This window comes from Myotis nattereri (genome assembly GCF_964212035.1).
Source record: "Myotis nattereri genome assembly, chromosome: 21".
Classification (NCBI taxonomy): domain Eukaryota; kingdom Metazoa; phylum Chordata; class Mammalia; order Chiroptera; family Vespertilionidae; genus Myotis; species Myotis nattereri.
In genome coordinates, this window is record NC_138097.1 from 9,102,446 (window position 1) to 9,224,341 (window position 121,896).

Genomic DNA, 121,896 nt, shown 5'->3' on the forward strand with positions numbered 1-121,896 from the left:
GAGGGGAAAAGGGAAGGGAACGAAACAGGGAAGGAAAAGGGAATAAAAAGAGGAAAAAGGAGAGGCAAAAGGGAAGGGAAGAGAGATGGGAAGGAAAAAGGGAGGGGAAGGCAAAAGGGAGGGGAAGGGAAGGCAAAAGGGAATGGAAATGGGATGGGAAGGTAAAAAGGAAGGGAAGGCAAAAGGGAAGGAAAAAGGAAAGGGAAGGCAAAAGGGAATGGAAATGGGATGGGAAGGTAAAAAGGAAGGGAAGGCTAAAGGGAAAGGAAAAAGGAAAAAGGGGAGGCAAAAGGGAAGGGAAAAGGGAGGGAAGGTAAAAGGGAGGGGAAAAGGGAAGGGAATGAAAAAGGAAGGAAAAGGGAATAAAAAAAGAAGGAAAAAGGGGAGGCAAAAGGGAAGGGAAGAAAGATGGGAAGGAAAAAAGGAGGGGAAGGCAAAACGGAAGGGAAGGCAAAAGGTAATGGAAATGGGATGGGACGGCAAAAAGGAATAAGGTGAGGCAAAAGGGAAGGGAACGCAAAAGGGAAGGGAAAAGGGAGGGAAGGCAAAAGAGAAGGGAAAAGGGAAGGGAAGGGGAAAGGGAAAGAAAACGGGATGTGAAAGCAAAAAGGAAGGGAAGGAAAAAGGGCAGGAAAAAGGGAAGGGAAGGGAAAAGGGAAAGAAAAAGGTATGGGAAGGCAAAAAGGAATGGAAGGCAAAAGGGAAGGACAAAGGATAGGGAAGGCAAAAGGGAAGGGAAAAGGGAGGGAAGGCAAAAGGGAAGGGAAAAGGGAAGGGAAGGAAAAAGGGAAAGAAAAAGGTGTGGGAAGGCAAAAAGGAATGGAAGGCAAAAGGGAAGGACAAAGGATAGGGAAGGCAAAAGGGAAGGGAAAAGGGAAGGGAAATGGGATGGGAAGGCAAAGAGGAAGGGAAGGCAAAAGGGAAGGAAAGGGAAGGCAAAAGAGAGGGGAAAAGGGAAATGAACAAAAAAGGGAAGGAAAAGAAAATAAAAAAAAGGAGGAAAAAGGGGAGGCAAAAGGGAAGGGAAGAGAGATGGGAAGGAAAAAGGGACGGGAAGCAAAAGGAAAGGGAAGGCAAAAGGGAATGGAAATGGGATGGGAAGGTAAAAAGGAAGGGAAGGCAAAAGGGAAGGAAAAAGGAAAGGGAAGGCAAAAAGGAATGGAAATGGGATGGGAAGAGAAAAAGGAAGAGAAGGCTAAAGCGAAGGCAAAAAGGAAAAAAGGGGAGGCAAAAGAGAAGGGAAAAGGGAAGAGATGGGGAAAGGGAAGGAAAAAGGGAGGGAAGGCAAAAGGGAGGGGAAAAGGGAAGGGAACGAAGAAGGGAAGGAAAAGGGAATAAAAAAAGAAGGAAAAAGGGGAGGCAAAAGGGAAGGGAAGAAAGATGGGAAGGAAAAAGGGACGGGAATGCAAAACAGAAGTGAAGACAAAAGGGAAGAGCAGGCAAAAGGGAATGGAAGGCAAAAGGGAGGGAAGGCAAAAGGGAAGGGAAGGCAAAAGGGAAGGGAAGGCAAAAGGGAATGGAAATGGGATGGGAAGGTAAAAAGGAAGGGAAGGAAAAAGGGAGGGAAGGCAAAAGAGAAGGGAAAAGGGAGGGAAGGCAAAACAGAAGGGAAAAGGGAAAGAAAAAGAGATGGGAAGGCAAAAAGGAAGGGAAGGCAAAAGGGAAGGGAAAAGGAAAGGGAAGGCAAAACGGAGGGGGAAGGGGAAGGGAACGAAAAAGGGAAGGTAAAGGGAATAAAAAAGAAGGAAAAAGGGGAGGCAAAAGGGAAGGGAAGAGAGATGGGAAGGAAAAAGGCACGGGAAGGAAAAAGGGAGGGGAAGGCAAAAGGGAAGGGAAGGCAAAAGGGAATGGAAATTGGATGGGAAGGTAAAAAGGAAGGGAAGGAAAAAGGAAAGGGAAGGCAAAAGTGAATGGAAATGGGATGGGAAGGTAAAAAGGAAAAAGGGAAGGCAAAAGGGAAGGTAAAGGGGAAGAAATCGGAAAAGGGAAGGAAAATGGGAGGGAAGGCAAAAGAGAAGGGATAAGGGAATGGAAGGAAAAAGGGAAGGAAAAAGAATGGGAAGGCAAAAGGGAAAGGAAAAGGGAAGGGAACGAAGAAGGGAAGGAAAAGGGAATAAAAAAAAGAAGGAAAAAGGGGAGGCAAAAGGGAAGGGAAGAAAGATGGGAAGAAAAAAGGGACGCGAAGGCAAAACAGAAGGGAAGGCAAGAGGGAAGGGCAGGCAAAAGGGAAGGGAAGGAAAAAGGGAGGGAAGGCAAAAGGGAAGGGAAGGTAAAAGGGAATGGAAATGGGATGGGAAGGTAAAAGGAAGGGAAGGCAAAAGGGAAGGAAAAAGAAAAGGGAAGGCAAAAGTGAATGGAAATGGGATAGGAACGTAAAAAGGAAGGGAAGGCAAAAGGGAAGGCAAAAAGGAAAAAGGAGGCAAAAGGGAAGGGAAGGCAAAAGGGAAAGGAAAAGGGAGGGAAGGCAAAAGAGAAGAGAAAAGGGAGGGAAGGCAAAAGAGAAGGGTAAAGGGAAGGGAAGGGGAAAGGGAGGCAAAAGGGAGGGAAGACAAAAGGGAAGGGAAGGCAAAAGGGAATGGAAATGGGATGGGAAGGTAAAAAGGAAGGGAAGGCAAAAGGGAAGGAAAAAGGGAGGGAAGGGAAAAGGGAAGGGAAGGAAAAGGGAAAGAAAAAGGGATGGGAAGGCAAAAAGGGAAGGCAAAAGGGAAGGAAAAAGGGAAGGGAAGGCAAAAGGGTAGGGAAGGCAAAGGGAATGGAAATGGGATGGGAAGGTAAAAAGGAAGGGAAGGCAAAAGGGAAGGAAAAAGGGAGGAAATGCAAAAGAGAAGGGAAAAGGGAAGGGAAAGGTAAAGGGAAAGAAAAAGGGATGGGAAGGCAAAAAGGAAGGGAAGGAAAAAGGGAAGGGAAGGGAAAAAGGAAAGAAAAAGGGATGGGAAGGCAAAAAGGAAGGGAACGCAAACGGGAAGGAAAAAGGGAAGGGAAGACAAAAGGGAGGGGAAAAGGGAAGGGAACGAAACAGGGAAGGAAAAGGGAATAAAAAGAGGAAAAAGGAGAGGCAAAAGGGAAGGGAAGAGAGATGGGAAGGAAAAAGGGAGGGGAAGGCAAAAGGGAGGGGAAGGGAAGGCCAAAGGGAATGGAAATGGGATGGGAAGGTAAAAAGGAAGGGAAGGCAAAAGGGAAGGAAAAAGGAAAGGGAAGGCAAAAGGGAATGGAAATGGGATGGGAAGGTAAAAAGGAAGGGAAGGCTAAAGGGAAAGGAAAAAGGAAAAAGGGGAGGCAAAAGGGAAGGGAAAAGGGAGGGAAGGTAAAAGGGAGGGGAAAAGGGAAGGGAACGAAAAAGGAAGGAAAAGGGAATAAAAAAAGAAGGAAAAAGGGGAGGCAAAAGGGAAGGGAAGAAAGATGGGAAGGAAAAAAGGAGGGGAAGGCAAAACGGAAGGGAAGGCAAAAGGGAATGGAAATGGGATGGGACGGTAAAAAGGAATAAGGTGAGGCAAAAGGGAAGGGAAGGCAAAAGGGAAGGGAAAAGGGAGGGAAGGCAAAAGAGAAGGGAAAAGGGAAGAGAAGGGGAAAGAGAAAGAAAAAGGGATGGGAAGGCAAAAAGGAAGGGAACGCAAAAGGGAAGGAAAAAGGGAAGGGAAGGCAAAGGGAATGGAAATGGGATGGGAAGGTAAAAAGGAAGGGAAGGCAAAAGGGAAGGGAAAAGGGAAGGGAAGGGGAAAGAGAAAGAAAAAGGGATGGGAAGGCAAAAAGGAAGGGAACGCAAAAGTGAAGGAAAAAGGGAAGGGAAGGCAAAGGGAATGGAAATGGGATGGGAAGGTAAAAAGGGAGGAAAGGCAAAAGGGAAGGGAAAAGGGAAAGAAAAAGGGATGGGAAGACAAAATTTAGGGAAGGTAAAAGGGAAGGACAAAGGAAAGGGAAGGCAAAAGGTAAGGGAAAAGGGAGGGAAGGCAAAAGGGAGGGGAAAAGGTAGGGAAGGCAAAAGAGAAGGGAAAAGGGAAGGGAAGGCAAAAGGGAATGGAAAAAGGAAAGGGAAGGCAAAAGGGAATGGAAATGGGATGGGAAGGCTAAAGGGAAGGCAAAAAGGAAAAAGGGGAGGCAAAAGGGAAGGGAAAAGGGAGGGAAGGGGAAAGGGAAAGAAAAAGGGATGGGAAGGCAAAAAGGAAGGGAAAGCAAAAGGGAAGGAAAAAGGGAAGGGAAGGGAAAAGGGAAAGAAAAAGGGTTGGGAAGACAAAAAGGGAAGGTAAAAGGGAAGGACAAAGGAAAGGGAAGGCAAAAGGGAAGGGAAGGAAAAAGGGAAAGAAAAAGGGATGGGAAGGCAAAAAGGAAGGGAAGGCAAAAGTGAAAAAAAAGGGATGGGAAGGTAAAAAGGAAGGAAGGAAAAAGGGAAGGAAAAGGGAGGGAAGACAAAAGAGAAGGGAAAAGGGAGGGAAGGTTAAAGAGAAGGGAAAAGGGAAGGGAAGTGGAAAGGGAAAGAAAAAGGGATGTGAAAGCAAAAAGGAAGGGAAGGAAAAAGGGCAGGAAAAAGGGAAGGGAAGGGAAAAGGGAAAGAAAAAGGTATGGGAAGGCAAAAAGGAATGGAAGGCAAAAGGGAAGGACAAAGGATAGGGAAGGCAAAAGGGAGGGGAAAATGGAGGGAAGGCAAAAGGGAAGGCAAAAGGGAAGGGAAGGAAAAAGGGAAGGGAAGGCAAAAGGGAATGGAAATGGGATGGGAAGGCAAAAGGGATGGAAAAAGGGAAGGGAAGGAAAAAGGGAATGGAAGGCAAAAGGGAAGGACAAAGGAAGGGAAGGCAAAAGGGAAGGAAAAAGGAAAGGGAAGGCAAAAGGGAATGGAAATGGGATGGGAAGGCTAAAGGGAAGGCAAAAAGGAAAAAGGGGAGGCAAAAGGGAAGCCAAAAGGGAGGGCAAAAGGGAAGGGAATGAAGAAGGGAAGGAAAAGGGAATAAAAAAAAGAAGGAAAAAGGGGAGGCAAAAGGGAAGGGAATAAAGATGGGAAGGAAAAAGGGAGGGGAAGGCAAAAGGGAATGGAAATGGGATGGGAAGGTAAAAAGGAAGGGAAGGCAAAAGGGAATCCAAAAAGGAAAAAGGGAAGGCAAAAGGGAAGGTAAGGGGGAAGAAATGGGAAAAGGGAAGGAAAATGGGAGGGAAGGCAAAAGAGAAGGGAAAGGGGAAGGGAAGGAAAAAGGGAAGGAAAAAGAATGGGAAGGCAAAAGGGAAGGGAAGGAAAAGGAAGGGAAGGAAAAAGGAAAGAAAAAGGGATGGGAAGGCAAAAAGGAAGGGAAGGAAAAAGGGAAGGAAAAAGGAAAGGGAAGGCAAAAGGGAGGGGAACGAAAAAGGGAAGGAAAAGGGAATTAAAAAAGGAGGAAAAAGCGGAGGCAAAAGGGAAGGGAAGAGAGATGGGAAGGATAAAGGGAAGGGAAGGCAAAAGGGAACGGAAATGGGATGGGAAGGCTAAAGGGAAGGAAAAAGGGAAGGGAAGGAAAAAGGGAATGGAAGGCAAAAGGGAAGGACAAAGGAAGGGAAGGCAAAAGGGAAGGAAAAAGGAAAGGGAAGGCAAAAGGGAATGGAAATGGGATGGGAAGGCTAAAGGGAAGGCAAAAAGGAAAAAGGGGAGGCAAAAGGGAAGGCAAAAGGGAGGGCAAAAGGGAAGGGAATGAAGAAGGGAAGGATAAGGGAATAAAAAAAGAAGGAAAAATGGGAAGGCAAAAGGGAAGGGAATAAAGATGGGAAGGAAAAAGGGAATGGAAATGGGATGGGAAGGTAAAAAGGAAGGGAAGGCAAAAGGGAAGGAAAAAGGAAAGGGAAGGCAAAAAGGAATGGAAATGGGATGGGAAGGGAAAAAGGAAGGGAAGGCTAAAGCGAAGGCAAAAAGGAAAAAAGGGGAGGCAAAAGAGAAGGGAAAAGGGAAGAGATGGGGAAAGGGAAGGAAAAAGGGAGGGAAGGCAAAAGGGAAAAGGGAAGGAAAAAGAAAAGAAAAAAGGGAGGGAAGGCAAAAGGGAGGGGAAAAGGGAAGGGAACGAAGAAGGGAAGGAAAAGGGAATAAAAAAAGAAGGAAAAAGGGGAGGCAAAAGGGAAGGGAAGAAAGATGGGAAGGAAAAAGGGACGGGAATGCAAAACAGAAGTGAAGACAAAAGGGAAGAGCAGGCAAAAGGGAATGGAAGGCAAAAGGGAGGGAAGGCAAAAGGGAAGGGAAGGCAAAAGGGAAGGGAAGGCAAAAGGGAATGGAAATGGGATGGGAAGGTAAAAAGGAAGGGAAGGAAAAAGGGAGGGAAGGCAAAAGAGAAGGGAAAAGGGAGGGAAGGCAAAACAGAAGGGAAAAGGGAAAGAAAAAGAGATGGGAAGGCAAAAAGGAAGGGAAGGCAAAAGGGAAGGGAAAAGGAAAGGGAAGGCAAAACGGAGGGGGAAGGGGAAGGGAACGAAAAAGGGAAGGTAAAGGGAATAAAAAAGAAGGAAAAAGGGGAGGCAAAAGGGAAGGGAAGAGAGATGGGAAGGAAAAAGGCACGGGAAGGAAAAAGGGAGGGGAAGGCAAAAGGGAAGGGAAGGCAAAAGGGAATGGAAATTGGATGGGAAGGTAAAAAGGAAGGGAAGGAAAAAGGAAAGGGAAGGCAAAAGTGAATGGAAATGGGATGGGAAGGTAAAAAGGAAAAAGGGAAGGCAAAAGGGAAGGTAAAGGGGAAGAAATCGGAAAAGGAAAGGAAAATGGGAGGGAAGGCAAAAGAGAAGGGATAAGGGAATGGAAGGAAAAAGGGAAGGAAAAAGAATGGGAAGGCAAAAGGGAAAGGAAAAGGGAAGGGAACGAAGAAGGGAAGGAAAAGGGAATAAAAAAAAGAAGGAAAAAGGGGAGGCAAAAGGGAAGGGAAGAAAGATGGGAAGAAAAAAGGGACGCGAAGGCAAAACAGAAGGGAAGGCAAGAGGGAAGGGCAGGCAAAAGGGAAGGGAAGGAAAAAGGGAGGGAAGGCAAAAGGGAAGGGAAGGTAAAAGGGAATGGAAATGGGATGGGAAGGTAAAAGGAAGGGAAGGCAAAAGGGAAGGAAAAAGAAAAGGGAAGGCAAAAGTGAATGGAAATGGGATGGGAACGTAAAAAGGAAGGGAAGGCAAAAGGGAAGGCAAAAAGGAAAAAGGAGGCAAAAGGGAAGGGAAGGCAAAAGGGAAAGGAAAAGGGAGGGAAGGCAAAAGAGAAGAGAAAAGGGAGGGAAGGCAAAAGAGAAGGGTAAAGGGAAGGGAAGGGGAAAGGGAAGGCAAAAGGGAGGGAAGACAAAAGGGAAGGGAAGGCAAAAGGGAATGGAAATGGGATGGGAAGGTAAAAAGGAAGGGAAGGCAAAAGGGAAGGAAAAAGGGAGGGAAGGGAAAAGGGAAGGGAAGGAAAAGGGAAAGAAAAAGGGATGGGAAGGCAAAAAGGAAGGGAAGGCAAAAGGGAAGGAAAAAGGGAAGGGAAGGCAAAAGGGTAGGGAAGGCAAAGGGAATGGAAATGGGATGGGAAGGTAAAAAGGAAGGGAAGGCAAGAGGGAAGGAAAAAGGGAGGAAATGCAAAAGAGAAGGGAAAAGGGAAGGGAAAGGTAAAGGGAAAGAAAAAGGGATGGGAAGGCAAAAAGGAAGGGAAGGAAAAAGGGAAGGGAAGGGAAAAAGGAAAGAAAAAGGGATGGGAAGGCAAAAAGGAAGAGAACGCAAACGGGAAGGAAAAAGGGAAGGGAAGACAAAAGGGAGGGGAAAAGGGAAGGGAACGAAACAGGGAAGGAAAAGGGAATAAAAAGAGGAAAAAGGAGAGGCAAAAGGGAAGGGAAGAGAGATGGGAAGGAAAAAGGGAGGGGAAGGCAAAAGTGAATGGAAATGGGATGGGAAGGTAAAAAGGAAAAAGGGAAGGCAAAAGGGAAGGTAAAGGGGAAGAAATCGGAAAAGGGAAGGAAAATGGGAGGGAAGGCAAAAGAGAAGGGATAAGGGAATGGAAGGAAAAAGGGAAGGAAAAAGAATGGGAAGGCAAAAGGGAAAGGAAAAGGGAAGGGAACGAAGAAGGGAAGGAAAAGGGAATAAAAAAAAGAAGGAAAAAGGGGAGGCAAAAGGGAAGGGAAGGCAAAAGGGAATGGAAATGGGATCGGAAGGTAAAAAGGAAGGGAAGGAAAAAGGGAAGGAAAAAGGGTGGGAAGGCAAAAGAGAAGGGAAAAGGGAAGAGATGGGGAAAGAGAAGGAAAAAGGGAGGGAAGGCAAAAAGGAAGGGAAGGCAAAAGGGAAGGGAAAAGGAAAGGGAAGGCAAAACGGAGGGGGAAGGGGAAGGGAACGAAAAAGGGAAGGAAAAGGGAATAAAAAAAGAAGGAAAAGGGGGAGGCAAAAGGGAAGGGAAGAGAGATGGGAAGGAAAAAGGGACGGGAAGGAAAAAGGGAGGTGAAGGCAAAAGGAAGGGAAGGCAAAAGGGAATGGAAATGGGATGGGAAGGTAAAAAGGAAGGGAAGGAAAAAGGAAAGGGAAGGCAAAAGTGAATGGAAATGGGATGGGAAGGTAAAAAGGAAGGGAAGGAAAAAGGGAGGGAAGGCAAAAGGGAAGGGAAGGGAAAAGGGAAAGTAAAAGGGATGGGTAGGCAAAAAGGAAGGGAAGGCAAAATGGAAGGAAAAAGGTAAGGGTAGGTAAAAGGGAGGGGAAAAGGGAAGGGAACAAACAAGGGAAGGAAAAGGAAATAAAAAAAGAAGGAAAAAGTGGAGGCAAAAGGGAAGGGAAGAGGGAAGGGAGGGGAAAAGGGAAAGGGAAGGAAAAAGAGAAGGCAAAAGGGAAGGGAAAATGGAAGGGAAAGAAGAAGAGAAGGCCAAAGGGAAGGCAAAAGGGAAGGAAAGGGAAAAGGGAGCCGAAAAGGGAAAGGAAGACAAAACGGAAGGAAAAAGGGACGGGATGGCAAAAGGGAAGGGAAAAGAGAAGGGAAAAGGGAAGAAAAGTCAAATGGGAAGGCAAAAGTGAAGTGACAGCAAAAGGTAAGGGAAATGGGAAGGGAAGGAAAAAGGGAGGGGAAAAGAGAAGGGAAGACAAAAGTGAAGGAAAAAGGGTAGGGAACGAAAAAGGGAAGGAAAAGGGAATAAAGAAAGAAGGAAAAAGGGGAGGCAAAAAGGAAGGGAGGGCAAAAGGGAAGGGAAGGAAAAAGGGAAGGGAAGGAAAAGGAAGGGAAGGAAAAAGGGAGGGATGGCAAAAGGGAAGGGAAATGGGATGGGAAGGTAAAAAGGAGGGGAAGGCACAAAGGAAAAAGGGGAGGCAAAAGGGAAGAGAAAAGGGTTGGGAAGGCAAAAGTGAAGGAAATAGGGAAAGCAAAAGGGAAGGGAAAGTGGAAGGGAGGCCAAATGGAAGGGGAAATAGAAGGCAAAAGGGAAGGAAAGTCAAAAGGGAAAGGAAATGGGAAGGGATGTCAAAAGGGAAGGGAAAGGGGAAGGGAAAAGGGAAAGGAACGCAAAACGGAAGGGAAGGGAAAAGGGAGGGGAAATGGAAGGGAAGGAAATAATGAAGGGAAAAGGAAAGGGATGGCAAAAGGGAGGGGAAAAGGGAAGGAAAAGGGAAAGGGAAGGAAAAAGAGAAGGCAAAAGGGAAGGGAAAATGGAAGGGAAAGAAGAAGAGAAGGCCAAAGGGAAGGCAAAAGGGAAGGAAAGGGAAAAGGGAGCCGAAAAGGGAAGGGAAGACAAAACGGAAGGAAAAAGGGATGGAATGGCAAAAGGGAAGGGAAAAGAGAAGGGAAAAGGGAAGAAAAGTCAAAAGGGAAGGCAAAAGTGAAGTGAAAGCAAAAGGTAAGGGAAATGGGAAGGGAAGGAAAAAGGGACGGAAATGAAAAAGGAAAAGGAAAGCAAAAGGGAAGAAAAGGGAAAAGGGAGGGGGAAAGGCAAGGGAAGGAAAAAATGAAGGAAAAAGGGAAGGGATGGCAAAAGGGAAGGCAAAGGGAGCAGAAAAGGGAAGGGAAGGAGAAGGAAGGGAAGGAAAAAGGGAAGGCAAAAGGGATGGGAAGGTAAAAAGGAAGGGAAGGCAAAAGAGAAGGAAAAAGGAAAGGGAAGGCAAAAGGGAATAAAAAAAGAAGAAGAAAGGGAAGGGAAGAGGGATGGGAAGGCAAAAGGGAAGGGAAAGGGGAAGGGAAAAGGGAAAGCAAAGTGGAAGGAAAAAGGGAAGGGAAGGCAAAAGGGAAGGAAAGGGAAGGTAAAAGGAAATAAAAAAAGAAGGAAAACGAGAGGCAAAAGGGAAGGAAAAAGGGAGGGAAGGCAAAAGGAAAGGGAAATGGGATGGAAAGGTAAAAAGGAAGGGATGGCAAAAGCGAAGGAAAAGGGAGAGAAGGCAAAGGGAAGGTAAAAAGGAAGGGAAGGCAAAAGGGAATAAAAAAAGAAGGAAAAAGGGGAGGCAAAAGGGAAGGAAAAAGGGAATGGAATAAAAAAGCGAAGGCAAAAGGGAGGGAAGGCAAACGAGAAGGGAAAAGGGAAGGGAAGGCAAAAGGGGAGGAAAGGGAAGGCAAAGAAAATAAAAAAAGAAGGAAAAAGGGAAGGAGAAAGGGAAGGGAAAGGGATGGGAAGGCAAAAGGGAAGAAAAAGGGAAGGGAAGGAAAAAGGGAGGGAAGGCAAAAGAGAAGGGAAAAGGGAAGGGAAAAGGGAAGGGAAGGCAAAATGGAAGGGATGGCAAAAGGGAACGGAAAAGGGATGAGAAGGCAAAAAGGAAGGGAAGGCAAAAAGGAAAAAAGGGAGGCAAAAGGGAAGAAAAAGGGAAGGGAAGGAAAAGGGAGGGAAGGCAAAAGAGAAGGAAAAAGGGAAGGGAAGGCAAAAGGGAAAGGAACAGGGATGAGAAGACAAAAAGGAAGGGAAGGCAAAAATGGAAAATGGGACGCAAAACGGAAGGAAAAAGGGAATGGAAGGAAAAATCGAAGGTAAAGGGGAAGGAAAAAGGGAAGGGAAGGAGAAGGGAAGGAAAAAGGGATGGGATGGCAAAAGGGAAGGGAGGCCAAATGGAAGGGAAAAGAGAAGGCAAAAGGGAAGGAAAAAGGAAGGGAAGGCAAAAGTGAAGTGAAAGCGGAAGGGAAGGAAAAGGGGAAGGAAAAAGGGAAGGGAAGGAAAAAGGAAGGCAAAAAGGAGGGGAAGGAAAAGGAAGGAAAAAGGGATGGGAATGAAAAAGGGAAAGGAAAGCAAAGGGGAAGGAAAGGTAAAAGGGAGGGGGAAAGGGAAGGGAAGGAAGAAATGAAAAAGGGAAGGGAAGGCAAAAGGGAGGGGAAAAGGGATGGGAAGGCAAAAGGGAAGGGAAAGGGGAAGGGAAGGCAAAAGGGAAAGGAAAAGGGATGGGAAGGCAAAAGGGAAGGGAAAGGGGAAGGGAAGGCAAAAGGGAAGGACTAAGGGGGAACGGAAAAGAAAAGGGACAGGAAGGTAAAAGGGAAGGGGAAAGGGAAGAACAGGGAAAAGAGAAGGGAAGGCAAAAGGGAAGGGGAAGGGACGGGAAAGGGGATGGGAAGGGGGATGAGAAGGGGAAGGGAATGGAAGAGGGAAAGTGAGGGAAAAGGGAAGGGAAGGGAGAAGGTGAGGGCAAAGGGAAGGCCAGGGGGAAGGGAAGGGAAAAGTGAAGGGAATGGGGAAGGGAAGGGGGAAGGGGGAACGGAAAGGAAAAGGGACAGGAAGGTAAAAGAGAAGGGAAAGGGAAGGGAAGGCAAAACGGAAGGCAAAAGGAAAGGGAAGGGAAAGGGGAAGGGAAATGGGAAGGGAAGGGTGAAGGGAAGTAAGGAGGAAAGGGAAGGGAAGGGAAAGGGGATGGGAATGGGTAAGGGAAGGCAAAAGCAAGGGAAGAGGGAAGGCCAGGGAAGAGAGAAGGGAAAAGCAAAGGGAATGGGGAAAGGAAGGGAAGTGGGAACGGAAAGGAAAAGGGACAGGAAGGTAAAAGGAAGGGGAAAGGGAAAAGGAGAGGCAGAAGGGAAGGTAATGCAGAAGGGAAGGGGGAAGAGAAGAGGGAAGGGTAAGGAAGGGGAAAGAGAAAAGGGAAGGGAAGGGGGAAGGGAAACGGGAAGGGAAGGGTGAAGGGAAGGGAGGAGGGAAGGGAATGGGGAAGGGAAGGGAAAAGCAAGGTAAAGGGAAGGCCAGGGAGAAGGGAAGGGAAAAGCGAAGGGAATGGGGAAGGGAAGGGAAGGGAAAAGGGAACGGAAGGGAAAAGGGAAGTGGAGGCAAGGGAAAGGAAAAAAGGCAAAAGGGAAGGCCAGAGGGAAGGGAAGGGAAAAGCGAAGGGAATGGGGAAGGGAAGGGTTGGGGGAAGGGGAAGGAAAAGGGAAGAGAGGAGGGAAGGAAAGGGAAACGGAAGGGAAGGCAAAAGAGAAGGGAAAAGGGAAGGGGAGGCAGAAGGGAAGTCAACATGGAAGGGAAGGCAGAAGGAAAGGAAAAGGGAAGGCAGAAGGGAAGGGAAGGGAAGGGAAGGAAAGGGAAGGGAAGGGAGAAGGGAAGGGAAAAGGGCAGGGGGAAGAGAAAAGGTAAAGGAAGGGGGATGGAAAAGGGAAGGGAAGGATGGAAAAGGGAAGGGAAGGGGAAGGGAAGGGTGAAGGGAAGGGAAAAGGGAATGGGGAAGGGAAGGGAAAAGGGAATGAAAGGCAAAAGGGAAGGGAAGGGGGAAGTAAAAGGAAAAGGGAAGAGAAGGGCGAAAGTGAGGGAAAAGGGAAGGGAAGTGGGAAGGGTAACGGAAAGGGAAGGGCGAGGGGAAGGGAAGGCAAAAGGGAAGGCAAAGGAGAAGGGAAAAGGGAAGGGATGGCAAAAGGGAAGGGAAGGGGGAAGGGTAACGGAAAGGGAAGGGCGAAGGGAAGGCAAAAGGGAAGGGAAGGGGGAAGTGAACAGAGAAGGGAAGAGGGGGGAAGGTGAGGGAAAAGGGCTGGGGTAAGAGAAAAGGGAAGGGAAGGGGGATGGAAAAGGGAAGGGAAGGATGGAAAAGGGAAGGGAAGGGGGAAGGGTAACGGAAAGGGAAGGGCGAAGGGAAGGGAAGGCAAAAGGGAAGGGATGGCAAAAGGGAAGGCCAAAGGGAAGGGGCGGGGGCAAAAGGAAGGGAAAAGGGAAGGGAAGGCAAAAGGTAAGGCAAAGGGAAGGGAAGGCCAAAGGGAACAGAAAGCAGAAGGGAAGGGGAAAGGGAAGGCAAAAGGGAAGGGAAGAAAAAAGGGTGGGGGAAGGGAAGGGAAAAGGTAAGAAAAGGGAAAAGAGAAGGGAAGGCAAAAGGGAAGAAAAGGCAAAAGGGGAGACTAAAGAGGAGGGAAAGGGGATGGGAAGGGTGAAGAGAATGGGGAAGGGAAGGCAAAGGGAACTCAAAATGGATGGGAACGCAGAAGGGAAGGCAGGAGGGAAGGGAAGGGAAGGGAAGGGGGAAGAGAAAAGGGAAGGGAAGGGGAAAGGGAAAAGGGAAGGAGGAAGGGAAGGGAGGAGGGAAGGGAAGGGAAAGCAAAAGGAAGGGAAAAGGGAAGGCCAGGGGGAAGAGAAGGGAAAAGCAAAGGGAATGGGGAAGGGAAGGGAACGGAAAAGGGAACGGAAGGGGGGAGGTGAGTGAAAAGGGATGGGAAGGGGGAAGAGAAGGGAAGGGAAGGGGGAAGGGAAGGGAAAATGGAGGGGAAGAGGGAAGGCCAGAGGGAAGGGAAGGGAATGGGGAAGTGAAGGGAAGGGGGAAAGGAACGGAAAAGGGAAGGGAAGGCAAAAGAGAAGGGAAAAGGGAAGGAAAGGCAAAAGGGAAGGGGAAGGGAAATGGGAAGGGAAGGGGTTGGGAAAGGGCAAAGGGAAGGGGGAAGGGAATGGAAGGCAAAAGGGAAGGTGAGGGAAAAGGGAAGGGAAGGGGGAAGGTGAGGGAAAAGGGAAGGGAAGAGAAACAGGATGGGAAGGCAAAAGAGAAAGGAAAAGGGAAGGGAAGGCAGAAGAGAAGGCAATAGGGAAGGGTACACAGAAGGGAAGGCAGGAGGGAAGGGAAACGGGAAGGGAAGGGGGAAGGAAACGGGAAGGGAAGGGGGAACTGAAGGGAAAAGGGAAGAGAAGGGGGAAGGTGAGGGAAAAGGGAAGGGAAGGGAAGGGAAAAGGGAAGGCGAAGGGAAAAGGGAAGGGCAGGGGGAAGGGAGTGGCGAAGGGATGGGCAAAGGGAAGGGAAGGGGGAAGGAAACGGGAAGGGAAGGGGGAAGGAAACAGGAAGGGAAGGGGGACGGGAATGGAAGGCAATAGAGAAGGGAAGGGGAAGTGAACGGAAAAGGGAAGAGAAGGGGGAAGGTGAGGGAAAAGGGAAGGGAAGGGAAGGGAAAAGGGAAGGCGAAGGGAAAAGGGAAGGGAAGGGGGAAGGGAAACGGAAAGGGAATGGGGAAGGGAGTGGCGAAGGGATGGGCAAAGGGAAGGGAAGGCAAAGGCAAAGGGGAAGGGATGTCAAAATGGAAGGCAAAAGGGAAGGGAAGTGAAAAGGGAAGGAAAGGCAAAAGGAAGGGAAGAGGGAAGGGAAGGGGGAAGAGAAAAGGGAAGGGAAACGGGATGTAAAGGGGGAAGGAAAGGGCAAAGGGAAGGGGCAAGGGAAGGCAAAGGGAAGGGAAAAGGGAAGGGAAGGCAGGAGGGAAGGGAAGGGAAGGGGAGGGAAGGGAAGGGAAGGGGAGGGAAGGGAAGGAATGGGGGAAGGGAAGGGCGAAGGGAATGGAAGGCAAAAGGGAAGGGAAGGGGGAAGTGAACGGAAAAGGGAAGAGAAGGGGGAAGGTGAGGGAAAAGGGAAGGGAAGGGAAGGGAAAAGGGATGGGAAGGGCAAGGGGATGGGGAAGGGAAGGAGGAAGGGAGGGGGGAGGGAAGGGATGAGGGAAGGGAAGGCCAAAGGAAAGGCAAAGGGAAGAGAAGGCCAAAGGGAAAGGCAGGCAGAAGGGAAAAGAGAAGGGAAGGGAAGGGAAGGGGGAAGGGGTAACGGAAAGGAAAAGGGACAGGAAGGTAAAAGGGAAGGGAAAGGGAAGGGAAGGCAAAAGGAAAGGGGGAGGAAAAAGGGAAGGGAAGGGGGAAGGGAAGGTAAAGGGGATAGGAATGGGAAGGAAAGTCAAAAGGGAACTGAAGGCTGAAGGGAAGGTAACACAGAAGGGAAGGCAGGAGGAAGGGAAGGGGGAAGGGAAGGAAAGGGAAGGGGTAAGAGAAAAGGGAAGGGGAAAGGGAAAAGGGAAGGGAAGGGAAAGGGTATGGGAAGGGGGAAGGGAAGGCAAAAGCAAGGGAAAAGGGAAGGCTGGGGAGAAGGGAAGGGATAAGCGAAGGGAACGGGGAAGGGAAGGGAACGGAAGGGGGAAGGTGAGGGAAAAGGGAAGGGAAGGGAAATGGGAAGGGAATGGTGAAGGGAAGGAGGAAGGGAAGGGAAAGGGGATGGGAAGGGGGAAGGGAAAGCAAAAGCAAGGGAAAAGGGAAGGCCAGGGGGAAGGGAAGGGAAAAGCGAAGGGAATGGGGAAGGGAAGGGAAGGGAAGGGGGAACGTAAAGGAAAACAGACAGGAAGGGAAAGGGAAGGCAAAAGGAAAGGGAAGGGAAAAGGGAAAAGGAGAGGCAGAAGGGAAGGTAACGCAGAAGGGAAGGGGGAAGGGAAAGGAAGGAAAGGGAAGGGGAAAGAGAAAAGGGAAGGGAAGTGGGAAGGGAAACGGGAAGGGAAGAGTGAAGGGAAGGGAGGAGGGAAGGGAAGGGAAAGGGGATGGGAATGGGGAAGGGAAGGCAAAAGCAAGAGAAAGGGAAAGCCAGGGAGAAGGGAAGGGAAAAGCAAAGGGAACGGGGAAGGGAAAGGAAGGGAATGGAAAAGGTAACGGAAGGGAAAAGGGAAGTGAAGGGAAGGGAAAGGAAAAGAGAAGGCAAAAGGGAAGAGAAAAGGGAAGGCCAGCGGGAAGGGAAGGGAATGGGGAAGGGGAAGGAAAAGGGAAGAGAGGAGGGAAGGAAAGGGAAACGGAAGGGAAGGCAAAAGAGAAGGAAACAGGGAAGGGGAGGCAGAAGGGAAGTCAACATGGAAGGGAAGGAAGAAGGAAAGGAAGAGGGAAGGCAGAAGGGAAGGGAAGGGGGAGGGAAGGGAAGGAAAGGGAGAAGGGAAGGGAAAAGGGCAGGGGGAAGAGAAAAGGGAAGGGAAGGGGGGTGGAAAAGGGAAGGGAAGGATGGAAAAGGGAAGGGGGAAGGGAAGGGGGAAGGGAAGGGGGAAGGGAATGGAAGGCAAAAGGGAAGGGAAGGGGGAAGTGAAAGGAAAAGGGAAGAGAAGGGCGAAGGTGAGGTAAAAGGGAAGGGAAGGGGGAAGAGTAACGGAAAGGGAAGGGCGAGGGGAAGGGAAGGCAAAAGGGAAGGGAAAAGGGAAGGGATGGCAAAAGGGAAGGGAAGGGGGAAGGGTAACGGAAAGGGAAGGGCGAAGGGAAGGCAAAAGGGAAGGGAAGGGGGAAGTGAACAGAGAAGGGAAGAGGGGGGAAGGTGAGGGAAAAGGGAAGCGAAACGGAAAGGGAAGGGCGAAGGGAAAGGAAGGCATAAAGGAAAGGAAAGGCAAAAGGAAGGGAAAAGGGGAGGAAAGAGGAAAGGGAAGGGAAAAGGGAAGCGAAGGAAAGAGGGAAAGGAAGGCCAAAGGGAAAGGGCGGGGGCAAAAGGTAAGGCAAAGGGAAGGGAAGGCAAAAGGGAAGGAAAGGGAAAAGGGAAGGGAAGGCAAAAGGGAAGGGAAGAAAAAAGGGTGGGGGAAGGGAAGGGAAAAGAGAAGGGAAGGCGAAAGGGAAGGGAAGGCAAACGGGAAGGCCAAAGGGAATGGAAAGCAGAAGGGAAGGGAAGAGGGAAGGGGCAAGGGAAGGCAAAAGGGAAGGGAAGAAAAAAAGGTGGGGGAAGGGAAGGCAAAAGGGAAGAAAAGGCAAAAGGGGAGGCTAAAGGGGAGGGAAAGGGAAGGGGGAAGGGAAGAGAAAGGGGATGGGAAGGGTGAAGAGAATGGGGAAGGGAAGGCAAAGGGAAGTCAAAACGGATGGGAATGCAGAAGGGAATGCAGGAGGGAAGGGAAGGGAAGGGGGAAGAGAAAAGGGAAGGTAAGGGGAAAGGGAAGGTGGAAGGGAAGGGAACGGGAAAAAGAAGGGAAGGGAATGGAAAAGGGAACGGAAGGGGTAGGGAAGGGGGAAGGGAAGTGAAGGGAAGGGAAAGGAAAAGAGAAGGCAAAAGAGAAGAGAAAAGGCAAGGCCAGAGGGAAGAGAAGGGAAAAATGAAGGGAATGGGGAAGGGAAGGGAAAGGAAGGGAAGGGGGAAGGGGAAGGAAAAGGGAAGAGAGGAGGGAAGGAGAGGGAAATGGAAGTGAAGGCAAACGAGAAGGGAAAAGGGAAGGGAAGGCAGAAGGAAAGGAAAAGGGAAGGAAAGGGTGAAGGGAAGGGAAAAGGGCTGGGGTAAGAGAAAAGGGAAGGGAAGGGAAGGATGGAAAAGGGAAGGGAAGGGGGAAGGGTAACGGAAAGGGAAGGGCGAAGGGAAGGGAAGGCAAAAGGGAAGGGATGGCAAAAGGGAAGGCCAAAGGGAAGGGGCGGGGGCAAAAGGAAGGGAAAAGGGAAGGGAAGGCCAAAGGGAACAGAAAGCAGAAGGGAAGGGGAAAGGGAAGGCAAAAGGGAAGAAAAGGCAAAAGGGGAGACTAAAGGGGAGGGAAAGGGGATGGGAAGGGTGAAGAGAATGGGGAAGGGAAGGCAAAGGGAACTCAAAATGGATGGGAACGCAGAAGGGAAGGCAGGAGGGAAGGGAAGGGAAGGGAAGGGGGAAGAGAAAAGGGAAGGGAAGGGGAAAGGGAAAAGGGAAGGGCAAAGGGAAGGAGGAAGGGAAGGGAGGAGGGAAGGGAAGGGAAAGCAAAAGGAAGGGAAAAGGGAAGGCCAGGGGGAAGAGAAGGGAAAAGCAAAGGGAATGGGGAAGGGAAGGGAACGGAAAAGGGAACGGAAGGGGGGAGGTGAGTGAAAAGGGATGGGAAGGGGGAAGAGAAGGGAAGGGAAGGGGGAAGGGAAGGGAAAATGGAGGGGAAGAGGGAAGGCCAGAGGGAAGGGAAGGGAATGGGGAAGTGAAGGGAAGGGGGACGGGAATGGAAGGCAATATGGAAGGGAAGGGGGAAGTGAAGGGAAAAGGGAAGAGAAGGGGGGAGGTGAGGGAAAAGGGAAGGGAAGGGAAGGGAAAAGGGAAGGGAAGGTTGAAGGGAAACGGAAAGGGAATGGGGAAGGGATGGGCAAAGGGAAGGGAAGGCAAAGGCAAAGGGGAAGGGATGTCAAAATGGAAGGCAAAAGGGAAGGGAAGGGAAAAGGGAAGGAAAGGCAAAAGGAAGGGAAAAGGGAGGGGAAGGGAAGGGGGAAGAGAAAAGGGAAGGGGAAAGGGAAAAGGGAAGGGAAGGGAAAGGGCATGGGAAGGGGGAAGGGAAGGCAAAAGCAAGGGAAAAGGGAAGGCCGGGGAGAAGGGAAGGGAAAAGCGAAGGGAACGGGGAAGGGAAGGGAACAGAAGGGGGAAGGTGAGGGAAAAGGGAAGGGAAGGGCAAAGGGAAGGAGGAAGGGAAGGGAAGGGAAAGGGGATGGGAAGGGGGAAGGGAAAGCAAAAGCAAGGGAAAAGCGAAGGCCAGGGTGAAGGGAAGGGAAAAGCAAAGGGAATGGGGAAGGGAAGGGAACGGAAAAGGGATCGGAAGGGGGGAGGTGAGGGAAAAGGGATGGGAAGGGGGAAGGGAAGGGAAACAGGATGGGAAGGCAAAAGAGAAGGGAAAAGGGAAGGGAAGAAAAAAGGGTGGGGGAAGGGAAGGGAAAAGGTAAGAAAAGGGAAAAGAGAAGGGAAGGCAAAAGGGAAGGGAAGGCAAAAGGGAAGGCCAAAGGGAATGGAAAGCAGAAGGGAAGGGAAGGGAAGAGGGAAGGGGAAAGGGAAGGCAAAAGGGAAGGGAAGAAAAAAGGGTGGGGGAAGGGAAGGCAAAAGGGGAGAAAAGGCAAAAGGGGAGGCTAAAGGGTAGGGAAAGGGGATGGGAAGGGTGAAGAGAATGGGGAAGGGAAGGCAAAGGGAAGTCAAAACGGATGGGAATGCAGAAGGGAATGCAGGAGGGAAGGGAAGGGAAGGGGGAAGAGAAAAGGGAAGGTAAGGGGAAAGGGAAGGGAAGGGAAAGGGGAAGGGAAAGCAAAAGCAAGGGAATAGGGGAAGCCAGGGGGAAGTGAACGGAAAAAGGAAGCAAACGGGGAAGCGAAGGGAAGGGAATGGAAAAGGGAACGGAAGGGGAAGGGGAGGGAAAAGGGAAGTGAAGGGAAGGGGAAGGAAAAGGGAAGAGAAAAGGGAAGGCCAGAGGGAAGAGAAGGGAAAAATGAAGGGAATGGGGAAGGAAAGGGAAAGGAAGAGAAGGGGGAAGGGGAAGGAAAAGGGAAGAGAGGAGGGAAGGGAAGGCAAAAGAGAAGGGAAAAGGGAAGGCAAGGCAGAAGGAAAGGAAAAGGGAAGGGAAAAGGGCAGGGGTAAGAGAAAAGGGAAGGGAAGGGGGAAGGGTAACGGAAAGGGAAGGGCGAAGGGAAGGGAAGGCAAAAGGGAAGGGCACGCAGAAGGGAAGGCAGGAGGGAATGGAAGGGGGAGGGAACGGAAGGGGGAATGGAAGGGCGAAGAGAAGGGGGAAGGGCATGGAAGGAAAAAGGGAAGGGAAGGGAAGTGAACGGAAAAGGGAAGAGAAGTGAGAAGGGAAGGGAAGAGGGAAGGGAAGAAAAAAGGGTGGGAAAAGTGAAGGGAAAAGGCAAGGGAAGGGAAAAGGGAAGAAAAGGCAATAGGGGAAGGGAAGGGAAAGGGGTTGGGAAGGGTGAAGAGAATGGGGAAGGGAAGGCAAAGGGAAGTCAAAATGGATGGGAACGCAGAAGGGAAGGGAAGGGAAGGGAAGGGGGAAGAGGGAATGGAAGGGAGGGGGAAAGGGAAAAGGAAAGGGGGAAGGGAAACAGGAAGGGAAGGGAAGGGAAAGGGGAAGGGAAAGCAAAAGCGAGGGAAAAGGGAAGGCCAAGGGGAAGGGAAGGGAAAAGCAAAGGGAATGGGGAAAGGAAGGGAACAGAAAAGGGAACAGAAGGGGGAAGATGAGGGAAAAGGGAAAGGAAGGGAAGGGGGAAGAGAAACGGGAAGGGAATGGGGAAGGGAAGGGAAGGGGGACGGAAAGGGAAAAGGGAAGGGAATGCAAAAGAGAAGGGAAAAGGGAAGGGAAGGGAAGGCAAAAGAGAAGGAAACAGGGAAGGGGAGGCAGAAGGGAAGTCAACATGGAAGGGAAGGAAGAAGGAAAGGAAGAGGGAAGGCAGAAGGGAAGGGAAGGGGGAGGGAAGGGAAGGAAAGGGAGAAGGGAAGGGAAAAGGGCAGGGGGAAGAGAAAAGGGAAGGGAAGGGGGGTGGAAAAGGGAAGGGAAGGATGGAAAAGGGAAGGGGGAAGGGAAGGGGGAAGGGAAGGGGGAAGGGAATGGAAGGCAAAAGGGAAGGGAAGGGGGAAGTGAAAGGAAAAGGGAAGAGAAGGGGGAAGGTGAGGTAAAAGGGAAGGGAAGGGGGAAGAGTAACGGAAAGGGAAGGGCGAGGGGAAGGGAAGGCAAAAGGGAAGGGAAAAGGGAAGGGATGGCAAAAGGGAAGGGAAGGGGGAAGGGTAACGGAAAGGGAAGGGCGAAGGGAAGGCAAAAGGGAAGGGAAGGGGGAAGTGAACAGAGAAGGGAAGAGGGGGGAAGGTGAGGGAAAAGGGAAGCGAAACGGAAAGGGAAGGGCGAAGGGAAAGGAAGGCATAAAGGAAAGGAAAGGCAAAAGGAAGGGAAAAGGGGAGGAAAGAGGAAAGGGAAGGGAAAAGGGAAGCGAAGGAAAGAGGGAAAGGAAGGCCAAAGGGAAAGGGCGGGGGCAAAAGGTAAGGCAAAGGGAAGGGAAGGCAAAAGGGAAGGAAAGGGAAAAGGGAAGGGAAGGCAAAAGGGAAGGGAAGAAAAAAGGGTGGGGGAAGGGAAGGGAAAAGAGAAGGGAAGGCGAAAGGGAAGGGAAGGCAAACGGGAAGGCCAAAGGGAATGGAAAGCAGAAGGGAAGGGAAGAGGGAAGGGGCAAGGGAAGGCAAAAGGGAAGGGAAGAAAAAAGGGTGGGGGAAGGGAAGGCAAAAGGGAAGAAAAGGCAAAAGGGGAGGCTAAAGGGGAGGGAAAGGGAAGGGGGAAGGGAAGAGAAAGGGGATGGGAAGGGTGAAGAGAATGGGGAAGGGAAGGCAAAGGGAAGTCAAAACGGATGGGAATGCAGAAGGGAATGCAGGAGGGAAGGGAAGGGAAGGGGGAAGAGAAAAGGGAAGGTAAGGGGAAAGGGAAGGTGGAAGGGAAGGGAACGGGAAAAAGAAGGGAAGGGAATGGAAAAGGGAACGGAAGGGGTAGGGAAGGGGGAAGGGAAGTGAAGGGAAGGGAAAGGAAAAGAGAAGGCAAAAGAGAAGAGAAAAGGCAAGGCCAGAGGGAAGAGAAGGGAAAAATGAAGGGAATGGGGAAGGGAAGGGAAAGGAAGGGAAGGGGGAAGGGGAAGGAAAAGGGAAGAGAGGAGGGAAGGAGAGGGAAATGGAAGTGAAGGCAAACGAGAAGGGAAAAGGGAAGGGAAGGCAGAAGGGAAGGGAAAAGGGCTGGGGTAAGAGAAAAGGGGAGGGAAGGGGGATGGAAAAGGGAAGGGAAGGATGGAAAAGGGAAGGGAAGGGGGAAGGGTAACGGAAAGGGAAGGGCGAAGGGAAGGGAAGGCAAAAGGGAAGGGATGGCAAAAGGGAAGGCCAAAGGGAAGGGGCGGGGACAAAAGGAAGGGAAAAGGGAAGGGAAGGCCAAAGGGAACAGAAAGCAGAAGGGAAGGGGAAAGGGAAGGCAAAAGGGAAGAAAAGGCAAAAGGGGAGACTAAAGGGGAGGGAAAGGGGATGGGAAGGGTGAAGAGAATGGGGAAGGGAAGGCAAAGGGAACTCAAAATGGATGGGAACGCAGAAGGGAAGGCAGGAGGGAAGGGAAGGGAAGGGAAGGGGGAAGAGAAAAGGGAAGGGAAGGGGAAAGGGAAAAGGGAAGGGCAAAGGGAAGGAGGAAGGGAAGGGAGGAGGGAAGGGAAGGGAAAGCAAAAGGAAGGGAAAAGGGAAGGCCAGGGGGAAGAGAAGGGAAAAGCAAAGGGAATGGGGAAGGGAAGGGAACGGAAAAGGGAACGGAAGGGGGGAGGTGAGTGAAAAGGGATGGGAAGGGGGAAGAGAAGGGAAGGGAAGGGGGAAGGGAAGGGAAAATGGAGGGGAAGAGGGAAGGCCAGAGGGAAGGGAAGGGAATGGGGAAGTGAAGGGAAGGGGGACGGGAATGGAAGGCAATATGGAAGGGAAGGGGGAAGTGAAGGGAAAAGGGAAGAGAAGGGGGAAGGTGAGGGAAAAGGGAAGGGAAGGGAAGGGAAAAGGGAAGGGAAGGTTGAAGGGAAACGGAAAGGGAATGGGGAAGGGATGGGCAAAGGGAAGGGAAGGCAAAGGCAAAGGGGAAGGGATGTCAAAATGGAAGGCAAAAGGGAAGGGAAGGGAAAAGGGAAGGAAAGGCAAAAGGAAGGGAAAAGGGAGGGGAAGGGAAGGGGGAAGAGAAAAGGGAAGGGGAAAGGGAAAAGGGAAGGGAAAGGGCATGGGAAGGGGGAAGGGAAGGCAAAAGCAAGGGAAAAGGGAAGGCCGGGGAGAAGGGAAGGGAAAAGCGAAGGGAACGGGGAAGGGAAGGGAACAGAAGGGGGAAGGTGAGGGAAAAGGGAAGGGAAGGGCAAAGGGAAGGAGGAAGGGAAGGGAAGGGAAAGGGGATGGGAAGGGGGAAGGGAAAGCAAAAGCAAGGGAAAAGCGAAGGCCAGGGTGAAGGGAAGGGAAAAGCAAAGGGAATGGGGAAGGGAAGGGAACGGAAAAGGGATCGGAAGGGGGGAGGTGAGGGAAAAGGGATGGGAAGGGGGAAGGGAAGGGAAACAGGATGGGAAGGCAAAAGAGAAGGGAAAAGGGAAGGGAAGAAAAAAGGGTGGGGGAAGGGAAGGGAAAAGGTAAGAAAAGGGAAAAGAGAAGGGAAGGCAAAAGGGAAGGGAAGGCAAAAGGGAAGGCCAAAGGGAATGGAAAGCAGAAGGGAAGGGAAGGGAAGAGGGAAGGGGAAAGGGAAGGCAAAAGGGAAGGGAAGAAAAAAGGGTGGGGGAAGGGAAGGCAAAAGGGGAGAAAAGGCAAAAGGGGAGGCTAAAGGGGAGGGAAAGGGGATGGGAAGGGTGAAGAGAATGGGGAAGGGAAGGCAAAGGGAAGTCAAAACGGATGGGAATGCAGAAGGGAATGCAGGAGGGAAGGGAAGGGAAGGGGGAAGAGAAAAGGGAAGGTAAGGGGAAAGGGAAGGGAAGGGAAAGGGGAAGGGAAAGCAAAAGCAAGGGAATAGGGGAGGCCAGGGGGAAGTGAACGGAAAAAGGAAGCAAACGGGGAAGCGAAGGGAAGGGAATGGAAAAGGGAACGGAAGGGGAAGGGGAGGGAAAAGGGAAGTGAAGGGAAGGGGAAGGAAAAGGGAAGAGAAAAGGGAAGGCCAGAGGGAAGAGAAGGGAAAAATGAAGGGAATGGGGAAGGAAAGGGAAAGGAAGAGAAGGGGGAAGGGGAAGGAAAAGGGAAGAGAGGAGGGAAGGGAAGGCAAAAGAGAAGGGAAAAGGGAAGGCAAGGCAGAAGGAAAGGAAAAGGGAAGGGAAAAGGGCAGGGGTAAGAGAAAAGGGAAGGGAAGGGGGATGTAAAAAGGAAGGGAAGGGGGAAGGGTAACGGAAAGGGAAGGGCGAAGGGAAGGGAAGGCAAAAGGGAAGGGATGGCAAAAGGGAAGGCCAAAGGGAAGGGGCGGGGACAAAAGGAAGGGAAAAGGGAAGGGAAGGCAAAAGGTAAGGCAAAGGGAAGGGAAGGCCAAAGGGAACAGAAAGCAGAAGGGAAGGGAGAAGGGAAGGGAAGAGGAAAGGGAAGGCAAAAGGAAAGGGAAGAAAAAAGGGTGGGGGAAGGGAAGGGAAAAGAGAAGGGAAGGCTAAAGGGGAGGGAAAGGGGATGGGAAGGGTGTAGAGAATGGGGAAGGGAAGGGGAAAGGGAAAAGGGAAGGGGGAAGGGAAACGGGAAGGGAAGGGCAAAGGGAAGGAGGAAGGGAAGGGAAAGGGGAAGGGAAGGGAAAAGCAAGGGAAAAGGGAAGGCCAGGGGGAAGGGAAGGGAAAAGCGAAGGGAATGGGGAAGGGAAGGGAAGGGAAAAGCAAAGGTAATGGGGAAGGGAAGGGAAGGGAAGGGGGAACGGAAAGGAAAAGGGACAGGAAGGGAAAGGGAAGGCAAAAGGAAAGGGAAGGGAAAAGGGAAAAGGAGAGGCAGAAGGGAAGGTAACGCAGAAGGGAAGGGGGAAGGGAAAGGAAGGAAAGGGAAGGGGAAAGAGAAAAGGGTAGTGAAGTGGGAAGGGAAACAGGAAGGGAAGAGTGAAGGGAAGGGAAAGGGGATGGGAATGGGGAAGGGAAGGCAAAAGCAAGAGAAAGGGAAAGCCAGGGAGAAGGGAAGGGAAAAGCAAAGGGAACGGGGAAGGGAAAGGAAGGGAATGGAAAAGGTAACGGAAGGGAAAAGGGAAGTGAAGGGAAGGGAAAGGAAAAGAGAAGGCAAAAGGGAAGAGAAAAGGGAAGGCCAGCGGGAAGGGAAGGGAAAAGCGAAGGGAATGGGGAAGGGGAGGGAAGGGTTGGGGGAAGGGGAAGGAAAAGGGAAGAGAAGAGGGAAGGAAAGGGAAACGGAAGGGAAGGCAAAAGAGAAGGAAAAAGGGAAGGGGAGGCAGAAGGGAAGTCAACATGGAAGGGAAGGCAGAAGGAAAGGAAAAGGGAAGGCAGAAGTGAAGGGAAGGGGGAGGGAAGGGAAGGAAAGGGAGAAGGGAAGGGAAAAGGGCAGGGGGAAGAGAAAAGGGAAGGGAAGGGGGATGGAAAAGGGAAGGGGAAGGGAAGGGAAAAGGGAAGACCAGGGCGAAGGTGAGGTAAAAGGGAAGGGAAGGGGGAAGAGTAACGGAAAGGGAAGGGCGAGGGGAAGGGAAGGCAAAAGGGAAGGGAAAAGGGAAGGGATGGCAAAAGAGAAGGGAAGGGGGAAGGGAAGGGGGAAGGAAAGGGCAAAGGGAAGGGAAAAGGGAAGGGAAGGCACAAGGGAAGGGAAGGCAGAAGAAAAGGCAAAAGGGAAGGGCACGCAGAAGGGAAGGCAGGAGGGAATGGAAGGGGGAGGGAACGGAAGGGGGAATGGAAGGGCGAAGAGAAGGGGGAAGGGCATGGAAGGAAAAAGGGAAGGGAAGGGAAGTGAACGGAAAAGGGAAGAGAAGTGAGAAGGGAAGGGAAGAGGGAAGGGAAGGGGGAAGGGAAGGGAAGAAAAAAGGGTGGGAAAAGTGAAGGGAAAAGGCAAGGGAAGGGAAAAGGGAAGAAAAGGCAATAGGGGAAGGGAAGGGAAAGGGGTTGGGAAGGGTGAAGAGAATGGGGAAGGGAAGGCAAAGGGAAGTCAAAATGGATGGGAACGCAGAAGGGAAGGGAAGGGAAGGGAAGGGGGAAGAGGGAATGGAAGGGAGGGGGAAAGGGAAAAGGAAAGGGGGAAGGGAAACAGGAAGGGAAGGGAAGGGAAAGGGGAAGGGAAAGCAAAAGCGAGGGAAAAGGGAAGGCCAAGGGGAAGGGAAGGGAAAAGCAAAGGGAATGGGGAAAGGAAGGGAACAGAAAAGGGAACAGAAGGGGGAAGATGAGGGAAAAGGGAAAGGAAGGGAAGGGGGAAGAGAAACGGGAAGGGAATGGGGAAGGGAAGGGAAGGGGGACGGAAAGGGAAAAGGGAAGGGAATGCAAAAGAGAAGGGAAAAGGGAAGGGAAGGGAAGGCAAAAGGAAAGGGAAGAGAGTAGGGAAGGCAAAAGGGAAGCCAAGGCAAAAGGGAAGCCAAGGCAAAAGGGAAGGGAAAAGGGAAGGCAGAAGGGAAGGGAAGAGGGAAGAGAAGGGAATGGGGAAGGGGGAAGAGAGAAGGGAAGTGGGGAGGTGGAAGGGAAGGGAAGGGGAAAAAAAAATAAATGTCGGGGTTAGACTGGCCAGCCCTCCAGCCCAGGAGCCCTCAGTACGACAGTTACTCAAATGGATTTGAAAAGGTTGTCAAAGTACAAAAATGATGCCATTAGTGGCTCTGCCTTCCCAGCAGCCTCTGTTCATCTGTGTGTGTGTGTCTGTCTGTCTCTCCACCTCAGAATTCTTGAGAGGAAGGACAGGAGTCACCAGTGTTAGGAACAGGATCTGTGCCCTGGCGGCCTGTAGAACGCTGTGGCATGAGCTTCCTTTACCTTACCAAAATGACTTTAATTACCTGCACCCACGACATGACCCAGAGCCCATGCTCTATGAAAACTCAGGAATCAAGAGATTCCTGCTCATTACTAAGGATTGGGTCTGCAACCAAGTGAACCAGATGCCAGTTTATTATCTACAACCAAAAATACAGCTTCCTTTCCCATCAATGATCCAGGTGCCTCTTTTCTGGTGTCTGGGTGTCCAGATGCTACAGTGGCCATGGACTGTGGCTCTCTACCTCTGCATCCCCTTGAGCACAGTTGGTGCCTGAGAAATGTTGGCCAAACTGAATTGAATTTTGCCAGGGATAAGATCTTTGGTCAAACGGGAGCTGGAGATGTTTCACCCCACAGATTAGCGTAGTCAAATGTTGTTGTTTTTGTTTTGTTTTAAATATATTTTTATTGTTTCCAGAGAGGAATGGAGAGGGGGAAAGAGAGAGAAACATCAATGACGAGGGTCATCGATTAGCTTCCTCCTGCACACCCCAGACTGAGGTTCGAGCCTGCAACCCAGGCATGTACCCTGACCGGGAATCTTACCGTGACCTCCTGGTTCATAGGTCGACTCTCAATCACAGAGCCACGCCGGCTGGGCTCAGATGTTGTTTTTAACTCACTGGATCCATGCAAACACTGCGTGGCAAGATTTATGAAGTGGCCATTTGTTTGATCCCCCTCCCCAAACACACAGCTGACTTCATAATTTATAAAGAAAATTCATCTCAGAGGATTTACCTAGCAAGATATCACTCTCCTTTGTTTTGTGTTTCCTCTTTTCCTTTATATGTGAAATGAACACTGTAAAGGACCACAGGTAATAATAGCACACGCAGCTATGACTGTCCACTGCCCTTCCCTAAAATAGATTCTTCAGTACAAGGAACAACAGACAGCTCTGTCATTTACCGAATTGTATGGGAAGCGACGATCGGAACTGAAGACATAAAAAGACTTATGAGTCATTGGAGTCCAATTTAGCCTTGGTGGTAGTGTGAGGGGGCATGATTAGGTCCATTTTTGGGGAAAATTATATTGTTAGTGAAGGAAGAGTCCTGTCCATTTGTCAGATCCCTGGTGACAAGGTTCTTGATAATAGGGACTGCTTCTCAGGCCCCAAACACGCCTCCCCTTCCCATGTGTCCCTTCAAATCCCCTGTTGAGGAGGCATGGACAGACTGACATACCTCGATGTGCGGTTGGGGGGCCGAGAAGAGAGAAACCAGAGAACTTATTTACTTACTAGAGGCCTGGTGCACGAGTTCGTGCATGGGTGGGGTCCCTCGGCCTGGCTGGCCATCAGGGCCGATATGGGAGACTGGCCAGCCAGTGGGAGGGACTGCGGGAGGTTGGCCCAGCAGCAAGCTAACCAATGGCTGATTCCGTGAGGAATCGGGCTCCCTCCTTCCTCCTGTCTGGGTCCAGGGTGCGGGTGAACCAGATTCAGGGCTGTCAGAGCCCCAGCAGCAAAGTCTGGGTCAGTGTGCATCATAGCTATTGACTGGTTGTTCCGGTCATTAGGTCGTAATGGTTGCTTAGGCTTTTATATATATAGCTCTGCATAGCCCATGACACAGGCGATAGGGTAGTGAAGACCTGGGGGTGGGGGTTGGGAGTGGGAGGCGGGGAGGAAAGGGGGGTGGGAATGGGAGATATCTTTAATACTACCAACAATAAAAAATGTTTAAAAATGGGGGAAAAGTCCCCTGCTAATCTAGACACTCCTGAAGGCCCCCAGGCCCTGCTGTCAGCTCTGTTCTCCCCCTGCCTCAGGCCCGTATTTCTGGCCTGAGGTTCAAGGGCCTTGCTGCAGACTCTTGGCTGCCATGACACTTCTCACTGTGGTCAGTGTGCCCAGCGCTCTACTCTGGACCTCTCGCATTCTTTGTGCTCTTCATGCAAATTGTATCTGTGGGTATAGCTTCCACTTCCTACCACCCGTATGCCAGAGCCTCTGCCCCTCAGTTACGGCATTCGGCCCTGACTGGGTGTAGACCCCGATATGATCTGTGTGCGAATCCTCCTCTGTCCCCTCCAGACGTCCCAGGTCCCTTTTCATCCTGCTGCCTGTTCAGTTCAATGCAAAACACACCTGTTGCACGTGTTTGGGAGGCACCTTCTGTGTAGTTACCGAGGTTCTATTCTATTGAAATGAATGTTCCTCTATTTGATTGGTAGGGGTTTTATTCTTATATTTATTATCTAGCAATTGTTGGAAGGCGGTAGTCTTAGCTGTCAGCTATTATTCTTCCCTTCCTATCCCTGCACCCTCTCTATGATTATTCAGTAATACCGTTATAGTTTGATAGAGGTAATTTTCAAATATACACGTCTGGTTCCAGCTATCTCACCTGTCTCTGCACGTACATGTTTTCTTGTCTCCTGAAAATGAAGTCTGTTGTGAGTTTCGTTCCTAAAATGCAAAAGTGAATGGAGAGATGATTTAGTAAGTTGTAGTGTATCAATGCGATAGTTTTAAGCAGCTGTTGAAAATGCTTATGAACAGCTATGGGTAATTTCTGCTTCTCTGCACATTGTCCAAACTTCCCCCAGTGAGAATCCCTTTCTTTAATAACCAGGAAAGAAGTAAGAGAGGAGACAAATGACATGATCAGTTATTTTGTAGAAGGGAAGGTGGAAGAGAGCAGCAATTTGCTCTGACTTTTGCCAGTGACACCTGGCTAAGCCCCAAAGATTTTCCAAGGTTGAGAACCACTGCTCTACTCCCTACTGGGGATCGAGCCTGAAACCTGGGCGTGTGCCCTGACTGGGAATCGGACCGGCGACCTTTTTGGTGCACAGGATGACGCTCAACCAACTGAGCCACACTGGCCAGGCCTCAGCTCCTTAGGCCTCATATGTAAGCTGGGTCTGGGTAAGAGCACCCTTTATTTCAGCATTTCCCAAGTGTGTCCGCTGGAAAACTACTCCAGGTGTCATTGCCAATAAATTCATTTAATTTAGAAAATGGAGTAAATTGAATTCACTTACTGGAGTTTCTTAAGTCTGCACTGATACATTAGAGGTTCTGTGAAAAGTAGTAAAGAAACCTGTTTCATTTTGTTTAGCCCTATGGGGCGTGAGAACCTTTCCCTGCAGCATAACACCTGTTGTCATCCCATGGGAACACTGCTTTATGTAAACTCTCTGGAGCTGTTTCAGAAGCTGCATTTTAATTAAAACAAAAACTTACTGGCTTTATTAAAAGGAAGGCACTGGCCTGACCAGCATGGCTCAGCGGTTGAAAGTCTACCAGGAGATCAGGGTTTGATTCCCGGTCAGGACACATGCCTGGGTGGCAGGCTGTGGGCTCCATCCCCAGTGTGGGGCATGCAGGAGGCAGCCAATCAATGATTCTCTCTATTGATGTTTCTATCTCTCCCTCCCTCTCCCTTCTTCTCTGAAATGAATAAAAATATTTTTTTAAAAATTTTAAAAAAGGAAGGCACTGAATATCTAGCTTGTTTTGCCGTCACCCTCTCTGCCCCATTGTCCGCTGGGGTGGTTGTGAAGTGGGGGCAGTCGTGTTAGAGTTGGGCTGTGTGAAGGCGTGAGGGCCCACGGGAGCCACCTGAACATGGGAGAGCCTCCGGGCTCTGTCGGGCTGACTGGTATCAGCAGGGCCCCAAGGTGAAATTTCAGCTCCAGGGAGAGTTGGTATCCAGTGTCTCCCTCAGTAAACACTGACCTCAGCTTTGGTGGGTATTCGCTTCCCAGCTTACCTCCCAACAATGACCCCGCTGGGTCTAAAGGCAGAAAATGATGTCACCAGCTATCTAGAGTCATTCCCTAATTAATACCTGGCCCATGAACACCTGGCTCGTGTGTTCTAAATTAGGACCACATCTCATTGTCATCCCTCAGCTGTGGGCAGCCAAGCCAGGGGCCAGGGCTGCCAGAACTTGGGATCATCTGAGGCCTTCGGCGGTAAAGGTCAAAGTAAGAGGCTGTATATAGCCCTGCGTGGGGGATGTTGGAGGAGGAAGGGCCACGTGTGCAGGGGCAGCAGGCCCACCGGGGCTTGTGTTTGGGAAGTCCGCCCAGTGGCGACTAGCTCCGGGGAGCGGGAAGTAAGGCTGGCTGGAGCCTTTACCTACGCAGCCCTGGGTGGCTGGGTTGGCTCCACCTGTTGATGGAACACTCTAGTTCTCTCTTCCCCAAATTTGCTCCTCCCTCCCTCCCTCCTTCCTTCCTTCTCTCCCTCCCTTCCTCTCGAAAATATATTTTTACTGATTTCAGAGAGGAAAGGAGAGGGAGGGAGGAACACCAATAACGAGAGAGAATCATTGATGGGCTGCCTCCTGCACATCCCACACTGGGGATCGAGCTCACAACCCAGGCATGTGCTCTGACCAGGAATCGAACTGTGACCTCCTGGATCATATAGGTCAACGCTCAACCACTGAGCCACGCCGGCCGGGCCAAACCTGCCTTTCATAGGTCAGAATCACAACCAGCTCTTACTGCATACACAGCTTCCCATGCCCACCCAGGAAGAACTGAGGCAGTCTTCTGTGTAATGAATGCGCTGCATGGTCTGTAGGGTGAGGCAAGTTTGGGCAAACACTGCTCTAGTTGAGCTGGGATCTTACACGGCAGTAATGGGCTCAGTCCACTCCTACAAGGGCCTTTGTTTCCCGTCAGCTTTTTTTTTTTTTTTTTTCTTGTCCAGCTTGAGCTCTGAGAGTCTCATGTTGTCTCAGAAGGGACAGCAAGGGCCTCGTCCTCATCTTTTTTTTTTTTTTTTAATTTTTATTGTTCAGATTATTACAGTTGTTCCTCTTTTTTTCCTCCCATAGCTCTCCTCCACCCAGTTCCCACCCCACCCTCTGCCCTTACCCCTCTCACTGTCCTCATCCATAGGTGTACAATTTTTGTCCAATCTCTTCCTGTACCCCCACACCCCTTTTCCCCCAAGAATTGTCAGTACAGTCCCTTTCCATGCCCCTGGTTCTATTATATTCACCAGTTTACTCTGTTCATCAGATTTTTTATTCACTTGATTTTTAGATTCACTTGTTGATAGATATGTATTTGCTGTTCATAATTATTATCTTTAATGTTTTCTTCTTCCTCTTCTTAAAGAATACCTCTCAGCATTTCATATAATGCTGGTTTGGTGGTGATGAACCCCTTTAGCTTTTTCTTATCAGTGAAGCTCTTTATCTGACCTTCAATTCTGAATGATAGCTTTACTGGATAAAGTAATCTTGGTTGTAGGTTCTTGCTATTCATCACTTTGAATATTTCTTGCCACTCCCTTCTGGCCTTCATAGTTTCTGTTGAGAAATCAGCTGACAGTCGTATGGGTACGCCCTTATAGGTAACTGACTGTTTTTCTCTTGCTGCTTTTAAGATTCTCTCTTTGTCTTTTGCTCTCGGCATTTTAATTATGATGTGTCTTGGTGTGGTCCTCTTTGGACTCCTTTTGTTTGGGGTTCTCTGTGCTTCCTGGACTTGTAAGTCTATTTCTTTCACCAGGTAGGGGAAGTTTTGTGTCATTATTTCTTCAAATAGGTTTTCAATATCTCTCTCTCTTCTTCTGGCACCCTATAATTCTGATGTTGGTACGCTTGAAGTTGTCCCAGAGGCTCCTTACACTGTCTTCATATTTTTGGATTCTTTTTTCTTTTTGCTTTTCCGGTTGAGTATTTTTTGTTTCTTCACATTTCAAATCTTTGACTTGATTCTTGGGATCCTCTTGTCTGCTGTTGGATCTCTGTGTATTATTCTTTATTTCAGTCAGTGTATGCTTAATTTCTAGTTGGTCTTTTTTCATATCCTCTAGGGTCTCACTAAATTTATTGGCGGTTTCCAGAAAATTCTTGAAAAACCTTATAACCGTGGTTTTGAACTCTATATCCAGTCATTTGCTTTCCTCCATTTCTGTCATTTGTGACCTGTTTCTTTGTCTCCGCATTTTTTATGCTTCCCTGTGTTGGTAGAGTGGTTTTGTGTGCTAGGTGTCCTATAGGGCCCAGTGGCTCAGCCTCCCCAATTACCTGAGGTGGACACTCTTGGTGCACCCCTTGTGGGCTTTGTGCACAGTCTTGTTGTAGTCTTGTTGTAGTTAAGCCTTGATTGTAGTAGTTATCACTGGGAGGAATTGACCTCCAGGCCAATTGGCTGTGAGGATCAGCTGTGTCTACAGTGGGAGAACTTCTGTGCTGAAGACAACCTTCTGGGGCAAGACTTGTTTCAGTGGGGCTTTGATGCTCACTGAGTCTGCCCCCTGAGTGTGTCCCTTATGGATCTGAGGAGTTGTGATCTGGATGGTCCCACTCTGACCACTGGGTACACTGGCTCTTGGATCTAAGGAGGTGCTAATTTAGCCTCTTCCTGAGGCTACCCAGCAGGAGCTACGAAGAGATCTGCAGATTCCCCTTCCTTGTTTGGGGTTTGGAGGTGCCCACATTAGGCCCAGCTGTGAAGTAATGCAAGCAGCTGTGAGGCCTTGGGCCTTCTCTTGAAAGTTCTGGGTCTGTCTGGCCCAGCTGCAATTTGTTAGGTAATTTTCAGATTGCAAAGGGCCAAGGCATTCATATGCAAAAGTCTCTGCCCAACCTGGGTGGGGCGGCATCTCAGGGAATCAACAGGACGGAGCAAGCAGCTATGGCGGATCCTCAGCCCTGCCCTAAGGGGCCCCGCGTCTCAGTGTCCCAGTAATCGCTGCAAGCACCTCTGAGGGAAAGCCACCCTCAAGTTCCGCCTGCTGCCAGACAGTCCAGTTTCTCCCCGTATGAGTCCTGGGTCCCCAGAGACTTCCCGGAACTGGAGTTCAGAGCAGTCGGGAGCTTGTGACTCCCTCCCGATTCAGAAAGACAGCCGTGTCCTCAGGTGCCAGCCCCTTTCTGCGCACACACGTGCTCGAGCCTCCGTACCTCTGCACTTTACTTCCACAGCTCCTCTGGGTCTCAGTGTGCTTTTGTCTTTCCTTCTAGTTGTAGAATTTCCACTCAGCCAGCCTTCCTGTAGTTCTGGATGATGTCCGTTTTGTCTTTTCGTTGTATTTTTGAAGTTGTTGTTGGAGGCAGCAATTTCCGGTGTTTACCTATGCTTCCATCTTGGTTTCTCCCGTCCTCATCTTCTTCAGGGCTCTGGACTCCTAGCCCTTCTAGCCAAGGCCAGGTCATAGCCAGATGTTGGGCCCCAGCTAGAAGTAATTTTATTCATTTATTTTTTTGTTAATCCTCACCCGAAAATTAAGAGAGAGTAGAAAGGAGGAGGAGAGACAGAGCAAGAGAAACATTGATGTGAGACAGACACATCAATTGGTTGCCTCCCGCATGCGCCCCAACCAGGGCCGGCGATCGAGCCTACAACCGAGGTATGTGCCCTTGACCGGAATTGAACCCAGGACTCTTCAGTCCGAGGGCCAATGCTGTATCCACTGAGCCAAACCAGTTAGGGCTAGAAGTAATTTTAGAAGAGGCAGTTTGATGGGCCGTTGGTTGGTGTCTTTTATGTTAAACCCCTGCTCTAATGGTCAAGGGTATTTATGTGCAGAATAAGGAATGAAAAAAGTAAACTGAACCTGTCACTACTTCCGGGGCATTGAGTAACTTTTTCACATTTCAGATAACAAGGAAGTTCTGGAGATGGATGATGGTGGTGGTTGTACAACAGCGTGAACGTACTTCATTTCACTGAGCTGTACACGTAAAAATGATTAAAATGGTAAATTTTGTGTTATGTATAGGTTTCCACAAATAGGGGAAAAACAGCTTGTTCAGGAGACAGTACACCCAAAAACCAACTGAGGAAGACGTTTACAAAGTGACAAACCAGCACATTTTAAGAAGCACATGGATACTTGAGTAAAGCCAAATACCTGCACAGCTTTTGTGCTAGAGATAAAAAATTGGTACGTTGGCTCTGGCTGGTTTGGCTCAGTGGATAGAGCGTCGGCCTTTGGACCGAAGGGTCCCGGGTTTGATTGCGGTCAAGGGCACGTACCTCTGTTGCAGGCTCCTCCCCAGCCCTGGCCCTGGGTCAGGGTGTGTGCAGGAGGCAACCAAACGATTTGCTTCTCTCACATTGGTATTTCTGTCTTTCCCTCTTTCTTCCACTCTAAAAAGTCAATGGAAAAATATCTCGGGTGAGGATTAAAAAAAAGAATTGGTCGTTTGGAAAGTTATGCAAATGAAAGAGGTGGCGCCTGTGAAGAGAACAATAGGTCATATGCAATAGAAAGCAAATTTTCTATGGGAAAGAGTCTTCTAAAGAGGCAGGCCTCACACTACCACTGGGTAGCAAGTGTTTGCTGGGGGAATGCAGATGAGGGATCGCAAAGAAACTCGTGACGGGAAGTCCCCCTGGGTGGGTAAGGCCTCTTGCTTTGAGTGAGTAGAGAAATATTGTCTTGATTCAAAGTGATTTTCCGGTATTGTAACTCTGAAGTTACAGAAGGCAAGTCCTGGAGGCCCCCGAGGAGCGAGCTGTTGGAGATGGTTAGAAATGGCCAGGAAAGGTGGCCAGCTGCCGGGTCCTGCATCTCTGCTCTGTCTCAGCAGGAGCTGAGAGGGACCCGGAGACGGGTCTTAGAGCAGCATAGGCAAGGGCTTTGAGCAACAGGCAGCCCCAAACCCGCTGGGCAGCTGATGTGAGACAGGTGGCTTTCAGAGAAGGTGTTACCTGCCAGGAGGACCCCAGCTTTGCAAGGGGGACTTCACTCAGAACAACTGGTGTATGAGCTGAGCTTTATTGGAGGCAAAGATGCTGGGAACCAGAGCCACTGTGGCCTCCCAGATGGGGCTGGGGAAGAGAGTAGGAGTGGGGCTGTGTGTCTGATGAGCTAACCATGCCAGCCGAGCCATCTGGGGCTGGGCTGGCACATAGTAGGCGTTCAGTAAATATTGGCCGCAATGAAATGAATTGAAAACCCACTTGTTTCTCTTTTGTGTGATTTGCTTTTTGTTTGTTTTTGTTTTGCTCTTAATTTTCTGGTGAAGAGTTATTTCTTCTTTTTAACAAGATGTATGGCCCTAGCTGGTTTGGCTCAGTGGATAGAGCAGCAGTTCTCAACCTGTGGGTCGAGACCCCTTTGGCGGTCGAACGACCCTTTCACAGGGGTCGCCTAAGACCATCCTGCATATCAGATATTTACATTATGATTCATCACAGTAGCAACATTACAGTTATAAAGTAGCAACGAAAATAATTTTATGGTTGGGTCACAACATGAGCAACTGTATTTAAGGGCCAGAAGGTTGAGAACCATGGGATAGAGCGTCAGCCTGCAGACCAAAGGGTCCGGGTTCGATTCAAATCAAGGGCACGTACCTCGGTTGCAGGTTCCTCCCTGGCCTGGGCCCTGGTTGGGGTGTGTGCAAGAGGCAGCCTATCGATGTCTTTCTCTCACATCGATGTTTCTCTCTCTTCCTCTCTCTCTACCATTCTCTATAAAAGATCAATGGAAAAATATCCTCGGATGAGGATTAACAACAACAAAAAAGATGAAGAAGATTCATGACTCGGCTAAATAAGCCAAAAGGGGGTTGGTTCACATCTAGAGCCGGATGGCCCCCGGGGGCTGAGACCACTCTTTCATCCTCACAGGCTTCCTCTGCTCCCCATGAGACGCTCTGTGCCCTCCTCAGCCCCACCTCTGCTCCTTCCACATGCGCATCCAGGGCTCAGAGACTGTCTGGCTGATGGCTCCCAAGTCCCCCTTCTAAGCTCTCTACCTGCCACATGCAGCTGCCTACGGGACAGCTCCTCGTTCGTCCCTCAGACTCCTGCATCTCAACGTGTCCAACACTCGCACTCCTCACTCTCCTCTGACTTGCTGCTGTTCCTCTCCTTTGGGGCTCCACATGTCCTTAAGAAGCGTCATCATCTGGTCGGCGTCTCCAGTTGGAAGCCTCAGTGCCACACGGGACTTCACCACTTTCTAACTCAACCTCAGCTTTTTAAAAAAATATATATTTTTATTGACTTCAGAGAGGAAGGGAAAGAGAGAAATAGAAACATCAATGATGATAGAGACTCATTGATCGGCTGCCTCCTGCATGCCCCACACTGGAGATCCAGCCTGCCACCTGGGCATGTGCCCTGACTGGGAATTGAACCTGAGACCCTTCAGTCCGCAGACTGGCACGCTACCCATTGAGCACACCGGCCAGGGCCCATCCTCAGTCTTTTTTTTTTTTTTTTTTGGTACTACATTTATTGAAAGTGTGAAGATAAAAACAGATTGGTCTTTAAAAGTCAATTTAGTAAATATTCTGTTTGCTATGTTTCTGTGACAATATTTGGAAAAAGTGTTCAGTCCTAATTTCCTTTAATTTGTAGAATCACTGGCAAAGTCCATCAGGCGAGTAGAGCAGTTTCAGAGGTCCAGTTTCAGACAGGAGCCTTCTCTATTTTGGTTCAGGAGGTGGTCGGACGCCCCGCAGCGTCATTTCGTCGAGTCCTTTCCAGTATTTAAAGTTGTTGTCCAGGTGCTGCAGTGACTCCTGTAGGTCTACAAAGTCGTCCCAAGGAGGGAACATGTCTGTGACGAAGGAGTCGAAGGAGATCTGGGACGTGGGGAAGCTGCAGGTGTTTCGGTCAAAAGCTGGCATCGCCACAGGTAAGTCCAGCTTCTTTTCTTCTTCGGTCTGAGAAAAATACTCCTCCGAGATGCGAGCAGCCCACTTGATGCACTGCTCCAGGGGCTGGCAGGGGCTGGACACGTCCGCGCACTTGATCATCATCCGCTTGATCAGAGTCCGGCTCTCTGGAGACCGGAGCATCGTGTCTACGTCAGGAGGGTTTGGCTCACTCCCCTCGCTTTCCTCCAGCTCCGCCAAGGGCTTGACGACGCTGTTGACAAACTTATTGATGTGCTCCAAGTGCCTGGTCATCTCCGTGGCCAAGACCATGTCGATGATGGCCCGGCGCAGCGTCCGGTAGTCATTCCTCCCCACGTTCTTGAAGATGCTGCTCTTGTCCTCCCTGGCGGCAGGCCAGGGCCGCGTGGTGGCTCTCCAACACGGCACAGTCACACAGCACCGCCAGCGGGCTGCCCGCGTTGCACGGGAAGAGGTGGGTCCGCCCCGGGGGTCCAGGTCGTGGATGGCGGCTGCGATGAGGGCGGCGGCCTGTCCACTGAGTCCAACTCTAACCCAACGCTTGCTTGATCCTGTCCTGGCAGAGGAAGTGGGCGGTGGCCTGCAGCGCGTCGGCGGCGGGGGTGGGGTTGGGGTCGGGGTTGGAGGAGAGGTAGTTGGCTTCCATAGTCTGCAGCCACAGCCACAGCGTCGTCTCCGCGCACTTCAAGAATTCACAGACCCCAAGGCCAGCGAAGATTTTGAGACCAAGGAAAGTCAAAGGCCTTTTCTGAGTGGCAGTCTCCAGTTCAAAGACATTAAAGTCCCGTCGCCATCGTTTTCCATGGCCTCGGCTATGCGCGGTGGGATATCGTGAAGGGACTCGGAGGTGAGTTAGCTGCCCGAAATTTGATGCAGCTTTTTGTTGAGAGCTATACTCATTCCCAGATGGTCTTCGAAAACCGTCAGACATCAGGCCCCCAATGAGGTCCTTGGTGTGAGGATCCTCTCCCTTCGCCCCGAACTGTGGTGAATACAGCTCCGAGGTTCTCAGAATTTCCAGGACGCGGTCCAAGGCTTCCGTCACAGGCATGGAGCTGTTCTCCTGGGCAGCACTGATAATATTGATCACCTTGGTGATGGGCGCCTCGATGGTCATGGAGTGGATCCGGGCCATGGAGGAGTGTCGCCCCTGGCTGGCCACTGTGGGCGGGCCAGGGTGAACAGATTCCGTGATCTTCTCAGCCTTACTGTTGCCGTTGTTCACTCGGATGATGGACACATAGTGTCTAATTTTTCCTCCCTGTCCAATGACAGGTATTACTTCACATTTTGTGGTACATTATCTCCGTTTTTGGCGTGGTAAACGCCTTGTCACTCCTGTATGTAGTTGTCCTCACTCGTGATTTTAATGGCGTCTTGGCTGTTCTCCAGTGCAGTGAATACTGAATTACAAGCCCCGAGTTTCAGCTGTGACCGCCCCTCTCCAAACTCCAGCTGCAGCAGCTCTGCATAACAGGCCGGGAGGCTGGGGTTCTCCACGTACCTTCTCCTAAAGCCGGCACGAATGAGGGCCATCACAGACTCCTCTCCATCCCGCCTGCGTACTACACCAGCAATAACTGTGTTTTCTGAAACTTTTGTTGCTCCAATAGACCTGCACAGCGTCAGGGCGTCCAGCTGCTGGGGGTTTCTGTGGTCGATGATGATGTCCTGATTTGCAGCCAGGAAACAGGTCAGGACAGCCTGGATCTCCAGGGCCACCGTGCACTTGAACCCTGCTTTTTCACACGCCTTACGGAATCCTTTACACTGGCTGTCTTCTCTGACAAACGCCAACAGTACCTGTTGATCCGCATGGGTGCAGAAACCTCATGGGGCCAAACTGCACGTGAGATGTTGGACTCTACTGATAATGAGAACAAGGTGAGTTCTCACGTGATGCACGGGGAGGGGTGGGGAAAATCACCTCCACCTTCGAGTCGCGATGCTGGGGGGCGGTCCGCGGGGAGGGCGCCGCTGGTGGTGGCCAAGGCTTCGGCTCCGGACGGAGCAGGGCGCCCGGCCAGCCTGGCGGGGGCAGCAGCGCCGCGGGGTCCTTCGCCTCCTCGGCCTCCCGGGCGCCCGGGTACACGGTCTGGGTCTTGGTACTGCAGGTGCTCGGGGCGCACCCCATGCTGGCGGCGGCCGCTCTCCGGTCAGCAAACGGTCAGCAAACGGCCCGCCCGACACCTCGCGGCTCCGACCCCCGAAAGAAGCGCCCCGGCGGCCTCGCCGCGCCCGCCCTGAGGCCCGGGGCTGAGGGGAGCCCGTCGGGCGGCCGCCCGCTGAGAGGCAGGGAGCGCGGACCCAGGCGGCCCGGCCCGCGCCGTCGAGAACCGCAGACACGGCGCGCCCCCGGGACCGGCGGGCTCCGGCTCGGGCTCCGCGGGTTTGGAGGCGGCGCCACGCCCCGCGCCGAGCGGCAGCCTCCGGGCCGGCGTCTGGGCGCAGCACCCGGGGCGCCCCATCCTCAGTCTTGATGAGTCTGCCCCAGACATGGCTCCGGGGTGTCTCCTCACGTGACCGATCTGCCCGGCCCAGCGACTCCAGACATACGGACAGGCGCCGATGGTTCTGCTGCGGCTGCCAGTCGGGGGCCGCGGGTCCATGTAACTCCAGTTCCTCTCTGAGGGGCTGCAGGCCTTAGAATGCTCCTCCGTGGCCCCACAAAGTCCTGGGGTTTCTTAGTTCTCCTCTGGAGCCCAGAGTCTCAAGAATGCCCAGCCAGCGAGCTAGAGTGTGTGCCTTTTGTTCCTGCTGTTCCCACACTCGGGCTCCGGCTCCGGGCGCCCATCTGCTTGTGCCTAGGCCTGTGGGCTCCGAGCAGGGCTTGTCACCCTCAGCTGCACGTTGGAGCCGCCTGGGGAGTTCAGAGGGTTACCGAGGCCTGGGCACCACCCCGTCCGGTGAAATCACCCTCTCTGGAGGTGGGGCCCTGCCACTGGCATTTTGTCCAGACTCTGGGTGATTGTAATCTCCAGGGGGAGGTGACGGAGTGAGAGCGTGTATTTTCACTCTCCCCGCCCTGGGTTCTCGGAGCTGGGCCGGCTCTGCCGCTCTCCCAGTGGAGGTGTCATCAGGGCAGGGTCCCCCTGCTTGGGAGCTCTCACGCGCTCCCTGTGGCCCCCAGAGAATCAGGCCCACACTCCGTGCAGGCCCTCAGGGTCATTCACCGTGTGGCCCAGCTTACACTGGTTCATGCCTGGCCACTGCCCACCACACCCTGCAGAGCCACCCGGGGACGTGCCCTGTCATCCCCATGTGAGCCAAGCCCTTTAATGCCTTAGCGAGCCCTGGTCTATTTGCCAGAATTGAAATTCCCTTTTGTCCCTCATGGTCCTGCGGAGATAGCCCTTTTTGAAGCCTTCCCCAGGCAGAGTCAGCATCTCATGCACTGGCTACATTACATTTTGATTATTCGGTTGTTTGAGGTGGCAGACTGGCTCAGAATAGGTGCTCAGTTCCGGCTGAATGGACGGGTGAAGGCTCAGAATCCCCGGGGCATCTGGGACAGCTAGGCTTAGGGAAGCCCTTGATGGTAGGGACCGGAGGAGACTCTTTATAGTTGTCTCTCTAACAGTGGTTCTCAACCTTCCTAATGCCGCGACCCTTTAATACAGCTCCTCATGTTGTGGTGACCCCCAACCATAAAATTATTTTCGTTGCTACTTCATAACTGTAATGTTGCTACTATTATGAATCGTCATGTAAATATCTGATATGCAGGATGTATTTTCAGGGGTCGCGACCCACAGGTTGAGAACCGCTGCTCTAAGAGCAGGGCCTTGGCTGGATTGGAAACAGAAGGGGCTGCTGATCCCTTATTGACCTGGTGTCAACTTAAAGGGACCACCCATTGTTTCTTTGACCCTCAGGTGCCCTGAAGCTGTGGAGAGCTTTGGACACAGGTGAGCAAAGTGTCACCTGGCAGAAAGCATGTGTGCTGGTTTCATACAGTTTCAGAATATTCAAACCAACACTTATACATTTTAAAATGTTGTCGATAGCCCTAACTGGTTTGGCTCAGTGAATAGAGCATCGGCCTGCGGACTGAAAGGTCCCAGGTTCTATTCCGGTCAAGGGCATGTACCTTGGTTGCGGGCACATCCCCAGTAGGAGGTGTGCGGGAGGCAGCTGATCGATGTTTCTCTCCCATCGATGTTTCTGACTCTCTGTCCCTCTACCTTCCTCTCTGTAAAAAAATCAATAAAATATATATATTTAAAAACATAAAATAAAATAAAATGTTGACTATATAAATACCATTATACCAGTCTTAATTCAGTCACCATAAAGAGTAGAAGTTTCCCCCCAGTTCCACCATTATAGCCAGTAATTGTAATAATACTTACAGTTTGGGGAATGTACCGTATCAGGCACAGAGCTAAGCACTTTACGTGCATTATCTCATGTAATATTTCTAACAGTCCAACACGGGATCCCCATTTTACAGATTAGAGAAAGGAGGCTTACCGAGGTTAAAAGAGCTTGCCCGGTGTCACAGAGATAGTGGCATAGCTGGGAGGTAGCCCCGTTCTGACTTCAGTGTTTGTGCTTTTGTCCTATATTGTGTTTTCTATCCTATATTCCTTCTGCTTGTTCCAACAAATCAAAATTTTCATTTCCTGTACTTCCAGGCCTTGTCCATACATGCTAGTAGTTTTTACATAATTATACTCACAGCACAGCTATCACATAGAATTATTTCCTTTATATCACATACATCATACCTAATACTTTTTCTTTATATCATAATATAACTTTCTATCATAATCCACGTCCAATCTATCACCAAGACCTGCTGAGTCAGACTTCAGCATATATCTCTAATCTGTAATCCACTTCCCTCCATCCCTACCCTTATCTTTGGTCTGGGCTCCAGCTAGAGCCTCTTAACTCTGCATAATTTTACTTATGTCTTCTTCTAGGAGCCACGGTGATCTTTAAAACAACAGAAGCCAGATCATGGTATCCCCCAGGCTGCCGGAGCATTTGGATACATCACAAATCCTTAACCTGGCCGCAGGGTCCTGTGTACGCCTCCCACCTCATCCCATGCCTTGCTAGGCTCACAGCTTTCTAACCCCAGGAGACTCCTTCTGGTTCCTCAAAACTGCCCAGTTCTCCCATCCAAGTACTAACCAGGCCCGACCCTGCTTAGCTTCCGAGATCAGACGAGATCAGGCGCGTTCAGGGTGGTATGGCCGTGTACAAAACTGCCCAGTTCTGTGCCACCTCAGGCCTGTGGGCAGTTTCCTCTGCCTGGGACCTTTCCCCTCCACTCTGTGCCTGGCTAATGCTTGTTTGTTCTTCAGGCCTCTTCTTAGACGCCTGTTCAAAGAAGCCGTTACTCACCAGCCCTCTCAGCCTACATTAGGACGCCTTTATTCACACAGATCATACTTTCTACATTTGTGTGATTATTTGATTAATATATTTTACCCAAAAAAACGGTGTTTATTTTGCTGAGCACTTTATCCCTAGTGCCCAGCACAGTACCCGATGCGTAGTAGGTGATCAATATTTCTTTGAAATAATATTTTTTTCTGTTGCTATATGGTCTTCAAAACTATAATCTAAGAGCTGCATAATACCGGATAGTTATCCCTTTAATGGCTTTCATAAGACATTTGTTTCATATGCAGCTGAAAGAATTGAAGTCTAATGGTCAAGAGAAAAAAATGTTCAAAGTCTCTGGACCAGCCAGCAGTATCAGAAATCTGAACACACTAATAATAACATTATATGTGTACATGGTGAGTCTCATTTTGCTGTTGAAAGAAAAAAATACAGATTATAGGTTTTGAAATCAATTTAGTGGGTTGTGAGCAGCACAGCTTTTAAAAATAGAACAGAATGAAAAATGTCAGAATGCTTTGCAGGCGAGAAGATAAGAACTGTTTTGTAAAACTTTCACTTATATATATAACTTGTTTCCGTTTTATGTAATATAACTATAGATAAAGTGGAAGTATGTATTGGTTTGCAGTGTAAAATATACTTCTTTTTTCATATTTGTTCTTTATTTAAAAATGAAAATGTAAAGGAATATTCTTTACATTAGTAGATAAAGTACATATTGTGCTTGGATTTCATTTAAGTCTGGGTAATTGTATATTTTTAAAATTAATTAAAAATATTGGTATATCAGATTCATGCGTGTTTGTTTGTTTTTTAAATTAAATCTTTATTGTTCAGATTATTACATTGGTTCCTCTTTTTTCCCACCATAACTCCCCTCCACCCAGTTCCCACCCCTCCCTCCACCCTCACTCCCCACCCACTGTCCTCATCCATAGGTGCACGATTATTGTCCAATCTCTTCCCGCATCCCCCACACCCCTTTCCCCCCCAAGAATAGTCAGTCCATTTCCTTTCTATGCCCCTGATTCTATTATAATCACCAGTTCATACTGTTCATCAGATTATTTATTCACTTGATTTTTAGATTCACTTGTTGATAGATGTGTATTTGCTGTTCATAATTATTATCTTTACCTTTTTCTTCTTCCTCTTCTTAAAGGATACCTTTCAGCATTTCATATAATACTGGTTTGGTGGTAATGAACTCCTTTAGCTTTTTATCTGTGAAGCTCTTTGTCTGACCTTCAATTCTGAATGATAGCTTTGCTGGATAAAGTAATCTTGGTTGTAGGTTCTTGCTGTTCATCACTTTGAATATTTCTTGCCAGTCCCTTCTGGCCTGCATAGTTTCTGTTGAGAAATCAGCTGACAGTCGTATGGGTACTCCCTTGTAGGTAACTGACTTTCTTTCTCTTGCTGCTTTTAGGATACTCTCTTTGTCTTTTGCTCTTGACATTTTAATTATGATGTGTCTTGGTGTGGTCCTCTTTGGATTCCTTTTGTTTGGGGTTCTCTGCGCTTCCTGGACTTGTAAGTCTATTTCTTTCACCAGGTAGGGGAAGTTTTGTGTCATTATTTCTTCAAATAGGTTTTCAATATCTTTCTCTCTTCTTCTGGCACCCTATAATTCGGATGTTGGTACGCTTGAAGCTGTCCCACAGGCTCCTTACACTATCTTTGTATTTTTGGATTCTTTTTTCATTTTGCTTTTCCGGTTGGGTGTTTTTTGCTTCTTCGTATTTCAAATCTTTGACTTGACTTGATTCTTGTGCTCCTCTGGTCTGCTGTTGGGAGTCTGTATAATATTCTTTATTTCAGTCAGTGTATGCTTACTTTCTAGTTGGTTCTTTATCATAACATCGAGGGTCTCACTAGATTTCTTGAGGATCTCACTATATTTATCGGCGGCTTCTAGACAGTTCTTTAAAGACCTTAAAAGTGTGGTTTTGAATTCTATATCCAGCAGTTTGCTTTCCTCCATTTCTTTCATTTGTGTCCTGTTTCTTTGTCTCGGCATTTTTTATGCTTCCCTGTATTGAAAAAGTGGTTTTCTGTGCTGAGTGTCCTCTAGAGCCCAGTGGTTCAGCCTCCCCAATTACTTGAGGAGGACACTCTTGGTGTACCCCCTTGTGGTCTTTGTGCACAGTCTTGTTGTAGTTAAGCCTTAATTGTTGTAGTTATCACTGGGAGGAATTGACCTCCAGGCCAGTTGGCTGTGAGGATCAGCTGTGTCTGCAGTGGGAGAACTTCTGTGCTGGAGACACTCCTCTGGGGCAAGACTTGCTTCAGTGGGGCTTTGGTGCTCACTGAGTCTGCCCCCTGAGTGTGTCCTTTATGTTTCCAGGGAGCTGCAAACTGGATGGTCCCACTCTGACCTCTGGGCTTCCTGGCTCCTGGATCTCTAGGGAGGTGCTAATCTAGCCTTTGCCTGTGGCTATTCAGCAAAAGCCTCCCTGCAGGACTTGGGTGGGGCGGGTCCCACGGGATCAACAGGGAGGGGCTAGCAGTTATGGCTGCTCTCAGACTTGCCCTCAGAGGCTCTGCTTCTCAGTGTCCGGGTAATCGCTGCAAGCCCCTCGGAGAGAAAGCTGCCCTCGGGTTCCGACCTATGCCAGACAGTCCCCCTTCTCCCATATGATGCTGGGTCCCTAGAGACTCACCTGGAACTGGAGCTCAGAGCCTGAGACTCCCTCCCAATTGAAAACAACAACCGCACCCTCAGCCGCCAGCCCGCTCCACATGCACCTCTGAACCTCAGTATTTTACTTCTGCACTGCGCCTCCTCTGAGTCTCGGTATGCTTTTCTCTTTCCTTCTAGTTGTAGAATTTCCACTCAGCCAGCCCTCCTGTGGTTCTGGATGATGTCCGTTCCATCTTTTAGTTGTATTTTTGAAGTGGTTGTTCGAGGCAGCAAAACTCCGGTGTTTACCTATGCCACCATCTTGGTTTTCTCCCAAAATATACTTCTTAATGTGGGTTGCAGTTATAAAATGGAGAAGCACAGCCCTGGTCGGTGTGGCTCAGTTGGTGGGAGCATTGTCCCATATGCCAAAAGGTTGCGGGTTCAATTCCCAGTCGGGGCACATGCCTAGGTTGAGGATTCTATCCCTTGTCGGGGTGTGTACGGGAAACAACCGATCAGTGTTATTCTCTCTCTCTTCTCCTCTCTCTTTTTTTTTAAAAATATATATTTTTATTGATTTCAGAGAGGAAGGGAGAGGGAGAAAGATAAAAAAACATCAATGGTGAGAGAGAATCATTGATTGGCTGCCTCCTGCACACCCCCTACTGGGGATTGAGCCTGCAACCCGGGCATGTGCCCTTGACCAGAATCGAACCCGGGCCTCAGTCCACAGTCCTATCCACTGAGCCACACCAGCTAGGGCTCTCTCTCACTCTTTCTCTCTCTCTCTCTCTCATCCCTTTCCCTTCTCTCTAAAATCAGTAAGCATGTCCCCGGGTGAGGCTTTAAAAAAATGTATGGGGAAGCACGATTTCAGTGGCTTGCTTTGAGTGAGGAACACTTTCAGGTCCCAGGTGTCACCTGAGGAGTTACTTGTTCAGGGTTTCGCGTGCTTACCAATGACTCGGTTGCTTGGAGGATTTGGTAGACAGGAGACTCCAAGGGCTACTTTCTTTTCTAATAAACTTTTTATTTTGGTCCAATTCTCGATTTTCAGAAAAGTTCTAAGACAATAAAGAGTTCTCATAGACCCCTCACGCGGTTCCCCCTCTTGTTAACATCTTCCACAGCCATGCTGCCCATGGAAGGCACAACACTGGCACATCACCGGGCACGACACTCCAGACGTCAGTGGGAGTTTACCAGTTTCCCCTTCTCTCCCAGGATCTAATCTGTGATCTAATGTGTATTTTTTTTTTTACATTTTATTATTTTTAAAATATATTTTTATTGATTTCAGAGAGGAAGGGAGAGGGAGAAAGAGAAACATCTATGATGAGAGAGAATCATTGACCGGCTGCCTCCTACATGCCCCTTACTGGGGATCAAGCCCACAGCCCGGGCATGTGCCCTTGACTGGAATCGAACCTGGAACCCTTCAGTCCGCAGGCCAACGCTCTATCCGCTGAGCCATACCAGCTAGGGCTCCAATGTGTATTTCATCATCACGTCTCCTTACTCTCCTCTGCCTGTGGCAGTTTCCTAGGCTTCCCTTGTTTTTCATGACCTTGACAGTTGGTGGAGGACGGGTCAGGTGTTTTGTCGAATGCTCCTCAGGGTGGACTTGCCTGGTGTGTTTCTCTTGATTAGACTGGGGTTATGGGTTTAGGGGGAAAGATCACGCAGATGAGGTACACATCCCATCACATGCTATCGGGAGGAGTGTGATATCAGCATGGTTTATCCCTGGTGATGCTGACCTCGATCACTGGGTCAAGGGGGGCGGGCGGGGGGGGCGGTCTGCCGGCTTTCTTGACTGTAAAGTTATTATGTCTCTTGTCCCACACTCTGTTCTTTAGAAGCAAATCACTAAGACACTAAGATCAGCCTACTCTCAAGGGGATGGGGTGTGGGGGTCTTACATTCCACCCGAGGCAGGAGAATCTACACATATCATTTGGAATTATTCTCTAGGGAAGATTTGTCTCCAGTTGTTTAGTAATTTATATCAGTGTGGACTTATGTACATTTATTTTATATTTTGCATTATCATGCTTACAGTTCTTTATGGTGTTGCTCACATGTTCCAGCTTTGGCCATTGAGAGCGCTTTCAATTGCCTCCTGTGCCCCTTTGACATGCCCTTATCCTCGTGTGTGTGTGTGTGTGTGTGTGTGTGTGTGTGTGTGTTGGTTTTGGTTAATCCTCACCTGAGGATATTTTACTGTTGATTTTCAGAGAGAGGGAAAGAGAGAGATACATCGATGTAAGAGAAACACATCGATTGGTTGCCTCCTGCATGTGCCCCAACCAGGGCCCAGGCTGGGGAGGAGCCTTCAACCATAGTACATGCCCTTGACCAGAATCGAACCCGGACCCTTTGGTCTGCAGGCCGACGCTCTATCCACTGAGCCAAACCAGCTAGGGCTGTGTTTTTTTTGTTGTTGTTTGTTTTTTTGAGCACTGCCTTACTTTCTGGCATTACAAGATGCTCTAGGCTCTCTTGTATTTTCCCTGCCCCAGACAGAAGCCAGCCATTTCTAGGAGCAAGCTTTGGAGAGACTAGAAGCAGAGACGTGGAAGTTACCCTCGTGGGCACGGAGGGTGCGCAGTGCTTTTCTGACTGGGGTGCCTGCGAGGATTAGTTGGCAGCACCGAGCAAGGGCACCATAGAGCTGCCCCATTTCCTTCATTTCTCAGGCGTATAGAGCGCCCCGGTGAGCCACCATGGTTATGTGACCCACCCAGTTCGAGTGCAGAATGTGCTCCAGACCAATGGGCAGTGCCTGGCGGGTGGATTCTGGAAGCTTCCGCGGCCCACACGGAACAGCAGGGATCCCTGGTGCCTGAGCTGGTGCTGGTCAAGGCCTGGCGGCCCAGACCTTTGGGAGCATCTCTGCTCTTCTCATCCCCAGCTCTGGATCTATGTATCCCAACAACAGTGCTCATTTTCCCAAGGCTGCTGTTTCAGATTTAGCTTTCCCCCTGCCTCCTCTCTCTCACGCATGGTCAGCAGGAGTCCTTGGCCCCTTTAGGAAAAGCAGCCCAGCAGGCACGTCCCTCAGCCTGCCTCCCGGCTCCGAGGCTCGCTCCTCCCTTCCCCCGGGACTGCCCCTTTCCCACATTTTCATTCTGGCCCCCTCGCTGGGTCCTCTTGCTCAGCCTAAAGGGAGACTCTCCTTGGCCTCGCAACCTCCAGCGAACACGTTTACTTCCCTCTCCCTTTAAATCAGGCCTCTTGAAAGAAGTCACTGCACCATCATCTCCCTTGACAACTGGGGCCATGGCGACCATGTTGATGGGAGATTTTCCACAGGACTAAAGGCTGACTGTGTTGGCTTCAGGGGAGGGGGAGGCGCTGATAGGGAAATGAAGTGGCCTCTCTCTAAGAAAGATTTCAGGATGATGCAATACTAACCCCGAAGCTGAGACAAGGCTCTGGTGTCTGGGAATGCCCCTGGGCCCGGAGGCTGCTCCCCACAGGGACAGGAGGGGCAGCCATTTCCAAACTCTGTCTGATGAACCCTTTCCTCTCCTCATTCTGTTGCGAGAGCCTTTACCCAGAGTGACAGCCACTTAACCACAGAGTATTTCACCTCCCGTGGGCTCCCACCTCCAGCGTTGCCCTGCTTTCCGCTGGGGGTGTGCAGCAGCCCCACCCGCTCGCATCACCGCATCCTCCCAAGGTAGTGTGGGCGTGCCCTTCCCATCAGTCGAGCAAAGGAAACTCCTGTTCAGAACTTGGACACTTCTTGGCCCCACTATAGCCCGAATCAGTCTTCGGGGACCCCCACACCAGCAGAGCTGGCTCCTGCCATTTATTCTCCTTGGTCACTGCCAGGAACTTCCCCCGCCCTGGTCTTTGGGATTCAGCTTGTGACCGATACGTTTCCTCCAGGACCAAGGGCTTATCCCTCCCTGGCTCTAAACGTGAGCTTACAGACACTAGCCCAGTTGCGTATGTCTGTGGCCTGGCCTATTCGCTATCCATTCATTGAACAAATACTTTTGGAAGATTTTCAGGCACAGTTCTAGGCACTGGAGATACAATACGAGCAAAAAGATGCGGCTTCATAGAGTTTGCCTGGGAGACATATTAAACTAATGATTGTATAAATAAAACAGTAAATGCAATAAAGAAAAAAATACAGGAGTTTGCAGTCTTGTCTGGGGTTTCACAGGGAAGTGGCAATTTTTAAAATATATTTTATTGATTTTTTACAGAGAGGAAGGGAGAAAGATAGAGAGAAACATCGATGAGAGAGAAACATCGATCAGCTGCCTCCTGCACATCTCCCACTGGGGATATGCCCGCAACCCAGGTACATGCCCTTGACCGGAATCGAACCTGGGACCTTTCAGTCTGCAGGCCGACGCTCTATCTACTGAGCCAAACCGGTTTCGGCAGAAGTGGCAATTTAACAGATCTCAAGAATGAGTAGGAATTGATTAGGCAAGGGGATTGGAGAAAATCTTCCTGGACTTCTAGAATAGCATGTGCAAAGGTCCTGGGGCTGAAAGGAGGCTGGCCAGTTGGCTGGCGTGCGGAAAGCAAGGGGGAAATTGAGAGGCAAAAAGGCTGGGGAGGGCACTGAAGATGCGATGGGGTAGGGCCTTGTATGCATGTGAGTATCCTGGTCTGCATCCCAAGAACAGTGGGAAAGAAGCCACTGAGGGTTTTAAGTGTGACCTGATGAGATTTGTCACTGTGAAAATTACCAATTGTCAGTGCCCCCCCCAAAAAACTTCGGGGGTTAGCAGGTAAAGTTGTGGTCCCAGGAGAGGTCATAGTGGGTCAGGGTGGCCCTGCTCGGTGTGCTTGTTCCTTGTCTTACCGCCCTGAGATGCCAGGCTCGTGGGCAGGCGATGCGCTCTCAGCAGGTGCCCCTGTGGAAGGCCCAGAGGGTGGACTGGGGTTGGGGTAGTCCCATTGCTGCCCTGATTCAGGTTCCACTTTTGTCATCTCGGTTTTCCTTGCTTGAGAATAAGGACAAGCCTGATCAAGCCTCTTTTAAAAGCGATTAATTACCCTCTCGTTAGGAGCCCACCTCCCATCGTTTCTCAGGGAAGAGCCCAGAACACCTGCTGCAGGATAGGGTCCTTCCTGCCAAGCTGGCTTCCGCCGGCCCCTGAGGCACCCAGCAAGATGAGATGGGCTTTGAGGGGCAAGGCCATGCCCATCTCAGATTCTGAAGACCCCAGCTCTGACCTGACTGTGTGACCTTGAGCCAATCGCTCCCCTTCCTGGGACCTCCGTGCCCTCACCTGCAAACTAAGGGGAGCGACAGAGCCCCCCCTCCACTTGGGGGACTCAGGCAGGATGCCCCCTGACAGCACTGCGCGGCGGAGCTCCTGGGGGGCGAACGGCGGGGGCGCACGGATGCAAAATCGCAAAGGGGAGGGGTCTGCCAGGGAGGCGGGTTGCTACGGTGCGCTGGCACCCCCCGCCCCTGGGCTGGGCGCAGGGCCTGGGGGCCACGAGGTTACGTAAGGAGAGGGGCGGGGCGGGGCGGGCACCGCCCGAACGCGGCTGCCCTGCCCCTGGCGGCTCAGCCCCCGCCTGCCCGCCTGGCGGTGGCGGCAGTAGCCGCGCAGCCCGCGGAATGGAGCAGCGCCGGGGCTGAGCCGGGCGCGCACGGGCGACCGCATGTGCTGCGCGGGGAGCAGCTGCCAGGCGGGCGGACAGCGAGCGCCAGAGGCCCCGTCGGAGCCGCCGCGGGCGAGGGAGAGCGCCGGAGATGGGGTGAGTGCGCCCGCCGCGCTGGGGGGCTGCGGGCCTCCGCCGCGTCCGCTCGGAGCCCGGAGCGAGCGCGCCACCGACCCCGCGCCCTCCGCCCCGGGCCCGGGGCCCATCTCCTCAAGCCGCCGGGGCACCGCGCACGGATCGGCGCCCGGCCGGCGCTGCTGCCTCGGCCATGCGGCGATCCCCTCGCTCCCGGGCGCGGTCCCCTCCAGGGCCTGTGCCTGTGAGTGCGGGTGCAGTTTCTCCTTCTCCGCGATCGGGTTTCTTACAAACACAATGGAAATCCAAGTTTTCCTGGAAAGGAAATCATAAGAACCCCCGGGCACAGGGAGGGTGGACTTGGAGTCTGTTGGCGATGGCTGCGGGTGGTGGCAGTCGGTGAGGAGCTCGGCGAGGCTTCAGTCTTGGAAGCCGCTGAGATGCTCGGCAGAGAAGTTGACATACTCTGTCGAAGTGACTAATGCTGCTGAGTCTATAAAGTAATTTAAAAAGCAGGATTGATCTCTCCAGGCGCCGCTCAGAGTAGTAGGCGCCGTGAGTCAGGGAGCCAGCCACTGTGCTGCTTGGCAGTTAAACGCCTTACATTTGCTCACCCGTTGTGAGTGCACTTATTCAGGGAATGGCTGTTACGCCCATTTCACAGGTGAGGAAGCTGAGGCCTGAAGTGGTTTGGCGCCTTCCCCCAGGTTGGTCAGCTGATATTAGTAGAGGGACATTGTGTGTGGGCAGAGGGAAGCCACAGCCTGACCATGGAGGCGGGGGAGGGGGGCCGGGGGCGCGGGGGGGGGGGTTCAAGTGAATCAGAGTTCCTTAATCTCTCTGTCCCTTGCTGCTGCGCTAAGCGGCCTTATCGTGACCCAAAGACTTGTGCTCTGTGGGTCTAGCTCTCTAAACTCTAGAGAGCTTGCTTTCCTGTATAGGATGGGCGAGGAGGGGAAAGGGGCAAGATTGTCCTGGGGGCCCTGGCTGGTTTGGCTCAGTGAATGGAGCGTCAGCCTGTGGACTGAAAGGTTCCAGGTTCGATTCCGGTCAGGGGCATGTACCTGGGTTGCGGGCACATCCCCAGTGGGGGGTATGAAGGAGGCAGCTGATCAATGTTTCTCTCTCATCGATGTTTCTAACTATCCCTCTTCCTTCCTCTGTGCAGAAAATCAATAAAATATGTTAAAGAGGAAAAAAAAAAAGATTGTCCTGGGGGCTGGACCCAGCTCCCGTGGGCCAGTGGCGTTATGTGCCTGGCTCCAGAAAAGTTTCTGGGGTCCTTATACCTGGCGAACGCTATCTGCGGGGTCCGCACCAGGCTTGAAGGAACCGAGGCAGGCCAAGAGGAATACTGAAGAAGGGAAGTTTGGGGGCTCCGGACCAACATGAGCAGGACAGGGGAACAGAGAGGGGCCAGGAGATGTGCCTCAGACACTGGTGCAGACTCGAGGGGTTTCACCCGTACGGAAACGGGGAGCTTTAACCAGGGGCCCCCTGGCTGGGAAGCAGACTGTAACATTCCCAGGGACCCCACGATAGGCTGTGACAGGGCTGTTCTTTGACCAGTGGGAACCTTTGCAGCTCTCAGATTTCATACTTTAAAAAAAAAGCATGGGAAGGAGTTGGCAAATGTAGATCTCAAGATGGGAGATAAAGGGATCTGGTAATTTTAACTCCCTGTCCCTCCCCCACCCCCCTCAGCCAATCCAGAACCGACCCAGCACACTTGCGTGCTCAAAAACAAATATTGAAACTCCGACTGGTTGAGATCAAATAGTTCTGTGGAAATGAAAACGTTTACTCATAAAGAAAATGTTAGAGAATAATTTTTTTTTTTGTCGTGGAGAGACAGGGAGGAGTAGCTTGGGGGTTTTGTTGAAACATGGGATATATCTTTCGTGTGGTGTTACTGTCATCCGTGAATGTCTGTTCCTCACTGCTTATAGGTGAGGGCTGTTTGGAACTCCTGCCTAATTCTGCCATTTTTAATACGTCCACTTCTATAATTTATGGGAATGCACAAGCCAGCCAGGGCTGTAAGCTGAGATGGAGCGAGGCCTGGATAAGCAGTTTAGACAGAGGCGGGTGGAGGGAACCATTTTAACTGAAAATAGAACCCCTGCCATTCTCCCTGAGACCGGAGTGGGACGGAGGAGGGAGAACCGGGAAAGGGCAGCCAGCGGGAAACTTCGCTGTGGTCCTGCCGCCTCGTTGTGGCTGTGCTTGTCGACACGACCAGGATCTAAGGAAAAAAAAAAAAATCCGAGTTCACCTCTCCCCACCTAAGACACTTTTCCTCATTCAGTGTCCCTGTGTCCTGCTTCCCTTCTGTGAAATGTTTCCCAGTGTGTGTGGTTCCCCCAGTAAGTCTGTGTCCTCACTCTCCAGGGCAGCTTTTTCGTACCTTCTTCCCTCCCCAGACCCCCCTCTCCTACACACACACACACACACACACACACACACACACAGCCTCCTTTCTCAGTGACAAAAGAGGAGCCATGACCAAGGACAGCCTCACCTCCCACCACGCCTGCAGCCTCCGATAGAGCTGCCCTGCCTTTTCCTTCTCACCTGCTCTGCCAAAGGGATGGCCAGTCCCTCCTCTGGTCCTGCCTACCAGAACCCCGCCCCTCCCCAGGGGACTGGCCATCCCCTCCCCTCTCACCTCCTCAGGAAAACATTTCTCCATCTTCCACCTCCCTCTCTCCAGGCTCCTTCCCGTCGGTATACAACTGCTTCAATTCAGTGCTGTCCAGTAGGACTTCCTGTGCTGATGGGAAACGCCCTGTGTCTGCAGAGCCCCCTATGGCTGCCACCAGCCACACGTGGCTATTGGGCGCTGGGAATGTGGCTGGAGTGGCGGAGGACCTGAATTTTTAATTTTAGTTTACATTTAAACAACCCCAGGTGGCCAGTGGCTGCCATAAGGGGTGGCACAGCTTTAGCTGCTCTTATTGACGTCTTTCTCCTGCTTCTGTTCTACTTCCTTGATCCCTCTCACCTGAAAACATCTCAAAAGATATGTCCCGCCCAGCCGGCGTGGCTCAGCGGTTGAGCATCGACCTACGAACCAGGAAGTCACGGTTCGACCTCCTGGTCGGGGCACCTGCCTAGGTTGTGGACTCATTCCCCAGTGTGGGGCGTGCAGGAGGCAGCCGAGCAATGATTCTCTCTCATCACTGACGTTTCTGTCTCTCTCCCCCTTCCTCTCTGAAATCAATTTAAAAAAATATTAAAAAAAAATAAAAGACATGTCCAAACCCACTGTCTCCATTCGTTCTCTTCACCCACTGTTTGCTCACCCCCTCACAATCCATAGCCTGGCTCAGGCTCCCACCTCTCAGGGTTACTGCTGGCCTGCAGGTGGCCAGGCTCTGTCCTTGAATTACTCTACCTCCCAGACACGTTCCTCACAATGGCCACCCCCTCCCCCTCGAAGCAACTCCCCTCCCAGCTTCTTGCCACCACTCTCCTGTTCGTGGGTGGATCCTTCCTGATGATTCCTTCTGGGCTCCCTGCTGCTTGCTCCCCTGCCTGACCTCTGAATGGTGGTGGTGCTGGTCCTGGTCCCTTTCTGCTGTCAGCACTCTCTTCCTAGGTCATGCCCTCCGCCCCCACCATGGCTGCAACTGTCCACTACACGCTAATAGTCCATGTGGGCTTCTACTCTGGACCATGCTTGACGGTCTTGATTCCTCTCCATTCTCTCCTTCCTCCATCTTCCCCATCCGTTCACTTGCTAAGAGTCATCCTGGAGCCGAAACCGGTTTGGCTCAGTGGCTAGAGCAGCCGTGGGCAAACTACGGCCTGCGGGCCGGATCCGGTCCCTTTGAAATGAATAAAACTATTGAAAAAAAAGACCGTACCCTTTTATGTAATGATGTTTACTTTGAATTTATATTAGTTCACACAAACACTCCATCCATGCTTTTGTTCCGGCCTTCCTGTCCAGTTTAAGAACCCATTGTGGCCCTCCAGTCAAAAAGTTTGCCCACCCCTGGGCTAGAGCGTCTGCCTGCGGACTGAAGGGTCCCAGGTTCGATTCCGGTCAAGGGCATGTACCTGGGTTGCGGGCACATCCCCCATGGGGGGCGTGCAGGAGGCAGCTGATCGATGTTTCTCTCTCATCGATGTTTCTAACTCTCTATCTCTCTCCCTTCCTCTCTGTAAAAAATCAATTAAAAAAAAAAAAAAAAAGAGTCATCCTGGATTCTTCTCTCCCTTCCCCCCCTACCCCCGGCCCCACGTCCAAGCTGTCAGTGGGTCCCGACCTCTGAATGATGTCCAGGGCAGATTGGAGTGCGTTCGCCTCTCCCTGTGATCATAGCTCCCACTCTGTTCTTGGCCACCGCTGTCTCCTTCCCAGACTAACTTCCGAACATGCCTTCTTGCTTCCACGCTTCCACGCTAGGTGTCTTCCAGTCCGTTTTCCACACTAGATCCCAAGTGACTGGCTTTTAAAACCACAGATCACACCTCTCTCCTCCTAATACACCCTTCATCAAGGCCCGGGCCTCATCTCCGCCGTTTCCAGCCCCTCTGCCCAGCCCTCACTGCCCTCTGCTGTCCTTGGCTTTTCCAGGCCCCACCTCAGGGTCTTGGAGCTTGCTGCTCCTTCTGCTCTTGCCCTGCCTCCGCCAATACCTTCTTCTCTTCCTTCAGATTTCGACATCAGCCAACAGGCTCTCCAATTGCTACGAACTCCCCCCCGCGCCGTCTTCCCTGTCCACCCCCATTCCTCGCTAACATAGACACACCTTTGTTTCCAGGGCACACGGCAGTCATCTGGGCTTTGTTTACTGACGTATAATCTCTTCCCCAATAGCATCCGGCAAGGATAAAGTCTTACCTTTTCCCTCCGTGTATTCCAGCACCCAGCAGTGTCTGACACCGAATAGGCCCCCGATAAATATTTTCTGATTGAATTAATGCCTGCATGGGCTGGGCAGCCTCGCTTGGACGCCGGCCTGGAGTTGTGATAATTTTTGGATCACCTTTTCTGTAGCTTGCTTAATTGAGAGTTGCAAGGGCCAAGGGAGAAAGAAATCATATTTGGGTGCCATTTTCTTTTCATGATAAAGCCAGCCATTTAGCTTTTATTGTGGCGGGGTGAGTGTTCAGGCCATCGGCTGTCATCCGAGCCCTGGGGTTGTAAATTGTCTTTTTACCTGCCTGCGAAAGGCCAACAGGAAAGCCGGCTTGTCTGCTGTGGCGACTTTTCGTTGATTTTCGTCAGTGTTTACAAACAAGATCGACTGTATTTCTGTTTGGCTTCAGTTTACACTCATTTGTTTTCTTCAGCCAAGATTACATTGCAATGTACGGAGGCCACAATCTTGGTTATCTAACACCTGGGCCTTCTTTCAGTAACCTATACCGGTATGCTTTCTTCTGACGATCATCCCGCTCCTTCAATTTTCCGTTCCTCCTGAATCACACCAGACTATGCGGTTCCTACACATTATGGCCTTTTATTTGGAGTTCGTGTTGACGAAAATAGACACAGTCTCTCAGATACACGGAGGGAGCTGGGCTTCTCTCGGTCCCGTTGTGGGTTTGTTAGACGTCACTTTTCTAAGGGTCATTCCCTCTCTTCATCTGTAATGCAATCGGAGAGTCTGTTGGAGATCCAGGGTGAGCAGACCGACTAGCTAGTTCCTGCCCTTGTGGGGTTTATCTATAATAATAAAAGCATGATATGCAAATCCACCGAACGACCGAACAGCAGAAAGACCGTCCGGACGACCTTCCGGACGAAGCCGGGGCTGCAAGGGCGGCTGAGCCAGCCGGGGGAAGGAAGGCCTACTCTTGCGCGAATTTTGTGCATCGGGCCTCTAGTGGTTTATAAGGGGAGGTAAGCCACATATGCAAACACCAGCTATGTGTATGAGTTTAAACACAGTGTTGCAATCCGTAGGGTGTCAGAGGTGGTGCCCGGCTCTTTGGGGATCCGTACACTATGGGGAGGTGCCGGGCAGGCTGTTAGCATTTAGGATCACTCTCATTAGACGGCCAGCTCCCTTATGTCAGAGCTGGAGAAAGACACAGGACTGGGAATGGGGTGGCGCTAGGTAGACGTGTGTTGAATGAATGAGTGACAGGAATGAATGGATACTCTCTGCAGGTTGACTCTTACTCTGGGGAGAGCCATCATTCTGGTTAGAAACAGCCCGGCAGCTCCTGGCTTTGAGGGTTTTAGGTTAGAGCCCAGGGCACCACGGTCCCCTGAAGGAGGGCCCAGAGCACAGGGATGGTTTGTTTGTGGCGAACGCACTCAGTGATTTTGTGTAAATTACCAGTTCTCTTTTCTGTAATGGCTCCTGGGAACGCACAGTCAAATGTACGGTCACCTTTAGCAGATTTATCCGTTCCCTTGCTCAGTTTTATGGCTCTCCCCTGTTTGCCTTCACTCTTTCTCACCTATCCCTTTTTCTTTTTTTTTAACAAAATGAAAATAGCTTTGCTTTTTTTCTGATTATAAAAATATTACATGTTCATACTAAAACATAACAGCATGAAGAAGGAAGTGAAAATTACTTGTCATCCCCTGTCGCTGGGATAACCTCCATCAGCAATCATTGGTCTGTCTTTGCAGGCTTTTCCCTGTGCATATATGTCCGTGTGTTTAGAGATATGCATGTCTACATAGAGCAAGTGTATTTTTTTTTAACAAAATGGCATCATATCATACATCTGTTTTGTAACACAAGCTTTTAACTTAAGATACCTTCGGTGGACATTTTTTCTTGCCAATAACTATAAATATACATCATCATTTAAATCCACACCTACTTCCGATTTGTCATTTTGCCTGATTTTATACATCTTCATAGACCTGCTTAAATCCTTTCTGGAACAAAGCAGGGTATATTTAAAAAAAAAAATATTTTAAAAAAAGGTATTTTGACAACCCCTTAAAGCCGTGGTTGGCTTTAAATGAATGATTGAAAGAGAAAAACAGTGGAAGAGCCCAAGATCCCAGTGAACGCTGGGAGTGCGCGGTGACACTGTAATTTTGGGTGAGTCACCGTTCCTTAGCGAACCTTGGTGCGAACAGGAGGATTCGCCGTTGTTGCTAAGGGTGGTTGGTGGACCGGGGCCCAGCTGTTTCTGCTTGTTTGGAAATATCCAGGCAGGAAGATCCTGCTTGCAGACCTGGGTGAGAAGGCTCTGTGCCAGCAGAAGGCACCGTGCCCGACCTGGGTGCCTCTTCCGCTTTAAAAGCCCTTTGTCTGATGGGCATCGCTCCTCCTCCTTCACAGGATCCCCTTGGCATGAGGATGGGCAGGGACAGTACAGGAAGGACGTTAAAGTCCCTGCTTCAGTTGTAAGCTAATTTTTTTTTTTTTTTAAAGAAGCACAAAACCTGGCCGAAACCGGTTTGGCTCAGTGGATAGAGCATCGGCCTGCGGGCTGAAAGGTCCCAGGTTCGATTCCGGTCAAGGGCATGTACCTGGGTTGCGGGCACATCCCCAGTAGGAGGTGTGCAGGAGGCAGCTGATCGATGTTTCTCTCTCATCGATGTTTCTAACTCTCTATCTCTCTCCCTTCCTCTCTGTAAAAAATCAATAAAATATATTTAAAAAAAAAAAAAAAAGAAGCATAAAACCTAGGTAAGTCCTGCGATCTATCAGCTTAGCCAACACAAAACCTTTGGGGAAAAGACGATCCTTTGGTCCATGGAGTCCGGATAGGACCTCCTTTTCCATTTGAAAAGAAAAACTTCCTTCACCTTCGTCACATGAAGTTAACAGCAGTCCCAAACCAGACTGGCCCTGGAGAAAAAGCATTTACGGAGGATTAGAAATCTCAGAGGTCGCCAGTCCTGAACTTATAGATCTTGAAAGTTGGACTTTGGGTTTTTTCCAAGGAAAATAGTGAGTAAAATGAAGCATGATAAAGCAGTCAGGCACAAAACTTCTAATTTCGTTTTCTTTTTCTTTTTTTAAATGTGTTTTTATTGATTTCAGAGAGGAAGGGAGAGGGAGAGAGAGATAGAAACATCAATGATGGGAGAGAATCATGGACCGGCTGCCTCCTGTACGCCTCACGCTGGGGATCGAGCCCGCAGCCCAGGCCTGTGCCCTGACCGGGAATCGAACTGTGACCTCCTGGTTCATAGGTCGACGCTCAACCACTGAGCCACGCCGGCCGGACTTGCGCTGGTTTTGATACACTGGTCTCTGAGCATGGCTTGCCATGTGTCTGCACTTCTAGGTGTTGCATGCAGGCTGCCCCCAAGTCATATGTATAGGAGGGGGGGTGCGCACGGGCATCAGGAGCCATCTCCTGGTGGGGTGCGCTTTGTGTGGGAGGAGCGTCAGGTTGCAAGTCTCTGCTAAATGCCCGACAGTCTCCAGGAGTTCCGCCATCGGGCGCTGTTCGTCACGTGGTCTCATCCTGGTAGGATTTATCTAAATTCTATTTCAGATGAGCTTATTAGAATAAAAATATGCCTGTGGGGAACACATTTAGAAATTTGTCAACAACTAGAGATAATTTAAAAAAAAAAAAACATTCACAAGCCTGGTTGATAGTCTTATTATTATTCCTCTGAGGAACTGGGGACCATGGTGTCCCCCCCATGCAGAAAAGCTTAGGATAAGGCCTTACCACCAGCCAGGACAGTTAACCTGAGAGCCATGCTTCAAGAAACCCTTCAGTGCCCTGGCCAGAGTGGCGCAGTTGTTCTGTGCACCAAAAGGTTGCTGGTTTGATACCCTGTCAGGGCATATACCTGGGTTGCAGACTTGATCCCCGGTAGGGGGCATGCAGAAGGCAGCTGATTGATACTCATCTCTCTCTCTCTCTCTCTCTCTCTCTCTCTCTCTCTCTCTCTCTCCCACCCCCCCCTTTACCTTACTCTTTGTCTAAAAATCAGTAAACTATTCTTTAAAAAAATAAAAAGGTGGAGAGCTCACATGAGTTGAGCACAACATACTAAAAGGAAGAAGAGAGAGAGAGAGAGAGAGAGAGAGAGAGAGAGAGAGAGAAACCCTTTGTACAGAGGTGCCTCCCAGCCACAGGAGGGGCTTGGGCAGGCCCCTTTCTCTCTGCCTTGAGCTGGGGAAATCTTGGTCCCTGCAGCTCTCGGGGGAGTTTCATCTGTGGGTCATGGGGTGGGGGTGCAGGGGCGTCCACAGGGGTCCAATTAGTGAGGAATATTGCAGACCCTGCTGCCTGGGCATTGGGTCCCTTTTGGGATCTTTAATTGGAAGAGCTTTTAATTGGAGGTGTTCAGTTAAATGGAGAAAAGGAGAGTTGCTTTGGCTTCTGTCGTCTTGGGGGAGGGGTGATGGAGAAGGTACTCAGTGGGGAAAAGGAATTGAGGCTCCAAAGGGCAGGAAAAGGCACTCCCAGTGGAGGTGGCGGCAGGGCAGACTTCAGCTCGGTGGGTACTGGGTACGAGGCAGAGTCCTCTAACTCCTCTGTGCAGACTGCAGGTAGGACTGACTGTCTCACCAAGCTGTGAGTTCATTGTCATGGAGGGCTCTTGTCTGGTGGTGTGGGGAGGAGGATGGGGAAGTACAGGCAGGTGAAACTCCAGCCCCTGGGCTGGCTGTGTGAGCTTGGACAAGTCCTCTCTGCAAACTTGATCTTCTCCGTGACTGATTGAATGAGACAATGTGTGTAAACATTTAGCACAATGCCTGCCACGTAAGTACTCAGAGAGTGGTGGCCGAGTTTATCACCACCACCATCACCACCACCACCACCACCCCCATCATGATTTCTGCTTTGGGTGGTAGGTTGGCAGGTACCTTCTGGTATTCCCGGTTGGAGACAGTCCATCCCTCATCTTTAATCCCCTCGGGCACTCCCCCAGTCCTCAGCTGCTCACTCACAGTCCTGAGCGGTGCCTGTCATGCGGGCCCAGACAATATGAGGTGTGCCCTCTAAGCCTTGCCTCATGTCGCTCAGCCTCCCGGGTAGTGCTGGTGGAGGACTCTCACGGGCCAGAGGACAGGGAAGGTCAGGAGAGCTGACCCACACATGCCAACAAGAAGACCCAGTCTGCCAACCAGTTGCTTTCACGGGGAGGTGCCAGCGTGGACAATAAAAAAACAAGGGCTTCTCCCCGCTGTGGGAATCCGACTAAGGATTTGTTTTGCTGGCCAGGGAAGCCTTCATTTGATTATCTGTGTGTTCATCTGCTCATTCATTCAAGAAACGGCGACCCTCTACCTCTCTCGTCCCAGTGGTAGCCTTCAGATCTGTGCGCGTGTTGTGTATTTGATGTAAGCTACTTGCTAGGCGTCGATCAAAGTGGCAGTGATTCATGACTCCATCCTCATCGGTTTGCATTTCAAGCCTGCTGTCACCTGGCCTGATCTACCTGTCTTCTGTGCACCCTGAATACTTGGCCCAGGCCCCTTTATTCTGTTTATCCCATAAAACATTTAATTATAATGCAAGGTTAGGTCCACACAGTATCCTAATCTGTGTCTTCCCTACCCTTACCAACCAGGCCAGTGCAGGCCAATGGAAGTATGAGCACGACTTGTGTGATTTTATATGTTCTAGTAGTGGCTCAGAGGTTGAGCATCAATCTACGAACCAGGAGGTCATGGTTCGATTCCTGGTCAGGGCACATGCCCAGGTTGCAGGCTCGATCCCCAGTGTGGGGCGTGCAGGAGGCAGCCAGTCAATGATTCTCTCTCATCATTGATGTTTCTACCTCTCTCTCCCTCTTCCTTCCTCTCTGAAATCAATAAAAATATATTTTACAAAAAGTAGTGAAAGAAACAGATGACATGAGTTTTAATGTATTTGAACCCAAAATATTACCATTTCAATGTAATCGATGGCGACAAATGGTCCCTCTTCCCATGGAATTTATCTTCCAGTGAGGGAAACAGACACCACTTGTCTCTGCCACCCCTTCCTCCCCCCCCCAAAAAAAAAAACAAAACCCAAAACTGCCTGTAATGGATCCACAAATAAAAGAACTGAGGGCTCAGGGCTGTGAGGGAGAGAAGCACAGGCTGAGGCCGGCGTTAGGGTGTATGGTTCAGACGCCTCTCTGAAGAGGTGACGTTGAAACTGCTGCCTCGAGTGAAGGACAGGAACAGAGCCTTCTAGGTGGAGGGAGGAGCAGGTGCAACGACCTGGAGTGGGAAGGAGCTGCCCGGAATGTCCCAGAAATGGAAATCAGGTCTGCGTGGCCGTATGGCCACAGGTGAGGAGAGAGAGCTCAGTGTGGGGCTGGAGAGAAGCAGGGGGGACGACGGTGGCTGTGGCATGGCTTTCATTGGAGATGCAGTGAGGTAGGGCTGCGACGAGCCCATCTCCTGGGCAAGAAGCCTACTCTGGCCCGAGCCAGTTTGGCTCAGTGGATAGAGCATCAGCCTGTGGACTACAGGGTCCCGGGTTCGATTCCTGTCAAGGGCAAGTACCTCGGATGCAGGCTCCTCCCCGGCTCAGGCCCTGGTCAGGGCGCGTGCAGGAGGCAACCATTCGATGTGTTTCTCTCACATCGATATTTCTCTCTCTCTTTCCCTCTCTCTAAAAATCAATGGGAATATATCCTCGGGTAAGGATTAAAAATAAAAAAGTGACCGAAACCGGTTTGGCTCAGTGGATAGAGCGTCGGCCTGCGGACTGAAGGGTCCCAGGTTCGATTCCGGTCAGGGGCATGTGCCTGGGTTGCGGGCACTTCCCCAGTGGGGGATGTGCGGGAGGCAGCTGATCAATGTTTCTCTCTCATTGATGTTTCTTACTCTCTATCTCTCTCCCTTCCTCTCTGTAAAAAATCAATAAAATATATTTTAAAAAAAAATCTAAAAATAAAAAAGTGAAGCAAGGAGACCAGTGATAAGGTTCCTGGGTTTCAGGGACAGAGGACTCTGGCTGGGGCGGGAAGGCTGAAGAGAGGGAGAGAAGTGGGCAGGTTCCACGAACGGTTTGGAGATGCGTTCGCTGGGGCTTTCAGAGGGATTGCATGTGGGGTAAGGGGTGAGGGAGAGGGAGGACAGACAGAGGACCCCTTCGGTTTTCGGTCTAAGCATCTGGTAGACGTGGGGAGGCCTGGAGGGAGGATTCGGAGTGGGGCGGGGGAGTCGAGCTCAGGCAGCCAGGGGGAGGCTGGAGGCGGTGAGCGGAGCTGGGGAGAAGGCAGTGGATTTGTGCCTCTGGGGCCAGCGGAGGTCAGGCTGCGGGTGGCCTGGGCGAGGCCATGATGGGGAGGGGCAGGCAGAGCGGGAGAGGGCTCAGGAAGGAGGAGGAAAGTGGGCAGCGGCCTCCGGGTGGTGGATGGAGAAGTGTCACAGAGGCGGGCTTGGCATTGGTGCTGGGCGCCGCTGGGACAGGGCCAGGACTCGGCAACATGGCGGATGCTGGGGGCCCTGACCTGAGCCAGCTCAGTGGTGAGGCGGAGCCAGGAGCCAGGTGGGTTGGAAGATGAATGGGAGGCTGGGAAGGGGGTGTGTGGGGGGGTGTGGGGATATGGACCACTTTGTCTTTCTTCCTGTTTTTAAAAAAATATATTTTGTATTGATTTCAGAGAGGAAGGGAGAGGGAGAGAGAGAGAGAGAAACATCAATGATGAGAGAGAATCATGAATCAGCTGCCTTCTGCATGCCCCCTACTGGGGATCGAGCCTGCAACTCGGGCATGTGCCCTTGACCGGAATCAAACTGGGGACCCTTCAGTCCACAGGCCAATGCTCTATCCACTGAGCCACACCGGCTAGGGCTGGACCACTTTTTCAAGAAGTTGACTCTCGCCAGCACCGGTTTGGCTCAGTGGATAGAGCGTCGGCCTGCGGACTGAAGGGTCCCAGGTTCGATTCCGGTCAAGGGCATGTACCTTGGTTGCGGGCACATCCCCAGTGGGGGGTGTGCAGGAGGCAGCTGATCGATGTTTCTCTCTCATCGATGTTTCTAACTCTCTATTCCTCTCCCTTCCTCTCTGTAAAAAATCAATAAAATATATTTAAAAAAAAAAAAAGGAAGTTGACTCTTAAGGAAGCAGAGAAACGGGACACTAACATGGGAGGCTGTAGGTAGAGGGAGCATGTATTTAAGATAGAACTCGGGCCATGTGGGTGCCGGTGGGAATGCTGCCCCAGAGAAGGGGACCACAGCAGAGCCAGGCCTTGAGAGGAGACAGGTGCAGTTCGGGCCCCAGAGGAAGGACTGGCCCTCGGAGGGCGGAGGGCGAGAGGGAGGCACCCTCTCCTGGAGGGGAGAAAAGGAGGCCGCGGAGGAGGCAGATACGAGCGGGCTGGGTGTGGTGGGAGATGCCTGGGTCCCACCCAGGGCTCCCGTTTGCTCCATGAAGTGGGAGGCAGGCCAGCCCTGAGAGCGCGGGTGGAGGACGGGGTGCGGGGCGTCTGAGGAGGAGAAAAAGGTGTGAAATTGTCCGGGAGTGGGCGGCGAGCCTGCTGGAGGAACCCAGGCTTGTAAACCGTGGCGGAGTGACAGTTTGAGGTCAGAGAACATGAATTTAAAGTGAAACTTGTCCACCCAGTTTGGTGACGTTGCCCACTGGCTTGGGTGTGGCCGTGAGGAGGCAGATGGCGAGACGCACCAGCCTGGGGTGGCAGGGTGTTCCCACGCGGCTGTGACAGGCCATGGGCGGGCGGGTCTGGCCGTTCAGGCGAGAGTGGGGCCAGGAGGTGGGTGGTGGGGAGCAGGTCAGTCAGCAGGTGGGGGGTCGCTGAGGTGGGGGTACCTAAGCAGCAGGCGGTGTGAGCAGTCAGCAGGGAGGTGGAAATGCAAACCCGGGGTGCGGGGGTTGGGGGGTGCATTCCTGGAGATGAGGGTCCTGGTAAGGCTGTGGGAGAAAGTCACTGAGGGCCGTTGGGATGAAGGCCTTTTCGTGGAGGAGGTGAAGGGACTGTGCCCAGCGTGTTGGGGGCTGTGTACGTGGATGGTGCCAGTGGCAGGAGGTGGGCAGAGGAAGAAGCTGGGCCTGGAGCTGGAGCCCCGACCAAAAGCAGGAAACGGCCCATCTCGGAGGCGAGGTGGAGGCCGGTGACGGGAATGGCCGGGTGTGATGGTGGCAGAGGATGAGTTGCAGCCCGTGGCGCTGGTTTGCTCCAAGAGCGTGAAGAGAGCCACCTGTGGGGGCGGGGGCGGCACAAGGACACCCGTCGCCCTGCCCCCTTGGGTTCTGCCTCTGTGGGGGGTGAGAGGAGCAAGTCAGCTGTGTGTGTGGCAGGGGACCCGCCTGTCCTCAGGGACCCGCTGGGCTCCAGTTAAGGCATCAGCGTGAAGGGACAGTCTGGCTGGGCAGATGCTGCCTGCTGACTGCAAGGAGCTGAGTGAGCCCGTGGAGGGTTTGCCCGCGTAGGGAGCAGGGACAGACTGTCTCAGGTTTGCATGAGCAGAGCAGGGAGGTCCCCGAGAGCCTGCGTGGGGTTGGGCGACTAGGAGGGGGTGTGGTCTCTCCCTGAGGTACGGGGGTGGGGAGTGAGCCCTGTCTTTCTGAGTGTGGGAAGGACTCGGGGATGTTGAGCTGATGGCGAGCTCTGTGTGAGCCGGCCTGGTGATGGTTGTCCCAGACACTGGCTTTCACTTTGAAGACCTTGGTCTGAGTACGAAATGGCTGTAGTCAAGGAGCTGATGGGCCCTAGCCGGTTTGGCTCAGTGGATAGAGCATCGGACTGCGGACTGAAGGGTCCCGGGTTCGATCCGGGTCAAGGGCACATGCCCGGGTTGTGGGCTCGGTCCCCAGTGGGGGGTGTGCAGGAGGCAGCCTATCCGTGATTCTCTCTCATCATTGATGTTTCTCTCTCTCTGTCCCTCTCCCTTCCTCTCTGAAATAAAAAAGAATATGTTAAAAAATAATAAAGAAGGTGCTGGGTCTGCTTCCCTGTGCATCTAGATGCTGTATTTGGTTCTGGCACTGGAGTTGATCCGGATTTAGCTGAGTGGAGGAATAATTGGAGGAGGGAGAGCCGAGAGGGGCCTGGGTGGTGTTCTGCGAGGAGGACTTGAAGGAAGGTTTCTTGAGGTGGGGCCTCTGGACCCAGTGCTGGGGTCTGAACAACGCCCCCCCCCCCAGATGCCCGGAGAACTGTACATACAGATGTGCATCTCTGGGGAGGGTGTCCATAGGTTCTATCAGACTTTCAAAGGGTCCATGACCCCAAAGAGATGAGAACCACTTGTTTAATGGATTTGGGCATTTTATTTTGTAAAAAAAAATAATAATAATAATTTGATTGGTTTCAGAAAGGAAGGGAGTGAGAAAGAGAGAGATGGAAACATCCATGATGAGAGAGAATCATGGATCGGCTGCCTCCTGCACGCACCACACTGGGGATCGAGCCAGCCACCCGGGCATGTGACCTGACCAGGAATCGAACTGTGACCCCCTGGTTCCTAGGTCGATACGCAACCACTGAGCCACGCCAGCCGGGCGATTTGGACATTTTAGCTTAGAGAAGAGAGAACTTGACCCAGAGGTGAGGGTTCGGGGAAGAGAGAGCTGTTTCCATGTGGATCACCAGCTGCCATGCTGGCGGTGGGGGCGGGGGGGGGGGGACGGGGGGGGTGTTGCTCTGAGTCACCTCCACTGGTGGAACTCAGATCAGTGGGAGGGAGGGGAGCCCGGGGCTGGCTCTGTATGCATCTGGGGAGCCTGCGAGCAGCTGTCACAGGTGGCGTACGCACGGGGCAGGTGACAGAGGAGGTGGCCTGTGATGCTTTTGATGCAAAACTTGGTCCAAACCTCCTTGTTCTGAGGAGTAGGCAGCTTTGCCTGATACCAGGCTTGTCTAGTCCTCAGGTCTCAGACTGACCTGTGGGCTGAGATTTGCTGGGCACAGAGGCCCTGGGAGCCGGCCTCCTTTCTGGACACAGCACATGAAATACCATCTCAGGGACCGGACCCTGCCCTCCCAGGGGGCCTCGCCGACCCTCTGGTGTGGGAACAAGGTTCCTTATGGTGCTGCCTTGGGTGTGCTCAGCTCCTCCCCGCACCCCGTGCCCTCCGTCGCCCCGCTAGACGTGGGGTCCTTTTGCTGACGCGGAGCCGGGTGAGAGCCACACCGAAGTGGGCTCGCAGGCCTGGCATGAGCACAGCTTCGTCTCTGGGAGGGAGGGGACCCCGAACGCCCCACGCCGAGCGGGCGCCCAAGTGGTTGTCGGGCTCCCACCTTCCTTGGACACCAACAGAATCAGAGAGATTCGCTAAATTCACAAGGGACTCCCATGGGGCAGCAGAGGAACTTCCTCCATCCTGGCTTTGGCAGAGCTTCCTGCCTCTCCCTCCGCTGCTTCTCTGGTAAAGCAGGCAGGCCTCCCCTAAGGACGGAATATTCTGGAAAACTGGAATTGGAATCCCACCGCTTGATTGAAAGCTATACCACTTGCTTCAAGGGAGGAAGCTAAAAAAAGCGGCTCCTTGGCTGCTCCCCTGCATTTTAAATATTCTGAATGCTTCGCCTGCAAAAGAAACAATGCCCCATTCCTTAAATAATTAAGTGGCGTTCACTGAGAATGGAGTGCTGGCCAGGCCCCGTCACACTGGAGCCCCCAGAGCTTCTCTCTCGGGCAGAGAGCTTGGGCCTGTGCCCGGAGAGGTTGTCAATGTAGAAAAATTAATGCAGCTTCACACACACACACACACACACGCACGCACACACACACACACACCTGCCTTCCAAGCACTTGGTGAAATTGGCACAACCTTGGAAATGTCACAAAAGAGGCTGAAGGGGGCCTGCAGCCCCCCCCACCACCACCCCCCCCTGCTCTGAGGCTGCGTTCATCATGTTTGTAACCCCCAGGAATTCTTAGTGGGTCTTACTTGTCCCTTCGCTGCCACTGGAGGTGACTGTGGGCTCGGACCAAGTGTGTATCCTCCCAACCACGACAGCGCTGGCACTGGTTTCTGTGCGTCCTTGGTGGACGTTTCTAGTCTGTGCAGGGAAGGGGTGCCCCTCCCGCGGGAGCAATGGTGGCATCGCCGATCCGGCCCATTCCTTCCCGGCGTCGGCCCCTCTGTGGTTGCAGGAGGACGCAGAGCGGTGCGCAGGACAGACCCAGGGTCAAGCCACATGGTCGTTGTGGAGTCCGTCTGGGTTCCTGCAGAAGAGGGAGTTCTGCCAGGGGGAAGGGAATACTATTTATTGACGATTGATGTGCATTGTCATCATTTAAGCTTCGTGTCTTGGGGATGAAGAAACGAGCTCAGAGAGGTTAAGTGAGCTGATTGGGGTCACACAGCAGACAGAGAACGGGGCTGGTGGTTGTGCGTGTTGTCTGGCTCTCGGGTTCACACTCTGCAAGACCTTGACGATTCCGTGACAAAAACAACCTGGGTTTCAAAAGTGCAGCTTCAGGTTTAAAAGAAAAGCAGAGACGAGCCTCCGGGAAGTTCCGTTAGTTAGCCTGCCGATCAGAGGACAGGGGCTAAACGCAGGGATTTGCGCCGATGTGATCGCCTGGCCTTTCAGACGGCTCTCTTGAGTTGTCTATAGATTCCTCCGCAGGAATCCCTCAGCCATGCCTTCGTCTTCCCTTTCTCGCCCTCTGCCTCCCAGTTTCTCAGATTTCAGGCGAGGTTCTCAGAATGACTTCAGTCTTCAGTCCTATTGAATTGCATGTTGTGATCACCTCTATTAAGACATTATTCCCATCGCTTAACAGGAATCTCAATCTCAAATAAATAAACCTGTTAGGCTCCGGCTCACTAGCTGTCAGATTACTTGTGTCGACATGAATGTGGACCCAAGAGGGTTGTAAGTTCTCTAGAACCCACGTTGTTCACCCTCTTTTTGGCCACGAATCAGAATTTTCCCTTACTCATTTCCCACAGTTTCCCACACGCATCAGTGGTTCGTGCTTTAGGGGGTGGCCTGTGTTGTTTGTCTCAAAGAAAGATACACAGAGTGTTGTGTCGTTGATGTTGTTGTTAATCCTCGCCTGAGGATATTTCTCCATTGATTTTTAGAGAGAATGGAAGGGAGAGGGAAAGACAGAGAGAAACATCCATGTGAGAGAAACGCATCGATTGGTTGCCTCCTGCACGAGCCCTGACCAGGGCCAGGGCCGGGGCCGGGGAGGAGCCTGCAACCGAGGCATGTACCCCAACCGGAATCGAACCCAGGGCCCTTTGGTCCGCAGGCCGACGCTGAGCCAAACCAGCCAGGGCTGTGTTGTTATTCTTTTCCAAATGCTGCGGCTGCTTTGGCTGTCATGGAACATGAGCAAGAAGGTGCTTTAGTGAAGTGGTTTCAAGACAGGCTCCCGCCCTGGCCGGTGTGGCTCAGTGGATAGAGCGTCGGCCGGTGGACCGAAGGGTCCCGGGTTCGATTCTGGTCAAGGGCACCTGCCCAGGTTGCGGGCTCTATCCCCAGGAGGGGGCGTGCAGGAGGCGACCAGTCAATGATTCTCTCTCATCATTGATGCTTCTATCTCTCCCGTCTCTGAAAGGCAATAAAAATATACATTAAAAAAAAAAAAAAAAGACAGGCTCCCCAATCAGATGCACTTCATTCTGGCTCCTCCAGCCTAGGTGAGAGGCCAGATTGAGTCTGATGTTGTGAGATTTGGCTCTCGCTCTGCGTCTTACAGAATGTGTTTAGTTTACTTATGTCTTTTCTTTCCTAGAGCAGATCTCTTACCCACTAATAGCTAGAGCAACCTAGGGGCTCTTGAGTGCAGCTCGAAGAGGAAGGCAGCCTGAAAATGTGATCTGAGACTTAGGTAGGATCGAGCTTTGCAGGAAGATGTCATAGCGGAGGGTCTTCTGGGCAGTCTGTTTTCAGAAGGCACGTTTTCAGGTCAGAGCAGTTTCCCCACATTCCCGGGACCAAATATTTGCACGGTGGAGGCAGAAACCACCCTATGTGCTCAGATCTCTGTGTCCAAGGGCTTCTGGTGTTTTCTGCTGGCGCTGATCAGAATCACCCGCTGTATTTAGGTCACCTGTGTTCAGGTGGCAGCCAGTGGCACCAGAACTGCATCCAAGCTGCCCTGCGAGCCGCAGATGAGCCCAGCCGTGGCCTCCTCACAGCCTCGCTCTGTGCCTTCGTTCGGTCAATTAAGTAGTTTTTATCGAGTGCTTCCAGGGTGACGACGATGGACTTGGCCTCTGTCCAAGTGGAGCTTACGCTATAGGAGGGAAAAGGGATATTAATTATTTAAAAAAAGGATATTGATTAATTATAAAAATAATCCTTTCAGGCATGTGTTAAGTAGCATGTGCTAGGCGCTGTCCATGGTGTCGGGGTTATCAGTGAACGAGACAGATGAGTCCCTGCCTTCCTGAAGCTTACATTGTAGTGAGACACACAATGAGTAAACATAAGTAAAAAAATAACAAACAGGTGCATTTTCTGGCATGTTAGAAGACAGAAAGGGCCGTGGGAGCCTGGGCTGGGCCGGTGGGGTGTGTACGCCAATCACAGAGAGTGGGATGCGTGGAATGAAGATTATAGGTGGGTTGGAGTTAAGGATAAATGACCGGGATGGTAGCCTTGGTAAGGGATGGGCAAGAATGAACCTCTTTGCCCACTGACCTGCTGAGCAGCTCAGGGGTGCCTCAGCCTGCACGTGGTGGACGTCGGGAGGGCAAAGCTGCTGAGGTGGCCTGGGAAGGAGGGTCCGTAGAGCAGGGGTGGGACCTCACTGGTGCAGGCAGAGGGGGAGGGGTGGGAAGGCGCCCGAAGCATGTGTTGGGCTAGATGGCGTAGGTGACTCACTGAATACCTGAGTGTGGCCTTGGGCAATTGATTTCATCTCTTCCCCCTTTTCTGTTTTCCTCCGTGAAATGAAGACAGGCACAGACTCTGATTTCTCAAGGTTGTTGGGACAATTGAGTGAGGTATGTTGCCAGTGCCCAGCCTGGTGGCAGCACACACTTCATACATGCTGGGACCTCCAGGAAATACCTCGTCCCCGGGGTGCTGAGGACCTCAGCGTTGCCTGTGACCATGGAAAGGCATCTCCAGCTTACAAACTGGAACAGGGGGTCCCGCGGGGGTGAGGAGGATGGAGCCCAACGCGCTAGGGCGCTTGCACGCACGACTCCGGAGACCAGGTTCAGAGACACAGATCTAAGTTTATTGAGGAAGTGCAGCCGTATACAAAGGGGTAAGCAGCCAATACAATAGGGACACGCTTGCTGTGTTATCCAATGGGCGTGAGGGTCGGGGCTAAGAGTAGGGGGCTCCTGGAGATTTGTCAGGCAGGCGTTGCCACTTCCTGGTGTGCCAAGGAAGCCTGTTCGCTGGAGTGTGCTCACAGCGTTGCACTGAGATCAATCTCTTGAGCTCTGCCCACAGCAAACCAGATAGATCGCCCTGGCAGGTTTGGCTCAGTGGATAGAGCGTCAGCCTGTGGACCGAAAGGTCCTGGGTTTGATTCTGGTCAAGGGCGCGTCCCTCGGTTGCAGGCTCCTCCCTGGCCTGAGCCCTGGTCGGGGTGTGTTCAGGAGGCAACCCATTGATGTGTTTCTCTCACATCGATGTTTCTTTCTGTCTTTCCCTCTCTCTTCCACTCTCCCTAAAAATCAATGGAAAAATATCCTCAGATGAGGATTAACACACACACACACACCAGATACATCTCTTAGTAGAGGACCACGAATTGCTGTGAAGATGTAAACGTGCATGGACACCGTGAATGGAGGAGGGAAGGCGGAAGCCACGGACCAGGAGAAGTAAACACGAAGTGGGGAGAGAAGTCGACACACGAGCCATCTGGCCCTTCGGAGGAGCCGGGCGACGTGTCCTTGGAACATGGACACAGCACGGGCTGTTCTGGGGCAGCTGTCGGACACTTGCCAGCTGCCTCGTTCTGTCCGCTAAACGTCAGCCTCGGGGCTTTTCCAAGAGGGAGAAGGAACTATAGCAGAGCCCGTCCTGCAGCCCCACGTCTGATTCATCGGGACCCGCTTCCCACGCAGGGGCCCGAGCACTTCACAGAGTGATGGGGAAGCACGGCATTCTCCCCCCGTCACTCACTTCTCCACGCTTTCCTTCCAAACCCAGACAAGTAGGAAGCGCCTTTACGGGGTGTGCTCCCGGTCCCCGGGGTTCCCTCTCTCTGTGCACCCCTCTCTCCCAGCCCTTGGTTGAGACATGTTATCCGGGTGCCAGGCTCTCCGTGGCACCTGATAGAATGTCCTGGAGACCCTTGAGCTCATTTGGTTGGTGCTTTTTAGCTTCTCCCAGGCCCGGCAGGGCACACGGGGAAGGTCACGTGCCCGGCACACTGGGGTAGAGGGAGGAGGCTGTGGTGGGGAGGCCAAAGGCTGGGCCTCCCGCTGCGCTGATGCAACCTGGAGCCGAGTGGGAGTGGGTTCATATATCTCCACGTGGGAGGAAGGCGTCGCCTCGCAGTCCTGCTGGAGAGAGGGCTTTCCCTGCTGTGCGGTGACGTCTGCTTGCTTGTTGGGTAGGTAAGGGGTTGATGGGGAGGAGGCCACAGAGTCAGGCGGAGACAAGGCTGGGTGAGGACCCGGGTTTCATCTCTGGAGGCTGCCCGTGTGTGAATGGCTGGACAGGGTGGGCGCCTGTGGTTGGTCTGAATGGGATGAGGTTGGTAGGGCGGCGTACAAGGGGATAGAGCACCAAAAAGGCGCCCTTCGCTCGCAGGCCGCTTGTTTGAGGGCCACCAGGGCTTGCCTTGGATTGAGCGTGGCCTCGCTCGGCTCCCCCTGAGTGAGCACACACCCAGTGCCCAGGGCTCTGCGGAGCTGTGCTACTATTTTTGCGCTCCTGCAAATGCCCGTGTTTATTTTTAAACTCGAGCCTTTGTAACGCAGAGAGGTGTCGTGCAGGCTTTGCTTTTGAGTAAAGAGGTTCTCTTGGGCCAACGGAACCTGCAAAAGATGCCCTTGGTTTTAAGTTGAACATTCTCTCAATTGATGTATTCTGGCATCACAGGGCGGGCCACACACTGCTCTGCTGTTTAAAAAAAGTCCTGGAAAGAGGAAAGCCACATGCGGTTGGCCAGTTCCTTAGCTTGTCCCAGCGGATCTGTGTCATGAGCAGGGGAGCTTAGAGAAGGGGGGACTGCATGTCGGGGGTGGGCAGGGGGTGACAAACTGGATGGAACCCTGCCACCCCCCCACACACTGCCCCATCCCTCCAATAGGAGCCCATGGACAAGGGGCTTAGGATAGAATGTCTGTTACCTTTTTATTAAAAAAGATATTTTTATTGATTTCAGAGAGGAGGGTAGAGGAGAGAGAGAGATAGAAACATCAGTGACGAGAGAGAAATCATTGATCGGCTGCCTCCTGCACGCCCCACACTGGGGATGGAGCCTGCAACCTGGGCCTGTGCCCTGACCAGGAATTGAACCGTAACCTCCTGGTCCATAGATCGATGCTCAACCACTGAGCCACGCCAGTCGGACTGTTATCCTTTCAGTACATGCAAGTTATAACTGAAAAATGAATGAGATTAACTTAGAATTTAAGGTGGACGATTCAGCACACGTACTTATGTATACCTTTCCTCCCAGAAGCCATTAAAGTGATAACAGAGAGATTATTAAAAGTATAATCCTATGACAACAAAGTGAATGGCAGGGAAGTACCAGCCGCTGAAAGATCGCAACAAATTTATGGGTGATAGAAAGAAGGGCGGGCCCTAACCGGCTTGGCTCAGCGGGTAGAGCGTCGGCCTTCGGACTGAAGGGTCACAGGTTCGATTCCGGTCAGGGGCTCGATCCCCAGTAGGGGGCGTGCAGGAGGCAGCCAGCAGTGATTCTCATCATTGATGTTTCTCTCTCTCTCTTTCTCTCCCTCTCCCTTCCTCTCTGACCTCAATGAAAACGTATTTTTTTAAAAAAGGAGGGGAGGGATGGCTGTGTCAGAAACACCGCAGAGGAGACCAGTCCCGGACCCTGTTTGAGGAGCTGCGGGGCTGTTTCCCAAAGCAGCGGCACCCTCGGCGTCTGAGGTTCCAGCTTGTCTGCATTTTCGACAGCACCTGCTCTTGTCTGTCTTTTTCGTTATCGCCCCGCTAGCAGGTGTGACGTAGTATCTCACTGAGGTTCGGGTTTGCATTTTCTTGATGGTTCATCGCGTGGAGCATCCCTTCGTGTGCTCATTGGCCATTTGTATCTCTTCTTTGGGGGTAGTCTGTTCAGATTATTTGCGTATTTTTTAACTGTGTCATTTGTCCTTTTGTTGAGTTCTAGAGTTCTTTTTTCTAAAAATTTATTTTTATTTTTATTTTAAATATATTTTATTGATTTTTTACAGAGAGAAGGGAGAGAGATAGAGAGTTAGAAACATCGATGAGAGAGAAACATCGATCAGCTGCCTCCTGCACATCCCTCACTGGGGAAGTGCCCGCAACCCAGGTACATGCCCTTGACCGGAATCGAACCTGGGACCCTTCAGTCTGCAGGCCGACACTCTATCCACTGAGCCAAACCGGTTTCGGCTAAAAATTTATTTCAGAGAGGAAGGGAGAGGGGGAGAGAGATAGAAACATGAATGGTGAAAGAGAATCATTTGATTAGCTGCCTCCTGCGCTCCCCTCACTGGGGATCGAGCCCACACCCCGGGCATGTGCCCTTGACCGGAATAGAACCTGGGACCCTGCAGTCCGCAGGCCGATGCTCTACCTACTGAGCCACACCAGCCAGGGCTAAGAGTTCTTTATTTGTCCTGAATGCACCTTCCTTCTTCGATGTATGATTTGCACATATTGCCTCCAGTTCGGTGGGTTATCTTTTCAGTTTCTTTGATGGTATCAATTGCAACACAAAAGTGTTTTTTTTATTTTGATGGAGAGCAGTTTTATATTTTTTTATTTTGGTCTTTATGCCACGTCTGCTGCTTTCACAAGTCCTCCCGGTGGCACATTTGAAATCTTGCAAACCCGTTTCCTTCTCTCTGTCCCCGCTGCTCTTGGCCACACTCTCATCTCCCTGTGCCCGGACGGGTGCGTAGCGATTTTTTACGAGCCTCCAACCTTCCCCCTTCGGTGATCCTCGATACGAACTCCAGTTGTTCCTGTGAGCTGCCGTTCTGACTGTGCTGCGCCTTTGTTCAAAAATGGGCGCTTCCTGAATTTATTTCCCATGGCACAGCTTCCCCATTTTAAGATATTAGTGGGAGGTCAACAGATCATGAGATAAAACATATTGTTCGCTAACGTGGATAGCAAGAGGTGGCCTCCAAGGAAAAGACATAAGAATTAACTGCTGCACGATCGTTCACATTTATGTGTGAATGCTTTGGAATTGTAGCAGAATAAAACATCAGAGAAATTTATTTTCAGTGTATTGAGAACAAAATACATAAACGGCCAGGCACCTAGTGGTATTTTTTACTATAGATAAAGAATACAAAAGCCTTCCACATTTAACACGGAGAACATTATTGTTCCAGTTCTTTAAGAAAATCGTATCTGCTATTCATATTAGGCGTAATGCTGCCAAGTCATAGCCTCACATCGGGTACAGCATCGAGTCTTCTAGATTTTGTTTTCCTGCCGTGTAGTATGACAATCTTTGCGCATAGATGTGTTTCAGCAAAAGGAAGAACAGAAGCTGCTCCTCCGGCAATATTCTGTGCTCTCCTGAATTCGGCTGTTCCAGGAATCATTAATCGTTAAGACTTGGGCAGCTCGCCACCTGATTTTTAGAAAACATCATTCGGATGGATTCTGATTCTTGGCTCTTGGCGTTCACAGTGTGCAAATCATAAAACTGCGTTTTTGTTTAAGGCTTCCTTTTTCACCTTAGATTCAGAGAGAATGTGTTTTGTTTTGTTTTAATTTGTTTTCATTGATTTCAGAGAGGAAGGGAGAGGGAGAGAGAGACAGAAACATCAACGATGAGAAAGAATCATTGATTAGCTGCCCCCTGCACGCCCCCCACTAGGGACTGAGCCCGCAACCCGGGCATGTGCCCTTGACCGGAATTGAACCCAGCACCCTTCAGTCCACAGGGTGACGCTCTATCCACTGAGCCAAACCGACTAGGGCAGATGGAATTAGTTTTTATCGTGTACATACATGTTCAATATACCATATGTGGAATAAAATCACGAATATATGTTGAGATCCTAAGATAAGATATCTTCCATAGACAAAACGTTGTGGCTGGAAGGTGCCTGTTGATGCCATGGCTAGTTTGTCAGGGCAGGTCACAGCCCCGTGTGTGGTTCAAATGACAGATGTTAGTGCATCGCCCGGCTCCCACGTGATCTCCCGCAGCCTTGGGAAGAGAATATAGTTTCTTTAAAAAATATATATATATTTTATTGATTTTTTACAGAGAGGAAGGGAGAGGGATAGAGAGTTAGAAACATCAGTGAGAGAGAAACATTGATCAGCTGCCTCCTGCACATCCCCTACTGGGGATGTGGCCGCCACCGAGGTACATGCCCTTGACCGGAATCGAACCGGGGACCCTTGAGTCCACAGGCCGACGCTCTATCCACTGAGCCAAACCGGTCAGGGAGAGAATACAGTTTCTTAAAGGCGATATCACATAATGATGAGAACAGCTGTCCAAGTGCTTTTAACATTATATGCATAGGGATATCTATGGAAGAGAGAATAGCTTTGACATAAATGTTCCATGGCGCACAGTTGGGAGATGGGGGGCCCCCCAAGACAAATACTGATTTCCTTAGCATGGCATTCAGAGTCCAGGGCCAGCCCTAGCCGGTTTGGCTCAGTGGACAGAGTGCCTGTCGCCTGCGGACCGAAAGGTTCTGGGTTCGATTCTAGTCAAGGGCACTCGGATTAGATTGGATCCTCACCCTCTCCGTTGCAGGCTCCTCCCTGGCCTGGGCCCTGGTCAGGGCTCCTGCAGGAGGCAACCAGTTGATGTGTTTCTCTCACATCGATATTTCTGTCTGTCTTTCCCTCTCTCTTCTACTCTCTCTAAAAATCAATGGAACAATATTGTCAGGTGGAAATTTAAAAACAACAACAACCGAGTCCAGGGCTATCCACTTCGCCCCACCCTTGGGCCTCACTTCCTGCCAGGGCCCCCCTGTAGCCACATAGGGCTCTCCATGGTCCCTGAGAACACCTCTTGCACCTGCAGTCACCTCCACCTCAGCTGCCAAACCCTGCACATTGGCTGGGCTCTGAGCTGGGGGGGTGTGGGGTGGGGGTGGGGGGATGGGCAGAGGAAGGGGTTTCTGTGCAAGGGTGGAGAGGCAGCATTTGAACGTGAGATGGCATGGCAGTGTTGCTGCTGAGTTTTGCTTTATATTTTCCCTTGATCCTGTCCTTGGTCTCGTCCTCCTGGAATCTGTTTACCTATCCTTCATCTTCAGAGACGCTCCCCACTTCGTCCCATGCAGATGTTTGTCTTCCATCCTGGCTTTGCCTTGCTTTTTTTTTTTTTTTTTTTTAATATAAACATGTTTTTATTGATTTCAGAGAGGAAGGGAGAGGAAGAGAGAGATAGAAACATCAGTGATAACAGAGAATCGTTGATTGGCTGCCTCCTGCAGGCCCCCTACTAGGGATTGAGCCTACAACCCCTGGCATGTGCCCTTGACCAGAATCGAACCCGGGGCTCCTCAGTCCGCAGGCCGATGCTCTGTCCACTGAGCCAAACCAGCTAGGGCCTGGCTTTGCTTTTCTGAACCTGCCTCTCCCCGTCCTGTCGGGATCCTCACCCATTGCTCCGGACCTACCATACCACCCCTTTCGGAGTCCGCACGCTTTTCCGAAGCACACGGGAATGGGCCGACGGCCCCTCGGGGGCAGCCCTGAGCCTGGGAAGCAGTCCCGGAACCTAGTTAAACCCACATCACAGGAGACCCCGCAGGCGAGTGTGTGCTGGAGGCGCCTGAACACTGCGCAGCCCTCCAGGATCGAAGTAGTGCCATTGAGGAAGCCCATCAGCACCCATCAGGGGCACTTGCCTAATTCCCTTCCCTGATGTAAATGTGACCCAGAAAGGGAATCCCCCGTCTGCGGAGGAGGCGGATTTGTGACAAATGTAACCTATCTGAGACCTCTCATTTGTCAGGTTCATTCAGCTGGGCGGTTTGGGGCAGGTGACGGGAACTTTAACAGAACGGGTCTGTTGTGACCCACTTGGAGGCGTTCAGACCTGGCAGGGAAACAGACTGGATCAGGTCCAAAAGGTGCAGGTTTTCCCCTAGGAGTGGCTAACCCCGGGGCGTGGCTAACCGTGGGGCGTGGCTCACCCCGGGGCGTGGCTAACCCACGGCTGCACTAGGGTTTGTGGAATGATTTCTGTGTCTCTACTGATGGGTAGTGCTGCCTGTATCACATACTTAATTCCTTGAACTTCCATTTCTGCACTCTGTTCTGTAATATTAATCTGTCTATTCATTTGCTAATACCTCCTTGTTTCATTTGTTGCAACTTTATTATAATACTAGATGCACAAAATTGGTGCACTGGTGGGGGGGTGTCCCTCAGCCCAGCTTGCACTCTCTCACAGTCCAGGACCCCTCGCTCCTTACCTCCTGCCTGCTCGCTGCTCCTTACCCCTTGGCTTGCTTCTCCTTAGCACTGCTGTGGAGGCAGGAGAGGCTCCCACCACTGCCGCCACTGTGCTTGCCAGCCATGAGCCCGCCAGCCATGAGCGCACTGACCACCAGGGGGCAGCTCCTGAATTGAGCGTCTGTCCCCTGGTGGTCAGTGTGTGTCATAGTGACCAGTCATTCCCAGTTGTTCTGCTGTTAGGGTCAATTTGCATATTACCCTTTTATTATATAGGATAGAGGCCTGGTGCACGGGTGGGGGCTGGCTGGTTTGCCCTAAAGGGTGTCCTGGATCAGGGTGGGGGTCCCCACTGGGGTGCCTGGCCAGCCTGGGTGAGGGGCTGATGGCCGTTTTCAGGCTGGCCACGGAGGCAGGCTGGAAGCAGGTATCTGGGATTTATTTATCTTCTATAATTGAAACTTTATAGCCTTGAGCAGAGCTCAGGGCCAGTAAGGCAGGTGGGAAGCTTGGCTTCCTCCATTGCCGGGGGCAACCCAAGCCTCCTGCTCGCTCCAGCTCCGTGGTTGCCGCCATCTTAGTTGGGTTAATTTGCATGTTCACTCCTGATTGGCTTGTGAGCGTGGCTTGTGGGTGTAGCAGAGATATGGTCAATTTGCATGTTTCTCTTTTATTAGATTAGGTATCAATATCTGATATGGCCAAACCCCTCATTGCTCTTCATTTAAAGAATTTTCTTGGCTATCTTTTCATAGCAAGTTTTCCCCAGGTCTAGTTCTAAAAATAACCCTGTTGCCCAGCTGGTGTTGCTCAGTGGTTGAGTGTCAGCTTACAAACCAGGAGGTCACGGTTCGATGCCTGTTCAGGGCACATGCTCAGGTTGCAGGCTTGATCCCTAGTAAGGGACATGCAGGGGGCAGCTGATCAATGATTCTCTGTCATCATTGTTGTTTTAATCTCTTCCTCTCCCTTCCTCTCTGAAATCAATAAAAACATATTAAAAAATAAAAACAGGATATGTATTATTTACTCAAGTTTTCTTTTGCATGCATTAGAAATTATATTTATTTTTTAATATAGATCTCGCATAATTCTTTTTTTATCCTCACCCGAGAATATGTTTTTCATTAATTCTAGAGAGAGAAGAAGGGAGGGAGAGGGAGAGAGAGAGAGCTATACATGGATCGGTTGCCTCCCACATGTGCCCCCACCAGGGATCAAACCCGAAACCTAGGTATGTGCTCTGACCAGGAATCAAACCTGCTACCCTTCGGTGCATAGGACAACGCTCTAACCGCTGAGCAACACCAGCCAGGGCTTGCATAATTCTTTAATAGATTCCTAGAAATTGTATCTCTTTTTAGTTACTATTCTAAATGGGATCTTTAAAAAACCATTTTTTTCTCTCTATCTGGTTGTTTGCATATATCAGAAGGCTATGAATTTTATTTTATTTTTTTATTTTAAAAAAACCTTCAGTGCAATATTAATAAGCCACTATGAGGAGCAGCGGAGTTGCTACCCTTATGGTGGTTGGGCTTTATAAGAGATCTTCAACTTTGCTGATAGATTTTTTTAAAATATATTTTTATTGACTTCAGAGAGGAGGGGAGAGGGATAGAGAGATAGAAACATCAATGATGAGAGAGAATCATTGATTGGCTGCCTCCTGCACGCCCCCGACTGGGGAGGATCGAGCCTGCAACCCCAGCACATGCCCCTGGCCAGAATCCAACCGGGGACCGACCCTTCAGTCCACAGGCCGACGCTCTATCCACTGAGCCAAACCAGCCAGGGACGCAGATAGATTTTTTTATTAGTAATTTTACACCTGGCAATGTTACTGAATTTTATTATTCATATTCACTTTTTTCACTTGATTTTCTTGGCTGTTCTAGATGTGTGATGCTATGTATAACCAACAGTAACTTTATTATGGGCTTTTGTATGAATGTAGAACCACACTGTGCTCATGAGTGAGATCCTTGGCACAGAAGAATGTGCTAGAAGAACCTTGTGTTCAGATCTCCTTTTTCTCCAGCTCTCCGTCCTAGGATGTGGGGATTTGACCCTGCCAGCACAGGGGCCTGCTGACAATCTAGACCAGTGGTTCCCAACATGGGGCACACGCCCCACAGGGGGCCAATTTGATTTTGAAGGGAGGCGATTCGAGAATGAGTTATTAACAGTAAATCTTTTAAAAATATATTTTATTGATTTTTTACAGAGAGGAAGGGAGAGGGATAGAGAGTTAGAAACATCGATCAGCTGCCTCCTACACACCCCCTACTGGGGATGTGCCCGCAACCAAGGTACATGCCCTTGACCAGAATCGAACCTGGGACCCTTGAGTCCGCAGGCCAACACTCTATCCACTGAGCCAAACCGATTAGGGCAACAGTAAATTTTTTGCATTCCTTATGGTTCTAGGGGCCTCCTATACAGTCTATAAATATATATTGTGACATATTTATGCATTTCAGTTCCCTATTATGTTTTGAAACTATTTGCTATTTTTTTCATATCACTTTATATTATTATTATTTTTAAACAGTTTCTTAGTGATTTTTCCTCAGTCCTTCAACTATCCTTTCATTCTTTTATCTTTCTCTCTCATGGATGCCATGTTCTTTGGAAGCTTGTTTAGACCAAGTTCATGGCCTTTGAGGCTTCCTCCATGGGAATAGGAGCTCACTTTTTGAATAATGAGAATTATATGTCCCAGGAGGGGCATCAGGGTTTCAGAGATGCTTAGGTGGGGCGTGGCCAAAGAAAGGTTGGGGACCACTGATCTAGAGAGAGGGTGGAGGAGCCAGGTGAGCCCATGCTTTTGGTGCCTTGTGACAGGGGCTCAGTGCAGGGCCTGTGTCCTCAGACCACAAATCAGGTGTCCCAAGATGGTATGGCAGGACTTGAAGGACTAATAGCAACTCTCTGACCAACCAAGGGGGAAGGATGTTCCAGGCCCAGTGGAGGGCATGCGTATGGTCATGTGGAAACGCAGGTGAGGTGGAAGTGCCAGGAGGAGAGCAGCAGAACGCATCTGGCGAGGGGGCAGGACCAGGTGGTCAGGGGCCTGGGGGTCCTCCTGATGCACCTGGAGCTGGGGATGGAGGCCCCAAAGCCTTGGCAGCCGGGTGGGCAGTGCCTCCCCCATCGGGGCCGGGGGAGCCCTTCCGCTGGGCGCTGTGCGAACGACGGTGGGAGTGGGAGGTGTTCAAGAATCAAAGCAGAGACACTACCGAGGGCATCTTAGGCGATTTGGGGCACTGTCTAAATGGCTGTAAAATTTATGAATGATTTGTTTTAATTCAAACCAAGTAGAAGTAGGAATGGTAAAAATCGTGAGCTTTTACAGGTGCATAGCAGACAAAGTCTGGAGCTGAGCATCCCAAGTGAGGGGTCCTTAGAAATTAACACATTATTTTTCTTGAAAAAGTAGTCACGCCGGTTCTTTGAAGAATCATTTCACGTGGAGCCAGAATTCGGGCTAAGCCAGAGCGGTCCCTCTGCCGAGTTGGTTTTCATATTCCAAACATACGTGTTTTTGCACAGAGTGTCTAATTATTCTTCAGGACAATTACTGTCAGGTTCCAAAATGTGTTCAGTGAGCAGCAATTGGTGTTTATTCAGCTCTAAAAAGACTGGGAACAGTCGGTTATATTGTCTGCCTGAAAACACGCCGCCATCCGGAAACATCTGCCTTCTATTTAAAGCGCCGAAGGGGGAACGGGAGTCTATTTGAAACAGACTCCCCGAGCCTCGAACACCAAAGGGAGGAGGATGAATCGGGTGTGAAGGGGTCTCTGTTCTCTGACGCGCACTCTCTCCAGCTTTCCCCCCGGCTGGGCGGGAGAGGTGACCTCCTGGGTCGGAGAGTTCTGCTTCTCTTGGATTTTTCTATTTATACCGATTTGCACACGTATGGGAGCTGACGTCTGTGTCCTAGTTCCATCTCTTCTCCTTTCTCGGGTGAGGCAGGATGCCCTGTCAGAGTTGGGGGTCTGCTTTCCTGAATTTGGTGGTGAGTTTTGTGGAGAGCTCTGATTTCGCCCGTGACGATGTAGAGGTGTGTTCAGGTTGCCTGAAGCCATTGTGATCCTGGTTTTCTATGTGGATGAGGCCACCCACTCACAGCCCTGTTGGAGGATTAAGTGAGAATGTATATTACCTGCTTGGTGTATTATTAACTTCTATGAAGGTCCACGTCTTAGTCATTTATTGCTGTGCAATGAGCTGCCACAAACTTAGCAGCTTCAGGGAAAGCACATTTCCGCAGGCCAGGCGTCCAGGCATGGCTTTGCTGGGTCCTTGGCTTTGGAGTCTCTGAGAAGGCGTCATCAGGTTGTTACCCAGGGCTGGGGTCTCAGCTGAAGGCTCAGCTGTGGAGAGACCCACTGCTAAGCTTCCAAGCGGTTGCTGGCACAATTCCAGCCCTCGAATGGTTTTCTTTTCTTTTTCTTTTTTTAATTTTTTTTAAAAAAATATATTTTATTGATTTTTTACAGAGAGAAAGGGAGAGAGATAGAGAGTTAGAAACATCGATGAGAGAGAAACATCGATCAGCCACCTTCTGCACATCTCCTACTGGGGATGTGCCCGCAACCAAGGTACATGCCCTTGACCGGAATCGAACCTGGGACCTTTCAGTCCGCAGGCCAACGCTCTATCCACTGAGCCAAACCGGTTTCGGCTAGTTTTATTTTCATTTTTATCTTTTTAATCCTCACCCAAGGATATTTTTTCCATTGATTTTTAGAGAGAGTGGAAGGAAGAGGAAGAGACAGAGAGAAAAACACCAATGTGCGAGAGAGACATCGATTGGTTGCCTCCTGTATGTACCACCAACCAGGTGCTTGCAACCGAGGTACGTGCCCTTGACTGGAATTGAACCCGGGACCCTTCAGGCTGCAGGCTGAGGCTCTAGCCACAGAGCCAAACCGGCGAGGACTCGAGTGGTTTTAGGTGAAGGGCCTCAGTTCCACTCTGGCTGTTGGCTGGAGGCCACCCTCCGTTCCTGCCACGTGGGCCTGCCCACCCTGGCAGCTGGCTTCACCACCGCCAGCGAGAGAGACCCCATGGAGAGACTTTGCTAGCAAGGCAGAAGTCACCGTCCTTCATAACTTGCTTGTACAAGGACATCCCATCTCTTTTGCCATATTCTTTTGGTTCAAAGCAAATCACAGGTCCTACCCCTGCTCGGGGGGTGGGGGTGGGGGGTACATGAGGTGAGCACCAGGAGGTGGGATCATTGGGAGACACATCAGAAGCTGCCAGGCCCTAACCGGTTTGGCTCAGTGGATAGAGCGTCCGCCTGTAGACTGAAGTGTCCCAGACTCGATTCTGGCCAAGGGCACATGCCCGGGTTGCAGGCTCGATCCTCCGGTAGGGGGCGTGCAGGAGGCAGCCAATCAGTGATTCCCTCTCATCATTGATGTTTCTATCTCTCTCTCCCTCTCCCTTCCTCTCTGAAATCAATAAAAATATATTAAAAACAAAAAAAAAAGAAGAAGCTGCCAGGTACAGACCCTTATTTTAGGGAGAGAGAACAGCATAATGATTAAGAGGGACGCTGTCCAGGCCACTTGCACCGACTTCAAAATCTCAGATCTGCCCACCTGCCCCTCACTCCCTGTGTCACCCAAGGCGGGTCCTGGCCTCTCCGCAGCTGTACGGCTTCCCCTTAGGATCACTGGGACCCCGAGTGAGAGATCACCTGTAAAGCCTGGCAGAATGCTGCGTCGTCAGTAAATATTAGCTGCTGGCTTTTCTTCTTATCATTGTGTATTTTGGGCCTTTTCTTTAAACACCATCCGGTTTTTTGAATTTCAGAAGACTGAAATAGAACATCCCCGTGGCTTCAGACTTGGTCCTGCGTGTGGAAATCCCAGCCCTGTGGGTAGTTTCCTGGGCACGGAGCTGCTGCCAGGCTGGCTGTGCAGGTGCTGAGGACTGAGGGTCACCGCCATGGTACCCCCCCCAGGATGATGGGGCCGGCGGGAGTCCCTGCCGCTCCCCTCCCAGGTCTCGGTGCCTCTCTCCACCCGGCAGCAGCCACTGTCCCTGCAGAGGTCTGGCCACGGTGACCAGGGCTGCGGCCACCGAGCATGCGGTCAGCTGTGCCCTCCCAAGAAATGGCGTTTCTGGTTGGGGTCCCCAGGGCAGCCTGTCACGGTGTCAGGTCCCCCCCAGAGCTGAGCAGGCAGATTTGGAGATGAGCCCTTCTTTTTTAAAAATTCTTTATTTTTTAAATATATTTTTATTGATTTCAGAGAAGAAGGGAGAGGGAGAGAGAGATAGAAACAGCAATGATGAGAGGATCATTGATCGGCTGCCTCCTGCACGCCCCCCACTGGGAATGGAGCCCACAGCCCCGGGCCTGTGCCCTTGACTGGAATCGAACCCGGACCCTTCAGTCCACAGGTCGATGCTTTAGCCACTGAGCCAGCGGTTCCCAACCTGTGGGTCGCGACCCCTTTGGCGGTCGAACGACCCTTTCACAGGGGTCGCCTAAGTCCATCCTGCATATCAGATATTTACATGACGATTCATCACAGCAGCAACATGACAGTGATGAAGTAGCCACGAAAATAATTTTATGGCTGGGTCACAACATGAGGAACTGTATTTAAAGGGCCAGAAGGTTGAGAACCGCTGCACTGAGCCAAACCAGCCAGGGCAAGATGGGCCCTTCTTGTCTGCATGCTCACCTCCGCCGGAATCATGCCAGACAGACTTGCTGAGTTCGCTTGTCCCTGATCAGAAAGCCCTGCCGTCTTTTCTTGTCTCCCTGTCCCTTCTCTGCCCCTCTCTGCCTTTGCTTTCTTTGCTTGCTTGCTCCTGTGGGCTTCAGGGACATGGACTGTTTGAGGAAGGTTCACTGCTTGGTCCCCCCCAAGCTGCCCTCTTTTCTGACCAGAGCACCTCTGCCTCCCCTGTCCCCCCACCCCCATCCTTCGCACCCAAAGACCCTGTTATTGGTCCCACCGTTGTCCCCCCGGGGGCTGTGGGAGGACATTCTAGAGTTACCCTGTGCCATTCACAGTCAGCCGTGCCGTTCTGGAGGAGAGACGCTGGCTGTATCTGTCACTTCTTCCATTATTTTCTAGATCTTCTGATACTGTCTAGTGTGAGGATCTCTGCTGGGGTCCAACCCCAGCGGGTCCAGGGGTCCCCAAAGGTGTGGACGGAGCCGGCGAAGAAGAAATGACACGGAGGTAGCGTTCAGTTGACCAGCATGGTTGGGTTCTCTCTCCTGGTTCTATCTAGGATCTCCAGTCAGGTTCTGTCGTCAGGTTCTGTCGCTAGGTTCTCCAGACTGGTTCTGTCCAGTATCTCCAGCGAAGTTCTGGTTAGGATCTCCAGCCAGGTTCTGTAGCCAGGTTCTGTCTCTAGGTTCTTCAGCCAGGTTCTCTCGCTAGGTTCTGTCTCTAGGTTCTGTGGCCAGTTTCTGTCCAAAATCTTTTGCCATGTTCTCTCCAGCAAAGTTCTTCTGTCTCTAGGTTCTGTGTAGGTTCTGTGTCTAGGTTCTGTGTGTAGGTTCTGTGTAGGTTCTGTCTTCTAAGTTCTGTCTTCTAAGTTCTGTGTCCTGTTGTCTTGTTACATCTGTATTTATACCAGTTGATTCAATCCTATCACTCTCTATTCCAAAGGTTAGGGCGTTTCTTATCTCCATTCCAGGGAGTAAAGATTATGTAGCTTAAGCATGATTGTTCGTAGTTAAAGTGATTAATTACCCGCCTGGCACTTAGTTGAGGGGTTTTATTCCCTCCCTAACTTCAGGGGAAAATCCCTACCTGGGGAAGCAACCTTTCTCAGAGAGGAGACCTTGGTTACAACACATAGTGCCAAGAAGGTGAGCAAACATATTAAGGACAGTATGCCATATATGCCAGGTCCCTTGAAACAGCAAGGATGGACCGGCTCCCGGTAGATCTCCCCAGCTTCTTTGAGGATAAAAACCTCCTGGAAGTCTTGTGAAGAATAAGCGACTCAGGCCCCCGCCCTGGAGAGCCAGGTCCCTGGGGGCGAGGCTGGGGCCGGGACACTCGTATTTATAGGTGAAGTGCCCCAGCTAATTGCCGTCGGAGGTCTAAGGTGCTGCAACCCAGACCCGATCTCTCTCCCTGGGTGTGGAGGGCACGAGGGAAGGTCTGGAAGCCCCATCCTTCTAGGGGGGGACTTGTTAGTGCTCTGCACAAGGGAGGCAGGGTTTTAGCACAGTTCAGTCCTTTAAAAACCCCTCCCCACTGCCCCCTTCTCTCCCATGTGCCGGAGAATCCCACATGATCAAGCGTTTTCCTCTGCGGTGGGGAACTTAGACGAGTAGCAAAATACGCTGCCTGGGCGGCAGCAGCACAGCTGGGCCCCCAGATGTCAGCTTGCCCACATGGGCTGGGCTGGGAGGGCTGTGTTCATGCGCACACACCCCCCAGGCTGCCCTCGGAGCAGCTGCGGCAGCTGCAGGGGGAATATTCCTGTTGTGTCTGCAGCGCTCAGCCTGTGCCGGAGGGTGTCGGGTTAGGGTTGAGTGGGTGGGTGCACTTGGTGGCTGTTGGCAGTCCACATTCCCAGAGGCACTTCTCCTGCTCCCAGGACCTGGAAGGAAAGATCCAGGGGCGAGGAACGCTGGTCCCCGCGCTCTGGAAAGCAGGCCTCGCAAAGCAGCTGCGTTGAGGGGGCACGAGGAGAACGGCCATGCCAACAACGGGCCCTGCGTTTCTCTGCAGCCGCGGTTGGTGGATGCCGCCCATATTCCCGGGGGGGGGGGGGGGGGTTCAGGGCCCCTTGCAGGATGCGCAGGGGGCGCCTGGCGCTCCTGGGAAAGTTTCCTTAGAAAGAGCTTCGTTCCCAGTAACCAGCCTCCTAGTCACCATGCTTCAGAGGCCGCTTTGCCTAAAACCACTCCATCTGGAGACCAGAGCGCTTCCCTTTTCCCTTTTGATTTTTTTTGGTCTCCCTTTGGATGCCCTTTTATGTCATCTCTTTTGACACTGTAAGGATTTAAACAATTAATTTGTCTAAGTTACCGTTGGATTTAAGTTTTACCTCTAATGAGGACTTATGAACTCTGTAGCATTTTCATGAAGGATGGGATGGTTTTTACGTTCTGGTGGCAATCCCGCCCGCGCCCCCCCCCCCCCGCCCGCCCCGCACTCCCCCCCTATTTTATCTTATTTTGAACACTTAAAAGGATTTTTGAGCCAGTTTGCCTGAAGATCCTTTTTTTCCAAAGATAAGTATTTTGTAGTGAGTCTGTTTCATTTTGTTACTTTGTAAATAGAAATTTAAAATATGAAACAGTGAAATTTATTACAGTTTTAATACATCTGCCTTCTCTCTTAATGTTCCTTGTCAAGATCTAACTAATTCTCCACTCAACAGAAAAATAGATAATGTGCTAACAGTTAATAATCACATGAAGAATTGACAGGTGTGTGGAATGAAAAAGCAGCAATGTAGAGGCAACAATAGCCAAAGAGAAAGATTGGATGAATTTTACATAAAACTCAAAGGGTTCATAAGTTGGAAACATAAAACTTTAAGGCTCGGTCCATTATGAATGAACGCATCATTCACAAAATACTTTGGATTTGAGAAGTACTTAACAGAAATAGAATATGAGGTTACAAATGGTTAGCAAAATCCTAACCATTATTGCAGAATCTCCCACAATAAATTGATGCACATTCCTAAAAATGCCAACAGGATGTCAGGAAAAAAAAAATAGGACAGTTGGCGGGGTGCAGAAACTCTCACTGGACAAGGAGTTGCATTTTAAGCAAATGGATTATTTTTTTTAAAATATATTTTATTGATTTTTTACAGAGAGGAAGGGAGAGAGATAGAGAGTTAGAAACATCGATGAGAGAGAAACATCGATCAGCTGCCTCCTGCACATCTCCTACTGGGGATGTGCCCGCAACCCAGGTACATGCCCTTGACCGGAATCGAACCTGGGACCTTTCAGTCCGCAAGCCGACGCTCTATCCACTGAGCCAAACCGGTTTCGGCAGCAAATGGATTATTATGCCAGTTGCCCACAGCCCCTGGGTGTTAAGTTTCCGTAAGGACTTCTCTGGTGTCTCTCCCCTCTCTTCCCTTTTCTTATTTTAATTGTCCTCATGCATATGTATCTTTCCCTATAAGCGATTAAAATCTTGGGGAACAGTAGTGGCTTATAAATAATAAATGATACATAAAGTCACGCGCCATCAATTCACGCGCCCGTCTCTCGTCTTGCAGAGAACAGCCCATATTCACCACACGCGCGCACGTCTTCCAGATTGACCCCAACACCAAGAAGAACTGGGTGCCTGCGAGCAAGCAGGCTGTCACCGTCTCCTACTTCTACGATGTCATCAGGAACAGCTATCGGATCATCAGTGTGGATGGAGCCAAGGTACCACCCCGCCGGCTGGTTTTAACATTCACAGTCACGTATGTTTCACCTAAAGCAGTGGTTCTCAACCTTCCTAATGCGGCAACCCTTTCATACAGCTCCTCATGTTGTGGTGACCCCCAACCATAAAGTTATTTTTGTGGCTACTGCATAACTGTCATGTTGCTACTGTTATGAATCGTCATGTAAATATCTGATAGGCAGGATGTATTTTCATTGTTACAAATTGAACATAATTAAAGCATAGTGGTTAATCACAAACACAATATGTAATTATATATGTGTTTTCCGATGGTCTTAGGCGACCCCTGTGAAAGGGTCGTTCGACTCCCCCCAAGGGGTCGCGACCCACAGGTTGAGAACCGCTGATCGAAAGCTAGGTGATGGATTTGGAAAGTGGAGGGAAAGGATGCACCCCAAATCCTGCCACCTTTACACAGGTGTTACTGTGATAATGCCTTATAATCACATATCCTGCTTTCTTTTTTTTTCTCATTTAAAATTACGGCAAATGAAGAAAAAAGATTTCCCTGTTACCACTTGTCTTTATAACTCGAATTTCGATGCCCGTTTAATCATTCCACCAACACTCTATAATGTCCTTAATCTCTCCCTTTATGTTAGATACTTAAGTGGCTTCCAGTTTTTTACTACTATAAATAATGAGCATCTTCACACAACCAGTGTCCTCATTTGATCATTGAACAGACGTACTGCTTTCTTTTGGACATTTCCTTAGGATAGATTCCTGGAAGTAATATATTAACACTTTATAGCTCTTTTTTAAAATATATTTTTTATTGTTGATACTATTACCGATATCCCCCATTTCCTTCCCTCTTTCCCCCTCCTCCTCCCAGCCCTTCCCCCCAACCCCCAGGTCTTTATTTCCGTGTCCATGGGCTATATATGTAGGTATAGAAGTTCTTTGGTTTATCTCGTCTCGTCCCCAACCCGACCTGTCAGTCTATTCCATCCCTCCCTGCTTCGGATCTTATTTTGTTGGTCAGTTCATTTTGTTCATTCGATTCCACAAATGAGTGAGATCATGTGATATTTGTCTTTCTCAGTTTGGCTTATTTTACTTAGCGTAATGTTTTCTAGGTTGATCCATGCTGTCCCAAAGGGTAAGGGATCCCTCTTTTTGACAGCTGCATAGTATTCCACAGTGTAAATGTCCCACAGCTTTTTTATCCACTCATCTACTGCTGGGCACTGGGGCTGTTTCCAAATCTTAGCTATTATACATAACGCTGCTAGGAACATAGGGGCGCATACATCCTTTCTGATCGGTGTTTTGGGGTTTTTAGGATATATTCCCAAAAGTGGGATCGCTGGGTCAAACAGGAGTTTCACTTTTAATTTTTTGAGGAGACTCCATACTGTCTTCCATAGTGGCTGCACCAGCCTGCATTCCCACCAGCAGTGCACGAGGGTTCCCTTTTCTCCGCATCCTCGCCAGCACTTGCTGCTCGTTGATTTGTTGATGACAGCCACTCTGACAGGTGTGAGGTGATAACTCATTGTGGTTTTAATTTGCATTTCTCTGATGATTAGTGACTTCGAACATTTTTTCATGTGTCTCTTGGCCATTGGTATGTCCGCTTTGGAGAAATGTCTATTCAACCTGTTATAGCTCTTGATGGATGTTGCCAGCTTGCTCCCCGAAGAGGCCTGTCTCCCAGCATGTCTGAGGATGCCACCCTTGCCAGCTCTGGTATCATATCTAGTCTGGTGTTGGTGTTCTTAGGCACAGGAGTTGATTTTAATACGTGATTTGAAATATTTCTTGAAATACATTTTTTTCCTGGTTACTTTCATTATTCTGCTCTCTGCCTTGATATTTTTGCCACATTATATGGAAGCAGGATAAAAAGGGAGAGCAGTAGAAGTATCACCAGATTTGCAAAAGAAAAACTGTCCTGATGCTTTATCATCTGTTTTCATCCTGCTGGACATTCTTACATGGATTATCTGCTGTCGCCTGAAATGAAATGTACCTGAAGCTGAATTCCCCTCTAAACCACCTCTTCATCTCCATTTCTCAATCACTTCGACTGAAAAAAAGAAAAGAAAGAAGGTTGGAAGAAAGAAAGGAGAAGAAAGAGCCTAGTGTTGGCCGGTTTGGCTCAAGGGACAGAGGGTCGGCCCGTGGACTGAAGGGTCCTGGGTTCAATTCTAGTCAAGGGCACGTACCTCGGTTGCAGGCTCAAGCCTGCAACGGGCCCAGGTGCGTGCAGGAGGCAACCCATCGATGTGTCTCTCACATCAATGTTTCTCTCTGTCCCTCCCCATTCCCTTCCACTCTCTCTAAAATCAACGGGGCAATATCCTCAGGGGAGGATTAACAAAGCAAAACAAAAAAATGAAAGAGCCTAAAGTCATTCCCCTTTTGAATCCGTCAGAGCAATTTTTTGTGTCTCACATTCATGCCTGATGCTTTGTTTCAAGGCCGTAACTCTTTTCCTGGAACAGTTTTGCTCAGGGCTTTGCATAGTCTCCGGACTGGCCTCCTCTCCCACCTGCAGTCCATCCTGCCCGCGGCCTCCAGGCCAGCACTCCCAGGCAGTCGGCAGCAGGGGGCTGGAGGCTGGGAATAGAATGGGGCCTGCTCATTGGCTCCTCCCGCCTCAACCTCAACCGTGGACCAGGAAGCTCTGAAAGCCCCCAGTGGAAGGCCAGCCCCTTCCACCCCCAAGGAAAGGCATGAGAGCCTGCTGGTGCCTCCTGGTCTCTCTTTTTATAAAATATATTTTATTTCCGGAACTGGTTTGGCTCAGTGGAGAGAGCGTCGGCCTGTGGACTGAAGGGTCCCGGGTTCGATTCCGGTCAGGGGCGTGTACCTGGGTTGCGGGCACATCCCCAGTGGGAGATGTGCAGGAGGCAGCTGATCGATGTTTCTCTCCCATCGATGTTTCTGACTCTCTATCTCTCTCCCTTCCTCTCTGTAAAAAATCAATAAAATATATTTAAAAAAAAAATATATATATATATATATATTTTATTTATTTCAGAGAGGAAGGGAGAGGGAGAGAGAGAGAAACATCAATGATGAGAGAGAATCACTGTCTCCTGCACGCCCCCCCCGGGGACCGAGCCCACACCATGTGCCCTGACCAGGAATCCAGCTGTGACCTCCTGGTTCATGGGTTGACACTCAACCACTGAGCCACACCAGCCAGGCTGATCTCTTGATGAGGCTCCTGTTTTAAGGCAAAATTCTCCCCTCAGCCTGTGTTCTCTGGGCCTCCTCTTAGATAAAGGAGGCTTAGATTGATTAAGGCAGCTCAGCCCTGGGATACTCTCTCGTCCTTCCAGTTGCAGGGAGCCTCGAGTCCTCACTTTACAGCTGAGGTCAGGGAGAGGCAGTGCCCCGGCCTGGCAGGCTGCTGCCTGTGCCCAGGTCCTTCAGGCCGCAGCAGGCGTCCCCGGCTGGCAGGGGAGCCTCCTGGCACCGCGTTGTGCAGGCCACGCGTCGGGTAGAAACAGCTGGTCCGACCAGCGTGCCCACGGAGACGCAGGAACTGGTGCTCCCGTCTAAGCAGGCAGGACAGCAAGACGGGGCCGGGTTCTGGAGAGCGTGCAGGATGCCTGAAAGGGCCTGGCACGCGGCAGGCAGCACGTGTTGGATTGAATGTCTGAAAGCTGCCTTTGTTTTTTTCTTCTGGGAGAGATGGTGATACCACAGTTGTATCGTGTCGCCACGTCCCCGCTCTGGGCTTTGGAGCCGGAGTCTCCGGACTCCGCCAGGATGTCCCGATAGGGTTGGTGAGTCAGGCCCCCCGCGCCCCCCCCCCTCGCCCCCCCCCCCCCGCGCTTCCCTTTATTGATTCTGTCACTTCATCCGCCATCCATCAGGCGCGTTTGCACTGTTGTCAGTTGAGTTATCCGAGGATAGATGGGGCTCTAAGATAAAGCTGCTTTCTTCGAGGAAGTGCTTCAGTCCCGTTAGCTGGGCTTTCAGTAATCTGTCAAAGTGTCAGCCACGGCATCGCGCAGCTCTCAGGTCCCGAAGGCTGTGACAGCGTGCTGGGTCCCGGCCAGACGCGTCAGCTGCGAGAAATCAGAGGGGTGTAGGGAGGTGGGCTGACCCCTCGCCGCAGAATGGGGCTAATTTAGACTCAGTGTGGGGGATCCGTCAAGTCACGGAGTCACCTAAAAAGTGGGCATTGGAAACCCCGGCCATGGGGGCCCCCTGGGATTCAGAGAGGGAGCCCACGGCTCTCCGACCACCCCTCCTATGGCACCTGCCGCCTGCCCTTCCCGGAGCCCCCCCCCCCCCCCCGAGTTCCTGCCTTACCACCAGGCACACGACCACGACAGGGCCGCCTTCTGCAAAAGGGAATATTTTCTGTGGGAGCAAAGGCCCAGGTGGGAAGGTGGGGACGGGTGGGCCTTGGTCATTTAATTACTGTGGCTGCCACTTGGGGCCAAGGATGGGGAGCAAGGGCCCTGCCCTGTGGACCGGAGCAGAGCACTGGACAGTGGTCCCCACGCTACCTCCGCCCGCTGGGCCTTTATGTAAAACCAGCAGCCTAGGCCCAGATCGGACCCTGTGCCTGCAGCGGCCGCAAGCTCAGCCGGGGTATGGAGAGTGGAGAGGAGCCCAGGATGGTGACCCCACAGCATGGTAGCAGCTGCTACTGTCTAGTCTAGTATCTATGGCCTCCCCCTCCCCACCCACGCCCAAGATCCCAACCCCCCAGCCCCAGCCTCCGCCCCAGCCTCCGCCCTGCCTGCATAAGCCAGACGGACTTCCTTCCTTCCCAGGGACTGGAATAGGGGGCGGTGTCCCCAGTGATGCGTTGACAGGGCTCTTGTCTGCTGCCCTTGGCCACCCCCTGACCCCCCCCCCAGTGCCACATCGGGACAACACACTCTGTTTTAGGCCTGTGATCCCCAAATGTTGATCTGAACTGAGATGACAGATGCTTCTAGCCTTTGGGGCTGTGTCCTGAGCCTCGGGCTGCACCTCTGCCTTGGGCAGGTCGGGGGCCCAGGTCCTGCCGCTCCCTGTCGGCCCGGCCACATCATGCCCATGACCTGGCGCCTCTGCCTGCTGCTCCTGGGCCAGCTGCCCCCTCAAGGTGGGAGGCCGGGAGACAAGCTGCCCTACCATCCCAGTGGAAGTTGCTGGTGTGGAAGGGACTTGGAGGTCGTTGTGAGCAAAGGTCACAGCACACGGAGCCGCTGAGTCAGCCGCAGGTAGCCCGCAGGGCACAGGCCCGTGACGGGAGGAGGGGCAGCCAGCAGCTCCAGCAGCTGTCGCTGAAAACGGGGTACGGAAGGCTCCTCGCTCGGTCCAGCCCTGCGCCGTGTTTACTGGGGGAAGGATGCGTGAGGGTCTCTTGGCGCGGCTCATCATGGGACGAATCTGGGCTCAGACCCGTTGTTCATTCTTCCTGAAAAGCTGAGAGGCTGCTTCTCCTCAGAGACACTGTTCCAGTCCCAGCTGCTGCTGGAGACACCGCGTGCGGCTGCCCCATCACTGCCCTCTCTGAGGCCCGGGGAGCAGGCCTGGCTTGTCTTTGGGGTCCCAGCCCCCAGCCGGCGTGGGCAATGCCACAGAGTGAGTGGGTGGGCAGTTAGGTGATGAGGGCGAGCTGGCCGCGTGCTCTCCGGGCCTGTGCCAGCCGTGCTGTGTCCACAGGAGGGCAGTGGGCAGGGGTAGGGCCACTGTCTAGAGCAGCGGTTCTCAACCTGTGGGTCGAGACCCCTTTGGGGGTCGAACGACCCTTTCACAGGGGTCGCCTAAGACCATCGGAAAACACATCTATAATTACATATTGTTTTTGTGATGAATCACAACGCTTTCATTATGTTCCATTTGTAACGAAGAAATTGGGGGTCACCACAGCATGAGGAACTGTATGAAAGGGTCGCGGCGTCAGGAAGGTTGAGAGCCACTGGGCTAGAGGGAACCAGGATGGGAGCCTCGGACCGTCACCCAGGTGGGCCGTGCGCGTGGACGGCTGGGAGCCCCTTGCGGGTGCCTCGCAGACCCAGCTTCCGGAGCCCTGATACGGGTCGCGGCAGCACCAACAGCCGTGCGTGCATGCGATCCACGGCGGGTTTGAGGGCTCCGTTTCCAGAGCGTGTGGTCACCGAGCCCTCGATCTCACGGTGCTGCTGGCGCTCGCACAGGCCGGGTTAGTCATCGCATCCTCGGGAGCCGCGGCTGCGCCTGTGGACAAGATGGGCCTGGAGCAGGCGTTTCTTGCGGGAGCTCTGGACGGCGCCACCGCCCGTGGCTCCCGTTATTTATAGGATCACAGGAACCCATATTGGGAGAGACGTTCGAGGTCACCCGTTCTACCAGGGGTCAGCAACGCCCCGGGCAGCCAGCACTGCCTGGCGGGGACCCTGGGAGGCTCGACGCCTCTGAAATCTGACTTGCGTGGGGTTTTCTCTTGGAAATGCAAAACGGCTTCCAAAATCACTGTCGGGGTCCCCCCCGCCCATCACTACAGTGTCCTCTTCTGGATAAATACAGGCACCTTCTGTTCAGGGAGCAAGCACATGCTAGGTTCTCGGCACACAGTAGGTTTTCAGCGCACGTTGGCTTCTTTCCTTCCCTGACTGTGGCGAGCGGCAAAGGACAGAAGCATCTGTTGGCATCCGCTCTGGAAGCCGGCAGCGTGGCTTCCAACGGCTGCAACAGGGTCCCAGCCTCCGGTGGAAAACATCCAGCTTCCTCCAACTTCCCCCTCGCTGGGCGTGGGAAAGACTTTCCATGACGAGGAGTGTGGGGGACCTATGTCCCATTTTGTTTTTTAAATATATTTTTATTGATTTCAGAGAGGAAGGGAGAGGGAGAGAGAGAAAGCCAAGCCAGCTGGGGCTGGTAGTAATTTTTTAATGCGCCATATCGTCCGTGGCAGCCAATCAGCTTCCTCTTGTAGCCAGAACCGCAGCCACAGACCAGTGTGTAAACCAGGGGTGGGCAAACTTTTTGACTCGAGGGCCACAATGGGTTCTTAAACTGGACCGGAGGGCCGGAACAAAAGCATGGATGGAGTGTTTGTGTGAACTAATATAAATTCAAAGTAAACATCATTACATTAAAGGGTACGGTATTTTTTTTTTTTTTTTAGTTTTATTCATTTCAAACGGGCGGATCCGGCCCGCGGGCCGTAGTTTGCCCATGGCTGGTGTAAACGGATGGCTGTGGCCGTGTGCCAATAAAACTTTATTTACAAAAGCAGGCCACGGGTGCACTTACTTGGCCAGAGGGCTATACTAGTTGGTGGATCCCTGTGCTCGGGAATATATTATTTAGTTTTGGGTGTTTTAGGCTTTTGTGTACATAGGATTGTCCTGGAGACCTATACTGTATGTCTGCTTTTGTGACTTCCTGTTTATTTTCTTACGTCATGTTAAATGTTCGTGTGATTCAGCCGGGTTGGTGCCTGCAGCCTTGGTTCACGTCCACCGCTGGGCAGTACTGCACTGCATGGACGCATCCCAGCTGGTGCCTTCTGCCGGCGGTGGGCGTGCTTTTTGCAGACACGGCTCCTGTGAACGCCGGCGTCCCTTTGCCCTGCTTTCCCCATGCGAAGCTTTCTCTCAGGTGTACGCCAAGGTCTGGGATTGCGGGTGGCAGGGAATGTGCCCTTTTCACGTGATCCGAGGAAGCCACATTGGTTTCTGCAGTGGCTTTGCCGTTCTAGGAGCTCCCGTTTCCCCCCATCCTCGCCCGACCCTTCCTTCGTGTCATCAGACATATTCTGAATGTAATGGCAATATAGTTTCACCCTGGCCGGTTTGGCTCAGTGGATAGAGCATCGGCCCAAGGACCGAAAGGCCCCGGGTTCGATTCTGGTGAAGGGCACAAACCTTGGTTGCAGATTCCCCGGCCCTGGTCGGGGTGCGTGCAGGAGGCAACCCATCGATGTCTCTCGCACGTCGATGTGTGCCTCTGTCTCTCCCTCTCCCTTCTCTCTCTAAAAATCAATGGAAAAATATCCTCTGCGAGGATTAACAACAACAGCAAACAATGGTGATACCGTTTCCACATTCCTAGTGAACTTGAGCTTATGACTTACATCCTCGTCCTCTCTGGGCTCACAGGAGGGGGCCCATGCGCCTGCCCCGAACCAAGCCTCCCTGGGCCCCATCCCCTCACCCCCACCCTCTCCCTGACACACCTGAACAGGCACTCACACCGCAGACCCAGAGCTGACAAAAGGCCTTTCACAGGTGCCCGCTTTCTTTCACCTCCTCATTCATGCCGAGGAGGGCGAAAGTCAGAAACAGGGAGAGCCTCAGAGCAACACTGAAGCACTGAGGGGGCTTCCGGTGCCAGGCAGGGACCGGAGGACAGGGCAGGTTCGTGCCCAGAAGGAGCGGATCTGGAGGAGCTGCCCGTCTAGCTTCGCAGGAGGACTTGTCTCGGTGCCTGAGCCACGCGTGCAGCCCAGGGTGTTCGTGGGAAGCGAAGGGAGAAGGGTCTGGTTGACCGTTTTGGCAGCGTGGTCGCTCCCGCTGTCAGCCGGCCGCTTTGAGAAGGTCAGCGCCCGGGGTTTCCCGGGAGAGCGGCCAGCGGTCGGCTCACTGATTGTAGCGACGGGCTTACTGTGAGGGCGTTGAGGTTGTGGAGTGTAAAGGATCCCGTAGAAGAAAATGATGGCTCTCCTCCCCTTTCTTCCCCCTCCCGCCTCCCCCAAGGACCTAGGAAGTTCCAAAAGCCCCAGGGCCTTTGGTGAGCTGTCCGAGAGCCAGGGCTTTGCCAAGCCTGCAGGACCCGCCTGGGGGATTGATTGCAAGAGCAGCCGGTGAGAGGAGAAGGCTTCCTTCGCCTCCTTGGCTGACCTCCAGCGCCTGGGATCCTGTAGGTTGTGTTTGGGAAATGCCTGGGCTCCTTGATGCTGGTGACAGAAGGAGAGGTCGCCGAGCTGACCCAGGACCAAAGCCATCCCCCTGCCCCTGGGAGCAGGCCTGTCCGTAGGGGATGAGCGGGCAGAGGCACTCCCACCGCAAGATGCAAGGGGAGCAGGGCGTGTGCCCTGAGGGAGAGGCCTCGGTGGTGCCTGCCCCGTGCAGGTGTGTGGGTGCGAGGGGCATCCTGGGGATGGGGGTGAGGGGGGGGACCTGGGGACTGAAGGAGGCTCAGTTCTCGTTTTATACACAGTGATGATGCTGCTTAGCAGACGTCCAAGAATCCCTGATTTCCAAGGGCGTTTTTCTGGAGTGTTTCTTAGAGTCTTAGGGCTTCCAAGGATTTCTGTCAGAGGGAGCCTATTCTTGATACTTGATGACGCATCGGTTCTTTGGCGACTATTTGTTTACCTGTCTTTACCCTCTTCCTGGCCACCTGCAAGGTGAAGAGCAGCAGTTGGGACTCATTCATCTTCGTGTCTGTGCTGGCAGCATGCCTGGCGTGCGGTGGAGCGAGGACGCTGTGCCGGATGAATGAGTGATCACCGTGTGCTGGGAGTCCTCCTCCCACCCCTCCTGACTCATCCTCTGCCCTGTTCCGGCCCCGAGAGGCTGGCCTGCGGGGCCCCTGGCTTCTGCTTGGGTTTGGCCGATGGCCGGAGATCAGAGGCAAGGGGGCGAGGGTGTTTGCTTTGCTGGTGTGTCTTTCACAGAAGGTCACCTCTCTTTTCATGGCAGCCTGCTCTCCAGGACTCTCTCCTTCCATGTCCTATAACCTCTTTATATATATATATATATTTTGATTGATTTCAGAGAGGAAGGGAGAGGGAGAGAGAGATAGAAACATCAATGATGAGAGAATCATTGGTTGGCTGCCTCCTGCACGCCCCCTACTGGGGATCGAGCCCACAACCCGAGCATGTGCCCTTGACCGGACTCGAACCCGGGACCCTTTAGTCTGCAGGCTGATGCTGTATCCACTGAGCCAAACCAGCTAGGACTGGATATGATTTTTTTAAAAGATATTTTTATTGATTTCAGAGAGGAAGGGAGAGAGAGAGAGAGAGAGAAACATCAATGATGAGAGAGAATCATGGATCGGCTGCTTCCTGCAGGCCCCCCACTGGGGATCAAGCCCGCAATCCGGACGTGTGCCCTGACCAGGAATCAAACCATGACCTCCTGGTTCATAGGTCAGCGTCCAACCACTGAGCCACACCGGCCAGGCCACATTCTATAGCCTCTTCTTTCCCTCGTCCTTTTAGGCCGCCGAGGGGCGATGGTCAGCACCAGGTCCCTCCACTGTCCCTCACTCTCCCCACGCCCAGCTCACGCCTGCATACGTGGTCTCTTTGTACATCAACCCTCCAAACATCATCCCACTTGGGGTGCATCCTTCCCTCCCTGTTGCGAAGCAGCGAGGCCCGATTGCTTATGGACACTAAGTTGTTTGAGCTGGACACTGGGGTGCCAGGTGCTTAAAAAGGTACGACGTGCCAAAACCGGTTTGGCTCAGTGGATAGAGCATTGGCCTGAGGACTGAAGGGTCCCGGGTTCGATTCCAGTCAAGGGCATGTACCTGGGTTGCGGGCACATCCCCCGTGGGATATGTGCAGGAGGCAGCTGATCGATGGTTCTCTCTCATCGATGTTTCTAACTCTCTATCTCTCTCCCTTCCTCTCTGTAAAAAATCAATAAAATATATTTAAAAAATAAAAAAATAAAAATAAATAAAAAGGTACGACGTGACGTTCTTCAGCGAACGTGTGACCTGATTGGCCATCAAGGGCAGTTGGGTGCCTGGCAGCTTTGGGCAAATAAAGAGCAATTTTGGAAACTAGACTTAGGAGAGACTTTCTCCCACTGATAACTTGTAAGTTCTTACTTTAGGCCGAGAGTCTGTTTTTAAGTCTCTGGCGTTGCCCCTCATCGTGGCTGTGTACCTGACTCAGCGTGGGGGGGGCGCCAGAAGCGCGAGAAGCCGGCACGGATGTCCGGGTCGGGGAGGGTGGGGGGCCCGCCTTCTGCGCCAGGTCCTGGCTGTACCCGCAGAGACAGAGCGTCACTGTCGTGTCTGATGGGGTGTTCACATCTCCGCTCTCCGGCTGTCTTCCTGCAGGTGATTATAAACAGCACAATCACGCCCAACATGACTTTCACCAAAACGTCGCAGAAGTTCGGGCAGTGGGCCGACAGCAGAGCCAACACGGTGTTTGGTTTGGGGTTTTCGTCGGAGCAGCAGCTGACGAAGGTAACGTGGCCCTGCCCCCCCCCCGAACCCCCTCCCCCCAGGCCCTGGCCGTGTGGCGGCAGGGCCAGCTGGCGGTGAGCAGGACGCCTCTGCCTGCAGCTCTGCCCCTTCTGGCCCCGCAGGGCTGCCAGACCAGGTGACCTTTCAGACATGCCAGGTTCCTTGAAATGGAGATGTCACTTGGGAAAGGAAAGCACGTCCGACACGCGGCTTCAGAGCATGAGCTCAGCACGTGTCCGCCCTGCTCCCTGGGCTGTGTCAGCAGCGGCCGCCAACCCTCTGGTTGGAGCTCTAGTCAGAGAGAGGGGGTGAGGTGACAGCTAATAGCACTTCTTTTTGTTTGTTTGTTTTTTTGTTAATCCCCACCCGAGGATATTTTCCCATTGATATTTAGAAAGAGTGGAAGAGAGAGGGCGAGACAGAGAAACATCGACGTGAGAGAAACACATCGATGGGCTGCCTCCTGCACGAGACCCGACCAGGGCCCGGGCTGGGAAGGAGCCTGCAACCAAGGAACGTGCCCTTGACTGGACTCGAACCCGGGACCCTTTGGTCCGCAGGCCGACGCTCTATCCACTGAGCCACACCAGCCAGGACTCATAGCAGTCCTTAACCTCGAGTCCCCACTGTTTAAGCTGTCACACAGTGTTTTCTTCCAGGAAGGGGGTTCATAGTCTTGGCCTGCCTCTCCGAGGGTCTAGGTCACACTCCCGATGCCCAGAGTGGTTTCGAGGCGCACACGGCGCTGGTCACGGTCTCGGGGACCAAAGGGCCTCACCCAGGCGATGAGAGGAGCCGAAAGCTGGTTTGGGAAAACAGGCTCCCTTTCAGGGTGGTGGGAGAGCCCCCTGCAGTTACTAAGGATACGGTGGTTGCAAGCGAGACTGGCTGGTGTATGTGACCCGGGAACCTCTTGAAAGGATGTCAGAGGAGCTGACGAAACCCAAGGAGAGTTCAAAGCCCAGGCCTCGGGGAGGAGAGCGATGCTGTTTTCTGAAATGCAGAGGCTCAGGGAGAATTTGCATAAAGTGGAAGCAGGCATGATGCTGATTTCTTGTTTATTTTAATCTTTATCGTTGAAAGTATTACATATGTCCCCCTTTTCCCCATTAACCCCCTCCAGCCCACCCCCAGTCCCCCCCTCCAGGCTCTCAGACCCATATTGTCTGTGTCCATGGGCCATGCATCTATGCACACAAGGTCTTTGGTTGATCACCTCCCACCCACCCACCCTCCCCCGCCTTCCCTCCAACATTCCGCCCTCTGTTCCATGCTTCCTGTCTCTGGATCCACTCCGTTCATCCATTTGTTTTGTTATTAGATTCCACACATGAGTGCGATCACGTGATACTTGTCTTTCTCTGACTGACTTATTTCACGTAGCGCGATGCCCTCCGGGTCCCTCCCTGCCGTCTCGAAGGGCAAGAGAGCCTTCTGTCTTACTGCTGCACAGCATCCCCTGGTGTAAATGATGCTGGTTTCTTGCAAGAATGACACCAGAACTTCTGGCTGAAGTGGGCTGTGAGGATTTCCTGCCTTTGCACCCCGAATTAGTGTCTGTGGGGGGGAAGGGGCGGAACAACCCCTCCCCTGCCAGCTGGCCCCCTCCCACACCTGCCTCACACCCCAACTCCTTGGGCGGGAGCCTCAGGTCCCTGGGGAAGAGCAAGATGTGGAGGCTCCTGTCAGAGACAGGGCACTGGCTGGGCTGCCTCAGGTCACACACGCCCCGGTCCCACCCAGGGCCTGAGCTCACAGACACCCAAGATGGTCTGAGAACCCCTGCCCCACTCCCCACCCCCCACCCCCAGCTGCTTGGAACCATTTCTTCAAACTTTGGAGGAACCAGAGTAGGAAGGATAAAGGGGGAAAGTTTCAATGAAAAGACTCAAAAGAAGGAAGAACTGCTGAAACCGGTTTGGCTCAGTGAATGGAGCGTCGGCCTGCGGACTGAAGGGTCCCAGGTTCGGTTCCGGTCAAGGGCATGTACCTGGGTTGCGGGCACATCCCCAGTGGGGGATGTGCAGGGGGCAGCTGATTGATGTTTCTCTCTCATCGATGTTTCTGACTCCCTGTCTCTCTCCCTTCCTCTCTGTAAAAAATCAATAAAAAAATATTTTAAAAAAAGAAGAAAAAAAAAAAGAAGGAAGAACGCAAAATGGAAACAGAACAGGTTGTTAAAACTCAGTGTGTGTGCCACTGAGCACCGGAGGGACCCTGGCTGTGCTGCTTCCACCCGTGGCCACTCGTGACGTCTCCCCGACAGGCGACAACGCCCTGTCCTCACGGAGGAGTCCTCTTCCTGAGTCATCCCTAGAGTCCCGGCTCTGTGACTGTGCCTGCCTTTGCCGCACAGACTTACCAGAGGTCTCCTCTGTTCAGAATGTTTCCGATCGGCGCCCCCCTTCTCTGTGAAGGGAACGATTAACCACTCGCTGGTCAATCACCAGGAAATGAGGCTGGCAGGCCCGCAAGTGGCCATTAGCTGGCCAAGGGGAGCTTGGGCTCAAGGGCTCCCAAGGCGTGTTGCTGAGGGGACAGCCGTGGCCAGATATGCCTGACCCCACGGAGCCGCCACCCACAGCCCGGGAAGGGGGCTTGGGAATCAAACACCATAACGAGGCTGGGTGAAGGGACACCTCGTGGAGGTTTTCATTGAAGAACCCTGCCTCTCTCCACCCCCCAGGAAGAAAATAGGTACCTTGATCTTTACAGCTTCCATATAAGGACCGCTGTGCCCCGTAACCAGCGAGCATCACGGGAACACTCTCTGCTCTTTAGAGAGGCTTTCCAAAAATAATAGAGGCCACGGATTCCCACAGGCAGCCTGGGCCTCGCCTGCCCACCCTCCGGAAGGGACGTGCTGGCTCAGCCGGCTGAGGGACGCTGGAGGGGCACGTGCCGGTTCTGACAAAGGCCAGTGCTTATGGCAGGAGAGCCAAGTGTAAGAACGAGCAAGTTTAGGTTCTAGCCCTAGCCAGTGTTGCTCAGTGGGTAGAGCACTGGCCTGCGGGCCGAAGGGTCCTAGATTCGACTCCGGTCAAGGGCACGTACCTGGGTTGTAGGCTCCTCCCCGGCCCGGGCCATGCAGGAGGCAACCAATCAATGTGTTTCTCTCACATGGATGTTTCTCTCTGTCTTTCCCTCTCTCTTCCACTCTCTCTAACAACCAATGGAAACACATCCTCAGGTGAGGATTAAAAAAAAAAAGTTTAGGTTCTTTCTGGCACCTGACCTTGAGATGTCACCTTCTAGGTTCCGTTCCATCTCATTCCTGGCAGAGAGAAGGGAACACACAGCTGTGACGGGGTTGCAGAGGGGGGTGCGGGGTTGGGGGTGTTGCTGGGGCCCCGTGGTCGACCCGTCAAGGCCCTGGCACACACTGGCATTGAGTTTTGCCCCATTTCGGTTCTTTCATCTGTCATTCAAAGTGGTGTCCTCACGTTCACTTGGTTAACTCAGTGTCATCGTGGGAACGTTGCCCTGTCTCATTCCATCCTGTCTCCTGAGTTAAGGGCCATTTCTTTTCCTGGGGGGTGTTAATCCTTCCATGTTTCAGTTAGAGTGCTTTGGCTGCACGGATCAGAACCTAATGGTGGTGCTTAAGCAGACAGAACTGTTCGCATTCGGAAGAGGAATCGGAGGCCCGCGCCTGCCAACACTGGCACCCCCTCCGCCATGTTGGGTCTGAGGGCTCTGTGTGTGTGTGTTTCGTCGGTCATTGGCCTTTCCCTCCTGGTGATAAGACCTCTGCAGCTCTGTCCATCACATCTGCGTCATGGCAGGGGGGCGGAGGCGGTCCACACAGCCTCCCTGTAAACGCCCTGGGCAGACTCCTTGGGTCTCATTGTCAGTCTTGGGTCCCTAGGCCATCCTTCCACTCCCCCAGAAAAAGGGGTGGGGTGTGTGTGTGTGTGTGTGTACAGAATTGGGTGCCATGATTGGCTTAGACCAGTTCTCATTCTTTTCTTTCTTTTTTTAATATATTTTTATTGATTTAAGGAAGGAAGGAAGAGGGAGAGAGAGATATAAACATCAATGATGAGAGAGAATCATTGATTGGCTGCCTCCTGCACACCCCCTACTGAGGATGGAGCCCACCACCCAGGCATGTGCCCTTGACCAGAATCGAACCTGGGACCCTTCAGTCCGCAGGCCAATGCTCTATCCACTGGGACAAGCCGGCTAGGGCCAGTTCTCATTCTTTATCACCTAGGAAATTTCCTGCTCCGGACAAATTTGAGATTCTGTGAAGCTAAAGGAAAAAAAGAGAAATGGCCTTTGACTGAGCAGCTAGACAGTGTCTGCCACCGTGTCTTCAGTTGCCAAGGCCAGAAAAGCCAGAAATAAGATGAAATAAAGGTCTTTAGTTTTCTGTGATGGTGATGATGATACTTTCATTCTGATGAAAGTTATTACATTACCACTGCAGAGAATGGTCCTAATAAGTAAAAGACGAGAATTGGGCATACCTTTCAGACACCATTGTGGTTTGACTAGCCTTTGATTAATGGGTTTTATTTACAGGAATCTATCTTCAGGAAATAATTGTAACTGAGTACAGAGATTTAGCTATAAGGATTTTCCTTGCAGCATCATTTATAACAGTAAAAACAAACAAACCAATACCAAACCAACCTAAATGCCCAGCAGTAGGAAATTAGTTAGATAAACGCCAGTAGGTCCTTTGGGGTAATATTGTACAGCAGTTCAGACGATCTAATAGAAGATCCTGTAATTACATAGAGATATTAATGTCATCTTAGTAATTTCAAAAATAGTATAAAGTGAGATACAATATAACTTCATTTTAGAAAAGAAATATGTGGGCCAGGCTGGTGTGGCTCAGTGGCTGAAGGTCGACCTAGGAACCAGGAGGTCACGGTTCAATTCCCAGTCAGGGCACATGCCCGGGTTGCAGACTCGATCCCCAGTGGGGGGCGTGCAGGAGGCAGCCGATCCATGACTCTCTCTCATCACTGATGTTTCTATCCTTCTGTCCCTCTCCCTTCCTCTCTGATATTAACAAAAAATATACATATGAAAATATGTGTAACAGATGTATACATACAGATAGAAAAATAGCAGAAAGATACGTGGTTAGTGTTTATCTCTGGGTGGTGGGAGTATAGGTTTAAAAAAATGTTTTTTAACGTTGCGTTCTAAATGTATAAGCACGTGTGCTTTTTTATAAGGGGGGCGGGGGGCGTATTATTAACCTGAAGGCTTGGAAGGAGGGATGTTTCAGCAAAGGAGAGCCATCTGGCTCCTCTCTGGTTAACAAGTGCTTCTCCTCTCGCAGTGGGAGCTGGGGGGGGAGCGTGCTCCCAGGGCGTCTGGATTGCTTCCAGTGCTCATTATTACAAATGAATCTGGGATCTTAATCTATCGAAGGCCTTTTTTTTTTTTTTCATATTCTCAATTGTTTTCATAGAACAGTTTCCCAGAAGTGTTATCACCGAGCCAGTGGGCATGAATATTTTTTTTCGCTTGTGATACATTTCTCCAAATTGCTTCTCGAGGGGCTGCACCGATACCCCACGCTCCCGGGAGTGTCCTGCCAGCTCCTGGCCGTTGTGATGGTGTGTGAGTGTGTGGTGCCTGAGCAGGCAGAGCATGGGACATCGTTATTCCGATTGGCATCTTCAGTGAGGCGGGGCCCTTTTTCTGTAGGTTGCTGACTTATTGTGGTTTTTTATTTGTGAGTCTTGATGTTTCTCTGTTGGGGTTTGCATAATTGCCTTTTCAATTTGCACAAACTCTGGTGCTCTCCCCCTTGGGGGCACCCCTCGCCTTTCCGTCCCCCTCGCCTTCCCCCCAGGAGCGTTACCTTTCTCTCCCCTCCTTCTGCTTCTGTGACTTGCTTCCTGAGCCTACACAGCCAGGCTGGCTCACTTCCGCTGCCTCTGTGACTTCCTAAATAAACTTTCTCTTATTAAAAAAAAATGTGCACAGCCCGATTGGTGTGGCTCAGTGGTTGAGCACGGACCCATGGGCCAAGAGGTCCCCAGTTCGATTCCATTCAGGGCGCCTGCCTGGGTTGCGGGCTCGATCCCCAGTGGGGGGCATGCAGGAGGCAGCCGATGGATGTCTCTCTCTCGTCGATGTTTCTCTATGTCCTTTTCCCTTCCTCTCTGAAATTAATAAAAACATATTATTTTCTAATTTGCACAAACTCTTTCTTTACTGAAGATAATGGCCCCTATAGCCTCGCTATGATATTTCCCCCAGGCACTGCTTTTCCTTCTGATTTACTCTTTTTCCTTTTATAGTGAAAAACTTGACATTATTATGTCATCAAAAGATGTCACTTTGGGGATATGAAGCCCCATGGCTGTGGCTTTGTGTTTGTTTGTTTTTAATTTAATTTTTTAAAATATGTTTTCACTGATTTCAGAGAGAGGGAGAGAGGGCTCGAAACATCCATGATGAGAGGAAATCATTGATCAGCTGCCTCCTGCACAGCCCCGACTGGGGATCGAACCCACAACCCAGGCATCGGACCGCGACCTCCTGGTTCATGGGTTGACGCTCAACCACTGAGCCACACCGGCCGGGAGGCTGTGGCTTTACTGATGGGCCTGCAGGGGCCACAGGGGCCAGAACAGCAGAAAGCTGGCCTTTCTGCTTCGACCAGGGTGCTCGGTTCACCAGCGTCCGCCGTCTGGTGAGGGCTCCCGGAGCAGACCACCATACCGTACCGCGCTCAGAGGGTAGCCCGTGCTCAGAGGTTCGTGAGTTCTTAGCAGAAGCCACGGCGTTGTCGGTGGCCTTGTGACTGGCTTGCTTTTTTGTTTCTCAGCAACCGCATTCAGCTCTCGTGCTTTGTCACGCCGGCACCGCCTGTCACCGAATGTTCTCTGCTCACACAATGTCCCCGCTAATTAACATCAGTTGCCTTGTCAGTGACGGTGGGTCATGATTGGTGTGATTGTTCTGGGGTTTTTAAGGATTTTTTTTTTTTATCATGAAAATATTAAAACCTTTTTTTAAATGTCGAGAGAGGTATGGTATAATAAACACCCGCGTACACATCACCTTGTTGTTAACGTTTGCCATATTTCTTTATGTTTTATTGTAGCTGAAGTACGTTAAATTACAGACATCAAAGAAAGCGTTGTACGCCTAAAAATTGCAGAATTTATTTCTTAAAAAAAATGACATTTTTCAACATAACACCATTAGCACTTTTTTTTAAAAAAAAATCTTCACCCCAGGATATTTCTTCCACTGATTTCTAGAGAGAACAGGAGGGAGGGAAGAGGCAGAGAGTGAGAGAAACATTGATGTGAGAGAGACACATCCATTGGTTGCCTCCCATATACGCCCCTACCAGGGTTGGGGAACCTGCAACCCAGGTATGTGCCCTTGACCAGGAATCAAACCTGTGACCCTTTAGTCTGTGGGCTGATGCTCTAACCCAGCCGTGGGCAAACTACGGCCCGCAGGCCGGATCCGGCCCGTTTGAAATGAATAAAACTAAAAAAAAAAAAAAGACCGTACCCTTTTATGTAATGATGTTTACTTTGAATTTATATTAGTTCACACAAACACTCCATCCATGCTTTTGTTCTGGCCCTCCGGTCCAGTTTAAGAACCCATTGTGGCCCTCGAGTCAAAAAGTTTGCCCACCACTGCTCTAACCACTGAGAAAACCGACCAGAGAAACACTTTTTTTTTTTTTTTTTTGGTAATATTTGTATTGATTTTTAGAGAGAAAGGAAGAGGGATAGAGAGAGAGAAACATCGATGAGAGAGAAACATCATCAATCCACTGCCTCCTGCACGCCCCCTACTGGGGACCAATGTTCCCTGACCGAGAATCAAACCGGTGACCTCGACCACTGAGCCACACTAGCCAGGCAGGGCAACACTTGTAATAAAATTAATAGTGATTCTTCTTTGTCGTCTCGTCCAGTCCACGGTCACATTCCCCCTGTTGCTTATAGGCAGTCCATTCAAAACAGGGTTCAGTCAGAGAGAGTATGTGTGCATTTTGCTATTTGGCATTTTGGTATTTTATATCTTACGCGTTTAAAATCTAGAACAGTGTCTCCTCCCTAACTTTTTGGATGTTTTTTATTTTTATTTTATTGCATTGATTTGTAAGAGTTCTTGGATCTTTCCTTAGACATGATGGTGTTTTCTTCCGATTCCTTCTGTGGTACAACTAAGCTTCTTTTCTTGCCTTTGTATGAGTTACCGTTAACCAGGGGTGTTTGTTTCCGTCCTTCACCATCACACTAGCTTCAGTAGCTGCAGAATGGACCCGGATCAGACTTTGGCCGTTGGTGTTTATTGGAAGAAGCGTTCCTTATATCCATTTCTTTTCTATTTCAAGTAAAATCCTTCTTCAGGATGGGTACCGAATCGATTAGCCTAACATGGACGCAAGCTAATAAAGCTGCGTGCGGATTGTCAGCCATGAAATCCTTCGTAACTGCTCTTCATGTTCAGTTCGCAGAGAAGTTCCAGGAGGTGAAAGAAGCCGCCAGACTCGCCAGAGACAAGTCGCAGGAGAAAATCGAGACATCAAGTAACCATTCCCAAGTGAGTGATTTGTCCATAAGATAAAGCCGGGGCGATTCCTGGTCGAGACTCTGTTCCTTGTCACTTTGACCAGAAACAGGAAATTCAGCAGCAGGGCATTTGCCCCCTATGGAGTTCCTTACTTTTAAAAATCTTTATTGTTGAAAGTTTTACATATGTCCCCTTTACTTCCCCACTGACCCCTTCTAGGCCCCTCCCCACCCCAGGCCTTTACCACACTATCGTCTGTGCCCATGGGTTATGCACGTATAGCCCAGGGCATCTTGAAGGTTTTTTTTTGACCTGTTCACACGAGCTGGACAGGACATGCATTTGTGAGACTCCTGACATTTTTTCAGGATGTGGCGATGCATTTTTTTTTAATATATATTTTTATTGATTTCAGAGAGGAAGAGAGAGATGGAAATATCAATGATAAGAGAGAATCATGGATCAGCTGCCTCCTGCACACGCCCCCCTACTGGGGATCGAGCCCGCAACCCGGGCACGTGCCCTGATCGGGAATCGAACTGTGACCTCCTGTTCATACATCGACGCTCAACCACTGGGCCACGCCGGCCTGGCCCGGGATGATGTATTTTGATAGGAAATTTGTATCTGTTGAGGTGAGGGTAATGCATGTCCCTGGCCCTCGGGAGGTGTTCTCTGGTCGCTGTGTTTCAGGACCAGTGACAGGGCAGCTGCTTCCCTCCCGGTGGGAGGTGGGGCTGCATGAAGGATGCTCAGTGACAAGGGCAGGTGCCTGTGCCAGTGGGAGAGAAAGCTTGAGTGATGCCCGCGAGCCCTTGGCTCTGGCTCCCTTTGTAATAAAAGTCAGATGGGAGATGGCGTTCCAGCAGCTGGTTTAGCCAAGGAGATGTGGCTCTGCCGAGTAGTCCCTTTACTTAACAGTGTGACGGTTGACTAAGGAGGACCTGTTTGCCCTAGCCCAGTGGTCGGCAAACCCATTCGTCAACAGAGCCAAATATCAACAGGACAACGATTGAAATTCCTTTTGAGAGCCACATTTTTTAAACTTAAACTATATAGGTAGGTACATTGTTATTCACTTCATTAGGGTACTCCTAAGGCAGTGATGGCGAACCTTTTGAGCTCGGCGTGTCAGCATTTTGAAAAACCCTAACTTAACTCTGGTGCCGTGTCACATATAGAAATTTTTTGATATTTGCAACCGTAGTAAAACAAAGACTTATATTTTTGATACTTATTTTATATAGTTAAATGCCGTTTAACAAAGAAAAATCAACCAAAATGAGTTTGCGTGTCACCTCTGACACGCGTGTCATAGGTTCGCCATCACTGTCCTAAAGCTTAGGAAGAGCCACACTCAAGGGGCCAAAGAGCCGCATGTGGCTCGCGAGCCGCAGTTTGCCAACCACAGCCCTAGCCGGTTTGGCTCAGTGGGTAGAGTGTCGGCCCTCGGACTGAAGGGTCCTGGGTTTGGTTCCGGTCAAGGGCATGTACACTGGTTGCAGGTAAGATCACCAGCCCTGGTTGGGGCGCTTGTGGGAGGCAACCAATCCATGTGTCTCTCTCACATTGCTGTTTCTCTGTCCCTGTCCCTACCTCTCCTGTACACTCTCTCTGGAAATCAACAGAAACATATCCTCGGGTGTGGACTAACAACAACAAAAGAGAGGCTGTTGTGACCTGAAATAAAAACGCCTGCCTTCCTGATGTTTGATTGGTGTATGTCATGGTGGATGGAAGGCTTGATCTAGGGACAGGGTTGTCTGTGTGGAGACAGGGAAAGCCCACATCAGGAGCAAAGATTTGGGTTTGGGATGAAGCAGGTGTAACAGCAAGACGGCCAGGGCACAGTGGGGCTGGGAGTGAGGTGCACTGTGGGAGGGACAGCCATGCACTTGCAGATACTGGGAAAGACCTGGAATTCTTCACAAGCAGATAGTTTATTAATTTAACTAGAGGCCCGGTGCACAAAATTAGTGCACAGTGGCGGGGGGAGGGGAAGGGTCTCTCAGCCCGGCCTGCACCCTCTCACAATCCGGGACCGCTGGCTCCTAACTGCTTGCCTGCCTGCCTGCCTGTCTGATCACCCCTAACCGCTGGCCTGCCTGCCTCATTGACCCTAACCATTCTGCCTGCCTGACTCATCGCCCCTAACCACTCTGCCTGCCTGCCTCATCGCCCCTAACCACTCTGCCTGCCTGCCTCATCACTCCTAACGACTCTGCATGCCTGCCTCATCGCCCCTAACCACTCTGCCTGCCTGTCTGATCGCCCCTAACCACTCTGCCTGCCTGCCTCATCGCCCCTAACCACTCTGCATGCCTGCCTCATTGCCCCTAACCACTCGCCTGCCTGCCTCATTGCCCCTAACCATTCTGCCTGCCTGCCTCATTGCCCCTAACCATTCTGCCTGCCTGCCTCATCGCCCCTAACCACTCGCCTGCCTGCCTCATTGCCCCTAACCATTCTGCCTGCCTGCCTCATTGCCCCTAACCATTCTGCCTGCCTGCCTCATTGCCCCTAACCATTCTGCCTGCCTGCCTCATTGCCCCTAACCACTCGCCTGCCTGCCTGATCGGCCCTACTGCCTCTGCCTGCCTGTCTGATCGCCCCTAACCACTCTGCCTGCCTGTCTGATCGCCCCTAACCACTCTGCCTGCCTGCCTCATCGCCCCTAACTACTCTGCCTGCCTGCCTCATCGCCCCTAACTACTCTGCCTGCCTGCCTCATAGCCCCTAACCACTCTGCCTGCCTGCCTCATCGCCCCTAAACACTCTGCCTGCCTGCCTCATCGCCCCCAGCTGCTCACCTGCCTGCCTGATCACCCCTAACCACCTCTGCCCCTGCTGCCACAGCTTCATCCAGAAGGACATCCGGAATGATGTCCGGAAGGTCCTTCAGCTGTTCAGTCTATTTAGCACGTTACGCTTTTATTCTTATAGATTATTCATTATTGAGTAGTTAGTTGGCAGACATCGGAGGTGTTTTATGACTGTTGGTCTGGAATTGCCATGAGGGTTGCCTGCGGATGGTAAGGAAGTCGGGGTGCCACAGAGGGTTGTGAGGAGGCTGTGGGTGAGGATGGCCTGGCAGGGCAGCCACAGGGCGAAGGGGAAGGATGGATGGCGGAGACCCCTGGTCGGAGGGGAACCAGGAGGCCTGGGCGCCTGGAGCAGTCAAGACTGACGCCCAAGGCTTGACGGTATTAACGTTTAGCTTTTAGTATCTGCAAATGTTTAGCAGCAGATACTCCCCAAGGTTTTGTTTTAAATATATTTTTATTGATTTCAGAGAGGTGAGGAGAGAGAGATAGAAACATCAATGATAAGAATCACGCCCCCCACTGGGTGTCGAGCCCTCAATCCGGGCATATGAAGACCGGGAATCGAACCTCGACCTCCTGGTCCAGGTCCATCGGTCGACGCTCAACCACTGAGCCACGCTAGCCAGGCTCCCCAAGTTTTTATTTGCATTTCAGTTTTGTTTATGGCGTTTTTTTTGCAAGGTAGGAATGCAAAGTTAGTCAGATTTATACATCCTTCCCTTCACGGTTCCTTCCTTTTGCCATTATGCATGTTGGAAGCTAAATAAGATCTTGCTGAGAGCTTATCCAAGACCAGATGAGATTTCACCACCATGTGGGATGACTTATCACAGAAAGCATCTCAGAATATTCATAACACGCTAAATAGTCATGGAGACCACAGGCACCCAGAGCCGGTCCCTGTTGTTTTAATGAGTGTGGATCTTCCCCTTTGCAGCGCCAGGATGCTGCAGCTGTCTCAGCCTGTAACGGTTTTTCTCTTCCCTCGTTATAAATCGTTCCTCCTCTTTTAATTTGTGGCTTCTGCTGGTGCTATTTAAGGAGACCGGGGATCCATCGGGTGTGTTAGGGTTATCTGGAGAGTGTGAGTAAAATGGCCCAGGTGCTCGCTGGTCCGCGAAGCGCCCAGACTCTGAGCTCACTGTGGCCCCCCCTGGGCCTTGTCCTTGGTTCTCGATGGTCTCTGACATGTTCGTCGTTGCTGCGTGTCCGTCAGACGAGTGGTTCCCACCCTCAGAAACAGTGTCTCGGATGCCTGACTCGTTGCCCCTGTGAGGACCCGCAGTAACGTGTGAGATAATTCACTTTGGCCAGGAATCTGGGTGTGAAACCCCATCTTCTGCTCAGGCATCCAGTGTCAACGGGACGGACGATGAAAAGGCGTCTCACGCCAGCCCGGTGGACACCCACCTCAAGTCTGAGAACAACAAGCTGAAGATCGCGCTGACGCAGAGGTAAGGGGCTTACGTCCAGACCAGACGCTGGTTCTCTGGCGGCCAGTCTCACCTCCCGGCCGAGGGAAGCCGGCCAGCTGGCCTCGTGGCTGCTCTCTGCCTCGGTGACCACATCACACACGCTGACCACGTCTGTTGGCACCCGCCTCTCCACTCAGCCGGCCCGGCCTGTTCTCGGAGCTTAATGCCTGTGACCTGACCTAGGAGTCCAGGCAACCGTGACCCTTAGACCCAGCCCCCGGTTTTGGATTGTGGGCTTTGTCAGGGTTTCAAAGGACAGAACGGTGACCAGTCTTTTTTCTTTCTCATCAGACACCTATCAGACTATTCTTGATTGTGTGAATTTTTGTTTGTTTGTTTTTAAATATATTTTTATTGATTTCAGAGAGGAAGGGAGAGGGAGAGAGAGATACATCCACGATGAGAGAGAATCATGGATCGGCTGCCTCCCGCACGCCCCCTGCTGGGGATCGAGCCTGCAACCCGGGCCTGCGCCCTGACCGGGAATTGAACTGGGACCTCCTGGTTCCTAGGTCGATGCTCAACCACGGAGCCACGCCGGCCGGGCCTATTCTTGATTGTTTACGTCGCAGCGTACTGCCTGAATGAACACATTTTAGCCCTAAACATCAATGTTTTGAAATCCCAATTTAGTGGAGAAGTGAATTATAGGAATGAGGGGAAGCCATTTCCCCAAATCAGCTTCAGTTCTCCATCATCAGTCCTGGAACTAATCAGATAATAATGCTTTCTGTTTTTTCAGTCGATATTGTTTGAACTGGAAGTGTGTATTTTCCTCTCACCGTCCCGGGTCCTGAGGCTGTGGGATGAAAGATAATGCAGATTATCCAGATACAGCTGCATCTACTGTTTAAAAAGCTGTTAGATGCAGAACTCCCCTCTGCCAGGCCATGCTGAGCGGGAGCCAGGACTCTGACAGCTTGTGGGGCAAGCTCTGCCCATCACCCGAGACGTTCAGACCGCAGATTCCTGGGCCCCAAGCAGGGAAACAAAGGGGCCAGAAAACCGAACAGCCTCTGAGGGGAGCCTGACTCCAGTTTGTTTTCTAAAACTTCCTCACTGGAAGCACAGGGTCAAAGATAAACTTGGGCCCTGGTCAGTGTGGCTCCGTGGATAGAGCGTCAGCCTGCGGACCAAAGGGTCCCGGGTTCCATTCTGGTCAAGGGCAGGTACCTTGGTTGCAGGCTCCTCCCCGGCCTGGGCCCTGATTGGGGCTCCTGCCGGAGGCAACCAATGGATGTGTTTCTCTCACATCAATGTCTTTCTCTGTCTTTCCGTCTGTCTTCCACTCTCCCTAAAAATCAATGGAGAAATATCCTCGGGTGAGGATTCACAACCGCCACAAAAAGATAAACCCAGGTGCATGGGGTACAGTAGAGGTGTCCCTCAGACCCGTGGCTAGAACCCCCGTTCTGCCCTCGGGGGAGCCCCCGTCATGGCCTCCTCTGCCCTCGGCTCTCAAATCTAGATTCCTTCCGAGGCAGGGCTGGGGGACCTTTTTCTGCCAAGGGCCATTGGGATATTTAGAACCTCATTCACTTCATATAATTCACTTCATGTAAGTTTATGTTGCTGCGAAGGCTCCTGGATTTATTGACGTTCGAGTCCCGCCTGCAGGGCCAAGCCTAATGCGTTCCTGGGCCTGCTGTGCCGCCAGGTCTGCTTCCAAGGCTCTGAGGAGGCACCAGTGACAGTGGGACCATCATCACCTGTTTGCTTGTTAAATCTGGGGGGTTTTTGTGTTGGGTTTTTTTTTGTTTTTTGTTTGTTTTTTTTTTTGGCTCCAAGGTGAATGCAGGAACTTGTCGAAAGAGTCCAGGAGCTTTCATGAGATTCTCAGAGGCCCCGGGGTCAGGTCGGCCCAGCACTTCAGAACTTCTGACCCTGAGGCTCATTTCAGGGAGAAAGCAGTTCTCGTTCTGTGTCTGGGGTCAGCTGGGGGAGGAGGGACAGGGTCTGACTCCGTGAGTTGGTCTCTTCCTTCTCTAAGAATTCTGTGCATTTCTAAAGTGATTCGTTTTTTTTAAATCCTCACCTGAGGATATTTTTCCATTGATTTTTTTTTTGTTTTTGATTTTGTTTTGTTTTTTAAATATATTTCATTGATTTTTTTACAGAGAGGAAGGAAGAGGGATAGAGAATCAGAAACACGGATAGAGAGAGAAACACCGATCAGCTGCCTCCTGCACACCCCCCACCGGGGATGTGCCCGCAACCCAGGCACATGCCCCCGACCGGAATCGAACCCGGGACCCTTCAGTCCGCAGGCCGACGCTCTATCCACTGAGCCAAACCGGCTACGGCTGTTTTTATTTTTAAAAAATTATTATTATTATTATTATTATTATTATTATTTTTACTTTCATCCATTGATTTTTGAGAGAATGGAAGAGAGAGGGAAAGACAGAGAGAAGCATCAATGTAAGAGAAACACATCGATTGGTTGCCTCCTGCGTGAGTCCCGACCAGGGCCTGGCTGGGGAGGAGCCTGCATCTGAGGTCCGTGCCCTTGACCGGAATCGAACCCGGGACCCTTTGGTCTGCAGGCCGATGCTCTATCCACTGAGCCACACCGGCCAGGGCTCTAAAGGGATTCTTTATAAAAAAAAAAAACAGCCCAGCCAGGTGACGGGTCCACACAAGACAGGCCAGTCCCTCTGGCGCTTGCTCCTCCTGCCAGCCCACAGGTCGGGGCAGGGGGACGGTCAGCGCCCGCCCTCCCGGTCACCTCCCGGCCCCTGCCTTGCAGCGCCGCCAACGTGAAGAAATGGGAGATCGAGCTGCAGACCCTGCGGGAGAGCAACGCCCGGCTGACCACGGCGCTGCAGGAGTCCGCCACCAGCGTGGAGCAGTGGAAGAGGCAGTTCTCCATCTGCCGCGACGAGAATGACCGGCTGCGGCACAAGGTGGGCTTTGGGGGTCCAGGGGGGCACGGCCAGCGGGAGGGGCGGCGGGCGCAGGAAGACTTGCTGCCTCCTCCCTCCCTCTATTTCAATAACTGATTGATTACTTTGTTGTTGTTTTTTTTTTAAATATATTTTATTGATTTTTTACAGAGAGGAAGGAAGAGGGATAGAGAGTCAGAAACATCGATGAGAGAGAAACATCGATCAGCTGCCTCCTGCACACTCCCCACCAGGGACGTGCCCGCAACCGAGGTACATGCCCTTGACCGGAATCGAACCTGGGACCCTTGAGTCCGCAGGCCGACGCTCTATCCACTGAGCCAAACCGGTTAAGCTACTTTATTTTTTTATAAAGATATTTTTATTGATTTCCGAGAGGAAGGGAGAGGGAGAGAGAGAGAGAGAGATAGAAACATCAGTGATGAGAGAGAATCATGGATCGGCTGCCTCCTGCACGGCCCCCACTGGGGATGGAGCCCGCAACCCGGGCCTGTGCCCTTGACCGGGAATCGAACCTTGACCTCCTGGTTCATAGGTCGACGCTCAACCACTGAGCCGCGCCGGCCGTGTTTGAATGGTCAGCGCGTTGACCCCACAGGCTGTGGGCACGACAGGGGGACACAGCACATTGACCTTGGCTTTCACGCTCCCTGGCCCACCCGGCCTGAGCGGGGCCACCGGAGGCCGTGCTCTGCCTCACCGTCTTCGTGGCACAGATGGCACATGCAGCTGCCTCGGGTGGCGTTTTCCTTTCAGGCCCACAGTGCTGACTCCGCAGGCTCCCTTCCCAGGCTGGCTGATCGATTGCCCTCTCTTTCTTTTTCCAAGCCAAGAGCCCAGCTTCTCTCTGCGCCTGAGTATCCGAGCCCAAGGGCAGGGGCGGTCGGGCGGAGGAAGTGCCCGCTGAGAGGAGCTTCAGCTTCCCCTGTGGGCGGGGGGCGGCGTCTCCAGCAGCCCCTGAGCTGGGTGCGCGCCCGCCTCTGGGCAGTCCTCACAGCCAGCACCCAACGCATTCCCTGCTGGGACTGCTGCTGCCGCTTGTGGGGACCCCATCAACGTGGAGCTTTTGTGTTACACGTGGCTTCCACTCTTGCCGTCCGCTCTGCACACACACTCTGGCCTTGGCTGTTCTTCTGAGGGAGCCGGCTGGGGAGGGAGAGAAAGGTGCACCCTGGGGATTTGCCCCCCACCCCCCACCCCTCCCCGTTCCCCTCCAGGAAGAAGCCTGCAGGCCAGGCGCCCATGTGCACCACTAGGGAAAGGTCCTGATTTAAAACGTTTGAAATGTCATCGCGTCCCCCTGGGTGGCCACCGGTGTCTACCCCGCTGGCTTAAACCCATGAAACGGAATAATTCAGGATGTGATTAAAACGATGGAGAACCATTTGGAATTGAATACATTTCTATGCTGATAATAAAAATCATTTTAAAAAGATGTAAATCGTCCTGGGGAGAAGCAGGTCGATCCATGGGCCATCTGGCCTCTGCTCGTGACAAGTCCTTAAAGCGAACCTGCAGCTCCTGCCCCGTGGCCGCGAGGGCAGCCCGGAGCCCGTGCATCCTGAGGCCAGGCTGGGTGGCTCAGGAGGCTCTGCCGGTGGTGAGTGAGGCACCTCCTGCCGAAAGGGACCGGCAGCCCCTCCGGGAGCCGCATGGAGTTTGATTGTAGCCTCCGAGAAACACAAGTGGGCTAGTTTCAGGTTTATTTTATTTTTATTTTTTTAATATATTTTATTGATTTTTTTTTACAGAGAGGAAGGGAGAGAGAGAGAGAGTTAGAAACATCAATGAGAGAGAAACATCGATTAGCTGCCTCCTGCACATCTCCCACTGGGGATGTGCCCGCAACCCAGGTACACGCCCTTGACCGGAATCGAACCCGGGACCCTTCAGTCCGCAGGCCGACGCTCCATCCACTGAGCCAAACCGGTTTCGGCAGGTTTATTTTAAAAGAAATAAGTTTAGCCCAGCGGATAGAGTGTTGGCCTGCGGACCGAAGGGTTCTGGGTTCAGTTCCGGCCAGGGGCACATACCTTGGTTGCAGGCTCCTCCCCGGCCTGGGTCCTGGTCGGGACACGTGCAGAAGGCAACCAATCAATGTTGCTCTCTGTCTTTCCCTCTCTCTGAAAAAAATCAATGGAAATACATCCTCGGTGAGAATTAGTAGAAAAGAAAAAAGAAAGGACGCATAGACAGAGCCGTGTCGATCTTTTGTTTAATGACAAAAAAGCCAGCTAGCGTCCCTGCTTCCTCTGTGTTGTTTCCCCAAGATTGACGAGCTGGAAGAGCAGTGCGGTGAGATCAACAGGGAGAAGGAGAAAAACACGCAGCTGAAGCGGAGGATCGAGGAGCTGGAGTCCGAGCTCCGAGAGAAGGAGACGGTGAGTCGCTCGCGGCTCTGGCGGCCCCGCGCCGTCCTCTGGGCCGGCGGGCGAGCTCTCCCCCCAAGGGCGCAGCCGGCCACTGGGCATGTGACGGCCCTGGCAGCTGCCCGCACGTCGGCACAGAGTCAGAGCCAGGAGTCACGTCAGGGCGCAGATGCTACAGCCTCCTCGCTCTGTGTGTGCTGTGTGGTCGGCCGCCCCGATCCAAGAGGGAGTTGAACTTTGTACCAGACACTTGGGAACTTTTTTTAAACGCTGTATCATCAGAAGTTGAACTCCGCTGTCAAATGAGTGCAGTGAGAGCCATTCGTTTTCTGGGGGGCAGGACAGCCAAGTACACGGAGGCTGGAGGCCACGCACGGGCAGGCTGCCCACCCGTTCTCTGCCTCAGTTTCCCCACCCACAAAGCAGGAAGCATGAGAAGACCTTCCGCCATGGTGGTGTACGATCGTGCGATCGCGCGTGTAGCATATCTGAAGGGTGCAGTGTTGGCGTCATCACCTTCATTATCTGTGCAAACAGCGCGGGTTCCAAAAGCTGCTTCCCTTCCTAGATGCCCAAGGTGGGGGGAGGGGGTTCAAGAATACCTTTTATCTGACCTGATTTCACATGCTTTTTCAAATTTCTTTCTCCCGTAGGAGCTGAAAGATCTCCGAAAACAGAGTGAAATCATACCTCAGCTCATGTCAGAGTGCGAATACGTCTCTGAGAAGTTAGAGGTAAGGGCGGGAGGCTCCGATGAGAAGGCACTGGTCATGTGACTCCTCCCCGAGGTCCCTTCCCACCTCCCCACCTCACCCCACCCCCCACCCCCGTCCCCAAGAAGGCTCAGCAGCATTTGTCTTGTGGCTTTTCCACCTAACGAAGGTGTCCTGTGCCACAACCATAGTGCAGGTGACTGTTGCCAGGCCACAGAATTCCCTGCAGAACCACAGAGGGGTGAGGAGTCGGGGCAGAAGGAAGGGCTGAGAGCGTAAGACCTGGGTCCTGTCCCACCTCTCCACTCCCCAGCCGTGACCTTGCAGACACCCCTCACTGGCCTCAGACTTTTTTTTAAAAAATTTAATTGATTTCAGAGAGGAAGGGAGAAAAAGAGAGAGAGAGAAACATCAATGATGAGAGAGAATCATTTACCTGTTGCCTTCTGCACACCCCACACTGGGGATCGAGCCCGCAACCCGGGCATGTGTCCTGACCAGGAATCAAACCATGACCGCCAGGTTCATAGGTCGGCACTCAACCACTGAGCCACACCAGCCAGGCCGGCCTCAGATTTCTGATCACAAAAGGATCAGAATGGGTAGATAACACAGCCTGAGGAAGGGCAGGTGACCTGGGCCCCAAGGAGAGTGTACAGCCAGGCTCTCAGTTCAGGAGCCCCAGCATTAGCAACTGGTTGGGTTAGGTTATCAGCCTGGAGCTGATTGGACCTCTGCTGACCGGCTGGGCCTGGGGCTGAAAATGCCTCCTGCTGGGATTTCAGACTTTCTCTGCTGGGCACTGGTGAAAGGGCCGGTTAGCATCGGGCTCCCCGGGCAGGCGTCCGAGTTCTGCGTTCTGTGTAGGACCGTCATCTTCCAGACCCCGTGTTGGTCACACACTGTCTGTGGGCACCTCTGCCCGAGGACAGGCAGGAACAAAGGGCTCGCTGAGGCCGAAACCGGTTTGGCTCAGTGGATAGAGCGTCGGCCTGCGGACTGAAAGGTCCCAGGTTCGATTCCGGTCAAGGGCATGTGCCTGGGTTGCGGGCACATCCCCAGTAGGAGATGTGCAGGAGGCGGCTGATCGATGTTTCTCTCCCATCGATGTTTCTAACTCTCTATCCCTCTCCCTTCCTCTCTGTAAAAAACCAATAAAATATATTTAAAAAAAAAAAAAAAAAAGGGCTCGCTGAGCTGCCCTGGTCTGGGTGCTGAGGCCCTAACAGGTCGGGGCTGCAGCCGTCGCAGGTCTCAGCGCCCCCCCCCCCCGCCCCCGCTGTTCTCCAGACCCTTCTCCTTTGGTTTGGCTGCAGGCCGCGGAGAAAGACAATCAAAACTTGGAGGACAAAGTGCGTTCGCTGAAGATGGACATTGAGGAGAGCAAATACCGACAGCGCCACCTCAAGGTGGAGTTGAAGAACTTCTTGGAGGTGCTGGACGGGAAGATCGACGACCTGCACGACTTCCGCCGCGGCCTCTCCAAGCTGGGCACCGACAACTAGGGCGCGGCCGGCCCCGCGGGAGCCACAGGTGTGTGCGAGGCGGCCGGGCCAGGATGTCCGTCCTGCTGCAGGGGTTGCTCTGTCCATGCAGGTTCCAGATCTCCGTCCCGCCTCGCCTCCGGGATCGCCGTCTCCTCTCGCTTCTCTGGCCTTTCGAGGTTGCGGGCCCCTGGAAGATTCTGACTCAGGAATCTAGACTAGGTCTACCTTACGTTTACGCAGTCAGGGCAGGGATGTTTATATCTTTCTTAAGGGTTGTTGCAGCCACATGAGCTGAAATGAGTTTTCTAATCCAAACCTGAGTATCCATCACACCTTCTTTTTTTTTTTTTTTTTTGAACGGCATTCGGAGTATCTGAATGTCCCCCCAGGCGCCCCAGTGTGGCCGTGGAGGTAAAAGCTCCCTCCCTGTAGCTGTCCAGATGCGGTAGAGCAGCTGCTTGTCCGGAGAAAGGAGACAGGCTTCCGGAGGTGCCTCTCTGGCCCCGGGGACCCCTGACCCCCCGACCCCTCATCCCGCCCCAGTTGTGAGGCTGCGACCACGCTCCTTTCCTTGGTTTTTGTTTCTGAGCAGATCGCTGTGCCCTGGGGACAGCACGCAGTGAGGGCGCCTCGCACAGTGCCTGGCACACAGTAGGTGCTTTAATAAATACTTGTTCAATTAAACACATGCCCAGGATTTAGTGTTTCAATCCAGCCCCAGCAGAGAGTCCCTGCCGACAGACCAGCGTCCTGGGTCAGCGTCAGGCGTGAACGCACTTGTGTGGTCCAGCCCGTGGCTTGGCTCCGTGGCCCTGAGGCTGGGAGGGTGGCCGTGGAGGCAGCAGGAGCTGGCAGGTGTCCTCCCGCCCCAGGCGCCCATCCACGGCCCTCTGCCCTGGTCTCTGACCCTGGGACCACGCTCACTCTCTACTCGTGGGGCCTGTAGCTGGGATTCCAGGACCACGGGTCGCCCCTGGGGTCGGGCTGCCCACTGGGATCCTATGTTGGGTTTGGGCAGTTGAGGAAGAAGTCACACCAGCCCAGCGGGGGAGAGTCAGCTCAGCCGGGAGGCTGGCCTTGGCCCAGGTCTGCCTCCACCCCCTCAGGTCCTGCTGAGGGAGGGACTGGCACAGTGGTTGAACCCCTGGCCGTGGGCCCTTCTAAGGGAGCCTTGGTGCGCCTGAACCTGCTCTGTGAACCACTAAGAGAACTTCCGTTTCTAGAAAGAGGTTCCCACGTGGGGAGAATTTCTCCCTGCTGAGTCTGGGTAGATGATAACACAGCCTGAGGGCGGGCAGGTGACCTGGGCCCCAAGGAGAGTGTACAGGTCCTGCTGCCCCCTCCATGGAGCTGAGCCCTCTGCACAGGGGAGGAGGGAGGAGGGAAGAGGAGGAGGAAGGGCTGGTGGCCTGGAGCACAGCTTCAGCAGAGTCCGCACAGGCTGGCACAGGATGTGCAGGGCGCACGGGAGAAGCAGGGCGCGGCTGGCCTGCCCTATCCCGGAGCCCCAGGCGGCTCAGGACAGCTTGGGCAGCTCCTCACTGGCTGAGCCGGAGACTAGACGGCAGGCTGGGCCTGGGCTGGGCCTGTGGCCGGCAGAGGGTAAAGGGATTCTTCTCAGGCAGGTCAGCCCACCTGGCAGCAGACCGGGCACATGGCTGCCCAGGGGCCGTGGGCTCCAGGGTTTAAAACCTCAGTGTGGGTCTTCTTGTTGTTGTTAATCCTCCCCCAAGGACATTTTCCCATTGATTTTAGAGAGAGTGGAAGAGAGAGGAAGAGACAGAGAAACATCGATGTGAGAGAGACACATCCATTGGTTGCCTCCTGCACGCGCCCTGACCTGGGGGGGGGGGGGGGCCCGGCCTGGGGAGGAGCCTGTAACTGAAGTACATGCCCTTGACCGGAATTGAACCCGGGACCCTTTGGTCCGCAGGCCGACGCTCTATCCACTGACCCACACCGGCTAAGGCTCCACGTGGGTCGACTCGGCTGATGGCACGCTCAGGCAGCGCAGTCAGAGGAAGGGGAGTTGCTAAAGGCACCTGTGCTCCGTAGCAGTGACTGTAGCAAACGCCGGAAGCAGCAGAGCTGTTACCAGGCTGGCGGCTGGTCCCGGGTGTCCCGAGGTCCCCTCACCGACCCTGGAAGAGCTCGGTGAGCCCCGTGTAGGTGGTGGCGCGGAGCTCAGACCCCGAGCGGCCGGCTCGGCCAGCGCGGACGTGTCCCAGGCCCCGAGCCGAGCCGCGGGCTCCTCTGC

At 51.7% G+C, this 121,896-nt stretch overlaps 1 protein-coding gene and 1 pseudogene across 5 annotated transcripts; one reads left to right on the forward strand and one right to left on the reverse strand.

The window, feature by feature from the left end:
• Positions 1 to 36,498: 36,498 nt before the first annotated feature.
• On the reverse strand, positions 36,499 to 38,876 carry LOC308535926 (high affinity cAMP-specific and IBMX-insensitive 3',5'-cyclic phosphodiesterase 8A-like; annotated as a pseudogene). The gene is made up of 2 exons: positions 38,676 to 38,876; positions 36,499 to 38,606 (listed from the first exon to the last, which is right to left on the reverse strand). The product of its transcript is annotated as a high affinity cAMP-specific and IBMX-insensitive 3',5'-cyclic phosphodiesterase 8A-like (transcript).
• Positions 38,877 to 50,140: 11,264 nt separating this feature from the next.
• Positions 50,141 to 121,382, forward strand: HOMER2 (homer scaffold protein 2). 4 transcript variants are annotated; one of them, XM_081114692.1, is made up of 9 exons: positions 50,141 to 50,471; positions 88,060 to 88,216; positions 99,213 to 99,344; positions 107,802 to 107,894; positions 112,037 to 112,143; positions 114,914 to 115,070; positions 117,341 to 117,451; positions 118,093 to 118,173; positions 119,469 to 121,382. In XM_081114692.1, exons 1-9 carry the CDS (start codon positions 50,467 to 50,469, stop codon positions 119,655 to 119,657), a joined length of 1,032 nt encoding a protein of 343 aa, XP_080970818.1. In that variant the 5' UTR covers positions 50,141 to 50,466; the 3' UTR covers positions 119,658 to 121,382. The 4 variants fall into 4 exon arrangements, with proteins under 4 accessions (XP_080970818.1, XP_080970817.1, XP_080970820.1 ...); XM_081114691.1 differs by having other exon boundaries at positions 50,287 to 50,471; positions 112,004 to 112,143; positions 119,469 to 120,320; XM_081114694.1 differs by lacking the exon at positions 88,060 to 88,216 and having other exon boundaries at positions 50,329 to 50,471; positions 119,469 to 120,328.
• The last annotated feature ends 514 nt before the right edge of the window (positions 121,383 to 121,896 follow it).

Excerpts from the sequence above, each read along its gene's own strand:
- HOMER2 (XM_081114691.1), top strand. Across the intron at positions 88,217-99,212 it reads TCAGTGTGGATGGAGCCAAG|GTGATTATAAACAGCACAAT; the intron begins GTACCACCCCGC and ends GTCTTCCTGCAG. Across the intron at positions 112,144-114,913 it reads AAGATCGCGCTGACGCAGAG|CGCCGCCAACGTGAAGAAAT; the intron begins GTAAGGGGCTTA and ends CCTGCCTTGCAG.